Raw genomic sequence first — 138,413 nt, 5'->3', positions numbered from 1 at the left:
TGTGTGTGTGTGTGCACACCTGTGTCTCTGTGTGTGCGTCTGTGTATGTCTGTGTCTCTGTGTGTATGTGTGTGTCTGTGTCTGTGTGTGTGTCTGTGTGTATGTAAAGTTGATTATGATTCACCTTGTGAGCTCATTCTTTGGAAGTAATTCATAGCCAACATTTTACATTCTGTGCATTCAAGTCCAACTCTAGGCCTTCGACTAAGTTAGACCGATATTTTCGTGCAATCAATGAGGCAGTTCTGCAATTTCAAAGTTCACGTCTGTTGGTCTTATTTCCCTCTTTCAATGGTTTTCTGAGGCATTCCATTAGATGATCAGGGAGCTCTTTCTCCTGATTACCAATTATCCCTCTGATAAAACACAAAACCATCAAAACAAATTCACTGACCATTCATCTTATTTCTGAAGAAATGATCCTGTGAAAGTTTGCTGCTACACTTTCTCATGTAAATAATAGCAATTATATTTCAGAATCAATTTGTTTGCTGTGAAGCATATTGGGACATTATGAGGACATGAAAATAAATTCTAAATGTGAGTTCTATCCTCCTTTTTTTTCTAAATTTGCATAATACACATGAATATTGAAGTGTTGTGAAATTGCCTATGACTTTACTTGGGATTTAATAACATTGCAACCACATCAAAATAGTGGAATGATATTGCCACTGATGCCATGGTGTCATGTGACAATGAGAATTGTACACTTTGATGGTTCTTGAGAAGTTAAGTGCATCATATTCACCCCCAGTTTTCATTTTTTGTCAGAGTTGTCGTCAGAGAGAAGGTGCTTGATTTTGTTGAGGTTTGCTCTGCACTTAATCTGATCAGTGAGCACATTGGTGATAAGAAAGCATCATAAACCAGAGCTGACTGGAGCTTCCTGTATGAGGTTATTAAGTTGTTATCTGAGACTGCCAGAAAGCTTCCATTTCTGCAAGACAGAGAACCACTGACCATACTGTGTACAGATGACAGCTACCAAGCAGCTCCTCCAAAACCAGCATGAGCACTCACAGGTTGCCAGGCTGCCAACCCTATTAGAATCTTGAAACTATAAATGTATTTTTTTAAGCAATTAGAACTTTTACACTTTGAGATTCTGGACCCTCACAGTTTCTCTACTGTACTTGTTTAAATCCAAGTTGTACATGAGTTAAGTTAGATGGAAGCACGCAACAAGCAAGTCAGCACCTAAAATAAATTAATCTTTCTAGTAGGAGGCTTCATTTGTTGTGATGAAGAGATTCATTTAAATATTATGTTTTTTATTTTGATAACTGAACCTGGAGTGTACAGTATTTACAGTGTTGTTTCTGTTGTTTCAGATCTCGAGCATTTGCAGCACTTCCTCACCGTAAATGGGTTCCTTTTTTGATCAGGTTCAGTTCCAGATAAATGACTGTGAAGGAAGATACAAGATCAGTGTTGAATGGAAATGGAACTGAGCAATCCAGTTAAGTGGCTCTTGACCTGAGAGATATGACATGCAAAGTGAGCTGCTTCCATGGCTCAACTTGATTTGCTATTGGTTTTGGACCTGAGTTATAGGTTTATTCAGTGATGTTTGGGAATTGGGAACTCAACTGGCATCACAGCGTGGGAGTTGCAATTATTACTTGAAAATCCATGTCTAGTGAAGAGAATTAACTGCCAATCCTCTATTAAAGAAAAGAAAGGATTTATGCCCTTTAAGGTAGGCTCCTGGGGAGTGTTGCCGAACAGAGACCTTTGAGTGTAGCTTCATAGTTCCTTGAAGGTGGAGTCACAGGTAGACAGCATAGTGAAGAAGGTGTTTGGTAAAGTGGCCTTTATTGGTCAGTGCATTGAGTATAGGAATTGAGAGGTCATGCTGTGCTGTACAAGACTTTGGTTAGGCCATCTTGGAATACTGCATTCAGTTCTGGTCTCTCTTCTATAGGAAAGATGTTGTTAAATTTGAAATGGTGCAGAAAAGATTTACAAGGATGTTGCCAGGTTTGGATGGTTTGAGCTATAGGGAGAGGTTGAATAGGCTGGGGCTGTTTTCCCTGGAGCTTCAGAGGCTGAGAGGTAACCTTGTAGTGGTTTATAAAATCATGAGGGGCATGGATAGGGTGAATTGCCCAAGCCTTTTCCCCAGGATAGGGGAGTCCAAAACTAGGGGGAATAGGTTTAAGATGAGAGGGAAAAGATATAAAATGGACCTAAGGGATAACTTTTTCATGCAGATGGTAGTGTGCATATGGAATGAGCTGCCAGAGGAAGTGGTGGAGGCTGGTACAATTACAACATTTAAAAGGCACCTGGATGCGTATATGAGTACAAAGGATTTAGAGAAGCATGGGCCAAGTGCAGACAAATGGGACTAGACTCTTAGGATATCTGGTCAGCATGGACAAGTTGGACTAAAGGGTTTGTTTCCGTGTTGTACAACTCTATGATTCTAAAGGCTTGCCATTACACATCGCTTTTCACAGCCATTGGACAGCTTGAGGGATAAATATTAGCACACTGGGGATAATGGATCTGAACAGCTAAACAGGGCCTTTATTTAATAACTCATCTATAAAAACACATCTTCTACTATTGTATTATGTCTCACAGCCTCTATGTCTTTACGAGACATGTTCATGTTAGCATCACCATAGTGATTGCAATAAGGTCAGCCAGGTGGATCTCATACAATATGAGTTCCCTAATTGGAGTTGTTAACCGAGTCCAATCAGGGAGCTCTGGCTGACAGATAAGAAAAGGTTTGCAGCATTGCCCTTTGATGTGAAGGGCACTGCTTGTCACTGGCCACTCGGGTGTTTCCTTTCTTTCTGGTGCTGGAAATTTGAATAAAGATTCGTGCACATCGTGTCTTTCACTGAAAAAAGAAAAAAAAATAAACAGGAGATTACGTTAGAGCCTGGGTGTCCTTGAAAAGAAGAAAAAAATAAAAAGCTTTACACACCTGCACACACACACCCTGGGTGCTGGGGAAAAAATAAGCACTACTGCAGTTAGGTGGTAGTGTGGGGGTTAAATAAAAAAGAAAAGAAAAACAAAGAGAAAAAAAAACAAAAAAAAAAGAACAAGAGTGTCTGATAAAAAAAAAGGTTTGCCACACAGAATTGCCCTTTGATGTGAAGGGCACTGCTTGTCACAGGCCACTCGGGTGTTTCCTATCTTCCTGGTGGTGGAAACTGAATAAAGATTCGTGCGCCTTGTGTCTCTCACTGTGTCTCACGCCTGCACACACACACCATGGGTGCTGGGGAAAAAATAAGCACTACCACAGTTAGGCGGTAGTGCGGGGGTTTAAAAAAAAGAATAAAAAGAAAAAAAATATAAACAAAAGTGTCAGGGGTTCTGTTCACTCTGAGAGCTGGCTCGGAGGGAGCTGGATCAGGGTTAAGGACTCTCCCCGAAAAAAAAGAAGAAAAAAATTTTATAAACAGGAGTGTCAGAGGTTCTGTTCACTCTGAGAGCTGGCTCTGAGGGAGCTGGATCAGCGTCAATAAAGGGTGACGGTGATGGGATACTGTGAAGCTATTTCAGGGATGGTCTTCAAAAAATGAAGACAAGGTTTGCAGCTGTTCAGAGAGAGGTGGGCGCTGCAGGGAGTGGAGTATATTATTTCCCCCTCCAACTCTATTTTGATTTAATCCCTGCCCTCCCCTTCACTGTTTGATCACACAGTATTGCCCTTTGATGTGAAGGGCACTGCTTGTCACTGGCCACTCAGGTGTTTCTCTGCTTCCTGGAAACTGAATAAAGAATTCGTGCACCTTGTGCCTTTTACTGTGCCTCACACCTGCACACACACACCATGGATGCTGGGGGGGAGAATAAGCACTAGAAAAAAAAAAGAGATAAAGGTAAAAAAAGCAGGAATGTGAAGCAGCCTGTCTCCCTGTCACTGTTCAGGGAGAGGTGGGCACTGCAGGGAGTGGAGTGCATTATTTCCCCGTCCAATTCTATTTTGATTTAATCCCTGCCCTCCCCTTCACTGTTTGATCACGCAGCATTGCCTTTTGATGTGAAGGGCACTGCTTGTCACTGGCCACTCGGGTGTTTCCTTTCTTCCTGGTGGTGGAAACTGAATAAAGATTTGTGCACCTTGTGTTTTTCACTGTGTCTCATACCTGCACACACACACCATGGGTGCTGGGGAAAAAAATAAGCACTACTGCAGTTAGGCGGTAGTGGGGGGGGGTGGGGGGGGGCAATAAAAAAAACAAAAATAAACAGGGAATTTAAAAAAGGAAAAAAAATAACCAGGAGTGTTAGACAAAAAAAAGAAAGAAAAGAGAAAAGGTTTGTCAGGGGTTCTGCTCACTCCGGGAACCGGCTCTGAGCTAGCAGGGTCAGTGTCATGTACTATACACACATAAATAATGGGTGACTTGTTGACAGGATAGTGGCCTTCGTTCAGTTATTTCAGTGGTGATGAGGAAAAGGCACACTCCTGAAGAGATTTGTTTGCAACAATTGCCTTTGTGTTGCAGTAAGCATTTTTGGCATCAAACCGCACTTTGGGAAGCTTGACTTGGTTCAATCCTGCCTTCAAAGACGGCGTCCAGCATGTGGAAAGAATGTGTCATTTTTTCTGGGAAAATGGCATTGGGGCAGATGAAAAGTGATCAGGTAATTCTCCTGACAGCTTGTTTGGTTATTTGCAGCCTAACTTTCTTGGAGACACCAGATACTAAAATCCCAATCTTCCTGACAATCTGAGGGCTATCAGCTTTATCCAGCAGTTTGAGAACCAGGGGAATCTGTATTGAGATTTTTGATGAAATTAAGATGATTGGCAGAGGTATGTGATTTTGTGACTGGCAAAGATGCTGAGAGATCATTTGGTAAATAGGATTAATGATGTGACCATGCAAAAGCGACTACTAGCTGAAGCCCAACTACAACTGGCTTTGTCATTAGAAAATGGAACTTATGAATTACAGGGTATTCTGATGGAAGCGGACACCCTTGCCAGGCTGACTGAGTGTGGGGAGCATGACTTGAGTGAAGACAATTGCACAGCCTCTCTCAGGATATGTCCTGAGAGAGGTGCTTGAGGTCAGCTCACAGCAAACCCCAAAACTAAGGCAACTCTTGGCCAGATGGTTAAAATCTTCTTGAAGATCCGAGTCGGCAAGCCCTTGTAATCGCTGCTAGCATGTAAACTCGAGACAGCAAAAGAGTCCCACTAAGCATGAAATGAGTCAGAGAACTCATAGGCCGGTATTCAGGAGAGTGTACATCCTGGAAAGCCCACCTACAGCTGGTTTGGAACAGTTAAATTGCTTAACTGCATCCAGATTAGAATCAGTAAAAATTAACATCTGGTTAAATGGTGACTCGGTTCTAATGGAGGTTGAGACTGGCGCAGACATCAATGGTTGCAGAACCAGTCTTTAGTAAATTTTGCTCTGGACGCCAACCTTTTAGCTTGTGTAAGACCTCAGCCGAGAACCTAAACCAGGGAACCCCTACAGATTAAGGGTGCCACTTCTGGTCTCTTATGAGAAGCATCTGGCTCAGTTCCCAAGGATTGTAGTAAAAGGCTCAGGCCAAGTTTGATGGACGATTTTGATTGAGAAAGATTCAACTTGATTGGCTCATCACTTTTCAATTAAAAAATAGCTGCCTGAAGGAAGTCTTAAATTAATTACCCAGAAGTTTTTCAGGAAGGTCTAGGGACCAACAAAGTAGCCAAGACCACCTTAGGTGTTGACCAAGATGTGATTTCACAATTCTGCAAGGTTCGCCCAGTGCCATTTGCCTTGTGTGCAAATGTAGAGACAGAGATCAGAAAATGCTGGAAAGTGAAGGAATCTTCAAACCAATCCCGTTTGCCGAATGGGTGGCACCAGCAGTACCCATTGAATTCTGATGGGCTGGTTTACCTTTGTGGGGATTTCAAACAAATGGAAAAGCTCCTTTTGTAGCTGGATATATACCCAATCCCTGGCATAGAGGATTTATATCCTCAGTATCCAAACATTCATTCTCACATCACATATCCATTCTTGCCATACTCACTTCTGATTTAAAAGCTAGTGATGGTATTTTTAAAATTCCTTTTGCAGGATTTCAGCATCACTGGCTGTACCAGGATTTAGTGTCCATCTGTAATTGCCTTAGGGAAGGTGGCAGTGAATTGCTTTCTTGAACCACTGCAGGCCAGGTGGCACAATACTCTCACACTGCTGTTAAGAAGGTAGTTCCAGGTGTCAGCTTACATTTTTATCTTTTCCTCTGTTTTCACTCTTGCATTGTCCTTGTACACGTTTTCCAGATACATAGGAATTGCAGTATGGTCAGGGAGTGGATTTGGATTAAGAAATATGGATAACACGAGAAGCACCTGATTTCACAATAGTGGATACCAGTTCAGACATTGAATTGATACAATGTATAATAGACTGATGGAATCCATATGTGATTTCATAGAATCCCTACATTGTGGAAGCAGGCCCTTTGGCCCATCGAGTCTACGCTGGTCCCGCCCCCCCCCCCCCCCCCCCCCCATCCCTGTAACCCTGCATTCCCCATGGCTGATTCATCTAGTCTCACATCCCTGGACACTATGAGCAATTTCTCATGAACCATCTGCCCAACCTGCACATCCTTGGACTTTGGGAGGAAACTAAAGCACCTGGAAGAAACCCACGTAGATGCGAGAAGAATTCTCAACCTCCACACAGACAGTCATCCAAGAACAGAATCGAACCTGGGTCCCTGGTGCTGTGAGGTAGCAGTGCTGACCACTGATCCACTGTGCTGTGTGATGAAATACAGGGCACATGTACATTGTATTTTGAGCAGGGATTAGGGATTACACAGACGAAAGGTGCCAACTTGTTGAAGGACTCAGATGAAAACTTCACTTGGTCAGGCTACTGTTGAAAGCTGCAGGATGTACACAACAATATATCTGATGCACTGGGAAGCCTGCCAGAAAGCCGGTGGTCAATGTCAATGAATGTGTGGATGTCTTCCACCATGTGGTACAGACATTTGAACAAAGTTTGGAGCCCACCCTTTCTAGCATGGAACTGATGGCCTCTTTAAGCAATACACCTCTGAACCCAGCCATGATACAGAGCCTCATGGCCACTGTCCTTGTTTCCATGCCCCACTATCCACAAAGAAGCTCAGTGTGAAGCCAATGTATGAAACCTGTTTGCTATCATGCAAACCCAGCTAGCTGCCAGGTATATTCAAACTGCTTCCACCATGGTTGTTGTTACCAGTTTCCAGCAAGATTTGCACAGCTGTCCAGCAATCTGTATGAGGCATTAGCATAATGCTAATTTCATTAGACTGGGAGGTCTGAGATGGTGACCTAGGGATATGGGAATATGTCCCATCATGGAATAAATCAGGAATATGAGGATTGTCTCAGGTATGATGAACATGAAAACTATTATTGATTATCAAAACCCAAAACAGAAAGGCAAGTAAGGACATGATGGGCTGAATGGCCTCCTCCTGCACTGTATGGATAATGCAGAATTGTTCAACTTGTAAATGCACCTTGCTGGGAGACATAGTGGCTTCAGGGAGCCTCAGCCAGCTGTCAGCTCTCAGGATGACAGCATACCCCCTTCCTGCTAATGCCGGCCAGCTCAGAGGGCATCTGCCCATGTTAATAGTGCAACCTGAATCTGATCGTCCTGGGCCAAACTGATTGGAATTGCCCTGTCAGATCATCTAGTCTTTTATATTAAATGTCAGCGGATTTCTGTGTCTGCCCCACTTCAGCTACTAGGATAGTAGCTGATACAGGCAGTGGGGCAGACAATGGCACACAGAAGATAGATGATATTGTTTGCAACATGGGTGATGGATGGTATAAGTTTGTTTTACATTGGTTTATTTTTGAGTTGGCATTTATTTTTGCACTATGATTAAGATGGCACATATAGCGATAGAGGGAAGGTAAGGCATTGTTGGCATTGAAGCTACTGGTTTTAGTTCTTTATATACAGTCCTGTGAGAACTGAAGGTTGTAGCCTCCATCCTCTTTGTCTGTTTTCACCTCCTCCTCATCCACCTTCTCCTACACCATATCCCGTTCTTGCTCTTCCAATAGATGGTTCTGTTCATTATGGTCTCTGATCATTCTCTCAACCTCACTTGCTTCCAAGAGGCAGACTACCAGAGCAATCACTGTGTGCAGTGGCGTCGATTTCGAAGCTCCTTGGATGCTGCCTGAACTGCTGTGCTCTTCCAGCACCACTAATCCAGAATGTGGTTTCCAGCATCTGCAGCCATCGTTTTTACCGCAGCAGAAAATATGTCAACATTTGCCACAACGCGGACCGCAACATTTTGAAACATTGGCAAGCACACAAAATCATCATAATTTCCAGAAAAAATCAACCAGTAACTGGCCTTGCTGATTCCTTTAACTAGCACTGATATATTATGGGCTTTCCTTTATGCTTCTTAATAAGCATTCAGCTGTGTCAGCTCAGGGGAGTGATTCGGCTGCAATGTGGAGCCAGCAAAGACATCAAATCGGCACAGCACTTGGATTGACGCCTTGGTCTTCCTGCACTGATGCCTTGCAGCCATCATTAAACTGTGCACTAACCCCTTTGCTGAAATTGGGGCCCGCTGCATTTCAGATCAGAAGTTCATGTGTTGTGATCATAATATGGCTTTAGGATGTGTATTTTGTCCTGGTTTGTTTTTGAACAGAGGTTTCGAGCCATAACTGTCTCCTCCATATCACCAAATGGCTTGTAAGACCTTGAGTTTAATTTTAAAGTTGCAACAATAGAAACAGCATGAATGGGTAGAGTCAAGCTCCCACCGAACCAGGGTTTAGTTTAGCTGTCAGCAGTTGTTCGGGTTTTAAAGTTGGTTGTGGAAGCTGTTATTCATCTCTCTGCTGCAGCTGAAAAGCTTGGATTCATTGTTTGCAGCCAGAATCGCATGTGAGACAATCTGTTTTACTGAATTTGCCTTTGCCAAGGGTGTGTTTATGAAATGTTAAAATACGGGAACAGTTGCTGTTTAGTAGTTAAATAATCTATTATTCTGTTAAGTTTTTCAATAAAGTTAAAGTTATACCAATTCTCCTTTCTTTAGTTTGTATTTTAACTGTAGCGTAAGAATAAGGTGTGTGTCGCTTAAAGCCAAGTAATGTAACCAATTGAATTACATCTGGAACACAGCACCTTACACTTGCCTTTAAATTACATAAAAATTAGGGTCTAGGCTATCTCCTTGAAATATTTCAAGGGCATTTGGCCTGGTTCATAACTGTGTGTTATGGGAGCCATTTTGGAAACTTGAATGTGACCATTAGCACACAAAGGATAGGTTAACTGAGTTTAATTTCTCAGCCCTTCTGTTAAAGGAGGAAGGAAAGAATGAGGAAAGTCAAACTTCCTCAGTTCCGTGGTTTTAGGAATGGTTCAGAATAATAGATGGTGCAATGAGGTTTGATTTTAATTAAGGAAGAATGAGCTGCATAACATCGTTTTTTTCTAAAGCATTAATACTTGTTTTTTTACTTCTGTTAATATAAAGCTTTCAGATTTAAAATTGCCTTTGAGTAGAATATTTCAGCCAGCTGGATAAGGTACAGTTGTATTAGCAGACTGTAACTAATCCTGTATTTAATGCTTAGACTTTGCTGGAGTGGAGTATCAGTTCTAAAATACATTGACCGTAAAGTAAATGTATTGCAGTGAGAAAATCAGGAAGATTGGTAAACAATAGATTAAACAGTGTTCCTTATCTAATTGGTTTTAGTGATACAGAGATTTAAAAAAAAGATAAAGGAATAAGAAAGAGAGTGAATTTGAGGGGCTGGACATAACATCAAAACAAGTACAAAAGCTAAAGGAAAATAAGGGAAAGTAAGATTGAAAGAAGAGAGAAAACAAGACAGTAAAGAAAAGATGTCAAACTTATTGGGCAGATTTTCCGAAGGCTGAGCAGTCATTATTTCAGCATAGATGAGAGCTGTGAATAGGGATCCTGTGGCTTCCCCATCACAGCAGACTCTGAAGGAACTGTCCAGGAAATTGAACTTTTTGCTGGGCCATTTCACTAGGAACTATATAAAAGTTTTCACAACAACTGGAGATTTTGGAGGGTTCCGATGAAAGGGATAAAATAGTTATTCACAAAAGTTAGACTATTAAATACAGAGTCAAGATTAGAGTGGTGCTGGAAAAGCACAGCAGGTCAGGCAGCATCCGAGGAGCAGGAAAATCAACATTTCGGGCAAAAGCCCTTCATCAAGAATGAAGGGCTTTTGTCCGAAATGTGATTTTCTTACTCCTTGAATGCTGCCTGACCTGCTGTGCTTTTCCAGCACCACTCTAAACTTGACTCTGATCTCCAGCAGCTGCAGTCCTCACTTTCGCCCTATTAAATACACAGTTTAACTCCTGTGTAACTCTAAGACTGACCCCATACTTAACTTTGTAATTTGAACCCACTGCCAACTGATCTTACCCAACCCTGAACTCCCTCCCCCTGGCATCAGACCCAGCCATCCATTCCCTTATGTCCACTGGTCATTCTTAACCTCCCGCCTCCCTGCATAGATCCCAACTTGACTCCCTCTGCTGCTGCACCCCAAACCCCCAGATCTGACAGCTACCCTGGCCCACCATCAACCCCCACCTGAGCCCATTTCTCCAGCTGACCCTGATATAGCCTAAACACTTAAGTGCCATCATCCACATAACCTGTACATCTCGAGGCACTATGGGGCAATTTAGCACAGCCAATATACCTAAGCTGCACATCTTTGGACTGTGGGAAGAAACTGGAGCATCTGGAAGAAACCCATGCAGACATGGGAGAATGTACAAACTCCAAACAGATAGTCGCCTGAGGCTGGAATAGAATCCGGGCTCCTGTTCTTACCCTTTGACAGCTGCTGTCAAAATGGCTGTCCAGTTTGTTCTGTGGTTCATTTTCCCTGAAGGTTGTACGCTATGAATTAACTGTCAGAATGGAATGACTCCTCTGTGTTTCTGAGGGAGAATCTCCTTTCAGAAATGGAGGAATGTGCAGCTTCCTTCATTCATTTACAAAAGAAAAGCTGGAGCGGCTTTCTGCATGAGATTGTCACTCACTGGAAAATCTGGTCCATCAACTTTGTGATTTGCAAGTATCCAAAAGTAATTCTCAAACTGAAGCAATGAGACGTCACTCTTTAACTGTTCACATTTCAGACCAGAGAGATTGTTTGGCAGTCATTAGCAAGTTTTATTGTTCTTTCGATGGATTTGGAAAGATGTTCTTAAACTTGAAAGTGTTCAGAAAAGATTTACAAGGATGTTTCCAGGGTTAGAGGGCTTGAGCTATTGAGACAGGCTGCATAGGCTGGGGCTGTTTTCCCTGGAGTGGGAATCGCCATAGACATGGATAGGGTAAATAGGCAAGATTTTTTTTCCCAGGGTAGGGGAGTCCAAAACTAAAAGGTGTAGGTATAAGATGAAAGGGATAAGACCTAGATGAACCTATGTGGTAACTTTTTCACACAGAGGATGGTTCATGTATGGAATGAATTGCCAGAGGAGTTGGTGGAGATGGGTACAATTACAACATTGAAAAGGCATTTGGATGGATAAATAAATCGGAAGGGTTTAGACAGATATGGGCCAAGCACTGCTAAATGGGACACGATTAATTTAGGATATCTGGTCGGCATGGGTGAATTGGACTCATGGGTCTGTTTCCATGCTGTACAACTCTTTGACTCTATGACTTTATGAAACTATTGTTGGCAAAGGAAGAATTTATTACCCAATTACTCTATGACTGCTAATCAGTCACATGAGAGGTGCTTGCCAGCTTTCAGTTTTCACACTCTCTTAAAGATACAGAACACATCTTCAACTTTGTAATGATATATTGAGTTCCTTCCTGACCCTGGTTAAATGATTCCCCCAAATGGATGCCTTGGAGTTGATGCCTATACAATTAGGAGTGGGTGTTGACCCCTCATAAGATCTGAACAAAAGAGTTCACAGAAGGATTAAGATCTTGATGTAAATTAATATTACTTGCTTCATTCGGTATGTCATCAATCTGTCAAGGTTTCCTTTGGCCATAACTTTAATAATTTCTTTGGTTTTCATTCCTGGGTCAAGTGCACAGAGATGACAGATATTATGGCTCTGTAAACCCCACCCTGTAAAAATGGCCACTAGCATTTCCCATGTTTTGTCAGGAAAGGCTGGAGTGGGTGATCTGAGAGGAGCGGAGGAGGCTGAGATGTCACAAGGTACACTGGGCATGAAGCCTGCTTCTGAACACCAGCACTGTGCCCAAAAAGTAAATTAAAAAGAACACAATATCAAATATTCCTTAAGCACTCATCCTTCGTACCTCCCTTACGCCGCCTCCACCCCACACACTCATGTCCCAGCAAAGCCAATGTATACCAACTGAAGAATTATATCCTTCCCCATTGCCAGTCATACCCCAAGGTACCCCATTTCCCTCCACCCATCCTCCCATGACCACACAAACTTCTATGTCAACTTAGCGTCTAGTTTTATTCACCAATCCTTCCCCCTTCACATTCCATGCCAACTCATCAGGAATACACAAAGACTCACATACATAGGAGAACTAATTAACTTTTCTTACATAAAGTTTTGTATTGATGACTACACTGTATTGAGAAAAGTGCTGTCATTCATAAAAATACATTTTGAAGGTTCTTGACAGGTTTGTTCTTCTTGACACTTGTTGATAAGACGATATTTCTTGAGATATAGTATAGTTCCAGGGGTTTTTGCATCTATTACACATAATTATCTTCAGAAATAGCAATCACAAAGGACACTTGACCCTGCCATCCTTTGGATTCCTGACCCTGATCCTCAAGGGATTCCTTATTCCACCTCCTCACTAACACCAAAACAGCCCTGTCCCGACCTTCATGGTATCCTAGTACTATATCTGTTCAGGTGCCATTGCTATCCAAAAAAACGTGCACTGACAACAGACCTACTGTTACCTGGACTAATCTCCGGATTTGAGGTGCCAAACACCAGGGAATCTAAAACTCTACATCAGCAGAAACAACTGATCATTTAAATGGTATACTGCATCTATGACCCACATGGAGCAACCATCCTCTCAAACTTGCTGCTGTAAAAGTGAATCAAAAGTGTCTGGTTTTGCTTTGGAGACTTAGCACTTTGGAAATCTTCTGGCATTTTCACCATGAATCTAGACACAACACTCTGTAAGGCTAACTCTTCATATTAAAGAGTCAACGGATGTGGCCAAACATCACTTTTAAAGATGGTCAATCACACATCCCTTCGTGTTTTGAAGTCTGAGAGTGCCCTCCAGTGTCCAGTCCACATCCTGCCTTGTGAAAATCTGTGGCAAAGCAGTACACAAGTTAAAGGCAATACTTCAGAAGTGTGGTCACTCTTGTAACATAAATACTTCATTAGTTAAGAGTGGGAAAAGCAGCAGATGGATTACCACCACTTGATGTTTAAAAAGTCGCATAGTCCAGCTGGCTATTCTCTGACATTTACCCATTCAAACTTTAGAATCTGTAAACTTCATATCTTGCTAATCCAGCCATAACTTATCTAGCTGAGGTGAGTTGCTTGATATCTAATGAAATGTAAATATGGAATCATTCACTACCTACTTGTATGCAGTCAGTCACTAAGGAATAATTCAAGATTGCTGAGAATAATTCAACAGTGCCCATTCTGTTTCCTCTTGAGGCAGTGGGAATGAGCCACTTTCTTAAACAATTGCACTCCACGTGATGGAGGTCCATCCACAGCGCTGATATGAAAGCAGTTCTAGACGCTGGATTTTCATGGCAGTGGGAAGAAGACCAGATTGGGAAAGTTCTCGATCTGGCAGATCCATGCCTTTTAAAAGGGACCCACTTGCTATTTCCACTCTGGGGAGGCAGAGGCTGAATGGTGTAAGGCCAGAGGAAGGCCTGAGGTGGCAATGGAGTCAGGAGGAAGGCGTAGCCAGCAGGTTAGATCCACTTACTGTGGTAGTTTTAATAAATATCAAATCCTCACAGTCCCTCACCCACACCATATGGCCCCATCTGCCCATCACAATGCATCACTATATCCCCATGATCCTGTATCCTCAATATCTCCCAGGTATTGTGCAGAGCCACTTGCTCTGTATTTACCATGAATAAACTTTAACAGCCATGTCTTTGAAATGAAGGTGGAAAAAATGGAAGCTTCCTACAATCTAGTAAAGCTTTTGTTCAAACACCGTTCAAAATGAAACAAAATTATTCGTCATAAAGCCCATTCAAAAAACGCTAATCACCTCAAGTGGTCAATGTGCTGTGAACACAAATATCTATTTCATTAACTGTATCAAAGTTAGATAATCCTGTAATAACCTTTTAAAATTGTAAATCAAAATGTTAACTCAGTTCCCTGTTGGGAAACTCAGGGAAATGTTAATAATGGTATAATAGGTAAATTCAAGGAAATATAAACAAGGGAACTGAAATTGAAAATCCAAATGACCCTTTTTTCCAAAGCTACACCAAGTGGCATGTCAATCAAACTTCTCCAGTAGAAGGTAGGTGGACTTTTTTCTTGTGGTTCCACATATAGGAACTGGTGCTCGACTGTGGTTCATGCATCCTCTGAGCTGTTTATTTATTAAATGGGGCCAACTCCACTAAAATTGCTGGCTTAGTGGGGGTTAAAATGCCCAGTGCTGTAATGGACCAGGCAAGGGTGAGAATGCTGTTATGCATATCCTGCATTGAAGAAAATCACTCACAATTGGAATTGCTAAAAACCTCAGAACCTGGACTCTGTCACCATTTTTAAATAGTTCCTAGGTTGTGGTGACTTGGTAATAATCTGTGACCAGGATTTTCACCCAGAAACAGTGAAGGAAAATTGAAATAGTCTGGAAAGTAAGTGAAGTGTTAACATAGAAAAATTCTGTCCCTATTGTGGTAAGACACTGAGCAGTTATTTCCCTTGACAGGGAAGGTAGAAATTGGGATATCATTTCACAATAAGAAGCCAATCATTCAGGACTGAAACGAGGAATAATTCTTTCATTCAAAGCCTCGGGTAATCTTTGGGTGGAATTTTCCCACTTTCTATTAAAGTGTTTTGTCGAGTAAGGTTCTTAAAGCCCAGTCCATCATTGCTTGGAGGGAAATTTCTCATGCAATCTTCAGCTCTTCACTTTGTTACGCGTGTAACTGGGGTCTTGAACATCTTTATCGTGGAGTCACTCGGCTGGGTGTATGGAAGTGCTCACCTCTGCTGGGACCATCCAACGTTCTTACTGCTGGTGCCATTTCTCAAGCCAAACAGTACAGACTCTACAAGCCAAGACCTACTCCTCCCATTATGGTGCTTGAGTCTGTACGTTCAGGACATGGCCCAAAGGAAAGAAAAATGTGCTTCCTGCTTTGCTTAAGGTATTGGTGGATGGGTTTTTTTTTCCCAGCTGACTGATACAAATTTTAGCCCAGGTCAATGTTATATCCCAAGTGCAACAGGACCCCCAGGAATGTAGAGAGTAAGTGAATGATTTTCTGCACTCAACAATAGTACACAGTATCATTTTCTCTCTGCTACCTCACACTCACAGGACCTCTATTCACCACCTCTGTGCCTGCACATGCCTCTGACCAAGTCTCACTGACTACAGCTCCTGGTATTACATGCACAATATATAGTCAATGGCTCTCACCCATCTCATCGCCCCAAACTACTAATGTTTCTTGCCACCTGCCCTTCCTACTCACTCATTGGGAGATCACCTCACCACCATTTTTTCTAATGTATCACCATTAACTGTTCAATGAACCATTACCATCAAACTCTTTGATTCATTACAGGAACAATTGATCCATATCCCCCAGATAATGTTGCCATTGTACTCTAATGCATCTGTAACCCCAGACTGCTTGCATTTGACCTTCAAGACTAATCATGGTCCAATCCCCTAACCAGAAGGATACAAACCCCTGTACTCTGATAACACCAAGCACCTTACTGACATTGGTTATCCCTCTCATCTGGAATTGGAACTCCCTTTACTCTGATGGTACCTTTTTACTGATCACAGCCTCCTTTACCCACTATTCCTATGGCTTTCAGATATGGCTATTTTCTTGAGACACATGTTTTGTGTCTGATGTGTAAATTGTTGGCATGTGCTGCAGTTGTGACACTGAGACAATGTAGAGCTCCACAGTAACATATCCGCTCCCTTGACCATTCAGTGTTCCCCACCATGACAAGCTGCCTGTCCCTCCTTTTCTGCTAAGAAAGCAATGTGACCCACACAGAGCCTGGTAGCCTGTAAGTCGGTGCTGATATCAGTCAGTATGTGTTAAGAAAGCATTGTGCAATATAGAGAGGCTAGCAGTCTCCAAGTCAGTGTAATGTGAGTAAGCACTAAGAAAACAAGCTAAACTCCATAAGATGCATCCTGTGCAGATGCATGAGATGCATGTGTGTTCCTGCATGTTACATGACCTGGCAGAAGCAGACAAGTTCTTGATGTTCACTCGTGCATAAGACATTGAGGGGTTACCTTACAGAGATTTATAGAATCATGAGGGTATAGATAAGGTGAATGGCCATGTTTTTTTCCCCTAGATGAAGGCTTTCAAGACTAGGAGGCATATTTTTAAGGTGGGAAGAGAAAAATTTAAAAAGACACAAGGGGCAATTCTATTACAAAGAGTTGTTCTTGTGTGAAATGAGCTTCCAGAGGAAGTGGTGAATGCAGGTATAGTTACAATGTTTAAAAGACATTTAGGTAAGTACATGAATAAGTGTTGTTTTGATACAGGCCAAGTACAGGCAGATGGGACTAGATTAATTTGGGATTATGGTCGGCATGGACTGGATGGACCGAAGGGTTTGTTTCCTTGCTGTATGACTCAACAGCTGAAGAGGGCTGTGAGAATTAGTCTGGGAGCACGCAGGATGATGTGGTGACTTGTGTGGACGGAGAGTTGAGGAGGTTGGTGGCCATGAAGAATGCAGGGACATTGTTGTGAAGATACAGTTGCATGATAATCAGGACAAACATCCAGCAAGCAGCAGTTACTACTTACCTGCTCAGATGCACCTGTCAGAAAGAATGGAATTAAAGTGACATATAAGGAATTTAGTGAGATACAAATGCATTTAAGAAAGGTAATCATCACTCGAGGATGAAATTCTGAAGTTGCTAACTAAAGCTTGAGGGGAAAATTGCAAATTTTTCTCAGAATCTAGACCCTGTATTTTCTCACTTTTCTCCTTATTGCTGTTCTCCCCAGAACAATTGATGAAGAGTCACCGAGATTTGAAATGTTAACTTAGCTGCCTTCCCACAGATACTGCCAGACCAGTTGAGTTTCACCAACAATTTCTGTTTTTGTTTCAGATCTCCAGTACCCACAGTTCTTCGTTTTGTTATAGAAGTTTCAAAAAGCCTTTTACGGTCAATAATAGGGAAAAAATGTCTTTAAGAAAATAAGGAGATCAGTAAAAACCCATTAGCAACTAACTGGAGAAATCTAAATCAGGAATCCACAAAATTAAGGTACGTCCAGTACAGACCTGATCCCTTAAGGGGAGAAACAAAGGAGTTTCTTTTTAACCCGGGGAAATAGCCTGAAAAGCACAGTAAAGACTTCTAACAGTGAGTTAACAACATTCAGAATTATTTACTCAACAACACAGTTAAGCTAATATTTCAGGTCCAAGTTTAAAATAAAAAATTTGGCAAAGGAAAAGAAGTCAGAAGTAGAGATCCTCATTATAAATCAAAATATCAGAACTCTAATTAGCTAAGTTAGTTCACCCTTGATTCACACAATGGTTTTAATGGCAAATGCAGGGTTCATTTAACTACAAAGGATCATAGTATCAAAGACTTATACAATGCGGAAGAGGCCCTTCGGCCATTGAGTCTGCATCGACCTGTGAGAAGCACCTGACTTTCAATCTAATCCCATTTATTAGCACCGGACCCATAGCCTTGAATGTTATGACATGCTCAGTGCTCATCCAAGTATTTTTTAAAGGATGTGAGGCAAATTGCCTCGACCACACTCCCAGACAGCACTTTCCAGACTATCACCATTCTCTGGATAAGAAGGTTTTTCTTCACATTCCCCCCCACCAAGCCTCCTGCCCCTCAGCTTGAACCTGTGTCCCCTTGTGACTGACCATTCAACAAAGATTAACAGCTGCTCCTTACCCACTTACTCCATGCCCCTCATAATCTTGTACACCTCAATCTCATCACCCTTAATCTTCTCTGCTCCAAAGAAAACAATTCAAGCATCTCCAACCTTCCCTTGTAACTTAAAATTTTCGATCCCAGACAGCATCCTGGCGAACCTTCTCTGCATTCTTTCCAGTGCAGTCACATCCTTCCTGCAATGTGGTGACCAGAACTGTACACAGTCTTTCAGCTGTGGTCTCACCAAAGTTCTATACAATTCCAACATGACTTGCTTACTTTTGTAATCTATGATAAAGGTAGGTTGCCATGTACCTTTTTCACGACCTGACTAACATGCTGTTCCACTTTCAGAGATCTATGGACACATGCTCCAAGGTCCCTTTCATTCATGTCTTACACTGAATACTTGCTTGTCAAATTATTCCTTCCAAAGTGTTTCACCTCACACTTCTCAAGGTTAAATTCCATCTGCCATTTATCTACCCATTTGACCATTCCATTTATAATTTCCTGCAGCTCAACATGTTTGACCTTACTGCTAACCACCTGACCGCTCTTTGTGTCATCAGCAAACTTAACAATCCAATCCCCTGCATAGTCATCAATGTAATTGAGATAAATGATGAAGAATCGGGGATCCAGCACAGATCCATGTGGTCTACTGGCTTTCAGTCACTCAAGCAGCTTACTGTCTTACCCTCTGTCTCCTACAACTGAATCAATTTGGAATCCACTTTATCAAATTCCTCTGTATCCCATGTGTATGTACCTTCCTGATAAAATTCTCATGTGCGGACCTTGCCAAAGGCTTTGCTGAAAGTTTTATTGATTGTATCATTAAAGTACAAAAGAATGAATAAAGAAATGAAGAGAATCTGATCATGTACTGTCAATTCTTGCAGGAAACATTGGTTTGAATAATGTTATATCAGATATAGAATCCCTACGATGTGGAAACAAACCATTTGGCCCAACAAGTCCACACCGACCCTCCTAAGAGTAACCCACCCAGACCCATTCCGCTATTTCCTCTGACTAATGCACCTAACCTACACATCCCTGAACATTATGGGCAATTTAGCATAGCCAATTCACCTAACCTATACATCTTTGAACTGGAGGGAGGAAACTGGAGCACCCAGAGGGTACACACACAGATGGGGAGAATGTGCAAACTCCACACAGTCACCTGAGGCTGGAACCGAACCCATGTTCCTGGCACTGTGAGACAGCAGTGCTAACCACTGAGCCACCATACCATCAACGTCTTTGGTACACTCCAAAAGTCATTGAATTTCATTGAGTGAATCCACTTTGAGGAAGTTCTACCCACAAATCTTTGCAAAATCCTTCATCCATTTGGAAAAGGATGTCTTTATTTATCTGTATGAAGACACTACATTGGCTAATAAAATCTCAACTGTTTTTGGCAGTAGCTTATAACCAAAGTTGGGAGATTCCGTGGATCTGCAGGTCGCTGAGGATAGTTGTTTTTGTATGAATCATTATACAGAGCTGTACACATGGATCCATGATCAAAAGTAAACATTTCAAAAAGCACAACCACAATTTGTTTATTCAAAACTAGCAAAGAAAAACATTCTGATTTTTCATTGCAATTTTGACAATGTAAGTGAATCCAGTTCATGAGATTCATTCACACATTTACATTTTCCTATCATTTTAAGGAGCAGATTTCAGCCTCCTTGATATAGATGTGTGACCACAGCCATTAAATGACAGTAGAGGGTACTGAAAGATAATGGGATCTGCGGTCACTTTAGTTTCTGTTTGACCTCTCTGATTTTGTGGTCAGTTCATGACCACAACTATTGATTTTGCTGCGTGGTGAGCACCCAACAGGTTACCTGTGAATTGTTTCTTCACGTACTTGTGACCTTTTCTTTCAACAGGCTTGTTTAAGGGTCAGTTTCAAATTTTAACTAGTAGGATATTTACTCAGACAGAAGCTATCGAACAGCTTGGATCTCAATACTACTAATGCACCTGGATGTATACTCCATGCAAGAGACTAGCTTAAAAATGATGGAATGTTAGAAGACTGTTTTCATAGCTAGTTGCTTGTATATTAGCAAGGAACACCACTTCCTTAAGCTGGTAAGCAAGGCTGACTGGAGAAAGCTGATGCCATTACACATAGTTATTGTCTTCATTACATTAGTTTACTGCCATGACTAATAGTATGTCGATTTTTTTTTATCTTTCATGGGATGTGGCGTTGCTGGATAACCAGCATTTATTGCCCAGCCCAGCAGGCAGTCAAGAGTCAACCATATTGCTGTGGGTCTGGTGTCACACGTTGGCCAGAGCAGGTAAGGACAGCAGTTTCCTTCCCTAAAGGACATTAGTGAACCAGATGGGTTTTTCCCAAAAATTGACAATGGATTCCTGGTCATCACAGACCTTGATTCCAGATATTTATTGAATTCAAATTTCGCCATTTGTCATGACAGATTCAAACTTGGGTCCCCAGAACCTTACTTGGTTCTCTGAGTTCAGCGATAATACCACTAGGCCATTGCCTTCCCTGATTGCATTATGGTATGTAACAAGGGTTGTGGGCTCAGTTACAGAGAGGTTCCTAAGCACTCCTCTACACTGAATGTATTTTGAATTCTGATTAAGGTTTGACTAACCATATGAAGGATTATATAGCTATCTCAAATACATTTGCCCATCCCATTCACATTTTTGTTGTCTTAATGACCACTTTCACATTAGGTCTGATATTTTCTTATATTCACCCTGACATGGAGATCCTGAAGAGGTTTGTATTATTTTAACTTAGTTATTTAATGCATTTTCTGAACTGCTTCGGTCCCTGATACTGTTATATTGCTGATAAGAATAAATTAATCATGTTTGTTGGCTGACAATTAACAGAATACTGTTATATTTAAGACTTGTGAATTTGAATTTCTCTACAGCAAGTCTCTATTCGGTTTCTTCAAAGGCTTCACTTGCTGGTATCCAGAAGCATGCTACAATAACAGGAAAATCTTTCAAATGGACTCAAATCAAGAATGATAAAAACCCAACAGCTAAAAATGAAAAAGAGTATATTTGATGTGGAGAAAAAAAAAACTAATCATGGTAGAATTTGAGAGGTCTTAAAAAACGTTGCCCTGTACATGAGAATGCATCACTCAGTGGTGCCAGCTGACAGTTTTTTTTCGTGAAAATGGTAACAAGCAATCCTTTAACAACAGAGTGTTGATCAGCATTGATCAATGATTGGCACTGTTGGCTAGTTTAGCAACTAGTGACAGTGTGAGATATGTTGTGGTATTATGATCTCTAAAAAGACAGCTTATCATTTTTCAGTAAAACTATCATTTCCTGTTATGTGCAGGGGCCACAAGTTTAATTTTCCACTGAAAACTTTCTATATGCTGTTAATATCAGGTTAAAATAAACTTCCTGCCACAATATAAAGATGTGCAACTTTCTCATGCTCAAAATATTGTGATAAGGAAAGATTTCGCAACATTAATGGAAAATAGAAACTTTAATATACAATTAAATTGTCAATGCTCAGACAATAAAACAAGTGATTATAAGTTCTTAAACTGCAACAGTACCACACAAACATTTAACATATTCATATTGATATAACCTGGTTTACTATATGCAATGAACTTCATCAATTTATTTTAAACAGATTTGTGCCCTTACATCATTCCATTCCTATGGCCTCCTTTGCTTCTCATAGTCACCTTCAGTATGGGCCTACCTTTGCTTCATTTACACGTTGGTGTTATCCATTTTCATTGGCTCACCTTCTTATACATGCAGGTGCCACTCAGCCTTATTTCTTTGCCAGCCTAAACTGCAGTGTTATCTCTCTGCTTAGCTTAGTGAAGGTGTGGAGATGCTGGTGTTGGTCAAAGTCAAAAATCACACACCATTAGGTTTTAGTCCAACTGGTTTATTTGAAAACGCTAGCTTTTGGAGTGCTGCTCCTTCATCAGGTATTAATGGTTTACTCAGAGATTAGTGTGGGAGGAATAGATTGCAATTTATGGTCACTAGCCCTCTTACAGGAAAAGATGGAGATGTATCATTGTGATGGTCTTTACTTGAACCACACTGGGATCAGTGTGCTGGTGAACTGAACAATAGTAGCTGTCATTAGGACTTTAAAAACATGTAGTCAAAATGGAAGATGGTTCAGGTGAAGGGAAATTTAGAAAGTTAATGAGAAGGATCAAGCAGGATAGTGATGTTGGTCATGACCGGTAGGGTATAACAGGAAGGGACAAAGAAACATGACATTGTACCAACAAATAAGGTTGGATTTGGTTAAAAAAAACTGTAAAATGATGAAATTAAAGTCTCTTTATCTAAATGCAAGTAGCATTTGGAACAACCTGGATCATGGCATGAAGAAAGATTAAAAATAGTACATACTGACAGACATTATAGAGATGTGGTCTGAAAGAGACTAGGATGAGGAACTGGATATTCAATCTACTTGACATTTTAGAAATATAAAGAGAAAGAAGGTGGAATGGCTCTGTCAATAAACTGAGATCAATGCAGTATTGAGAAATGATCTTGGCCTGGAAAATTGAGATATAGAATTAATTTGGGTGGATATAAGACATAGCAAGGGAAATAAATCATTTTCTAATAAGTCACAATCGATTTTCCATTTAACAATAGTAAAGCATAAATCAAGAGATGATAGTAGATAGTGAGGATTGCCAATGCTGGAAATCAGAGTCGAAAAGTGCTGGAAAAGCACAGCCAGTCAGGCAGCATCTGAGGAGCAGGAGAGTCAACATTCCGAGCATGAGTTCTTCATCAAGAATTCCTGAAGAGCTCATCTCGAAACATTGACTCTCCTGCTCCTCAGATGCTGCCTGACTGGCTGTGCTTTTCCAGCACCATACTTTTTGAGATGATGAGGGATGGTAAGCAAGATACTGCAAGAATTGTAGCTGACTTTATATGGACTGAACAAATCAAATGGCAAGTGTTGTCAGCAGGATGAATTCATAATGTGCATTTGGGATAATTTCTTGAAATAATATGTTGTGGAACTAACAAGCAAGTGGGTTGTTTTAGATCTAGTAATATGAAATGAGACAGGACTTATTAATGATCTCACAGTAAATGATCCTCCAGGGAAGAATGATCATTATGTGATAGAATTTCATGTACAGTTTGAGCATAAGAAACTTGTGTTTAGAACCTAACTAAAGACAGTTACAGAGGTATTAACATGGAGTTGTCTAAAATGGACTGGGAAAATAGACTTAAATGAACATAGTCACAGACATTTAAGGAGATATTTCAAAATTTTTAACAATGAATGATAAGTTCAATTGAATCAGAAAATCTTCATGAGAATGATTTACAAAATTGTGGCTAATGGAGGATATTATTGATGGAAGGCTATTGGAAAAAATGTGGAGGCATGGGATTGAAGGTGATTTAGCAGTTTGAATTAGAAACTGGTTTTCTATAAGAAGGCAACAAGTGGTGGTTGATGGAAAATATTCAGCCTGGAGTCCAGTTACTAGTGGTGTGCCACAAGGATCTATACTGGGAGCATTACTGTTTGTCATTTTTATAAACAACTTGGATGCAGGCATAAGTGGATGGGTGAGTAAGTTTGCAGATGATACTAAAGTTGGTGGAGTGGTGGACAGTGTGGAAGAATATTGCAGGTTGCAGGGAGACTTGGATAAACTGCAGAACTGGGCTGAAAGGTGGCAAATTGAGTTCAATACAGATAAATGGAGGTGATTCACTTTGGGAAGAATAATAGGAAGGCAGAATACTGGGTCAATGGAAAGATTCTTGGTAGTGTGGATGTGCAGAGGGATCTTTGTATCCATGTACATAGGTCCCTGAAAATTGCCACTCAGGTCAATAGTGCTGTTAAGAAGGCATACGGTGTGTTAGATTTTATTGGAAGAGGGATTGCGTTCTGGAGCTGTAATGTCATGCTGCAACTATACAAAACGCTAGTGTGGCCACACTTGGAGAATTGTGTGCAGTTCTGGTTACCCCATTACAGGAAGGATGTGGAAGCATTGAAAAAAGTGCAGAGGAGATTTATCAGGATGTTGCATGGTCTGGAGGGAAGGTCTTATGAGGAAAGTTTGAGGGACTTATGTCTGTTCTCATTGGAGAGAAGAAGCCTAAGAGGCGATTTAATAGAGACATACAAGATGTTCAGAGCATTAGATAGAGTGAACAGTGAGAGTCTTTTTCCTAGGATGATGGCATCTGCTTGTACGAGGGGGCATAGCTTCAATTTGAGGGGTGATGGATTTAAGACAGATGTTAGAGGCAGCTTCTTCACTCAGAGAGTGGTAAGGAATGTCCTGCCTGCCAATGTAGTGAACTCAGCCACATTAGGGGCATTTAAACATTCCTTGGATAAGCACATGGATGATGATGGGATAGTGTAAGGGGATGGGCTTAGATTAGTTCACAGGACAGCACAACATTGAGAGCTGAAGGGCCTGTTTTGTGCTGTATTGTTCTGTGTTCTATGTTCTATGTTCTGTATATCAAATTGAAATAAAAGACAAACATTAATGCAAAGTTGAGTGGTCGGCTGGAAAATTGGTGTGGTCTTAGAAACCTATAAAGGATTACTAAAACAATTAATAAGGAGAAAGAAAATAGATGAAATTAAACTAGCAATAAGTACAAAAAGGGTAACAGTATGTGCAAGTATGTAAAAAGAAAAAAAAAGCTACATGTTGGTACTTTAAAGTTTGAGACATGGAAATGAACACCAAAAAGGAAGGAGATGGCAGAGAATTTGATGAAATATTTTATAACTGACATTACAGTAGTTGAGAACTAACTTTCTTAGGTAGTCAGAAATGGCTCATCCTTCTTAACGTGTCTTTCTCAGTGGAAATACCTTTGTGAAAATTTCTGAAATATCCCTTTAAATCTCTGCCACTTTTTACCTTTTATATATTGTTCCAAAAGCATCTCAATAATAGCAGAAAATCAGGGGGCAGCATAGTGCCTCAGTGGTTAGCATTGCTGTCTCACTGCGCCAGGGACACGGATTCAATTCCAGCCTCGGGCGACTGTCTGTGTGGAGTTTGTGCATTTTCCCTGTGTCTGGGTGGGTTTTCTCCGGGTGCTCTGGTTTCCTTCATAATCCAAAGCTGTGCAGGTTAGGTGGTTTGGCCATGCTAAATTGCCCATAGTGTCCTGGGATGTATCTAGATTAGCCATGGGAAATGCAGGGTTACAGGGATAAAATAGGAAAGTGGGTCTCCAGGTTGAATGCTTTTTGGAGGATCAGTGTGGACTCAGTGGGCTGAATTGCCTCCTTCCACACTGTAGGGGTTCTATGATAAAGCAATCATTATAATTAGAAAAATGTTCCCAGCAAACTAATGGTACAAGAGACTAACAAGTCCCAATGAACTGCAGTATATGGTCTTAGAGCATTGATTGTCATCTAACAAAATTCTCATGTTTCTAGAAACTGTTGGAAAATCGACAAAGTAATGCACCTATTCAAGAAAAGACACACTCGACGAAAGGGGACTATAGCCTAATTAGCCTAATATCTGCCATTGGGAAAAAGTGCTGGAATCCACTATTAAGGAAGCATAGTAGGAAGTTTGGAAAATCATTATCTAACCAAGCAGAATCAACATGGTTTTATGAATTAAAATTATTTTAAAATAGTTTATTGGAGTTCTTTGAGGATATAACAAGAAGGGTGGATAAAAGGGAAGTGTGTTTGGAGTTCCAAAAATATTTGGCAAGATGTTCCATAAAATGTGACAGTATGATAATAAGAACACACGGTGCTGAGTGTCATATATTAGAATGGATAGAACTAACAAAAACAGAAAGTTAGAATAAATAGATTGTTCTAGGTTGGAGAACCATGTGTCACAGAAATCAGTGCTGCAGCTTCAAATATTTATAATCTATATTATAATTGTATGAAGGAGCTCAGGTTTCGTGGTCAAATTTGCTGATGATACAAAGATAGGTGAGGAAGTCAGGTATGAATGGATCACAAATGGTCAGGTTTTCATTACTAAGATGGATAGCTCATCCTAACATGGCACAATGAATTCGTTTAAAAGGCTCTGTTAAACTTAACAATTGTTTTGTGGAGGTGGGGGATGGATTGTATTGTGCCTACTTATCCTGGAAGTAAATCATAGGCAACTGTGGGGCTATGTAACTACCAATGTGAGCTGATGTGTTATATTAAAAGTTGTTTGGTCCCCAGTCTTTATCTCTCACACCTCCCTCAATACTACCTTCCTCCATAGCTCCTCCATGCCAACTAGTTCCCCCACCTATCTCATAATGTCCCCTCATATTCTCCATATCCTTCATAACTCCCATGTCCCCTTATACACCATGCTACCCCTCTATCCACTCACTCAATATCCACTATTGGCAGGGACCATGTGGAGATGAATCAAAAACCTTTTAATAATCTAATTGACCTTTCACTCATGCACAATCATTACAAGAAAACTTCCATTCATAAATTCCATTCAAAGATTTTAAATTCTCTAAATATTTAATCTCTTGTAAAAATAAAGAAACTTTTATTCAGATCTCACATTAAAGTCAACTAATCTTTCAATGGTTTCAAAAATTAGCAAACTTAGAACACCCTGATGTGATATTTGTATCTTTTGAAACTCAACCGAGTATTCATTTGACATAATATTAGTCCTTTGGAAATGCCAACAATGAACTCTACTGAAGCTGCATGACCAGATAGTAATTTATTTTCTAACCTTCAACAGTTAGCCTGCAAACCAAAGCAGTCCAGCATGGTATCTTTTTATTAACACTCACTGACAGCTTAAACGTGTGTTTTTCCTAACTGTACAGAGAAGGGCATTTCAAGAAGTTAAGATCATGACATCTAAGTAGACCTTACCCACCCTTCAAGAGTGTTTACATCTACTCCATCAAATTTTGACCCCCACACTGTGAGTTAAGCTTCTTAGACCTGCCAAAATGGGATTTGTTTAAATTCAGCACAGAATTCAAATTCTCTACCGAGTTTGAGTTTCCCTTCTATATGATTGATGTTCCCCTCCCCATACTTCCTCCGAGGAGTACAAATTGAATTAATTAAGTGAAATTGACATTTTTGCAGTTGGGCCATTTGAAAAGGCCGGTGGAGTTTTGCTGACTGTGAAAATCTGGCCCTAAGAGTCAGAAAAGGATATAGTTACGTTAAATGAGTATGCAGAAATATTTGCAGGTGAAGTGCAGTATGAAAAAATGTGAGGTTATCCACTTTGGTAGGAAGAACAGAGAGACAAAATATTATTTAAACAGAAAGAGACACCAGAATGCTGCACTACAGAGGGACCGGGGTGTCCTTATAAATGAAATATAAAAAAGATGCTATGCAAGTAATTGGGAAGGCAAATGGAATATTGGTCTTCATTGCAATGGGATAGACTGTAAAAGTGGGGAAATTTTGTTACAATTGTATTGGGCTTTGGTGTGACACCTTGAGTACTGTGTACAGTTTTAGTCTCCATATTTAAAGAGGGATATTTTTGGGTTGGAGGCAGTTCAGGTCAGGTGTACAAAGTTGATTCTTGGAATGAGAGCGTTATCTTATGAGAAATAGCCGAACAGGTTTTGCCTGTACTATTTGGAGTTTAGAACTACTAGAGGAGCCAACGGTTACAGGGAACAGATGGAAAAGTGGTATTGAGAGCAAGTTCAGATCAGCCATGACCTTATTGAAATGCTCGAAGTGCCATATGATCTATTCTTTCTCTAAGAGTTTATGTTCTTAAAGGAAGGTTAAAAAGAAGAAATTTACATTAATATAGCACTATTCAAAGCCTCAATATGCCACAAACCTAAGTTAGGAAACTATGAGATGAATCTTAAATTTTATTTTAACTAATTAGCAGATGTATTGAGGGTTTTTTGCTACAAGGTCTCAAGCATTTGCAAACATTCTCTTATCTGGTTCTAGCCCTATCTTACAACACATCATTCCCAGAACAACTCATTAGTCCTGGGGTACCCTAGTGTCCCTAGTATATATACCATCTTTAAAAGGCCATTGCACATCTGGACAAGCAACAGAATCTGAGGGGTGTCTTTATATAAGTTTATAAAATCATAAGGGGCACGAAGAAGGTGAATAGCCAAGACCTTTTCCCCAGGTTGAGGGAGTCTAACACTAGAAGGCATAGGTTTATGGTGAGACGGGTGAGATCTAGTCCTTAGCTGCCCTGCATTTTTCGAGGACAAGGCATTTAAGGGAAAGTTGGTACCCTACAATGAGAGTAGGGACCTGGATGTCCTGCTGGATGGGAAGGTGCGCAGATGGCATCAATGTTAACTTTACAGACACTCCAAGATTTCCACAGACGGTGATCAACATCAGCATGCCAATCGTGGCATTGACATTTGATCCAGAAGTCATTGCTGTGCACAAACCATGGATGTCTGCATCTACCAGCCTGGTCTAAGGTTCCCATCTGGGTCAGTGCAGTCTGAGCTGCCTGTTGAATTTCAGAACATTTGAATGGAGAAGGTCAATATCATGCACCCCCCTCTATCATGCACCTCACTCTATCTCCAGTCCTGTACTCACCTCCCACCAAGGCTCATGCATTATCCTGCTCACTATTGCCTGTAATATCTTTCCTGACCTGTAGTCATCCTACCCGATTCCCAACATAACTAACCATGAATGCCCTGTGCGCTGCCTACTCACTTGCTTAGGACACCTCTCCAACTGCACTAAAAGTATCAACTGTGGCAAACACTTTAATTCCCCATAATACCTACCTGCCTCTCATTCCAGGAGCAGAAGAGCTTACACTAGGGCAGAAAGTTTAAAGATAGGTGATGTACTGTCTAACATTCAGCTCCTTACTCCTTACATGCATCCTGACTCTGATCACCCTGACCAGGTCCTGACTGATTAGAGTCATAGAAAAACACAGTACAGAAATAGACCGTTCAGCCCAACTCATCCATGCTGACCAGCTACCCTAAATTAATGTGGTCCCATTTGCCAGCATTTTGCCATATCCCTCTAAACTCTTCCTAATCATGAACCCATCTAGATGACTTTTAAATGTTGTAATTATACCAGTCTCCACCACTTCCACTGGTAGCTCATTTCTGCATGAACAAGCTCCCCTTAGGTTTATATAAATCTCACCCCTCTCACCTAAACCTATGTCCTCTAGTTTTGGACTCCCTCACCTTGGGATAAAAGACCTTGGCCCCCCATGATTTTATAAACCTCTATAACATCACCCCTCAGCCTTCAACGTTCCAGGGATAAAGGCCGCAGCCTATTCAGTTTCTCCCTATAACTCAAACCCTCCAAACCCAGCAACTTCCTTGTAATATTTTTCTGCACCATTTCAAGTTTAACAACATCTTTCCTCTAGCAGACAGACCAGAATTAAATGCAGTATTTCAAAAATGGCCTATTTCCTGTTCAGTTGCAACATGACCTCCCAACTCTTCCACTCACTGCACTGACCGATAAAGGCAAGCTTACCAAATGACTTCTCCACTATCCTATCTACTCATGACTCCACTTTCAAGGAACTATGACTGTGTACCCAAGGTCTCTTTATGCAGTAACACTTCCTAGGAGCCTAGTATTAAGTGTATAAGTTCTGCCCTGATTTGCATCACCAAAATGCAACACCTCACATTTATCTAAATTAAACTTCATCTGCCAATCCTCGACCCAATGGCCCATTGGTTATGTCCAGGTCCCTGGATTTGTATTGGTAACTATGCTTGAATGACTGGGCCAGGGCCCCCTAAATAATAGCTTTCTCCCTTGACATGCCTGAGGCCTGCTGTCGACTATGACAAGCTTCCTAGCTTTGTGTTTGGGCTAAACAGCATGGAAATATAACCAAGTTATAAGCCTGGTTAACTCTGGCTGAGGAGGCAAGGTACAAAAGGCAGGACAAGGCTATGCAAGGAAAGGATGCCGTACACTTTTGGGTAAGCTTAGAGTGAGTGAGTGCTAAGAGAGAAAGTGAATAGCTTTGAGCCACAGCATGGTCCAGAGTTTCTGTCCTTGAGTATGTAGTGTCCTTTCAGCAATATTAGAATGATAGAGCATTAAAGCATTGAAGTGTTCTATAAGTGGATCGAAGAAGAAGAAGGTTCTTAGAGACTGAAACATGTTGGTTACCAATGACTGTGGATATGGGATGCATGTAGCTAGTCCTCATAGCGCATTCCCTGAAATGTTGATGCCCAGCATCTAATCAGGACATTCTCTAAAGTAAGTTGTAAGCTGAAATTGCCAGGTCCCCACTCTGATTTCTATGTTGAGAATTCCCAGAGTCTAGTTTGTTCGGTGAGTTTGGTAAAATGAGCATTTGAGTATTAACGAGTCAAGGTGTGGCACTAATGAGATGTTTGATAAGCAATGGTCCCCTCATTTGGATACTCTCTAATGCCTAACAAGTCAAGACACTTGGATAAAGCGTAAAAGATGGAGCAAGATGCTCCAAACATTGAGATAGATCTCTCTGCACTTCTCATCTGAATCTGCCACAAATCTTGCCATGGCACATGTTGCTCAGTTCCCAATAAGATTCCACCCATTGCAATCAAATTGCACCCAACAAGGTTGCACAAACAGCAATTAAATAAATGACTAAATGTTTTAGTATGTTAGTTGGCCAGAACTAAAAAGCCTCTCAGCCTTTTCTTCAAGCAAGGCAGGATGAGCATTCTATTGAGTAAATTTGCCACTGTTTGAAAAATAACACCACTAATAGTGTTACACGCTTTTAATAATATGCTGAATCATCTTATGTGCTCAAGGAAAAGGTTCTGACTCAGGAACACAACGATTATCACTGAGCTGAGACTGCTAGATATTTCCCTTAAATCAAAACAACCTCTATTAGAACATTTCAACTCTATTGGGAATGATGAAAGTTCTATACCTTAGAATAACTAGTAGCATTCGTGCAAAACATAGTGCAGATTTAATTCCAGAACTAACAGGTGTAGGAAAAGATCGAGACATGCCATGCATTAAAGAGCTAGCACTAGGTTATATGTTTCAATACAAATATATATTTCATAAATATGGCTTGAATTTGCTTGAGCACAATACCTTCGAAACTTTACAGGGAGCGGTGGTGGCTGTGGGTTTGAAGAATCGGCCATCTGCATTTGGATTTTACTCAGTGACTTTCTTCTCTCTTCACTGACAAAAAGTTCAGATGGAGTTGTGTAGGTGACTGTTTTATCATTACATCTCAGAAAGCATGCCTGATGCCAATATGTATCCAAATTCTCATAAACGTTGTCCTCGTCAGACACCTGCTCAAAGTTGCCGTTGACAGTATTGTCGATGGTTGGTGTTCTGTGTTTTTGTTTAGTGTTTAACAGAGTTCGCTGAGGATTGGCACACTGTACAGAGTGGCAGGGTCTTCTGTTACCCTGCTTGGGAGATTCAGGGCTGTTCATTTTACCTTTCCAAGGGTTAGGATTACTAAAGAATTGCTGCCTTTTCCTCGTGGCACTGTTCATTGCAGAAGATACATCCACTTGTGGCTTCTCTTTGGTAGACACCATATATGACTGGGAGGAATTGTCATTGTATAATTTTCTGTATCGCGGACTTGTTGCTTTACTTGTTGACATGCTGCAATGCTGTAAAGGAATGTTGCAATAATCGCTTTCCATTTGAAATTTCTTCAATCGATGTCCATTTCTATTTAAAGAAGAAAACTATAGTGAGCTTTCTCACATTGATGATTTTTTTTTTGCACATTACAATTCAGAATTGAAACTGATTGTGAATAATTCTTGTTGCGTTGAGCAGGAACTATTGAAGTTCATCTTTTTGTTTTAAAATCTTCAGTTCCAAGAAGAAAATCCAGCAACCCTAGAATTCCTTGTCTATAAATAAACCACTTATCAGGGTTATCATCAAGGTGATAGAGGTTGTGGTGGGGGAAACGAGTACAAATTGGGGCAGTTATTCAGATTCCCTTTGTTTCCTGTCTGTGGCTGTAACTTTATACTCCACATTGTAAATGTTCTCAGTGTCTTTTGCTAATTTGTTGGCAGCAGTTCTTGTGAAGTTAAATTCTTCATAGAGTTTCGTTTATCCCTTGTGGTTCTCCTGAAATAATTCAGCATCTTCCATGTTGTTTGCTGTGTATAAAGACGATTTCTTTCCGAACCATGAAATAAGGCCTGTTTTCAACCATCCGAACGAATCTTCTGTTGGTGCAAAAGCTTCCTGTGCTCTGGTTGCCGTGGTTTCTATGGCATCCAATGAATACACTTATTGAGATTATGAGCGAAACTTCTTTATGGTGTCATTGCTACAGTATTGACTATCGTAATTTAAAATCAAACTCGCTCTTCCTGTATATCTCACATTCATAAAAAGTATCCCTTTTGAGCTGCAATAACACAAATTTGGAAGACTTTTGCATTGGTTGTGTGGACTTTGTAATTCTGATGTTTTATTATTTTGCCAAATGCCAACAAAAAATGTAAAATGTGTTACTTTGAAAATTTAATTTCCAAATTATCTTAAACTACAGAAACTGAATTTCAAGCATTGCAGTTTGTGTACACCCTTCTAACCCGGGTTGCTGTTTACGTGTTTTATATTCAATATATATTTGTAGAATAATGAATATCCATGTGTGCCTTTAAATAATGAATGGTATTTAGTCACTAGTCACACTACAATGATAATGAGCACATTGACTAATTATTGCAATCAATCTCTAGTCATTTGTTGATAATATAAGGTACAGAGAACATCAATTCTGCAAAACTGTAGGAACTAAGGATCCAAAATAAACTGTTTTCTCCCATGCTTGCTAACATGTATCATGTTGTCATACCTCCAACTGTAAAATATATCTCAAAATATTATTTTACAAAAGAATAAGGCTTCCATTTAAGACTGAGATTAGAATAGTTTTTTTCTCTCTAAGACAGCTGTTGGTCTATGGAATTATTTGCCTCAAATAGTAGTGGAGGCTAAATTATTGAATATGCTCAAGGCTGAAACAGATCAATTTCTTTCATCAACAAGGGTGTCAAAGGTTATGGCAAGTAGGTAAGAAAATGAAACTGAAGCCCTGATCAAGTAATGACGTTTGGAACTATATTGTTGCACATTCTCTGTTACAGGAAAAAAAATCGTGGAACTCCTGTGATGGTTCTACGGCTTTTAGAGATGTATTTTGTCCTGGTTTCTTTAGGAAGAAAGTTTGAGACAGAAGTGCTGAGCAGTCTGCTTAAAGCTAATACAGTAAACAATTTGTGAGGCCTTGAATTTAAAAAAAAATTGGAACAATAGAAGCAGCACCCGAATGGGTAGCGTCAGACTCACACAGAACCAGGATATTTAGTTTAATTTTCTGAATACTCGGGACTTGAAGTTGGATGTAAAAGCTCTTATTCCTCTCTCTGTTACAGTTAAAAGCTGGTGTTCGCTCCCTGCTGCTACAATTACACGTGAAACAAGCAATTTTATTGAATTTGCCTTTGCCAATGGTGTGTTTATTGGATGTTACTATGTTGGAACAGTTATTTAGTACAGTTAATATGCACATTGTTTTGTTAAACATTTTGATAAAATTGTAGTTGAGCCAATTCTTTTATTTTTGTTTTGTCTGTATTTTAACAGTAATGCAAAATAACGTGTTTTGCTTTAAGTTGAATAGTTTAACCAATTGAATTGCATCTGGAACGCAAAGCCTTACACTTACCTTTAAAATAAGGAAATGTTAAGATCTAGGCTTTCTTCCTCATATATTTTGAGGATATTTGGTCCAGTCCATAACAGGCCTTTCCCAGCAGTATTGTGGGTATAATTCACACTCCAAGTACTATTGAAGTTCAAGAAGGCAACTCAATACTGTATTCACACATACACTTAAGGATGGGAAATAAACACTGGCTTTGTCAGTGATACCAACATCCCATGAGCAATTTTTAAAAAAAGATTACCATGACAGAATAGCAGAGCATAGACATGGGGGGAAGTGGTCACCTCCTGTTCCTAATCCTTGGATGTGGAAGTTACCTCCATGGAAGTTGCAGAGAAGGTGAATGGGGTATTGCATATCCTTAGGACCCAGTTACAATTAAGAAAAAGGTTTGATGAAGTCAGGAGGAGTGCCAGAGTAAGCAAACAAATCTTTACATACATTATTAATATTGTCATTTAGTTTAAATGGCATGAACCAAATGGTATTGTTAAACTGAATTACATCAGTGTTTCATAATGCCATAAGTTCCTCAGAAATTAAAAAGAAAGAATCGAAATGCAAAACAAAGATTTTATTTTCATTCATGATTACTTTGGCTTTTTCAAGGAATGTAATGATCTAATATCAGGGCAGAAATGTAACCCAGGATCTAATAAAAGTTTACAAATTATTCACGGAAATAACTGCTGTAAGACTTCCTAACATTATCATATCCTGTTACAGTAATATTATAGCCATAACCTGATAGCAATTAAAACAATCTTGGTATTGTGTTACCTTGCTGTCATTTTGTCTCTAAGTTGGAAAAAAAATGGTCTTAAAGGGTTTCAATGACTATGGCACATTCCAACAGATGTTTTCTTGTTGAATTTATGTATATAAAATAGCAAATCAATAACAACACAATCCTGAGAAAAGACAATAGTAAAACAATAGTAAAACAACACCTTCTGCTAATGTATTGGCCATCAAAGATAACTTCTGTCGTATTTACCTCAGGAATTTTACTGAGATGCCTGAGGAAGTGTACCTTGATATCCAACAGGTGAATGGAATATCAGTCTATAGCAACTTCATTTTGTTATAAGTAAGAATTTGCGTCAAGTTCCTCATTATTTTCACTCTTTCACTGCATTATTTGGACATGTAAGGGAATTGTCCCATTCCAGATCTTGTTTTGAGATGGCTTTGTCTATAATATTTTCTAATGGAGAAACATGATTGGCATAAAAGTACAACAAAAATGTGAGAAAAGCAAATAGAACTGTCCAGCGCCTGGACCACTCATTTTAATTTGAATGTCTGGATGGATGACCAACCTGAATTCAGTGAAAGTTGTTGCAGATAATGGTGTGATCCATTGCTCAGCCTTGGCAGCTATCCTAACACTTATCTGAGCAAGGAAGTCTCACTTTTCTGCCCAGTTTCAGTTTCTTTTTTCACTGTCCTTGTTAAGTCCAGGAGGAGCAGGAATGATCCTTTCAAGATATTGAGGCCTTCCCTTCCTGGATTTTGATCCTTCACTTCAGGAAGGATCTCCTGGAATGACTTAACTCACACTTACCTTGTCTTTTGTGATTTGGAGATGTTGGTGTTGGACTGGGGTGTAGAAAGTTAAAAATCACAAATTACAAAGTTAGAATACCATGATAGAAGTGAAACTAACAGATGAACGGCTTGACAGACAATCAATTTTTCAATGCATAATTTCAGTTACATCACACTGTAAACTTTTGCTATAAATTCTATGTGTTAGGGTTGAGGCGTCCACTACCACCTGATGAAGGAGCGAAGCTCCGAAAGCTAGTGTGCTTCCAATTAAACCTGTTGGACTATAACCTGGTGTTGTGTGATTTTCAACTTTGTCTTTTGTGGGTCATCTGATTACATATTGACTGGGTGGCCATTTCCTCCCCCATCCCTTATATTCAGGGTGAGGTGGGTCTCAAGTATTTTCAGTGAGGCTTTGGAATTAAAAAACTGAGGGCCTGTTTTCTTTTGCAGAGGATGAGCTACTGCCCACTCCCTTGAAACCTGCCTGAATGTGGGTTTTGTTTAGAAGCAGCCTTCTCCTTGCTGTGGCAAAAAGAAAGTTAACTGAGTAATATGTCAAGTAACTTAACCTCAAGATGTTAAAAAGAATTTGATCGCTTTCTTAAAATTAAGGAGAAGATGTGGAATCGTTTAAATGAGAAATACTAAATTCTAAGTATTTCCTGCAACATGTATTTTCTCCATTAAAATAAAGCCATTACAAATTTACCAATTCTGATTAATCGTTTGCCTCCCAGCTCTTTATCATATTGGCATAACCTTCTACTGTACAAGCATGGATGCTGCCACATGAGACAGTCTGGTAAATTAGCTTCCTCAGGCATCTCAGTAAAATTCCTGAGGTAAATACGACAGAAGTTGTCTTTGATGGCCAATACATTAGCAGAAGGTGTTGCTTCTGAGCCCAAATAAGGTCGCACTCTCTGGCAAAGCTTACTCAAATGCTTCAAGCTTACTGTTTGACAATTAGCACTGCAGTTGGCTTTCTAATGAAGAGATACTGTAGCATCTGTTTTTACAGTAATGAGATTACTTAGTCAGATAAGTATAAGGTTTTGTGCTTAGAGCTCTCATGTTACCCACGTACGCTTCCAATGTGTGACGAAGTCATCTTTAATTCAAATGCAGGCAATACTATTTTCCAGACCAAGATGTTGTGTGGGTCTAGGAGAAAATGTAAAAAAGCAGCAAAATTAGAAGAGAACAGACCAATGGAGAACGGGGTTACTGATGAAAATCAAAAGAGTCCCATGGTACAAGGACAAAAGCAGGGTACAGCTGACTCTGGGCTTCCTCCTGCTCCTGCATCTCCTCCTCCCCCTCCTGCTCCACGCGTTAGGCCCAGGCTGATATTTCACACGCAGCTGGCTCATGGCAGTCCGACTGGCAGGATCGAAGGCTTTACCAATGTTAAAGAACTGTACACCAAAATCGCAGAGGTCTTTGAGATCTCACCAGCCGAGGTGGGTATAGCTGAGAGAGTAAGCTGTCATTCTTTATTAACGTTTTACTTCAATACTTTGACTGCTCGAGTTAAAAGGAAATTCTTTTATGTATGCAAGACCTGTACAACATAAAAACATGTGAGGAGTTTCTTTCTGGAGAGTGGTATAATTGTATGCTAGTTAGATTTTTGAACTTAGACCAAGTATCCAACATCATATAATCAAAATGTTATGAATGTTTCATATAGATTTTAAAACCTATTTTGTGTACAAAAATTTGTAATTTTTTTACCTTGGCAAATTATTGCTTAGCAGGTATGATTAATATTATTGAATATATGATATTCCTCTATCCATATGGTGGAGTTACCATAAAAGAAACAGACTAATTTATGTGTTCAGAATGTGTCAAAGAAATGCTGTATGAGTATATTGGCTTACAGATTCTTATTTTGGGGAAATTATGGTATCAAAACTATGATTCTGAATCTGAAATTTGTGTCATGATGAGTTATTCTGTAGGCTCATTGTGTCATTAGTACTATTTGCTTTCCCATCCGTTTCGGTGTCCTCTGTAAACTTAGCTATATTGCATTCACATTTCTCATCCAAGTCACATTGTCAATAATTGTGACACCAGCAGTGATCACTGTTGTTGCCTTCCTGAAAATGCCCCTCTCCCCATTCCAACTGTCTTCTACTAGTTAGCCAATCCTCTATGAAGGCTATTATACTACACCCAAAAACATGACCTCTTATTTTATGTTGCCTCATGTATTGTATCTTATTGAATACCTTATGGAAACCCAAATATATATGCACTGGTGCCATTGCCTATCTTGATTGTTACCTCCTCAAATCATTCAAATAAATTTGCCAAGTGTGATTTCCATCATAAAGCCATGTTGACCCTGCTTTATTAGTATTACATCCCTTATAATAGACTCTAACTATTTCCTTATAACAGACATGAACATAACTAGAATGGAGCTACTTGTTGTGTATCTCCCTCTCTTTTTGAATAGGGTGATGCATTGACAGTTCTCCAATACTCTGTAACTTTTCCAGATCTAAGGATTCTTGGAAGATTACTAGCAATGCATCCATAATCTCCATAGCTACCTTTTATAATATCCTAGAATGCAACCCATTACACTTAGAGCCCAGTTTCCCTGATACTTTTTAACTCGTGATAGTTATTGTATTTAGTTCTCTCCCACCTTTTTTCCCTTGATTATTTATAAGTTGTGGAATGTTACTAGAGTCCTCTACCATAAAAACTGATGAAAGTATTTATTAAACTACTCTGCTAATTCCTGATTCCCCATTTTTATTTCCCCAACATCATTCTTTAAGGAGCCTGTGATCACTTTGACCTCTGACTTCCTTTCTATATATTTAAAGAGGCTCATAATTTTCTTTTTTATATTAGGGACTAATTTACGACCAAAGTTTATTTCCTCCCTTTTTCTTCCTTGATCTTGTTTTTTAAAACTTTCCCTATCCTTTGGCCCTACCGATCTCAGCCAGAGCATAAGTTTTGTTCTTTCAGTTTGGCACTATCCTTAACTTATTAATCATGGTTAGTTTATCCCCTTCCTAGAATCCTTCTTCCTCTTGGGATAAATATTTGTCGAAGTCGCAATGTCTGCCACTGTTTGTCAGCTGCTTTTCCTCAAAGCTCCTTTCACAGTCCACTCCACCAAACTCTGCATTCATTCCTTTGTAATTACCCTAATTTGAGACCATAAGACCATAAGACATAAGAGTGAAAGTAAGGCCATTCGGCCCATCGAGTCCACTCTGCCATTCAATCATGGCTGATGGGCATTTCAACTCCACTTACCCGCATTCTCCTCGTAGCCCTTAATTCCTTGTGACATCAAGAATTTATCAATCTCTGTCTTGAAGACATTTAGTGTCCCAGCCTCCACTGCACTCCGTGGCAATGAATTCCACAGGCCCAGCACTCTCTGGCTGAAGAAATGTTTCCGCATTTCTGTTCTGAATTTACCCCCTCTAATTCATGGGTCCTAGTCTCCTTGCCTAACAGAATCAATTTCCTAGCGTCCACCCTTTCCAAGCCATGTATTATCTTGTAAGTTTCTACTAGATCTCCCCTTAATCTTCTAAACTCCAATGAATACAATCCCAGGATCCTCAGCCATTCCTGTATGTTAGACCTACCATTCCATGGATCATCCGTGTGAATCTCTGCTGGACACGCTCCAGTGCCAGTATGTCCTTTCTGAGGTGTGGGGACCAAAACTGGACACAGTACTCCAAATGGGGCCTAACCAGAGCTTTATAAAGTCTCAGTAGCACAACGGTGCTTTTATATTCCAACCCTCTTGAGATAAATGGCAACATTGCATTCGCTTTCTTAATCACGGATTCAACCTGCATGTTTACCTTTAGAGAATCCTCGACTAGCATTCCCAGATCCCTTTGTACTTTGGCTTTATGAATTTGCTCACCGTTTAGAAAGTAGTCCATGCTTGTATTCTTTCTTCCAAAGTGCAAGACCTCACATTTGTTCACATTGAATTCTATCTGCCATTTCCTGGACCACTCTCCCAAGCTGTCTAGATCCTTCTGCAGCCTCCCCACTTCCTCAGTACTACCTGCCTGTCCACCTAACTTTGTATCATCGGCAAACTTTGCTAGAATGCCCCCAGTCCCTTCATCCAGATCATTAATATACAACGTGAACAGCTGCGGCCCCAACACCGAATCCTTTTGGACACCGCTTGTCACCGGCTGCCATTCCGAAAAAGAACCTTTTATCCCAACTCTCTGCCTTCTGTTAGACAGCCAATCCTCAATCCATACCAGTAGCTCACCTTGAACACCATGGGCCCTCACCTTACTCAGCAGCCTCCTGTGTGGCACCTTATCAAAGGCCTTTTGGAAGTCTAGATAGACCACATCTACTGGGTTTCCCTGGTCTAACCTACTTGTCACCTCTTCAAAGAATTCCAACAGGTTTGTCAGGACTACTCTCACCAGTATCATCTTCCGTTGTTATTTAAGTTTTGCATAGTTGTTTCTGACCTACAACTCACACTGAATACTAGATTCTATCATGTTAGGATCACTGTTTCCTAAAAGATGCTTTCCTCTGAGTTTGTTTATTAAACTTGCCTCATTACATATGCTGGATCCAAAATAGCTTGATCCCTGGTTGAATCCATAATTGTTGTAGGAAACTATCCCAAATACAGTATACTCTATGAATTTCGTCTTTTGCCAAACGTTGCCAATTTGATTTTCCCAATCTACATGATGATTAAAGTCACCACGAATAATTTATTGTCCTTTTTCCATTTCCTTACTATCTCCTGATTTATCTTCTGGCCTACAGTATAGCTACTGGCATAGGGCATATGGACTAGTCTCATCAGTATCATCTTCCCTTGTTATTTCTTATCTTCATCATTATGGGTTCTACAGCTTCCGATCCAAGAACATTTCTTGCTATTATACTTATTCCAGCTCGTACTAACAAGGCTATGCTTTCCTTCTTTTTGATAAGTCACACACTCCTGAATACAGTTGGTTCTGCTATAAGGTGGTAGTTCTGTTCTCGTGCAATCTTGTGTTGTAAGAAAATGGTGTAATAGCATTACCATTTATAGTTGGGGTTGGAATCACATTATAATCAATACATGCTTTAAAACTTTGCGCTTTAGAAACAATGTCTCGAATTCGTCAATCGTGTTATAGTAAATGAAATGTGTACTGCCTGTATTTAGTTTCCAGCTTTGTTCTCTGAAATAACTGCACAGGCCCCAGTGCCTCATTACTAAGCCATCCTTTATTTACACGTGCAGAGACATGGGCTGTGACCAGTTAGCTCAGAGCCAGTCCCCTCAGTGAGGAGAATCCTTAAGACTCCTGTTCATACCTGTCAGCCAGGGTTCCCCGATTTGCCCAGGTTATCAGCCCCAATCGAGGACCTCATATTCAATGAGACCCACCTGGTCCTCATGCCAATCACTACATTCTCATTTTATATATTTGATATCAGCAGCATTTGTTGCTCATCCCTAGTTGCTCTGGAAATGGATGGCTTGGTGTGCTGTGCTATTTCAGAGAACAATTGAGAGCAAATCGGATTACTGCAAGACTGGAATCATGACAGATTTCCTTCACTAAAGTCCATTAATGACCTAACTGGTATTTTATGAAGATTGACAAATCTGGATTTTTATTGAACACAAATTCCACCATCTAAGGTGGGATTCAAACTTGGGTCCCCCCAGAACATCACAAAAACAGAAATTGCTGGAGAAACTCAGCAGGCCCAACAGCATCTGCAGACCAAAGGGTCACTTCTCAAACAGGATTACTGGGCTCAAAATGCTAACTCCATTTTTCTCTCCACTGATGCTGCCAGTCTTGCTGAGTTTCTTCAACAATTTTTGTTTGTTTATGCTTATTGGGATTGTATTATAGACCCCCTAATAGTCAGAGGGAAATTGAGAAACAAACTTGTAATGAGATCTCAGCTATCTGTAAGAATAATAGGGTGGTTATGGTAGGGGATTTTAACTTTCCAAACATAGACTGGGACTGCCGTAGTGTTAAAGGTTTAAATGGAGAGGAATTTGTGAAGTGCGTACAAGACAATTTTCTGATTCAGTATGTGGATATACCTACTAGAGAAGATGCAAAACTTGACCTACTCTTGGGAAATAAGGCAGGGCAGGTGACTGGTGTGTCAGTGGGGGAGCACTTTGGGGCCAGCGACCATAATTCTATTAGTTTTAAAATAGTGATGGAAAAGGATAGACCAGATCTAAAAGTTGAAGTTCTAAATTGGAGAAAGGACAATTTTGACGGTATTAGGCAAGAACTTTCAAAAGCTGATTGGGGGCAGATGTTCGCAGGTAAAGGGACGGCTGGAAAATGGGAAGCCTTCAGAAAGGAGATAACGAGAATCCAGAGAAAGTATATTCCTGTTAGGGTGAAAGGGAAGGCTGGTAGGTATAGGGAATGCTGGATGCCTAAAGAAATTGAGGATTTAGTGAAGAAAAAGAAGGAAGCATATGTAAGGTATAGACAGGATAGATCAAGTGAATCCTTAGAAGAGTATAAAAGCAGTAGGAGTATACTTAAGAGGGAAATCAGGAGGGTAAAAAGGGGACAGGAGATAGCTTTGGCAAATAGAATTAAGGAGAATCCAAAGGGTTTTTACAAATACCTTAAGGACAAAAGGGTAACTAGGGAGAGAATAGGGCCCCTCAAAGATCAGCAAGGCGGCCTTTGTGTGGAGCCGCAGAAAATGGGGGAGATACTAAACTTGTATTTTGCATCAGTATTTACTTGGAAAAGGATATAGAAGATATAGACTGTAGGGAAATAGTTGGTGACATCTTGAAAAATGTCCATATTACAGAGGAGGAAGTGCTGGATGTCTTGGAACGCATAAAAGTCGATAAATCCCCAGGACCTGATGAGGTGTACCCTAGAACTCTGTGGGAAGCTAGGGAAGTGATTGTTGGGCCTCTTGCTGAGATATTTCTATCATCGATAGTCACAGGTGAGGTGCCGGAAGACTGGAGGTTGGCTAACGTTTAAGAAGGATGGTAAGGACAAGCCAGGGAACTATAGGCCAGTGAGCCTGACAACTAGTGGGCAAGTTGTTGGAGGGAATTGTGAGGGACAGGATGTACACGTATTTGAAAAGGCAAGGACTGATTAGGGATAGTCAACAAGGTTTTGTGCGTGGGAAATCATGTCTCACAAACTTGATTGAGTTTTTTGAAGAAGTAACAAAGAGGATTGTTGAGGGCAGAACAGTAGATGTGATCTATATGGACTTCAGTAAGGTGTTCGACAAGATTCCCCCATGGGAGACTGATTCGCAAGGTTAGATCTCATGGAATACGGGAGGACTAGCCATTTGGATACAGAACTGGCTCAAAGGTAGAAGGCAGAGGGTGGTGGTGGAGGGTTGTTTTTCAGACTGGAGGCCTGTGACCAGTGGAATGCCACAAGGATCGGTGCTGGGTCCTCTACTTTTTGCTACTTACGTAAATGATTTGGATGCGAGCACAAGAGGTACAGTTAGTAAGTTTGCAGATCACACCAAAATTGGTGGTGTAGTGGATAGTGAAGAGGGTTACCTCAGATTACAACAGGATCTTGACCAGATGGGCCAATGGGCTGAGAAGTGGCAGATGGAGTTGAATTCAGATAAATGCGAGGTGCTGCATTTTAGGAAAGCAAATCTTAGCAGGACTTATACACTTAATGGTAAGGTCCTAGAGAGTGTTGCTGAACAAAGAGACCTTGGAGTGCAGGTTCATAGCTCCTTGAAAATGGAGCCGCAGGTGGATAGGATAGTGAAGAAGGCATTTGGTATACTTTCCTTTATTGGTCAGAGTATTGAGTGCAGGAGTTGGGAGGTCATGTTGCAGTTGTACAGGACATTGGTTAGGCCACTGTTGGAATATTGCATGCAATTCTGGTCTCCTTCCTATCGGAAAGATGTTGTGAAACTTGAAAGGGTTCAGAAAAGATTTAAAGGATGTTGCCAGGGTTGGAGAATTTGAGTTATATGGAGAGGCTGAACATTCTGGGGCTGTTTTCCCTGGAATGTTGGAGGCTGAGGGGTGACCTAATACAGGTTTGCAAAATTATGAGGTGCATGGATAGGGTAAATAGACAAAGTCTTTTCCCTGGGGTCGGGGAGTCCAGAACTAGAGGCCATAGGTTTAGGGTGAGGGGGAAAGATATAAAAGAGACCTAAGGGGCAATGTTTTCACAGAGGGTGGTACGTGTATGGAATGAGCTGCCAGAGGATGGGGTGGAGGCTGGTACAATTGCGACATTTAAGAGGCATTTGGATGGGTATATGAATAGGAAGGGTTTGGAGGGATCTGGGCCAGGTGCTGGCAGGTGGGACTAGATTGGGTTGGGATATCTGTTCAGCATTTACGGGTTGGACCGAAGGGTCTGTTTCCCTGCTGTGCATCTCTATGACTCTATGACTCTATGTTTCAGATCTCCAACATCTGCAGTTCTTTGTTTTAGTCCCAGAACATTATCGGGGTCTTTGGATGACTAGTCTAATGTCAACACCACGATGCCATCACCGCCCTTGTTTGTGACCATATCTTTGTGATAGCATAAGGTCATGCTCATTAACCTCTATTTGTGCTATTAATTTATTGATTTTGTACATTCTGTGCCTTCTATTCTGGGTTTCATTTGCTGCTCTGCCATGCTGCAATGTTCTTTTGCTTTGTAAGCCATCATAGAATCATAGAAACCCTACAGTGCGGAAAGAGGCCATTTGGCCCACTCAGTTTGTTCTGACCCACCAAAGGGCATGTAGCTCTTTAGCTTTTTTGATTTGCCAGAACACTGGTCCCAGTAATACAGTATCTTGTTGGTTGAGGCTTATTTTCTGTGAGGACAATCTGTTCTGGGTGATTCAAGGTAAATAAAATATCAATACTATTCTTATGAAGAAATATTTATGAACTAATCATGCTGATAACTCTAAAATTGCAGATGGCAGTCAATGTCAATAATGATATATTTTGGCTTAAAATAGTGATAGCCATAATCATACTCTGAAGGGAAGTCAGCTCATCATTGTGGATGCTTTGAGAGACTTGAAGGATTCATGGAGCTTTGAAGACATGGCCTTGGCTTAATAATGTGTAAACGAAATCAAATTTTAGCTTTCACTTCAAGTGGTATATAAATGCCAAGACATATTTCTATAAAACTTTAACAATGGTACACAACTACCTGCAAGATCCCCTTCAGGCCATACACCATCTTGAGTTGAAAGGGTATTGCTGTTCTTTTAATGTCACATTATCAATGTTCCATAATCCCCTTGTCGACATCAATGTGGCAGCACCAACATCATAAATACTGCAATGGTTCAAGAAGGTGGCTCACCATCATTTTGTTCAGAAAATTAGGGACAGATTATAAATATTGGCTCAGCTGGTGACATCCAAATCTCTTAAAAAAGAATAATGTAAAAAAAAAGTACTGTGGGCAATACTGGGCTCCATGCTAAAGAAAGAATATTCAGGATTTAGAGAAGACAAAATTACATTAACTGTGATGCTGCATGGTGTGAGGAAATATAAACATAAAGAAAGATTTTTTAAATGGGCAATTTTTTCAATAGAATAACACTAATTACAGAGTGTTATACGATAACACAGGTATTTAAACTGTGAAAGATTGAATCAGGATAAATAGAAGCAGACTGTTTGCAGTAGATGAGAGGTCCACAAAAAGATGAAAAGTAAGAGACTTCGAATCATGTTACCCAACAGAAATTGCTGACTTTAAAAAAATTTTTAGCCTCATGCGTCAATTTTAATAGACAAAACCTTACGTACTCACTCAAACTTGCTTGACAGCTGCACATTCACTTAGACTGCATCGAACACCTTCAACATTCACAACTAAACAAAAACACTAACACACTCTGCTTTTCATCTTACCACTTTACTAACAAATTGAACAAAATGTTGAGAAGAGTACCCATACATGTTACTTGTCAAAATGAGAATAAGATCACTTTCCTACTAACAGTGACTGTTACTCATTTTCAATTTACTGATTTGAGTTTGAATTCAACACCACTGGCTTATCTATTAGCTGCATGGGACCTTCTGTAACTAACATCAGGTGAATAGACAATAGGAACAAATATTCTTGACAACAGAGATTCGCAAAGTTGTTGAATTCACCTCCAGGATTGCTCGAGATTAGGTTTTACACATTTCATTGTATTCCTGTACTTTGTACATGAGTACATGAGAGAATAAATCTAATTCTAATTTTGACCTAGTTCTAATTCTATTCTAATGGAGGTATAACAGAATAAAGTGGGTACAAGTGATTTTAGCAGGACTGAGGTTGAATAATCAGCTTAGTCACTAGAAGGAATAATCATGTTGTTAAAATGTCAGAAGTCTGTCAACACACATGGGCCAAAATGCTTACTTGTCAAACAAAACAAAATGCCTCTTATTTATCATTGCCCAATGTGGGGATATGTGAGAGTTGGATTTTCAATGTAGGAACGTGCACGTTGCTGTGTGCCTTTGCAATATTGGCAGTGCACAGGTGCAGCAGTTTCTCAGCCACTATCTGAAAGATATTTTGATGCGTAACCAGTGGGATTTCCTCTCCAGCTGTGCTGATATAACCAGCCAACGATTGAAAGCACTGTACTTGTTGCCTCGCTCATTAAATTATTTCTGTTTTCATTAAAAGACCTTACAGAAAAGGAAACAATTTTGAAATTCCCCACCATCCAATCCTATGATGAATGCAGCCATGGGGGACTTCCTCAGATGAGGAAGGTAACAGTTGAAGTAATGAAATTTCAGTGATAAGAGTACGAAAACCTTTTGATTATACAGAAGAAGCATGCACTGTTTGCACAACACACAAGATAAAGCAATAATGTTAGATAAAGCTAACATTGTTTTTCTAGCATGTTCTGGACAAATTCTCTCGCTAAAAGTGCAATAGTTGCAGTTGAATTCTGTTTCTGAAATTCATAACAAATATTTATGTGTGTTGTGGATCGATGTTAAAAGAAATTGATTTAAGACCCAGAAATCAAAACAATGCCTAGATACGACTTTTAAGTTTAATTTTATTTTCCATAGGTTCCAGATCCGTGAGATGTTAATGTAGTGGTATTGCCACTGGACTATAATCCACAGCTGCTGACTAATCCAGTGGGGACATCAGTTTGAGTTGCACCCATCATCAGATGGTGAAATTTGAATTACAAGTTAATATAATGATGACCCATAACTATTGTCACAAAAATAATAATGGTTCACTAGTGTGCCTTAGGAAAGGAGAGCTATCATTTTTAAGCTGGCCAGGCCTAAATGTGACTCCATCATAAAGTGGTTTGCTCAAAAATACCCTAGCAAGCCACTTGGTTGTACCTATCCACTGCAAACACTTCAAAGGTTACAGGGAGAAAGTGGTAAAATGAGTTGAAAAACCTATCAGCCATGATTGAATGGCAGAGCAGACTCGATGGGCTAAATGGCCTAATTTCTGCTCCTATGTCTTACAGTCTTATGGTAAAAGGAATAAAACCAGATGCAGCAGCAGCATTAACCAAGCAGAATACACAGTCCTATTGATTTTACAAACTCCTGTTTACTAACATTTAGGGGCTTACGCCAAAATTGAGACAGCCATTCCATGAATCTGTTAAGCATCATCCTGACATAGTTATATTCATTATTTTTCGATAATGTGCAAAATACCATGGTGAACTCTTCTCAGGAGATAGACATTTTAGGAGTCTTCAACATGGGCAAGGAAATCTCCTGCTGATTATTACCTCTTGCCTCGATCAGCTAAGAAATTAGAAATCCTCAATGTTGAACACTATTTGGAGGAAGCACTAATGGAGGGAAGGGCATCAAATGTACTCTGGGTGAGGAGCTTCAATGTTCATCACCAAGAGTGGCTTGGTAGCACCACTACTTGCTGAGCTGGGAAAGCCCTAAAGGACATAGCTGGGTCTACAACAAGTTATGAGAGGACAACAAATGGAATATCCCACTTGACTTTGTTCTCACCAATCCACACGTCAATTATGTGTCTGCCCATTACAGCATTGATAGGCATAGCCAATACATGTCCATTGTGTACACCTCCAGTCTTCCGGTACCTCACCTGTGACTATCGATGATAGAAATATCTCAGCAAGAGGCCCAGCAATCACTTCCCTAGCTTCTCACAGAGTTCTAGGGTACACCTCATCAGGTCCTGGGGATTTATTGACTTTTATGCGTTCCAAGACATCCAGCACTTCCTCCTCTGTAATATGGACATTTTTCAAGATGTCACCATCTATTTCCCTACAGTCTATATCTTCCATAACCTTCTCCACAGTAAATACTGATGCAAAATACTCGTTTAGTATCTGTCCCATTTTCTGCGGCTCCACACAAAGGCCACCTTGCTGATCTTTGAGGGGGCCTATTCTCTCCCTAGTTACCCTTTTGTCCTTAATGTATTTGTAAAAACCCTTTGGATTCTCTTTAATTCTATTTGCCAAAGCTATCTCATGTCCTCTTTTTGCCCTCCTGATTTCCCTTGTAAGTATATTATTGTTAAAGTTCCCTTGAGAATGTAACTTTTAAAAAAAAGGTCTGTGATTTAAATATGAAAGAACTGCAGCCAACATGGTCATTCTAAAAGATGAGAGACTTAACAAACAATCCAGGTCTTTTTCAATACAGGTATATCATTTCAGTTGCACCGCACTGTAAACTTTTGCTGTAAATTCTGTGTCATACATACTCCATACCCACGTGATGAAAGAGCAGTGCTCCGAATGCTGGTGCTTCCAAATAAACCTGTTGGGCTATAACCTGATATTGTATGATTTTTAACTTAGTCCACCACAGTCCAACACCAGCTCCTCCAAGTGATGGATCCCATTAAGCTGTGAGATAAACTCTGGTTCAATAAGAGTGTAGGAGGGCATGTCAGGAGTAGAATCATGACTACATAAAAATGAGGTTTAAAAGGCTCCACAAAGATCCCAGTCTTCAAATGAGGGGGAGCCCAGCACATCAGTGCAAAAGACAAAGTGTATTTGTGTCCATCTTCAGTGAACAGTGTTGGGTGAATGATTCATCTCAGCCTTCTGCTGGGTTCCCCAGCATCATGGATAGCAGTCTCCAACTAAATCGATTCACTTCATGTGACATCCAGAAAAATTAGAGGCAATAAATACTACAAAGGCTATGGACCCTGACAGCCCTCTGGCAATACCGTTGCAGATTTGTGCTCCAGAATTAAATGCATCCCTTGCTAAGTTCTTCCAATATAGCTACGACATGAGATAGTGTGGATAATTTGCTGAGTTATGCTGTGTCTTAAAGAAAAAGACACATCCAACCTGGCTAACTACCACTCTATTAGTCTATTCCTGATGCATCAGTGAAGTGACGGAAGGGATCATTGAAATGCTATCATCTGATACATGCTCATGAATAATTTACTCACTGATGCCCAGTTTAGGTTCCATCAGCTCCATTTAGCTCCTGAACTCGTTCCATCCATGGCCTAATGAAAGAGGAAAAAACTAAACATCAGACCTGAGGTGAGAGGCACTGCTCATAAAAATGATCAATAGTCAATTAACTGAATGGGCAATGGTGCCCAATAAATGAGCAAAATTGAAAGGGAAGAATGTAGGAGGGTAAAATAAAATGGTGACATGCAGAGATAGAAATGGACAGAGTCAGATAAATAAATCTGAAAGAAGGTTAAAAGGATACAAATCAGGCAAATTGTCTTATCCATCCTCTTCTTCCCAAAGGTAATCATGCCCTTTATCCCATTGATTTAATATGTTAAGCGAATGTATAGTGTATATATGTCTTTATCTGAATTTTTAATAAAAAATATTCCAGTTTTTTTATTTGTTCATGGGATGCGTGTTTTGATGACTTAACTAGGTTTTATTGTTCACTCTTAATCTGCCCAGAGGGTAATTAAGAGTCAACCACGATGCTGTGGGTTCGGAGTAGTCCAGACAAGATAAGGAGAGCAGATTTTCTTCCCTAAGGATATTGGTGAACCAGATGGTCTTTATTATAATTGACAATGCTAAAATCCCATCTCCACTGCTCAATCCAGTTACTTCTGGACTCAATGGAATTCTCCAAACCCAGTTGGAGAGAAGCAACTTAAGTTTAATATCAAATTAAAGATCAGTCCAAACGTCCATTAACTACATCGCAATAAACCCGAGGTCATGTTCTTTGATTAATGCAAGCATTTTATCTCTGAGTTCCCAGCTGCAGCTGCAACTTGAGTTAGACCATGAGAAATTCCGATATCCTGTCTGATCTAAGAACGGCTTTATCTGATTCCCAGTCCAAACCCCAACACCATAATCATTTCCATTAACCAAATTGCTTTATGTGGTCAGTAGCCCTCTCTTTCTGCTTCTTTGCGCAAATCCCTTGTGATTGCTCTGAGGTTGACCCCTCCAGTACCTTAATTGCCTGTACCTATGCAAACTGCATCAGCTTCTCTGCATGTTCATTATCAAAAAATATGGTGCTCGTAAAGCACAGGAGTTCAGGCAGCATCCGAGGAGCAGGAAAGTCGATGTTTCAGGCATAAACTCTTCATGAGGAATTATCTCAGCCAAAAATTTGAAACTCATGTTTAATTTCTCATAGTGACTTGCTGTTCTGTCGGTGTAACTGATGTGTGCCCCTCCTGACCTGTATATTCATTCCTATATTTTCACGTTTATTTGCAGTATCTATGATCTCTCTTGTTGCCCTACCTAACCATTCTTTGTTCATGTCTCTGAAGGCACTCCCCATTCTTAGAACACTGGACATTCTCACCCATGCTTTCCCTTCACTGCATCTTTGGTAGTTCCCATGAACAGAAGGATCCAATTTCATGATAAAATGGGGGCCATGCATACATCACTGAGAACACCTGCCCTTCTGGTTTGGTTTTTGGTTGCTGCAGTTGTCTTTCTGTAATTCTCAGGAGCTTGTCATTAATAGCTTCACTATTCCCACATGTAGCCTGAACTTTCAAAAGTATGTCTATAATTCTCAGCTTGTAATTTTACATGAAAAACAATTTCCAAAAGTATTCTTGTAATTTAATGGAAACATTGAAGAAAACACAAAGGCAAGTTCTTTTACATCAGGCGAAGGATATAATTTACAATAAAATAAAATTGTTGACATGTTTACCCTTTTCTATCATAGAACTATTGGTGACATTAGAACTTATTATGTTGAAATAATAAATGTGCTGGGTGATACTATAGAGATACTGGAAATTTAGGACTTTAAATTATGTCATGAAATGCAACAGTTTATCAACTTTGCTGAATTATCAATCCATAATAATAATAGCCTCCTTTAACTATCAGTTATGCAAACTACAATTATATTTTGAAACAATAAAAAATTATCTATACTGATCCTTCCACACTTCTTTATCTTTTATCTTGGCACGGGCTGTTTTATGATGTAAATAAATATAGTTTTACACCTTTACATGAGGACTGGCTGAACCCCATCATTTACTTGGTCAGCAAGAAGCTCAATATTGCCTGAAATGTAAGACTAAATGGTTGAGGTTTCTTATAATCTCCAGGTGTTAAGGTTATTTATGTCAGGAGGAATCAGAATAAAAATGTGCAAGAAGTCTTGCAGCAACAAAGGAAAGATGATTCCAAAATGAACTATGTAGATGCACATCAGTGGATTGAGGGGGTCTAAAATTTGCATAAAGATCAGAGACAATTCTTATATATTCATGCAAATTAAATGCAGGGCAATTCTTATCTTTCTGTGGGATTGTGTTATAGAACAGTTTATGATTCTAAATATGACACATTCGGGAAAAACCATAAGAAAAATGGAATTTGTAAGTCTATAAATACCCTTACGTTAAACTTATACATCATATCAATAACTTATATGGCAGATCAAAATTTTTTATTATATCTTAGGAAATATTAACTAGTTGGCTGATAAGCAATAGCATTAATTGTGTTATTCCTCAGGTGATAGCATAACATTTTGCTTTTAACATCTTTCTTGGTACTTGTACCACAAGTAATATATTCATTTTTATTTTCAAATGCTTGTGTGTTTTTATTTGAAGAAAAAATTGTTAATTCTGTTCTAAATATCCAGGCCAGTCTGATTGGATACATATTCTCAGGCCCATATTTATTATCATAATTAGGTTACAGTTAAAACATGAACTTTTATCATTTCAATGACTGTTGCTCTAGTTTTATATTGTTCGTGATGTATTTTAAGTACAACTGCATTTTTTTTGTCTTAATAGATTCTCTTCTGCACATTGAATACTCACAAAGTCGATATGCAGAAATTATTGGGAGGCCAGATTGGATTAGAGGATTTTATCTTTGCCCATGTAAAAGGACAAATGAAGGAAGTGGAGGTGACAAAATCAGAAGATGCTCTTGGTCTGACCATCACTGACAATGGAACAGGCTATGCTTTCATTAAGGTACCAGAAGCACAGACGGTGTCCTTCAAGTATAGCTGAACAAATTAGGGGTTGGGGATAAGAAGATGATGTAAAGAATGAAATATTAAAATAGTCACTGTAAATCAGTATACATAAAAGTTTCATAAAAACTAAAAGTAAAATGGTGAGAAACTTGAATTTACTTGACCTTTAATTATGCTTAATTTGAAAAGAGAGGGGTTTTATGCTACATGTTGCTATAAACTGGCTCAGTGTGGAGCTGCAGTGGCAGCCAGTCCAAATTAAAGGTTAATGTGTTCAATTAAAGGTAGGTGTCAGCACATAGAGCCATAGAGTCATTGATGTTGACAAATAGTTGCTTTAGCTTTGTTAAGAAAATCAGGACACTAATCAACCTGAGTTCAGAAATGAAGAAACATATCTGAGCTGTCTGAAGTGAAAAGAAAACATAAAAAAATTATTAAACTAATTCTTTGAGCAAAGATAGTTATTGTCTATTTCAGACAACTCAAAGCTCTTGCAAATGTCCTGTGTGAATATATGGAAGATGTGATATTTTCCCAGATGACTACTCCTGGTACTTTGTAGTTTTTGTCACCTTTACCAATATGTGATACTGGATAAGGGGGGTTTGAGGTAGTTCACTGCTGCTAACCCTCCTTTATCTTTTGGTTGTCTTGGGCCTACCCAGTGATTAGTAACAGGGGATTCACCACTGTGGAGTATCTACAGAAGAGGCTCTATTCCATTATAAATCTAGAAGGTTGATTGCAATTGGTCAGGCATAATTACTAGGGTGGTAGTACAGATTCCTGTTTTCCAAAAGCTAGAGTAGAACCCCTTGTCCTCACCCACACACTGTGTGCAACTTTAGTAGAATGGTGTAGTTGATGTAACATTAACATTATCTGCTTCAGAATCATTACATTAGACAACAGAAGGTTATGCAATTTGGTACTTCAGGGGATCCGTTCCAGAGAATACAAGGTCACTATTCATATTGACAATAATGAAATTATACCACTAGATGGAGACTGACTAAAATAAATAAAACATTCAGGAGCACTTATTTTTATGAAGAGACAGAGAAACAGTAATTTTGGCAACTTTGCAGGAATTCTATCCTCACGGACATGTGATGTTGCATAACCATGAGCCACTGGCATTGAGAGGCCCACATTTTACAGCTCTATAGTGGATGGTTTGGGAGGCACAGGGATCGGTATAAGGTGGCATCAGAGAGGACCTTTTGCATCATCACATGGGGTTTGGATTTGACCAACAGTGGATCTGTGTGAGAATAGCACTCATTGTTTTCAGAACAGGTGGTGGGTCCTCCAGTGAAGAGTAGAGCCTATGATGGTGAGAAGGGTTGGAAGATTTGAACAGAAAGAGGCTGAATAGGCTGGGGCTATTTTCCCTGGACTGTTGGAGGCTGAGGGGTGACCTTATAGAGGTTTATAAAATCATGAGGGACATAGATAGGGTAAATAGACAAGATTTTTTCCCTGGGGCATGGGAGTCCAGAACTGGAGGACATAGGTTTAGGGTGAGGGGGAAAAGTTTAAAAGGGACTTAAGGGGCAACTTTGTCACGCAGAGAGAAGTGTGTGAATGGAATGAGCTGCCAGAGGAAGTTGTGGAAGCTGATACAATTGCAACAGTTAAAAGGCACCTGGATGGGTATATGAATAGGAAGGGTTTCGAGGGATATGGGCCAAGTGTTGGCAAATGGGACTAGATTAGGTTAGGATATCTGGTTGGCATGGATGAGTTGGACTGAAAGATCTGTTTCTGTGCAGTACATCTGTATGACTCTATGTCTAGATGCAGAAAGTAGAAATCGCTTGGCCACCTGCAGGATGGAAAAGTGACAAAAGGTCACAGTGGGTACAGCAGGCAGGTTCCAGTGTGGTATACGATGGTGCCCTGTGGCAGTGGTACAGACAGTGACTAAGCTCCCTGCAGATGGCTTAGAGGCAGCACTTCCCAAATTTCTTCTCGATGTGACCCCATGCCTTGGGCCTTTCACTGCGAAGTAGCAGTGGCCCGGAGGGTCGGAGAATTGTTGAGTAGGTTGAGAGGAGAGGGTTTTTGAGTTGACAGGAGAGAATTGTTCAACAGGGAGGGTTTAAAAAAGAGTAGAGATCCACCTGTAAATGGGTCTCAGAAAATTGATGATCCAGCAAGACCCATCATCAGGGAAACAAATCATTTAAAGGGGTGTCATCAATGTCCAAGCTTAAAGTAAACTCCACAGCTGCCATTGAGCCTTAGAGTTTGTGACTTCAGAATCTTGTCATATGGCCCAGAGATTGGGAAGCTCTGGTGTGAAGGCCATATTACCCAAGACTGCCTGTCTCTTGAGAGCTGTGGTAGATATAAGTTGGTGCTTGAGGAGGAGGCTGTGGTTGCATTGGCAGTGATTCAATGTAAAAGTGAGCATGAACAGAAATGACTATGATTCTGGCTGATTCCACTCCCATTGGAGACATAGAATCAAAGAGAATCATGGATGATAACTCCCACACAGTTGTACATCAGTGCAACCAATAAAATCATTATTTTTTAAACTGATACAAACATTCACGTTGTGAGAGCCAGAGGATTCGCTGCCTTCGCTGAATTCCCCCATATCTCATTGGCTGCAGATATTGGCCTTTCACAGGCCAGCCAATGCCCTTCATTAACAGGGAAGGATACCACTCCATCAACATGCAACAGATCTGCACAAATCGCCAGTAGGTCCTGCAGGTACCTGACTGGTGTCTTGCCAGCAGCCATGATACCTACCTACTGAGTTACCCCAGTTTTCATTTCTCCCTCCTCAGAATAATTCCTGAAGAAGGGCTTATGCCCAAAAACGTCAATTCTCCTGCTCCTTGGATGCTGCCTGACCTGCTGCGCTTTTCCAGCAACACATTTTTCAGCTCTGATCTCCAGCATCTGCTGTCCTCAACTTCACCTCCGTTATTGGCTAGAGTATTGAGTACAGGAGTTGGGAGGTCATGTTGCAGTTGTCGGGACATTGGTTAGGCCACTGTTGGAATATTGCGTGCAATTCTGGTCTCCTTTCTATCGGAAAGATGTTGTGAAACTTGAAAGGGTTCAGAAAAGATTTACAAGGATGTTGCCAGGTTTGGAGGATTTGAGCTACAGGGAGAGGCTGAACAGGCTGTTTTCCTTGGAGCATCGGAGGCTGAGGGGTGACCTTATAGAGGTTTACAAAATTATGAAGGGCATGGATAGGATAAATAGACAAAGTCTTTTCCCTGGGGTCGGGGAGTCCAGAACTAGAGGGTATAGATTTAGGGTGAGAGGGGAAAGATATAAAAGAGACCTAAGGGGCAACTTTTTCACAGAGAGGGTGGTACGTGTATGGAATGAGCTGCCAGAAGATGTGGTGGAGGCTGGTACAATTGCAACATTTAAGAGGCATTTGGATGGGTATATGAATAGGAAGGGTTTGGAGGGATATGTGCTGGGTGCTGGCAGGTGGGACTAGATTGGGTTGGGATATCTGGTTGGCATGGACAGGTTGGACCGAAGGGTCTGTTTCCATGCTGTACAACTCTATGACTCTATGACTCCAGATGACTCCACTCACCTTGGTCACTCCCAGCCAGCCCATGGAATGGACATGGTCCCCTTGCAATGCCAAAGGGTTTCCAAAAGTAGTTCGAAATTTCCATAAAACAAATAACACCATGATTACAAACTTAACCTGACTCAAGCAGGAACACTTTAAATCTACTTACCGGAAATGCTGAGGTGCATCTAGAGTTCATTCCACCCATTAAGTCTGTACCAATCCTCTGAAGAGCATCTCACTCAGACCCACTCAGCCCTTGCCCCACCCTATCCCTGCATTTCCTGTGGCTAATCCACCCAGCCTCCATATCGCTTGGAAATTTAGTACAGCCAATCCACATAAACAGCACATCTTTTCCTCTGTGTACTTCTATATGACAGCTGGGCAATGGCCTGGGATCCCTTCAGCAGGTGTCCTCCAGCTGCCCGAGACTTGGTGGGCTCTAGTACTGTGATAGGCAAATATCCTGGTGCAGTAGAAAGGATTTAGGGACGGAGTGGGGCCAGAGTTTGACCATGGATGAATTAGTGAAATACAAAGCATTCTCAGCTGAGGAAGAAGATGAAGACCAATTGTTACATGTGGAAAGCCAAGAGGAGACGTGTGAAGGATTCTAAGAAACAAGTACAGGAGAGCATGGGATGGAGGTCATTAACACAAGGTCCTGGGACAGAAATCAAAGGCCCCAGCCCCACCACATGCTCCACTAATCCTCAGGCCCTATTATTAGGTCCTGATGGACCGCCTGATACACCACCATCCCTGATGAATGGATTTTGCCTGAAACATCAAATTTCCTGCTCCTCGGATGCTGCCTGACCTGCTGTGCTTTTCCAGCATCACTCTAATTAGATTAGATTACTTACAGTGTGGAAACAGGCCCTTCAGCCCAACAAGTCCACACCGCTCCGCCGAAGCGCAACCCACCCATACCCCTACATCTACCGCTTACCTAACACTATGGGCAATTTAGCATAGCCAATTCACCTGACCTGCACATATTTGGACTGTGGGAGGAAACCGGAGCACCCGGAGGAAACCACGCAGACACGGGGAGAATGTGCAAACTCCACACAGTCAGTCGCCTGAGGCGGGAATTGAACCCGGGTCTCTAGCGCTGTGAGGCAGCAGTGCTAACCACTGTGCCACCGTGCCGCCTTCTAATCTAGAGTTAGTATTGTCATAGTCTCCTGGTAAGGGTCTGGAACCTGTTCTATGACTGCAGCAGTTTGATGATGCTTTGTCACTTGCCGTGGGACTGAGAAGGGGCTGTCTGCGGCAGGAACAACCTGAGAGGGGATCCCAGATGCAGAAGGCAACTAATCCTCCACCTTCACAAGATGTCTCGTACCTCCATGCTGACCTGAGATCTGTTGGGTTCTGTTGGAGATATCCCAACTTCTCATCCACCTCCTGTCTCACCATTGCTCATTTGAGTTCTTGGGCATTTGCAGGTTCACACCCATCTCCATCCTCTTTGGAGGGTCAGTGTGGACTAGTTAGGCCCAAGGGCCTGTTTCCACACTGTAGGGAATCGAATCTAACCTCTCCTCATCTGAACAAATGGAACCTGGTTGGTGTCAGGAATGAACAGAATGTGTTTCATATTGCTCATAATGATGCTCTACCGATACTAAAAATAGCAACCTATCAGAGCGCTGTCACTTTAAACACATTAACATTTAAATGTTGCTGATTGGAACTTATTAACATTATCTGAATGTTGGCTTAGTTCTATTTATATGATTTCTGTGTGAAAAGGTGCTGCATTGAACAGGAAAAGGGCCCAATCAGCGTTAGCAACTGATTTCTTAAATAGTTTAAATAAGCAAAAAAATGATAAATTAGTGCCAGAATACTTGTGTTCAAAGCCTTCGTCATAACGGGACCAGAAAACTGGAGAACAGGTGAATTTCTGCTTTCTTGGACTTCTGCTCAATTAGTGTAATGTATTGATGAACCTTCTAGCTGAAAGCATATTCTCATTAGGTTCAGGTACCGTGCATATATGTTATCACCCCTTCCCCTATTGTTTTGTTAATTTATAGCTTGATTCTACAATATCACATGAAAAATTATTCAGCTCTGGCAGACTAACCTCCTGTGATAATATATCCTGGCATCATTCTCTGGGTAAAACATTATCCTACAGAATTAGTTAAAAGATTAAACAGTCAAATTTCTCAGAATCAAGCTGGCAACCATATGAAGATGTAAAGTATTAGAAACAATTTCGCTTATAAGTATTAAGAAATCATCAAGGGAAGACCTTCCTCTCATCTCACAGTGAGGTTAATAACTTTGCTTTCATGTGTCTAGGCATAGATTTTGAGGTGAAATGCCAGCTAACGTCAAATTCATGATTTCTTTCTGCCTTTAATTAACGTAATAAATTTTTGGAACTCTGCCTCTCCATTGAACTTTGAAATACTTAATGAAAAGGTGTGCCTCTTTCATATGGCTAATTAAACTCATTTTTACTAAACAATAACTTTGGTTCAACAGAGGATAAAAGAAGACAGTACAATTGACAGAATTAAGACAGTCTGTGTTGGAGATCACATAGAGGGAATAAACAATCAAACGATAGTAGGTTGTCGACACTACGAAGTTGCCAAGATGTTGAAAGACTTGCCCAAAGGTCAACCATTTACACTTGGATTAGTGGAACCAAGGAAGGCTTTCGGTGAGTCATTCAACAAAACAGTCCACATTCAAATCATACATTGTTAATTTTTTCTGTATAAGGTAATATTTATTTTGTTAAGACATTCTTAACCTATTATTAAAAACCAGTCCAAATGTAATTGTGCAACAATCAATTAATAGGTGACTTCAAAATGCCATTGTAATTGTAATATTTATTAACTTTACTTCATTACTAATAAAATTATTAACCATTTCCAAGTAGGATTGGAACTGCCTGAATTTTTCACAGAAGCCTACCATTACAGATTAGGAAATGGCCATACACTCCATATCAGCCAATAAAAAAATTATTTGGTGTTGATGGTTGTATTGGAGAGCTATTGAATACCAGAGCTTGTTATTTTTGCGAGAGATATTCCACTCATGGCAAACACAGCAGAATGGAAAAAGGATGTTTAAAAATTTTTGTTTAACTATTGAGGCTGCCCATAGCTCAGTGCTATGATCTAGGGGAAATGACAAACGTTCACAATGCTAGCTAGCTCCTCTCAAGTGCCACCTGTCACAGAAGGAGCAAGCTCAGCTTGGCAATTGAAATGTCCATCTGTTTTTGGATGTTTGTTTTGAATGCTACTATGGAACCATTAAAGAGTGAAGGCCAAAAAGCAATGGCTATGCACCATGCTTGCAGTGATATCTTCTAGAACATTTGGCAGTTCCCAACTAGGATGCATAATTTATTAGACTGATTTCGTAAGAAATGTAAGCAACACTGAGAAATAATTGTTATTTTTACCTTTGGCCTGATTCAAGCAACTTCCCCTTTGACAGCAATTACAAGAAAGCTCCCAGGTTATGTTACATTAGCCAACAACATCAATTCAGCTGCTACCAGATTCTCTGGTGTGAGCCATTTCTGTGCATTTCTCAAACACCATGGATGCAAACTCATGCTGTTCTGTCCTAATGGATTCTACCTAGTACAAAGTCTGGTCTTTGATTTTCCATCCTGCCCTGTAAAGGCTGCACTCATAGACTAGACTGTTCTTATTCTGAGGCAAACGTGAGGACTGCAGATGCTGGAAACCAGAGTTTAGATCAGAGTGGTGCTAGAAAAGCACAGCAGGTCAGGAACTCCACCTGGAGGCTTCCTGCCTCTATTCCTGATGAAGGGCTTTTGCCCGAAACGTCGATTTTCCTGCTCCTCGGATGCTGCCTGACCTGCTGTGCTTTTCCAGCACCACTCTATTCTTATTCTGAATGTGTTGTATCTGTCTCTGCTATCTTTCACAGTCTGTACTGGCCTCCTCTCAGTGGTTAAACAAACTCTTTTGTTTATTTGATTTGATTTGCTTTGATTTGATTTATCTTTGGCTCTTGTACTAAGATACAGTGAAAAGTATTGTTTTGCATGCTCTACAGGAAGATTGTATCATACAAAGTGCATCAGGTCGCAGAACACTGCAGAATACAGTGTTACAGCTACAAAGAAGGTGCAGAGAGAAAGAGAGATCAGCATTAACATTTGTGAGGTCTATTCAAAAGACTGATAACAGTGGGGAAGAAGTTGTTCTTGAATCTGCTTATGCAAGTTTTCGAACTTTTATACCTTCTGCTTGACAGAAGAGAATGGAAGGGAGGATAAACGGGGTGGGAGGGATCTTTGAATATGTTGGTTGCTTTCCCAAAGCTGCAGGAAGTATAGATGGAGTCAGGAGGTGGAAGGCTGGTTTGTGTGACATACTGGGCTGTGTTCACAGCCCTCTGTAGATTTTTGCGATCTCGGGAAGAGCAGTTGCCAAACCAGGCTGTGATGCATACACTGATCTTGAATTACTGCTCTCTAGTACAATTCATCCATTCCTCCTTCCTCAAAGTCTCAACAGCCTATGAATGGCGATGTCTGTTATGTCATCAGAACGGGAGGCCAGATTAGATTAGATTCTCTACAGAATGGAAACAGGTCCTTTGGCTCAACAAGTCCACACTGACCCTCTGAACAGTAACCCACCCAGACCCATTTTTCCTCTGATGAATGCACCTAACCCTATGGGCAATTTAGCATGGCTAATTCACCTGACCTGGATAAGTGGGGCTGGAAGAGTACAGCTGTTCAGGCAGCATCCGAGGAGCAGTAAAATCGACGTTTCGGGCAAAAGCCCTTCATCAGGAATAAAGGCAGAGAGCCGGAAGCATAGAGAGATAAGCTAGAGGAGGGTGGAGGTAGGGAGAAGGTAGCATAGAGTACAATAGGTGAGTGGGTGAGCGGATGAAGGTGATAGGTCGGGGGCGGGGGGAGGGTGGAGTGGATCGGTGGAAAAGAAGATAGGCAGGTAGGACAAGTCATGGGGACAGTGCTGAGCTGGAAGTTTGGAACTAGGGTGAGGTGGGGGAAGGGGAAATGAGGAAACTGTTGAAGTCCACATTGAGCCCCTGGGGTTGAAGTGTTCCGAGGCGGAAGATGAGGCGTTCTTCCTCCAGGCGTCTGGTGGTGAGGAAGCAGCGGTGAAGGAGGCCCAGGACCTCCATGTCCTCAGCAGAGTGGGAGGGGGAGTTGAAATGTTGGGCCACAAGGCAGTGTGGTTGATTGGTGCGGGTGTCCCGGAGATGTTCCCTAAAGCGCTCTGCTAGGAGGCGCCAAGTCTCCCCAATGTAGATGAGACCGCATTGGGAGCAACGGATACAATAAATGATATTAATGGATGTGTAGGTAAAACTTTGAGGGATGTGGAAGACTCCTTTAGGGCCTTGGATGGAGGTGAGGGAGGAGGTGTGGGCGCAGGTTTTGCAGTTCCTGTGGTGGTAGGGGAAGGTGCCAGGATGGGAGGGTGGGATGTAGGGGGGCATGGACCTGACCAGGTAGTCATGGAGGAACGGTCTTTGCGGAATGCGGATATGGGTGGGGAGAGAAATATATCCCTGGTGGTGTGGTCTTTTTGGGGGTGGTGGAAACGTCGGCGGATGACTTGGTTTATGCGAAGGTTGGTGGGGTGGAAGCTGAGCACCAGGGGAGTTCTGTCCTTGTTATGGTTGGAGAGTGGGGTCTGAGGGCAGGGGTGCGGGATGTGGACGAGATGCATTGGAGGGCATCTTTAACCATGTGGGAAGGGAAATTGTGGTCTCTAAAGAAGGAGGCCATCTGGTGTGTTTTGTGGTGGAACTGGTCCTCCTGGGAGCAGATACGGCGGAGGCGGAGGAATTGGGAATACGGGATGGCTTTTTTGCAAGAGGTAGGGTGGGAAGTGGTGTAATCCAGGTAGCTATAGGAGTCGGTGGGTTTGTAAAAAATGTCAGTGTCAAGTCGGTCATCATTAATGGAGATAGTGAGGTCCAGGAAGGGGAGGGAGGTGTCAGAGATGGTTCAGGTAAATTTAAGGTCAGGGTGGAATGTATTGGTGAAGTTGATGAATTGCTCAACCTCCTCGCGGGAGCATGAGGTGGCACCAATGCAATCATCAATGTAACGGAGGAAGAGGTGGGGAGTGGTGCCGGTATAAATACAGAAGATCAACTGCTCTACATAGCCAACAAAGAGACAGGCATAGCTGGGGCCCATATGTGTGCCCATGGTTACCCCTTTGGTCTGGAGGAAATGGGAGGAGTCAGAGGAGAAATTGTTAAGGATGAGGACTAGTTTGGCCAAACGAATGAGTGTCGGTGGAAGGGTACTGTTGGGGACGTCGGGAGAGGAAAAACGGTGGGCTTGGAGGCCCTGGTCATGGCGGATGGAGGTGTAGAGGGATTGGATATCCATGGTGAAGATGAGGCATTAGGGGCCAGGGAAACGGAAGTCTTGGAGGAGGTGGAGGGTGTGGGTGGTGTCTCGCATGTATGTGGGGAGTTCCTGGACTTGGGGGGATAGGACAGTGTCGAGGTAGGTAGAGATGAGTTCAGTGGGACAGGAGCATGCTGAGACAATGGGTTTCATCCAGGGTGGTCAGACTTGTGGATCTTGGGAAGGAGGTAGAATCGGACAGTGCGGGGTTCCCAGACTATGAGGTTAGAAGCTGGGGGTGGGAGATCTCCTGAGGTGATGAGGTTCTGTATGGTCTGGGAGATGATGGTTTGGTGATGGGGGGTAGGGTCATGGTTGAGGGGTCGGTAGGAAGAGGTGTCCTTGAGTTGGCGTTTGGCTTCAGCGGTGTAGAGGTCAGTGCGCCAGATTACCACTGCGCCCCCTTTATCTGCTGGCTTGATGGTGAGGTTGGGATTGGAGCAGAGGGATTGGAGGGCTCACGTTGTGAGGGTGAGAGGTTGGAGTGGGGGAGGGGGGTAGACAGGTTGAGGCAGTTAATGTCCCGGTGGCAGTTGGAAATGAAGAGGTCGAGGGCAGGTAATAGGCCAGCGCGGGGTGTCCAGGTGGATGCAGTGTGTTGGAGGTGGGCGAAGGGGTCCTCGGAAGGTGGGCGGGAGTCCTGATTGTGAAAGTAAGCTCGGAGGCGGAGGCGGCGGAAGAAGTGTTCGACGTCACGGTTTTTACCTAATTCACCTGACCTGCACATCTTTGGACTGTGGGAGGAAACCGGAGCACCTGGAGGAAACCCACTCAAAAATGGGGAGAATGTGCAAACTCCACACAGACAGTAGCCGGAGGGTGGAATTGAACCCAGGTCACTGGTGTTGTGATGCAACAGTGCTAACCACTGACCACCATGCAGTTAAGCATGGATGACCGGTTTGCAATGCAGAGTGACACCAACAGCATGGGTTCATTTCCTGAATTGCTTTGGGTCATAACAAACGTCCCACTTTCTCAACTTTGACGTTATCCTAAGGCATGATGTCTCATGAGCAGTCATCTCTCTCTCTGTCTGTCTGTCTCTCTCTCTCTCTTACTCCCTCTCTGTCTCTCTCTAGTGAGAAAGCAGTCCTATGTCCAATAGGATTATGGTGACTTTAGCTTACTCATCTTCATTTATATGATCATGTTGCTAACGTATATTTTCATTATACTAATTTCTGGGGCATAATCATTTATCCAAATAAGGGAATCACAACTTGGTGCCACCATTATCCTTAGATAATAAAATACAATGTTCCTGACCACTACACAATGTCCTGTACGTGGGGAGGATCAGACTCAGGCCCAATGTCCATATCTAGCATCCTTCACTTGATAGAGCTGCCCAACACCTGGAGGAAGAATGCCTCATCTTCCACCTTGAGACCCTCCATCCACATGGGATCAACATGGATTTCACCAGTTTCCTCATTTCCCCTCCCCCCCATCTTATCCCAGATCCAACTCTCCAACCTGGTACAACCCTCTTGACCTGTCCTACCTGTCCATCTTTCTACCAACTATCCGCTCCACCCTCCGCTCCAACCTATCACCTTCACTCCCCTCCCACCCCCGACCTCCCACCTTCATCTACTGATAGAGTAATTTGCTGACTTGCTGTAAATGCTCAAAAACAAAGACAAGTCATGAGGTGAGAGGACAGTCTGGGACAACAAAACATTGCCCCAGTAGGAGTCAATACTTCTGATATGAATGGAGAGGAGAAAGAGAAAAATAAATGAAATGCTTTTGAATTTGGTTGGATGCTGCCTGAACTGCTGTGCTCTTCTAGCACCACTAATCCAGTATTTGGTTTTCAGCATCTGCAGTCATTGTTTTTACCTTCTTCATCATGTGCCCTATTCTGTCTTTTATTATCTAACAACATCCTAGTTGGTTAGTTTTGTACCCTAAACAATTTTAATGACACAGTGGAATAGTACATAGCTGTATAGAGTAAATTTTAATTCTAACTTCACCTTTGATGTTACAAATCACACAACACCAGGTTATAGTTCAACAGGTTTATTTGAAAGCATGAGCTTTCAGAGCGCTGCTCCTTCATCTGGTGCTTCCAAATAAACCTGTTGGACTATAATCTGTTGTTGTGTGATTTTTAACTCTGTACACCCCAGTCCAACACCAGCTCCTCCACACAATGTTCACCTTCGATATCTTTCTAAATATTACAAGTCATGTTGCTGATTTTTTTTTAGCTTTACACTCATTTCATATTCTTTCATCTTTACCTGAAATAATCTGGCACCTATCTGTCTCTTATAAGGATAAGGATTTTGACAAAACTAAGCTCCTCAACTTAGTTAAGGATTTTTTTTGGTATTATCCAACTGAAACCTCAAAGAGATAAGTAACTATTTAGAATAACTATCACTGTATGTTTCAACTTTGCAATACCTAATGCCTATTACCTACTTATCTATTGCTGACCATTAACATAACCCAGTCCCATTAATTATAACATTTCAGTGGAAGCTGATCCTTAAGAGTATAAGGTAGTAAGCTGTAAATCTAATTCTCCTTTGGGTCCTTCTATCATGTCTAATTTTACTTGTTCCCTCATGGATTTTTAATATGATCAAGGCCCTCTATAACAAGTTGTTATTATACTGATGGTACACAATTCTTCTTCTTTACCATATGATTATTGAAATTCATTCCTGACACAGGGACACTATGTTTCTTATTTAATAGTTTTTAATGATTTAGAGGATACTCCTTCGACTGAATTAGAGCTTTTGTCACTCTATAGTAGTTGTTTGACAGCCCAATTGTGACCTGATCAAATATATTTAAACTGCAAGCATTTGCATAAATTTGAAATCTTACCTGATATCATGAAAGACAATTGTTTGGGCATCTGCCTTTTTAATTTGGGTTGTTAAAAGTAGAGTGAAAATGGTTTAGTGTTGAATGATAAAGGTTTAATTACAAATATATATATATTCTTCACGATGATATTCGAAATCTCTCAAATGCTATGTTTCTTTTATGGTGGTATTTATCATTAAATATCTTCAGGTTCTAAATACATCTTTAATTGGTAACAGGAGAGACAAACATGCTCCATTATTTATTATAACAGCTTTTTATTTATTTACGATGTGCTGCAGCTTACATAAAAGGTTTTCTGTGTATATTACATCTTTGAAACTGTTCTTTACTGTAACACTTGCAGCACCGTATCATATATCTTTTTGCCCCATTGCATTCCTACTCTCGATTAACTCTTGCATCTTGTAGATTTAGGGAAATTTGCTCATTTGGAAGTAGAAAATAAGCCAGTTGAACAGCAGTTTCATATTAAAAATAAGTAGCACTTCAAAGGGACTAAGATCTTCAATGTTTCCATTAGACTTAATTCTGTTTCATTATGAAGAGCATATTTATTGAGTTTATTATGTTTTTCTATATATGCCATATGTATATTACAGACCAAGTTCTGCCACGAAGAAAGGGAAACACATAGGCTATTAGTGTCATCTGACACATGAAGCATTGCACAGGCTCTTACATGCAAGGGTCATTCCTTTACATGTATATCTTTGTGATCTTCATATTTATAAAGTTAAAAGTCACACAACACCAGGTTATAGTCCAACAGGTTTAATTGGAAGCATTAGCTTTTGGAGCACCGCTCCTTCACCAGGTGGTTGAGGAGGATGCAGAATTTATAGCAAAAGTTTACAGTGTGATGTAACTGAAATTCTACATTGAAAAATACCTTGATTGTCTGTTGAGTCTTTCATCTGTTCAAGTACCATGATTGTTTCACTTCTTTCACTTGTAAACCACAAAACTTTTTTTTAAAAGTTGCATTCTCAGCTTAGCTGTAACAATGGGTGATAGCTAGATAGTATGTTGAAGGTGTTAGCCCCCTGTGTTCTCTGTCTATGCCATGATGTTTAGATTGATTCTAATCTAAAAAGTGAGATAACAGTGTTTTACATGAATTCATGCAGTTTTTCAGCAAAGTACAATATAACTCTGCAAGTACAAATTCACCCCACAAAATATGTGTGTGCATGTGGGTCTTTGTTTGTGTGTGTGTGTCTGTCTGTCTGGGCTGGGGGTTGTGAGTGTGAGAGGGAGTGTATATTGTGTGTAATGAGTGTAGAGTGTCTTAAGTCTGTGAGGGGGTGCGTGTGTGAGTGTGGGAGTGTGTGTGCATATCTGGGGTGGGGGGTTGTGAGTGTCTGTGAGAGAGAGTGTATATGTGTGTGCATGAGTGTAGAGTGGTCTAAGTCTCTCAGAGGATGTCTGTGGGAGTGTGCGTGTCTGTAAGGGTGTGTGTGAGTGTCTGTGTGGTGTCTGTGTATATGTGTGTCCGTGTGTCTGTGTGTATATAGGAGTGCCTGTGTGTGAGTGTGTGTGTGTAGGAGTGTCTGTGTGTGTGTGTGTATAGTGCATTGGTGGTCACCTGTAATGTGACATGAACCCAAGGTCCCGGTTGAGGCCCTCCCTATGGGTATGGAACTTAGCTATCAGCCTCTGTTCGGCCACTTTTCGCTGTTGCCTGTCCCGAAGTCTGCCTTGGAGGATGTCGGACTTTGGGACAGGCAGCAGCGAAAAGTGGCTGAGCAGAGGCTGATAGCTAATTTCAGTACCCATAGGGAGGGCCTCAACCAGGACCTTGGGTTCATGTCACATTACAGGTGACCACCATTACGCTATACACACACACACACACACACACACGCACACACACGCACACACACACGGACACACACACGAACACACATATACATAGACACGCACACAGGCACTCAAACACTGTGTACAGTTCTGGTTGCCACATTACCAAAAGATGTGGACACTTTGGAGAGGGTGCAGAGAAGGTTTGTGAGGATGTTGCCTGGTATGGAAGGTGTTAGCTGTGAAGAGAGATTGAGTAGGTTATGATTGTTTTCATTAGAAAAAAGGAGATTGAGAGGGAGACCTGTTAGAGGTCTACAAAATTATGAAGGGTATAATCAGCGTGGATAGAGATAAGCTTTTTCCCAGGGTGAGGGATTCAATAATAAGAGATCATATGCATTCAAGGTGAGAGGAGAAAGGTTTAAGGAGGGTACATGCGGCAAGTACTTTACACAGAGGGTGGTAGGTGCCTGGAATGCGTTGCCAGCAGAGGTAGTAGATGCAGGCATGGTAGATTCATTTAAGGTGAGTCTGAACAGATTCATGAATAGGTGGGGAGCAGAGGGATACAGATCCTTAGGAATTGGGTGATAGGTTTAAATGGTGGATTTGGATCGGCACAGGCTTGGAGGGCTGAAGGGCCTGTAAATTTTCTTTGTTCTTTGTACAATCTGTCTGTCCACTCCCTTACCCCATCATTTGATTTCCATCCCTCTCCTGACCACCATCAACTCCCTGCTAACCCAAAATTGGAATCTCCACTCACATGGTTGGACAGTTCACATAATCTGGAACTCCTCCTTGAACTAAGTTTCATGTTATCAAATGTTGCCTGTGTCACATGGATCAGGATGCCCTGGAATTGGGCCACCACTGCGTCCATGTTCTGGATCCCTATCACAAACCCACTCCACTCTTCTCCCACTTCCTCCCCCCACCATCCCCTAGCACGTTCTCCATAACCTGGCGTCCTCTGCTGTGGCCTTACAGAATATGTTTCTTAGCCAACAGGCCTGTCAATGAGGCTGCCTTTGGTTGGGGTATGAATTAAACTGATGGAAAATTATTTTAGAATCCTTCAGTTAAACATTCAATAAACCCTTTGACTGAGATTTGCCTCAAAATAATGTCCCCACCCCGCACTACCCATCCCACTCAAAATATGGAATTCATCACTGAGCTAAAATCCAAGGCCTAAATGTCTAGCCATTTATTTCATTGCTCTTTGGGACCAGGCATGTCTCTACAACACAGTGATGATATACACCTAGGAGTAGGCCACTCAGCCCCTTGAGTTTGGCTACCATTCAATGAGGTCATGATTTATTGGCATCCTGTCCATCCACCTGCTGTGTATCTGTCGTCTTCAATACCCTGGTTTTCGCAAAATTCTGTGGATCTCAGGTTAACAAATGATAACTTAAGCCATCATGTGCTGGAGGTCTTGTGGAACATAAGGTTGCATCTCTGCAAGAGTCATTTTGAGGCCCACTCCAAGATTTGATGGCCATTAAATGTACATTTTAAAATGAATTAGCAGTTTGTTTGTCAACTTGTTCATCTTTCTAATATGCCCCTGGCAGGCAGCAAGCATGAGAGAGCAAGATGACTGGTCAGCCATACTTGATACAGACTGGCACCCCTCAGGCTATAGTGTCTAACATCTGGCAAAAGCAAGCTACTTCAGGAGGTACTTTGTCTCATGTGTCTCTAGATACGGGGTGTCATCAAAGCCAAAGTATTGTCCCCTGCTTTAGAAGAGAGTTCCAGATTTGTGCCATCCTTCATATGAAGAAATGGTTCCCAAATTCTCACTGGCATGGCACAGGGAAGCTTTAGGCTGGTATTAAGAGAAGTTTTGCATACCCCGGCCTCCCGAACTGAGGAAAATATTTATTTCCATCTACCCTAACAATTCCATTCAAACTCCAAAAATCTTCAATCATATCACCCACAAACCTTCATTTTCCCATGAAATGCAAGCTAAGTTTATGCAAATTCTCCAGAACATTGACTCATGCGAACATTCTGGTGAATCGGAGTTGCTCTCCTCCCTGGGCACCACATCTGTTTCAAGGCTTGGTACCCAGAATTCTTCACTTTATCCAGATGTGGCCTAACCAGGGTTTTCCCATCAATTTAATCTGTATATCATTGTAATTTCATGCTCCTGTCTATGCTATTTATTATACAAACAACCTTTGTATTATCGGCCAACTTACATATGTGACTCTTTATATTGTTATGCAAGTAATTAAAAAGATAGTGATGAAATGGTGGCCCAACAGGTGGGACATGAATTCCTTTCAAATTCATGTGCATAATTATCCATACTTTCTGTCTTTTGCTGTCTGAACAATCTGCTCATCAAGTTAGGAATTTGCTTTCACTCTCTTGAGCTTAAAACAACAGTCTCTTGTGAGGAACTTTAGCAGAATGTTTGCAGTAAGTTTATGCAAACTGCATCTGTAAACATTTCCTATTTGCTCGTTTAATTGCTTTGTCCAAAAAAAACTTCGGCATGACTTACTTTTTTGAGATCCACTCTTTCCAATTAACTTAAATTTTCTAGAAATGCTTAGTCATTTTGAGCTGGATTTCTTTTCAGAGTTTTTCCAACTCTGCAGAACTTTTAAAAATGGCAGGCAGGATCTGGATGTGAAAGCTCTATCTCCATTTTTGAGAAATTTAGTTTTGAATACAGTTCAAACAGTTCCCATTTTGTCAGGTCCAAGAACCTCGGGCTGCATTTTGGTTCTGATAATTGTCACGATCTCATGATGTTGTTTTTATTTCCCGACTGTTTAAACTTAAAACAAAAAGACCACAGCTGACAGCGAGTGTTTAAAAATCTTGTGGATTGCTTTGATTGACAGGGAAAGGCCTGGAAAAAAGTAACATCTGATCAACAGAATGCCTTGTTGACCTTTCCCTAAGGGCTATCATTGTACCAGTATGAATGTCAATTTTCAAAAGATACTAACAAATATCAGGAAGCTCTTCATTCACAGTTTAATTGACAGTTCAAAGTGGTTATTAAAGCATTAGCTGTCTTTGATATCTGATGAGAAGTTATTTTCTTTTTGTAAGATAGTAATTAGTTGAGGAGATACAAAAGCTTTGAATGGATTTTATGAAAAGGAGGTTCTTTTTACTGTCAAGTGTATTGAATGAGAGCTGTATTGGATTGTTGTGAGATTTTGCTTCTTATTTCCACATGGTTCCTGAGGTCTGCATGTATTAGATATTGGGTAAGATATCAAAGTTTTGACATGGAGGATATGATGGGGTATGGAGTGTGGTTTTGAGGAGTAGGCCACAATGTAAAAAACAATGGGACAAAATCCCAAAGAACTGAGGCAAGCCTTCTAGTCACCCCACAATTTGACTTTAACCTGCACTTAAACACCCCATAGTGAAAATTATTCAGGTCAAGGTTTTTTTTACTATGGTGTGTCCGGCAAGTCAGAAAGTTTCCCGACTTGAGCTAAACACTTCAGCATATTGTACAGTTAGTCAATTGTTTGGTACTTTATTTGGTGGCTGTCCTATGTTGGTGAATATTTAATGCTGGGTGTAATTACTTAGAGACAGAGGGTGAAATAACTGCACAGAATCTGGCATCCCATCACCAAGGCACTCTTTATTTACATATCCACAGTACACTGGGTATGGCCAGCCTGCTCAGAGTCAGTCCCTGAAGTGAGGAGATTTTGAATCCCTGGTTTATGCCCGTCAGCTAGGGTTCCTTGATTGGCATAGGTCAACAACCCCAATAAAGGATCACATAGTATACAAAAGCCACCTGGTTGCAATCACAACAAGGGACCGAACTCCAGTTGGATAGTGTGAGCATGGGAGCAGACATGTTAAAGCATTGTGAGGAAAGCTCATTTTACACTCCAGCCTAATTGTGTGGATCATTTCTGAATATCCTGAGGCATAAAATACAATACTTGGCAGCCAAAATTGAGCCCTTTGTACTTAATTATAGATCGCAGATAATATTTAAAATCCATGTCTGAACATCAGGTATAGAGGAACCTCGATTATCCAAAGGACACGGGTGGGGAGTATTTTGTTCGGTTAATCGAATTCCTGGTAATCGAATGCAGGATAACGTACTTTAGCTGAGCATCGAGACATTGCAATCTTGGCGGATAATCCGATATTCAGATCATCGCATGCCAGATAATCATGGTTGCTCTATGTTATGTTGTCTGTCAGCCACCAGGCACCTCCTAACAGAAGCAGCCAATCTCAAAGGAAAGGGGAAAGTGGAATGGGGCAAGCAATGTATGGAGTAAGCATGTGCAGGCAATAAATTGTTAAGTTTTTGTGGATTGAGCATAATAACTCCTGATCCTCCTTGTCCCATAAGAGTTTAAAAAGTAATGATTATACTGCCTCCTTGTTGAGTCAGATTAGCATCTCTAAGGAAGTTTGTATTTGTTTGAATGTTTATAATATACAGTGCAATTTCCTTTTCAGGAGTCAAATGCTTACTGTGCTGGAGGAAGGAATAGCAATTTTATCTATGGAGATCAAATTTAGATTGGTGGGGTTGAATTCAGTTTTAAACAATGACTTTATGAGGTTCCTTCAAGTCAATTACTGTCCCTTCACAGAAGTACCAATTTAAAAAACCATTAACATTTATCCATCAAAAATTTGGTTGAAAAAGGATTTTCCACTTGCGTGAATGATGAACACAATTGAATAATTACAACAAAAATTTACTGAAGGCCACAACTAATCACTGACAATTACCTGTAGATATATTTTTATCATTTATTAATATTAGTGGAAAATATACTTAACACTTGTTTATTAAAATTGTAGAAATTATATTGCACTGAAGAAAACTGTTTGGCACATCATAACAGTTTTTAAAAATTTTCCTTTCCTATGAATGTAGGATGTGGGTGCCACTAGTTGGGCCAGCTTTTAGTACCCATATAATAAGCAGCTTGCTAAGCTATTTCAGGGGATAGGTAAAAGTCAGTCACGTTGCTGAGGATCTGGAGTGTAAAAATTCCATTATTGTTCCTTGATTCTAAACAAATTGGTTTTCCTTGAAACTTCACCCCTGTCTATTGTTGGAAAAGGCAACACAATACATCTTTCAGCTTAGTTGAAAAAAATGGAACAACAATGCACATTTATAAAGCACCCGAATGTAGCAAAATGCCATAAGAGAATTCATGGGGGAATTATTAAACAATGTTTGATGCTGTCAAATAAGGAGAAATTAAGATGGCTGTCCAGATGCTTAATCAGCTTTGAAGGAAGAGTAAGATGGAAAATCACTTGGTCACTTATGTATGACAGAGAATGACAGTGAACAGTGACAGACAACCTTCTCTAATTTACTATTCTCTCACATGTCTGTTTGTCCTGAAAGGAAAGAAAACTCTAGGGTGTTATTCATTCCATCTGCTGCAGCTGACATTTCAGCGTTTACTCTTGTGATGGTTTCTCGGTTATCAGTTGCAGGTCACTGTTCACTTAACCTCATTCCAGGTTTTTCTTACAGTGATCCCATGGAAAAAGAAACATACATTTCAAGGAACAGCTGACGTGAAGCTATCTTACATTACAGTAAACAGACGAGCAAATGATAACATTCAGTGGGTACAAATGAATTGGCAAGTTGCTAATGTAACTCGGAAGTCTCAATTCTTTTTCTGATCCTACCTGAACCTGATCCAGATTTCTAAAATAGCTGAAGTAAATGCCAATGACAAATTGTATCTTTGAAGTTTTCTTCACCAGATTATTAGATTCCAACATGTAACAGGAACCTAGTTGATGGTTTTATTGCTCTCCCACTAATTTAACATTTCTTCAGTACATATGATCCCAAGAATGTCATTAGATTACAAACTAATGGGTGGAATTATCATGCCACTCTAAAAGTGGATTTGGTAGAGTGTGGGGAATACACTATTGGGCATGATGGTGTAGAGAGGAAATCCTGTGCTTCAAGTCTGAGTAGGAATTGAGGGTGACTTCTTGCGTAAGGCCATTCATCCTCAATGATTCCTGGTGACGGGCTTTTACCCGAAACGTCTATTTTCCTGCTCCTCGGATGCTGCCTGACCTGTTGTGCTTTTCCAGCTCCACTCTAATCTTGACTCTGATCTCCAGCATCTGCAGTACTCACTTTTGCCTTCTTGCCTAAGGGCCAATTGAGGCTAGAAGGTTCATCCCACTGCTGAACCAGTGGGAGGCGACCCTGAAAAGTGCTGCCTGGTGCGTCTGTGGAAGAGGGAACTGGAATCACTTGTTCATGGGCATTCTGTGTTTGAGTGAGGGACCCATCTTCAGGAAGCTGGTACCCTGCATGAAGCCACTCCTTGTCCTTGCTTCCAACTGCCTTCACCACATCCCGCCCTCCACCATCTTCACTCACCAGCCCCCACTCCCAATCCCCACCCCCCACTCCCAATCCCCACCACCCCCCACCAAACACATGTGACCCTCATCCAAGCACAATTGCGGTACTGCTGGTGGTCACTGGTTGGAATCAAATGCAACACAAGGCTCCCATCTGTTTCTTATGTTAAATCCTAACCCAAGGTTCTGGTCTAGGGATCAAACCAACAATCTCTGACTTTCTGATACACTAGAATCTACTTCCTTGACCTGTAACATATCAATAATTCCAATTAGCCAAAAAGAGAGGAACCCTGGAGGGTCTAGATTCTACCTTGTATTTTCGCCCCTTTAATTGCCTTGAATTTGGCATCTCTGCAGGGTTCTCTGTTGCTGTTACAAAAGGTTGCAATAACTGATTGTGAGAATCCTTGTGGAAAGTTAAATACTTTATGTTTATTTATGCTCATATTCTGCTCATGTTATTGTTGGTTTCTGTGGCCTGTTTTCAGTTCTCTAATTATAGCTCACCAGTTACTGTTAATAACCATCACAAACAAATTGTGTTGTATTCATGTGACATATCATTATTCCTTATTTTAGTGGATGATATTACTCATTTCAATAAAATTGGTCAATGCCTATTTTGAAACAATGGAAAAAGTATTGTCTCTTGAATGGATTAAAGCATTTTTCCACTAGTATTGCCAGCATATTAATTTCTACAGATGCACTTTTTAAAAAAAGTCTTGATTTTTTTTCCAAATCTGTTCCTGAAATGAAATTATTTTCACCTAAAAGTCCAAGCAAGAATGAAAATGAAATGACTCCCATTTGTCTGAAAATGTTCATTTTCCCCACACCTGACTTTTAAGTGGAATTATTTGTCAGTATTGATGCTTGTTCGGTGAAGGATTATTAATATGACTCGATCCATTTTCTTTTAGGTCTTGGATTTGGCTACACTTCAGCACTTGTTCTCACACTATGGTTAGCTCCAAGTCAGGATCTGTGACTTTTCACATGATAAAGTGAAACAACCCCATTGTGTGCTGGCTTTCAAACCAACATACAATTATTGTGTCTGTGTCATTTTCATGACCAAGTGGATGGCTAGCTATGCACAACATAGGAACACTGCTTGTGGCCAATTCACAAGTTGTCCACAGAGTCAAAGAGCTAGCTGTAGATGGAAATAACAGGATTTGTGACAATTACGTAGGCTTGTCTTAATAATGAGTGAGTTGTACCTATCTTTAACAGGACATAATTAAATGAATTTCCTCTGCGCAACATTTATTAATATGTTGACACTACGTTCCTGTTTGCAATATTTGAACACAACTATTGACCTATTTATTGTTATGATGTTAAAATAACACCACTGGGAAGTGAACATAAACATGGCCACCAGAAAAATGCCATATAGAAACCCACACTTAAAGAGACTGGTCATTAACCTGGCCTCCCAATATTGCATCTTTTCCATGTCAACTTCCATCTGCTTTTGTTTCTCATTAAATAATGGGGAGATGAAGAGGCAATAAATCCAGTTCCTGAGATTTAGAGAGAAGCAAGTTCCTAGTGCAAGTTCTCACTAGAATAAGTTAATTTATGTTTGGAGTCTCAGCTTATAGTGAAGAAACCAAACTTGCTGTGGATAAAGTATGATAGTAATTTAGGAAGGGTTCCCATCTGAAAACTTGTGATTGGCAAAAGGGAAAGCAATTTGTGAAGAAGGCACATATGAAAACAATAAAAATACTGATTGTTTATACTGACATTTCCCAAGAAAAGGGAAAATTTCAAAAATAAATCAAAACTAATCAAAACTCTTACAATTTCCACTGAGTGCATCTAAATTGAGGTTGCTAATAGTTTGCACATGCAATGATGTTGGATCTTTAATTTGGATGATATTTTGAACAAACAAAGTTTTTTAGTTGACCATTGGTGTTGCAATATAGCCGTCGTAATTCTACAACAAGCATTAGGTTTTCACTGTGCTGTGATTGCCATATGGCTGCGCTGTTTGACACATAGACTGTTGGTCTCCATGGTATTCCTGTTTCAAAAGTACTATGATTTTGTGCCAAGTGATGAACAGTGAAATTTGTTACTTGTTATTTAAAGCGCTTGCTGGTGTTAACAGTCCAGCTTACAGACTAAATCACAGATATTTACAATGCAGACTGCAGCATTTAGATAGATGTTATCAGTTTCTCGAGCATATATTCACTCAAGAAGTTAAGTCACTTACATAGTTTTTTTTTATACAGCAGAACGCTGTTTAATCCTTTCAGTTGTAGGAGTCAATGTTGAGAATTGTTTTGAAAAAAAGGCTTTCTGTTCTCTGCCTGTCATTTTTGCTGAAGCTAAATTGGACCTAAGTTAAAGTAATGAATCTTTTCCAGCTTACTTTCTGTCTTAAATTTAGCTACTCCATTCTGTATCAGAACACTCTTTCTGTCCCTTTTAACCGTCCTGACAGTGCTTTTCATTTGCTTATAATACTGTTTCCACTGTATTTCTGAGAAATAATTGACATATCATGGTGGTAAGACTGTGATAGTGGTATAAATAACACCAAATGGGGATGGTGAGCACAGTGAGTTCAATTCATTGCCTGAGTTAGGTCCTTAAGACTTCAGGATTGCCCATAACTGTTGTAGAGATGTCTTGGACTCTTCAGAACTCCATAATTCCTTTAAGTCTTCTTGGGGTTTTATTTCTGGATTTGCAGCAATCACACAAGAATGCTGCACTTTTTTTTGACTTTATTTTGTATCTATATTCCTGTTGGCAGGAATCCCAATTCAAGTTTTCCATTAAACAATGATAACCCCTAGGCAGGAAATGGGGTCATTGTCTTTTAATACGGTCATGATGCAGTTGGAATAGGACCAGTAAAATCCATCCATTAACCTCAGTTTTAACAATCATTCAGAACAGATTATTTGCACCCTTGAAACAATTGGTGGTCGGTTATTGCTGTTCGGACAAAATGCAGATCAGGAAAGTTCTGTTCAGTTGTTGATGTATATCTCAGTCTGGGAAAAAGTGTAGACTGGGCTCTTTACTTCAATGTCTCTGGAATAATAAGACCATAAGACCATATCAGGAGAAAAGTATCATTTAGGATTTTCATATGAGAATGTGGTGAGATGAGCCACTTGTTGAAGAATGTACTGATGTGTTATACAAATATGCTTGCCCAACAAAGCTTCTGGTTAACAGTAACCACACCCCACCCCCTAAAATATGCTGATGGAGGGCAGTCAGTGATGTCAATTTTACTGGTGGGTCTGCAAAGATTCAAATTTCGTTACAAGCTGCTTATGGAATGAAATTCAATTGAATAAATTACCTGTATGTTGTAAGTATTTAAGTAAGCACATGAAACATCGAAAAGACATTGACTGCTTTAAGCAGATTTCAACACATCTATAGCATTCACGAAAACCTGACTTTCCATAAACGTTGATATCTAAATGCAATAAAGTACAATTAGACTAATGTTTTAAATCATTAAAAGCTTTTTGACATTTTGGTCAATGTTGCAGTCAAATGCATTTTTAGATAACATGAATCCATTATTTTAGATTAGATTCTCTACAGTGTTGGAGACAGGCCCTTCAAGCCCAACCAGTCCACACCAACCCAGACCCATTTCCCTCTGACAAATGCACCTAACACTATGGACAATTCATCTGGCCTGCACATCTTTGCGAGAAAACCGGAGCACCCGGAGGAAACCCACGCAGACACGGGAAGAATGTGCAAACTCCACACAGACAGTCACCCGAGGCTAGAATCGAATCTGGGTCCCTGGTGCTATGAGGGACCAATGCTAATCACTGAGCCACCGTGCCACCATAAAGTTTCTTCTAACTTTTATACCACACTAATTAAATTTAAATCTGGTTTTTATTCAAAATGAATACAAAACATGACTGCAATTCTGAAATGATTATTTAATGTCTGGTTCTTAAATTAAGAAGTAAGCCATAAATAAATCATTAAAATTGACTATGCTTCAATCATATCAGATGGTATTCACTCTGTGTCTAAATTACTGTTACATTTTTTTCTCTTTCTCAATTCTGCAGTATTTAAATTATTCACACAACATAAACTGGCTTGACTCTCCCAATATTTTTTCTTTTGTTCTTTGGCTTCCCAAATACCTTTGAGTCTGGTTTCAAATAAGTTGCTACGCAATTTTAGGAAAAGTATCCTACAGCTACAGTTACCTGCACTGTGTTTTCCAGGTAACACTTGCCCAGCTGCTTGATAATCCAGCATTAATGAAGCCACCACCCAGAAGGAAAAAAAAATAAAACTTGTAAAAGATATGTGCTAGTCTGACTCGCCATGTATACATCAAAATGGTGGTCCAGTACCTTCATTTCTAATTAGTACTTTTAAAAAAAATTTTGTTTTCCTTTCTGGGCAATGGGCTCATATTTGGAGTTAAGAGTCTGGAGGCAGTAGGTCCACTCAGCCACAACTGCAGCTGATCAGAGGCTTTGAGCTCTCAAACTTGGACTGCGCCATGGAGGAGGCTGTCAATGCTGCTGGAAGAATAGCCGAGAACACAGAGGCATGAGGCATAGTGCAAGTGATGTGTGGAGGGGTGTGGTTTCCTGGTGTTCAGGGAGGTACCTGCAGTGTTGGAAGCAAACCCAGGGTTTCACACTCAGTGAACACTACTATGCCCTCTATTCAGTGCCTTGATCAGACACTTTGTTCAATGGCATTCCCCTCACCCTCCAGCTTACAAACCGATCATTACTGGACTACACTGGATGTGACAATCCTACCTAGAGCTGGGTTAATCTGAGGGGAGGTGGGCTGATGCTGTTTGGTGGTGCGTTAATTGCCACTTAAGGGCCTCAATTGGTAACAGGCTGGGGAAGATTGACTGTTATGTTCACTTATGGGACATGGGCGTCACTGACTGGCCAGCCTATCCTTAAGTGCCCTTGAGCAGGTCATGGTAAGCTAGCTGCTTTTTTGAACAGTTTTAGTCCACCTCCAAACTTATCTCCTCTGCGACCAAAATGTTTTGACATCTCTCTGGATTTATGAACATTAGGGAAGTCACAACAGGAGGGAACAACAGTTGCATTGATATTTGAATGCTAGAACATATTTCATGACTTTTGAATACAAACATTTTTTTGACTTTTAAAAATGGAGTTTGCGTATGCAGCCAGCTAAAATTGTTTATCCACGGCTTTATTCTGTTATTTAGTCGTTAATCTTACAGGCTGAATATTACTTGGGGCCAGGACCATGGGATTGTGTGGAAACTTTTCTGGTGCATTCACCAGTCTGTTTAAGCTAATTTTGCACAAAACCATTTGCTTTGGAGCCAACTCCAAGAATACTTTTTTTCAGTTTAATATAAAACATTTTTGCTTGACTCACTTGTTTATGTGTAAAGAATGTGAATTCATAACAAGATTCTAAAGAGCTTTTTTGATGCTAGTCTTTACACCAGATCAACCAGTTCAGTAGTTATTCTTCTAGCCTTGATTTTCATTCTTTTGCCTGTTACCTGCTCAATGTCCAGCTGAAGAGTACATCAGTGTAAGTCTTCCAGCCAATACCATAGATTCTCAAAGGATGTTAAACAAAACATAGACAGAGACGACGGAGAAAAAAACATTAAGAATATTGTGCTTTTATTGCTGTTTAGCCAAATCATTACACTTCAAAGACACGTTGTCTCAGTAGGTCATGCAAACCAAACAAGAACGAAAGGATTAAACCGTAGAATAATTCATGCTTATAGCACTGTGTATGCTGTGGCTAACATTGCTTTGCTGAATGGTTTTGAAGTTCTAAACATTTTAATGACCATAAAAAGAAAGACTTGCATTTTTATGGGGCTTTTCATGACGTCTGAAAGTGCTTTACAGCCAATGAATGAATCTTTTGTTTGGCTAAGTGCGAGTTGTTTTGAGATTGGTGGACTGGTTCTTATCAGACTTCTGAGGAGATTTTTGTGCTGCCTTTTACAAAGTTTTCTGCATTACTGTATGGTTTACCCCCTCCGTGGCAAATATAGTCAGTTCTTCTATAACATGATGGCTACGTTCTTATGCAACCTCATGTTATAGAAAATTTGTGCTTTAGAAACAGCACTTAAAGTGTTGGCAATGTAATCGTGTTACAGCCAACACGTGTTTTAAAAGTTCATGCATTAGAAATGGTGTCCCCAATTTGTCAATTGCATTACAGCGAATTTGTATTGACAAAATAGGCATTATGGCAGAATGACCTGTTTCCTGTTTGATTTCCACCTCATCTTACCATGTGCTGAGCCCAGAATATCTCACCATTCACCAGCGATCAAAGAACGAACTGGCATCCCTGGTGCCATGGATAAAAGCCAGTGGTGCACCTGGACAGGCACTGTCTGTCTGGAGTTGTCTTGGAGGGTTGCTGAAATTTGACCCAGACAAGGCAGACAGGCAGAAATTGCCACCCTGCCTATACGACAGGGAGCTGGTGCTCCTGCTGGATAAGGTAGTGCACATGTGGGACATTCTCTCTCACAACAGCAGGATATGAGTGAGAGCCTGCTTCAAGGTTGCCACTCAGACTGGAATGAAGGAATACCCAGGATTGTAAGAAGGAGGCCAATGTCGTTCTTCACTCTGCCAGAGTAAGTCTCTCCAATACCTTCCATTCATTCTATCTCTGTTACCCCACCCACTACCCACCTAGGCCCGTGCTCTACCATTGTCATTAATGCATGCAACATCTTTCCCACTTGATCCTGATCCATCCATGACAACACGAACCCTGCTCGCTCTTTGTGCCGCCTGGCCACTTGCTTGGGACACTTCCTCACCTACTCCCAGAGTAATAGCTATACCACCCAATTTCAGCTCCTGTAATACCTGCCTTTGTCTCATCCCAGGATGAAACCAGACCACAATAGGGCATTAAGAGTCAAGACAGGTGATGTGCTGCCTCCCATTTAACTCCTTACCTCTTATGAAGAGAGAATCTTGACTCTGACCATGCCAATCAGGGCTTGAACTGGTAGATTTGCCAGGATGTTGTCGGGGATGGGCAGTTTGAGTTATGGGGAGAGGCTGGATCGGCTGTGACTTGTTTCACTGGAGCATAGAAGGTTGTGGGGTGACCTTATAGAAGTTCATAAAATCAAGAGGGGTATAGATAATGTGAATGGCAGGTGTCTTTTCCCTAGAGTCATAGAGTCATAGAGATGTACAACACGGAAACAGACCCTTCGGTCCCACTCATCCATGCCGACAAGATATCCCAACCCAATCTAGTCCCACCTGCCAGCACCTGGCCCATATCCTTCCAACCCTTCCTATTCATATACCCACAAGACCACAGGACATAGGAGCGGAAGTAAGGCCATTCTGCCCATCGTGTCCACTCCACCATTCAATCATGGCTGATGAGCATTTCAACTCCACTTAGCCACATTCTCCCCGTAGCCCCTAATTCCTTGTGACATCAAGAATTTATCAATCTCTGCCTTGAAGACATTTAGCGTCCCAGCCTCCACTGCACTCTGCGGCAATGAATTCCACGGGCCCACCACTCTCTGGCTGAAGAAATGTCTCCGCATTTCTGTTCTGAATTTACCCCCTCTAATTCTAAGGCTGTCTCCACGGGTCCTAATCTCCTCGCCTAATGGAAACAATTTCCTAGCGTCCACCCTGTCCAAGCCATGTATTATCTTGTAAGTTTCTATTAGATCTCCCCTTAATCTTCTAAACTCCAATGAATACAATCCCAGAATCCTCAGCCATTCCTCATATGTTAGACCTACCATTCCAGGGATCATCCGTGTGAATCTCCGCTGGACATCCAGATGCCTTTTAAATGTTGCAATCATACTGGCCTCCACCACTTCTTCTAGCAGCTCATTCCATTCACGTACCACCCTCTGAGTGAAAAAATTGCCTCTTAGGTCTCTTTTATATCTTTCTCCTCTCACCCTAAACCTCTGCCCTCTAGTTCTGGACTCCCCCACTCCAGGGAAAAGACTTTGTCTATTTATCCTATCCATGCCCTCATGATTTTATAAACCTCTATAAAATCACCCCTCAGCCTCTGACGCTCCAGGGAAAACAGCCCCAGCCTGTTCAACCTCTCCCTATAGCTCAAATCCTACTCAAATCCTAGGATGAAGGTTTTTAAGACTAGGGGTATATTTTAATGTGAGGGGATAAAAAAGACATGAGGTGCAAGTTTTTTACACAGAGTGGTTCATTTGTGGAAAGTCCTTCCAGGAGAAGTGGTAGATGCGCTTCCAGTTACAATGTTTAAAATACAGGTGCGTAAGGTATTTCCAATAGTTAGGAATCAAACCCAGGTCAACTGTTTGGAAGGCAGCTATGCTCACCACTATACCACCATCACAGAGCTCTCCTCCTCCTCAGACTGCCTGACCTTCTGTGCTTTTCCAGCACCACAATCTCGACTCTGATCTCCAGCATCTACAGTCCTCACTTTCTCCACATTTAGTTAAGTAAATGAATAAGAAATGTTTGGAGGGACATGGGCCAGGAGCAGGCAGGTGGGACGAGTTTAGTTTGGCATTAAGGTTGGCATTGACTGGTTGGACCAAAGGGTCTGTTTCCATGCTGTATGACTCTATGATTTTATGACTATGGTGCTGAGAAATCCCCATATGATGGCTATCCCCTTTGACTAGACTGAGGCCTACTGACAATAGTGGCATGCTTTCTGGCTTTGTCTGTATTCAATTGCATGGCAAGACAGCAGCAGTGTGGTGCTGCTATCTCTGACCAAGGGGTCAATGTACAAAAAGGAAAGGCTCAGGAATGCAGAAAGGAAGCCTCATAGTAAGTGAGCATTATGTCAGCAAGTGAAGGATCAGGAATTACAGCCTGGTCAGGTCCTTGAGCTGGGTGTGTGTTTCTGAGCATGCAATATCCTTTCTGTAGCATTACAATGATCGTTGTAAGTCCAGCGCAAGGTTACAGTACTGAAATGCAGAAACGTCCTATGAGTGGATCGGAGATGTCACGAGAAATCATGTACACTGGCACATGTTGGATACCAATGTCAATGTTGGATGTGTGTTGCTGGTACCCATGGAGCATGCCTGTGATTTTGATGCCTCCTAACATGGAACTTTTTCAGACTAAGTGGTTAGCTGAACTGCAGGTAACTCACTCTGGTTTCCATGTTGAGTTTTCCTGATGCTAGTTTGTATGACGAGTTTGGTAAGATTACAACCCATTGTGACTTGGGCTGTTAATAAAGCATTTTACAAGCAAGAATGAGTCAAGTGCCCTCTTTTAAGAAGACAAAGCCAAAGTAGATGTTCAATTCTTCTACAATTTATTTGATCTAAATTATAATATCCCTGGCTACGGACCAAAGGACTTATATTTCTCTTTAGTATTCCTTTTGTATTCATATATATTTATAGAAGCCTTTATGGTCAGTTTTCATGTTCCCTGCAATTTTAATTTCATTTTCTATTTTCCTCCTGTTGATCAAACCTTTTGCCTTTTTACTGAATTCTAAATTACTCCCAATCCTCAGACTTACAGATTTTTCTCTTTGAATCTCATACCGTCCTTATTTCTTTTATAACCCATGGTTCAGCTACCTTTCCTGTTTTATTTTGTGCCAGACAGAAATGAATGAGTGTTGTAATTCATGTGCATGTCCCTTAAATATTAACCATTGCCTATCTGCCATCAACTATTTTAGAAAGGTTCTTCCTTGCTAATTTGCACCGCATAGCCTTATCATCCTCCTTATTTAGATTCAAGATCCTAGTTTCCAAATTGACTATTTTCCTCCCCATTTTAATGAAGAATTCTGTCATATTATCAGAACATAGGAACAGGAAAAAGGCTATTCTGTCCCTTGAGCCTGCTCTACCATTCAATAAGATCATGGCTGATCTGTGATGTAACTCCTTTTGTCTGTTCTGGGCTCATATTCCTTGATAATTTTGCTTAATAAAAGCTTGTCTATCTCAGATTGAAACTTAACAATTGAATAAGCATCAACTGCTGTTTAAGGAAGAGAGTTCCAAACCTTCACGACTCTTTGCATTTAGAAGTGCTTTCTGATAGCTCTCCTGAATGGCTTTGCCCTCAATCTTAGACTATGAGCCCTCGTTCTAGAACCTTCAAATAGTGAAAATAGTTTTATCAACCCTGTCTTTCCCTGTTAATATTGAGAAGATCACCCCTTAGCTTTCTAAATTCTGGAGAATATAGACTTAATTTGTCATTCTTAACCTTTAAGTCAAATTATCATCCTTGTAAGCCCACATCAAACTCTCTCCAGGACCAAATCATTCTTCCTAAGGTGTGATGCCCAGATATCTGCTCACAGTTCTCTAAGTGGGATCTAACTAGGTTTATAATGTCTGCATCCTTATACTCCAACTCTTGAGACATGAAAGCCTGCATTCCATTAGCCTTCTTGACAATTTTCTGCATCTTGTGACATTTTAAAGACCGATGCACCTGAACCAGGTGCATCTTTGGAAACCACTGTATTTAACCTTGTACCTTCTAAAAAATGCCCTGATCCATTCTTTTTCAGTCTGAAATGGGTCACTATTGATTATATTTGATTATATTAAAGCCCATCTCCCATAGCTTGCATTATTCACATAATCTGTCAATATCCTGTTGTAATTTTATGCCATCATCAACACTGGTTGCCCAATTTTGTGTCATTAGTGATTTTGGATATTTGACTTTTTATTCCATTATCCAAGTCCTTAATGAATATTGTGAATAACTGAGGCCAAAGGGACATCACTAGTTGTATCCTGCCATTTATTCCAACTCTCTGTTTCTTTCCACTTAACTGATTTCCTGCCCCTATTGATAATTTGCCTTCAATTCCATGGGCATTTACCTTAGCTAACAGTCTCTTGTGTGGAACTTAATTAAAAACCTTCTGGAATGTTACATAAGCAACATCCATCAACTTACCTTTGTCACCTCTTCAAAAAACTCTGAGGTTTGTCAGCCATGAATAACCCTTCGTGAATTCACGTTGACTCTCCTGGATTAATTAAAATGTTTTGAGGTGATCAGTTACCCTATACTTGATTATAGACTCCAACAATTTCCCCAACACAGATGGCTGTTTTGTGATTCCCTTGTTTCCCTCTGTCACCCTTCCTAAAGAGTGGAATGACATGACCAAATTTCCAATCCAGATGTACAACTCCAGAATCCAGAGAACCATGAAAGATTATGATCAGGGCATTGGCAATGTGGTCTTCTACCTTCTTTAACACCTGCAGATGGAAGCCATCAGATCCTGGGGATTTGTCATTCTTCAGTTCCATTAATTTCCCCATTATTGTTGATTTACTTCAGCTAATTTTATTTAGATCCTGCCCCTGATGCCTTGTTAATTTCTTTGGGACTTCCAGTCAGCTATCCTCCTTTTCTGCTATGAATACTGAAGAAAAATAATTGTTCAACACATCTGCCATTTCCCTATGGTCATTGACAATATCATCCACTCTCAGCCTTTAGTACTCTTAACCAACCGCTTTCCGTTTATACAACAATTAGATCTCTTCTTATTGTCCTTATGTGCTTTACAAGTTTCCTTTCAGAATCCGTTTTTAGCCACACTTATAAGCCACTTTGTTGCCCTTTGTTGGTCTTTATATTTGTTCCATTCTGTGGGATCTTTAATGTTCTTTGCATTTCTATAAGCTCTTTCTTTTAATTTTATGCTGTCCTTTACTTCTTTAGAAGCTTATGGATTTTTTTTGTGAGGTGGATCTTTTTCCTTCTCATGGATCCAAACTGCTTTTGAATAGCACAAAATGTTTCTTTGAAAACCCTTCACAATTCCTCAGTTGTTTTTCCTATTAGTAGAGCTTTTCAGTTTGTGGATAGTTTCTGCTTCATTCCATTAAAGTGTGCCTTAATTACATCCAAAATTCTAGTATCTGATCTTTGCTTACCTTTGTTTATGGGTGCCTTTTCCCAAAGGATTGTCCATTAATTTGTTTTCATTGCACAGTATGCAGTCTAGAATGTCTGTTCTTTGGTTGGTTCATCACATACACATTTCATGAAATCCTCTTCCACAATATCATTGCTGCTTTGATTTGACCAATCTATATTTAAATTAATTAAACCCATGAGTACAGTTGTACCCATGTTATACGTGTCTCTGACTTCTTGTTTCGTGTTTTCTCTTACATTTCTATTACTGTTTGGAGGCTCCAAAAATGTTGTCTATCCCTGTTCTCAACCCATATTAACTCCACATCATGATTTTTCAAGGCAAGATCCTTTGTCACTATTGCACTGATTTTACTTCCTTACTAACAACACTACCCATGGCCTTTTCCTTTTGGTCTGTCCTTCCCAAATGTTCACTTCCCACCCTTGTTCAGCCTGAAGCCATATCAATATAATCACTGTTATATTACAACGGTTTATATTTATTCATTCTACTAATTAATCTATTTTATTTATAAGTGTTCTGTGCATTCAAACACAAAGTCTTTTGACTTGTCATTTTTTCCTTGTTGGTTGTCGTAGATTTATTTTGCACAATGGCCCTTTCCACTTTTGTTTTTTATCTTTCTGTTTCTATCCTTGTTTCCTTTCCTTTGTTTTCCATCACATTGGGCTTCCTTGTAAGAATCCTTTGTTTTTCTGTCTCCTTAGTCTTCATCATCACCTTTATGCTGTACATAATACAGAATGAAAATATTGCCACTCATTATTGCAGCCTCTGAACATATAGTTATGAGAGAGATTAATACCAAAAGCTGGAGATTAGCGATGAAGTGATAGATTATATGAAAGGCTGCATATGATTTGGACGGGGAGGGATGAGTGCAATTTAGAAGACAGGATGTAACTTATGAAACAGGCACAAAGGTAACACATCGGGGAATCCTCTCAATGAGGCATCTCGTTTTTTGAATTGTGTTCTGAAATGCAGGTAATTGTTGGGTTAAGGAAACACTGACTCCATTTCAGGCAAGATAGCTCAGAAATAAGACCGTATTCTGAAGGGACCAGGGCAATTCTATATCAGTCTATCAGTTCTGTATTTAAGGGTGAACTCAAATCTCCCAGATAGTTTCAACATTATAACTTGCTACTCATGTTTTCCGATACCAGGTATGCTTTCTTTCTTTGATGTCCTGTCAGTCCCTCCTGAATTTAGAATCTCACCAGTTTCTCATTTACCTCCCAGTCACATCTAATTGATTTTACTGCTGTGGAATGAAGTAACAGCCAGGGTTGCAGATGCCTCACTGATTAGAAACAGATCCAGACCCTGAGGTTTTTACATAACTTCTTTGTTGCATTAAACAAGAGATTCTTCAGTTACCATTGCGTGCGACAAATGATACCTACTCATAATTAAAAACAGAGCATCTGGTAACTCCTACATTCAGATTTAATAGAACTTGTGCATGAAGGGAACTATAAAAACTTACTTTTTTCATTTATGTTTTAAAATCCTAAGGAGAAGTTAATCTTTTAAATGGTTGCATACAATGTTGCTATAGCCACATGAGGCTTATTGCTGAATATTACAATGTTTGGGGGGAGTTGATGATGAGGCCATACTGTGGAATAAATAATGAAATGGATTAATTGGTATGTGAAAACATTCCAAGGAAATTGGTACTTAATTTGAGTTGAATTCTTAGAGAGATCTGTCGCAACAGTGCTATTAATATACTTTGGGATCTGATTAGCTCACTTGGCTGGAATGCAGTGCAGGATAACACCAATAGTGCAGGTTCAATTACTAGCTGAAGTCACCACAGAGGTCTTACTTTGTCCTGTGCCTAAGGCATGGTGACCTTAAGATTAAACGACCACCAACAGTTGTCTGTCTCTAATGAGCCTGAAAGTATGATGACTTTAGTGCTCTAATTGTACGTTTATATCACCAACTCTCAAACATAGAATAAATTCTAGTTCGCTCCAGTTTAAGCAAATATTTGAATGTTTATCAGCTGTGTGCCTAATGTTTAAATTATAAAACAATCTGCATTTCATCATTAATAATTGTAATATTCCAGTAAGAACAATGCAATAACTCATTTATCAGATTGGCACAGTTGTAGGCACTTCATATTTCCAGTCATTGTATCAAAACAACATCGATTATATGCAATCATTCCAGACATGTCGAGGCAGGCTTGAAGGCAGGACAGGGAGGAAATTTGGAAATGAAGTGTTGGATTGTTGTGCTGGTATGCCAATATGTTTCTGACTCCAGACTGTCTCATTGGAGGTAGGGTGGAATGGACAAGGGTTTTTGTCCCATAGTATGTAAATTCTGTCTGCATACTCTGGTGTTTAAAAGACTGAGATGTTTGTCATTGATACATTCAAGATTACGAACGAGTTTGACAATTGAGAATCTGAGATGTTGTTTCCCTGGGTCTCGGGAAATCTAGAACAAAGAGCCACAGTTTCAGGATAAGGGGCCAATATTTGGATCCAGATGGGAAGAAAACTCTTCTTTCAGTGTGTTGGAATTCTCTGTCTTAGTGGAGTGATGATTTGCCAACAAAGAATATATTCAAGGCTGAAATCAATGCAGTTTACGTCTCTTAGGAAATCAAAAGATATGGGGAGTGGACAGCAAAATGGAGTTGAAGTCCATGATCAGTCATGGCTATATTGAATAGTGTAGCAGAATTGATGGATTGTACAAACTTCCTATTCCTTCTGATTTTATGCATGCTGCCAATCCACATATTAAAAAACTGTCTTAGGGCCATAACGGACATGCCTTCAGGATCTTCCTGTTGGTGGACTAACTCCTTGCCAAAGTCAAAACTCAACTGCAGGCATCAGTTGGTGACCTCTGACCCTACAGCCAGCCAGTGGAGGGATTTTTGTCTCACTGAGTAAGGCTACTTTGGCCACAGTTCATTTTTTAAGAAGATACCTTAAGATGGAGGCATCCTTGCAGTTCTCTTCCAAAGTGGCACCTTGGCCAATGGGACTGCTGACCTTCTATTGACTGGGCCTGCAGGATTAGGAGGTGGCCAATGAACGCCGATGCTTGAAGAGAGTGCAGGAAGAATCCAGGGTTTAGACACTCTTGTATATGTCACTTTGTGAAAATTGAGTTGAAATGGTGACCTAAATGTTCCTTATAGGGTACACAAAAGCGCCTATATTTCTTCTGTCCTCACAAGGAAAGTAAAATGTAAGTCACGCAAGAACCTTTTTGGGATCATTCTGGGTCCAAATCTTTTCGTTTCACCTGGACAGGAAAAACATAATGCTATTGGTCTCAGAGGCTGCTGATTTAAATACAGCATTCCAGTAATGAAGTCATCTATGCCTGATTTTACTGCTAGGTTCAGGATAGCATCCCCTTTCCTGTAGCTAATGACAGAATGAAATGTAAGATTATGACATGATTGTCAATCAATAATTCTCCCAGATGATTTTAATTATCATACCTTGATGATGATACTGCTTGGCAAATCTATCTATTCTCTGCTCAAAACAGGCCAGTTGTGGATTGAAATCTGAATGTATCCGTATCTTCTCATTGACAGCAGTCTCACATTCTGTTTCAAAACACTCGAACAATTCCTTTTATTTGCCTGCCCTTCTTTCATCCATTGCTGGTTTCAGTTCAAAATGGCAAAATTAAGTTCTGAGCTGCAGAGAGATCTGGGTGCTTGAGTGAATTGCGAAAGGCTAGTATTCAGGAGAAACAAGTAATTAGCCTAGCAGGGCTAAGCTGCAGTGACTGGGTCTCTGGCATGGGTCCGGCTCTGAGGCTCAGAAGGGAAAGGGGGAGAGGAGGAAAGTGCTAGTTATAGGAGACTCTATAGCTAGAGGGACAGACAGGCGGTTCTGTGGACATGGGCGAGACTCTCGGTTGGTTTGTTGCCTCCCGGGTGCCAGGGTCCGAGACGTCTCGGACCGTGTCTTCAGAATCCTTACGGGGGGAGGGTGTGCAGCCAGAAGTCGTGGTGCACGTTGGCACCAACGACATAGGTAGGAAGAGGGGTGGGGAGGTCCTTCAGGAGCTCAGGGAGTTAGGCTGGAAGCTAAAAGCTAGGACGGACAGAGTCATCATCTCTGGGTTGTTGCCGGTGCCACGTGACAGTGAGGCAAGGAATAGGGAGAGAGTGCAGTTGAACACGTGGCTGCAAGGATGGTGTAGGAGGGAGGGCTTCAGGTATTTGGACAATTGGACTGCATTCTGGGGAAGGTGGGACCTGTACAAGCAGGACGGGTTGCACCTGAACCAGAAGGGCATCAATATCCTGGGAGATAGGTTTGCTAGCACTCTTCGGGGGGGTTTAAACTAATTTGGCAGGGGGATGGGATCCGGACTTGTAGTCCAGCAAGTAGGTTAGCTGTTTTTCATGATGTCCAAGAATGTACGGAGGCTGTGGAGAAGGTAGCACTGACAGGGACTACTTGCAGACACAGAGATGGGTTCAAGTGTGTATACTTCAACACAAGGAGTATAAGAAATAAGGTGGGTGAACTTAAGGCGTGGATCGGTACTTGGGATTACGATGTTGTGGCCATCACGGAAACATGGATAGAAGAGGGACAGGAATGGTTGTTGGAGGTTCCTGGTTACAGATGTTTCAGTAAGATTAGGGAGGGTGGTAAAAAAGGAGAGGGTGTGGCGTTGCTAATTAGAAATGGTATAACGGCTGCAGAAAGGCAGTTCGAGGGGGATCTGCCTTTGGAGGTAGTATGGGCTGAAGTCAGAAATAGGAAAGGAGCAGTCACCTTGTTGGATGTTTACTATAGGCCCCCCAATTGCAGCAGAGATGTGGAGAAACAGATTGGGAAACAGATTTTGGAAAGGTACAGAAGCCACAGGGTAGTAGTCATGGGCAATTTCAACTTCCCAAATATTGATTGGAAGCTCTTTAGATCAAGTAGATTGGACGGGGCGGTGTTTGTTCAGTGTGTCCAGGAAGCTTTTCTAACTCAGTATGTAGATTGTCCGACCAGAGGGGAGGCCATATTGGATTTGGTACTCAGTAACGAACTGGGACAAGTGATGGGTTTGTTAGTGGGTGAGCATTTTGGTGATGGTGACCACAATTCTGTGACTTTCACCTTGGTTATGGAGAGAGATAGGTGCGTGCCACCGGGCAGGTTTTACAATTGGGGGAAGGGTAAATATGATGCTGCAAGACAGGATCTGAGGAGCATAAGTTGGGAGCATAGGCTGTCAGGGAAGGATGTCATTGAAATGTGGAACTTTTTCAAGGAACAGATACGACGTGATATGTATGTACCTGTCAGGCAGGAAAGAGCTGGTCGTGTGAGGGAACCTTGGTTGACGAGGGAGGTTGAATGTCTAGTAAAGAGGAAGAAGGAGGCTTATATAAGGTTGAGGAAACAAGGTTCAGACAGAGCTTTGGAGGGATACAGGATAGCCAGGAGGGAGCTGAAGAAAGGGATTAGGAGAGCTAAGAGAGGGCATGAAAAATCTTTGGCGGGTAGGATCAAGGATAACTCTAAGGCCTTTTATGCGTAAGTGAGAAACATGAGACTGACGAGAACAAGAGTAGGTCCGATCAAGGACAGTAGTGGGAGACTGTGTACTGTGTCAGAAGAGATAGGAGAGGTCTAGAATGAGTACTTTTCTTCAGTATTTACAAATGAGAGGGACCGTATTGTTGAAGAGGAGGGTATGAAACGGACTGGTAAGCTAGAGGAGATACTTGTTAGGAAGGAAGATGTGTTGGGCATTTTGAAAAACTTGAGGATAGACAAGTCCCCCGGGCCTGACGGGATATATCCTAGGATTATGTGGGAAGCAAGAGAGGAAATTGCAGAGCCGTTGGCAATGATCGTTTTGTCTTCACTGTCAACGGGGGTGGTACCAGGGGAATGGAGAGTGGCGAATGTTGTGCCCCTGTTCAAAAAAGGGAATAGGGAAAACCGCAGGAATTACAAGCTAGTTAGTCTTACTTCGGTGGTAGGCAAAGTAACGGAAAGGGTACTGAGGGATAGGATTTATGAGTATTTGGAAAGACACAGCTTGATTAGGGACAGCCAGCACGGATTTGTGAGGGGTAGGTCTTGCCTTACAAGTCTTATTGAATTCTTTGAGGAGGTGACCAAGCATGTGGATGAGGGTAGAGCAGTGGATGTAGTGTACATGGATTTTAGTAAAGCATTTGATAAGGTTCCCCATGGTAGGCTTATGCAGAAAGTCAGGAGGCATGGGATAGTGGGAAATTTGGCCAGTTGGATAGAGAATTGGCTAACCGGTCGAAGGCAGAGAGTGGTGGTAGATGGTAAATATTCAGCCTGGAGCCCAGTTACAAGTGGAGTTCTGGGTCCTCTGCTGTTTGTAAATTTTATTAATGACTTGGAAGTGGGAGTCGAAGGGTGGGTTAGTAAATTTGCAGATGATACGAAGATTGGTGGAGTTGTGGATAGTGAGGAGGGCTGTTGTTGGCTGCAAAGGGACTTAGAATGATGCAGAGCTGGGCTGAGGAGTGGCAGATAGAGTTCAACCCTGTCAAGTGTGAGGTTGTCCATTTTGGAAGGACAAATAAGAATGCGAAATACAGGGTTAACGGTAGGGTTCTTAGTAAGGTGGAGGAGCAGAGGGATCTTGGCATCTATGTTCATAGATCTTTGAAAGTTGCCACTCAGGTGGATAGAGTTTGTAAGAAGGCCTATGGTGTATTAGCGTTCATTAGCAGAGGGATCGAATTCAAGAGTCGTGAGGTGATGTTGCAGCTGTACAGGACCTTGGTAAGGCCACATTTGGAGTACTGTGTGCAGTTCTGGTTGCCTCACTTTAGGAAAGATGTGGAAGCTTTGGAGAGGGTGCAGAGGAGATTTACCAGGATGTTGCCTGGAATGGAGAATAGGTCGTACGAGGATAGGTTGAGAGTGCTAGGCCTTTTCTCATTGGAATGGCGAAGGATGAGGGGTGACTTGATAGAGGTTAATAAGATGATCAGGGGAATAGATAGAGTAGACAGTCAGAGACTTTTCCCCGGGTACAACAGAGTGTTACAAGGGGACATAAATTTAAGGTGAAGGGTGGAAGGTATAGGGGGGATGTCAGGGGTAGGTTCTTTACCCAGAGAGTGGTGGGGGCATGGAATGTGCTGCCTGTGGAAGTGGCAGAATCAGAATCATTGGTGACCTTTAAGCGGCAATTGGATAGGTACATGGATAGGTGTTTAAGCTAGGACAAATGTTCGGCACAACATCGTGGGCTGAAGGGCCTGTTCTGTGCTGTATTGTTCTATGTTCTATGTTCTATGAAAGCTAATAGAATATCATTGTTAATTGTGAGGGGATTTGAATATTAAAGTAGGCCCGGCTTTCAATTATACAGACATTGTTGAGGCCACGTCTTGAGTACTATACACAGTGATGGTCTCTTTATTGACAGAAGGATGTCCATGTACTGGAAACAATCAGGGAAGGTTTGCAAGATTAATGCCTGGAGTGAGAGATACATAAGGAAATGTTGGACAGGCCAGGCTTGTATCCACGTGAGTTTTGAAGTGTAAAGGCAACTTGATTGAAACATATAAGATCCTGAGAGGACTTGCTAGGGTTAATATGAAAATAATGTTTCTGCTTCTTGCAGAATATAGAACTAGACCCCACTGCTTTAAAATAAAGGGTCTTGTATTTAAAACAGAGATAAGTAGCAATACTTTCTCATAGAAAGTGACAATGGAACTCTTTTCATTAAAAGGTGGTGGAAGAAGAGTCTTTTGTGTGTTTTAAGATCAGAGATAGATAGATACTTGATAAGCAAGAGGGTGATAGGTAACCAGGGATAGATGGGATATGTGGGGAGTAATCAGATCAGCTGTGATCTTATTGAATGGTGAAGCAGGTTTGAGGGACTTAGTCCTGCTCCTAATTCATATGTTCATATGTATATATGTTTTGTTATTGCTCAAACCTATTTAAAATATGTACATTTAGCTCAATATTTTTATTATGTGTATATTATGTACATAAGTGTAAGAAATAGGAACAGTTAAAGCTGCACAACATATTAAAACCTGCATCCCCATTCAATAGATTCATGCCGAATTTCTATGTCAACTTTGCTTTTCTGTGCTATCCTCATATCCTTTGATTCCCTGAATACACAAAAATCTATCATTCTCAGTCTGGACTATATTCAATGAATATCCATAGCTGTTTGGGAGAGAAATACAGAAAAATTCATAACTTTCAGTATGAAGAACTTTCTCACTCAATCCGAAATGGCCTTTTACCCTGAGACTATGAAACCCAATTCTGGACTGCCCAGCAGGCAGCACCATCTCTCATCTATCTTTCAAGCCCTTGATTAGGTCACATCACACTTTTCTCAACTTCTGTGAATATAGGCTGAACCCATCTTCCACATTGTATACTTTTCTCCAACGTTTAAATCTGTCCTTCACTACACCACTTCCCCTCTTTATCTCTAACACAATAACACTCAAGAACTGTTGGTCCTTCAATTCTAATATTTTATAAGTGATATATATGTTGCTGAGAGGAATGCCTTTCTAACATTTGTACCATGTAAAAGCCAGGGAAAGTATTTTTTTAGGTATGTGGAGGCTGGCTCTTTTCCCCTGATTACTGGGGATAAGGAAGGTAGCATCAATCCTGTTATTCACTTTGCATGCAGTGTGGACTGCAGTGATGTGAGGCATATGCTACAAACCTAATACTATTCCTACACTTCTTTATTCAAAAATCAATTAAAAGGAACAATCTGCAGTTAAGCCTTTAAGGTTGTATATTTCTTTCCTTAAAGTTTTTTTTTCAATTAATTCAGTAGATGTTACCAATTGCCCATCAAACAGTTCAGAGTCAAGAACATTGCTGTGGGCTTGGATTCTTACCCCAGACCTGGTAAGAATGACAAGTGTCCCTCCCCAAAGGACATTAAAGAACCAGATGGATTTTTATAACAATCAAAAACAACCATTAGACCAGATTATTGCTGAGTTCAAATTTCAATATGATATCGGTGGAATTTGAACCCAAATCTTCAGAATGTAGCCTGGGCTATCAGATTAAACATCTATTGACATACCTATTGCATTACTGCCTCTCTAAATTGTTTATGTTTAAATAGCAGCAGCAGTCCTTTAACTGCTGCTGCTCTGCACTATCCTCCACCATCAACCTGACCTCTCTTTAAAAGTGTACAGCTGTGTGCTACATTTATAGTCAGAGATAGTTTATCACTGGATGAAGGATTCCTTAAATATGTGTGAAGCCAGCTTCCAAAAGTAATGCCAAACAAAGCTAACAGATCATAATCAAATGGCAACAAGTCTGGAAAGCTGGCATTCAAATTTCTTTTTGTTAGAATTGGATCGGATTGAAGTTACATTTTAGACCCTTGCAATTATTCCAAAATAGTCATTGTTTCTTTTGGTTCCACTTACCCTTTTGGTCTGTATTCCTGTTCAATATTTACATACTACTCAAGTGGGCCCAGATTTGTTTGAACCAAACATTTCTGTTTTGCTTAAATGCTAATCCCTCAAGCTTGATGATGGCTTTCACTTCATAGTTCTGCTATTCTTTAAAAAGTGAATAGAGAGATTTCCATGCTCTAGCACCTTTTACATCTCAGTTAATCAATTCACATTTAATTTTTATCATGGACGCTATTGTCTCACTTCTTCAAAATTCCTGTTTATCATCAGAAACATTTGCTGTGCTCAAGATCAAACTTTGGAAGATGAATATATGTAATTTTGTGAATTAAAGTCTACATTGTTTTGCAAGAAATCAGCATTATTGCATGTGAGATCCCAAATACTTTACAGAATTCATTAATTTCCATTACCAAATATTATTAAGGTGAGGCCATTATATGATTTTACATTATGGAAAGTTTTGATTGAACTCATAAGTGAATATTCAATTACAATTGAGACATTTGAACTTTTTAGTGTGATTTTCCATTTACACCTATATTGGACATGTGGAAGGCAAAATGTCAACCTTGCCCAGCCAATGGTGGCATCAAAGTATAAAATCAGTTTTCTGGCCTTCAACATTAATAAACATAAATTGAATTCTGAGATCCTGGGATTCTCCACTCCAGATCTAATATCTTCTCTCTCCTCTACATTGGTTCTAGCATTGACCATAATGACTGTATCTTAGCTTTTCCTTTATAATATTCTTTGTTGCAACCAAAGGGGAGTTGGCTACTCTCTTTTTAACGACCCTCTCAGTCAGTTCCAACAAATATTTTAGTTTCCTGTTTAGTATGCAGTTATCACACTTCAATTAATATAATTAACGAGATCAAATGAAGGAGACAAATGCAAAGAATTCTTGAGAAATAGGAAGAGAAATGTTATTACCTCCATCTTGAAAAACCTAATTAAGATGCAACATCCAACAAACAAACAGCTAATGAGCATATAAAGTGGTGGGGATGTGTTCTATCAGGTATAGACAAGAAGTTAAAGGCAATTGTGCTTTGAAGTTCTTAGAATTGTGTTAAATTCTGGAATTGTGAGAATGAGCTGAGTCCTGAATGTTTTTGTTATTAAATTATTTCTTCAGCAGTAGCAAAGCTTTCAGACAGCCTTGAGTTCTAGATGAATGGTTGTTGTTTCAGGTTGATTTTTTCACCAGGCACCCTCTTTGAGGTTAAGTGAGACAGTGTTTTCTAGTTCTTGTCCAGAAATCCATCTTACCTTGTCTTTGTCTTGCTGCTCAGAAGTGATTGTTGAGATTTGGTTCAGTGTGTCCACTGAAGAAATGTTTTGTACTCTCCAGTCTGGCTGTTATTCAATTGTCCTTGTCTGTATCCACACAGGCAGCAAGCACATCAATTCTTTTTATTTTTTTTTCATGGGAAGTGTGTGTTGCTGGCATTTATTGCCCATCCCTAGGTTTCATTGACAATGTGTTGTTGTGATCCATTTGGTGTAGGTAACCCATTAGGCTGTTAGGGAGGGAATTCCAGAGTTTTGACGAAGCAACATCAATGTCAGTGTGTCAGGATTGTATATGGCTTTTCTGTCTCAGTTAGATTTATTTCACTCCATGTACTATTGATCACCTGACTATATTCTGAACCAACTAATTTGAACCAAGATATGACCAAATTCTGGAGCAATCTCTCTTGAAAGTGCTCCCTTAAAGTCTCAGAACATCTTCAACTAACCTTCAAACTCTATGAGAGAGAATAGAAACAGAGATAACTGCAGGTAGATAAATCTCTGAGTCCATACAGGCTTGATCCAAAGGTCTTCAAATAAATGGCTAATGAGGTAGTAAATGCGTTGGTGTTAATTTTCCAAAAGTGATTAAATTCTGGAATGTTTCCATTAGAATGGAAACAGCAAATATAACTCCTCTGGGGATGGAAGTATAAATCAGGAAATATTCGGTCATTTAGCTTAATGTCTATCATGGGGTAAATGTTAGAATTGCGTATTAAGGAGGTTATAACTGGGCACTTGGAAAAACTCAAGGTAATTTAGGAAGAGTCAGCATGATGTTGTGAAGGGGAAATCCTGTTCAACTAATTTATTAAAAATCTTTGATGAAATAACATGTGCTGTGAATAAAGACAGCCTGTTTATATACAAATCTGGATATCTAGATGACATTTAACAAGATTCCAGAACAAGGTTTATTGTACAAAATAAAAACTCATGGTGTGGGTGTAACATAATAACAGGAACAGAAGGTTGGTTGGCTGACTGAAAACAGAAAGTATGCATAAATAAGCCTTTTTCAGATCAGCAGGATTGATGGGTGAATTCCCCAGGCGTCTGTGCTCAACCCTCAACTATTTTTACAACTTATATAAATGACTTAATAAAGGTGCAGAGGGATCACATAGTGTATCACTAAATAAGGCGCAAAACTTTGGTATATAGATACAACACATGAAGGTAAATGAGATGCCTGCCTTTTTTAATGAGAGGGATTCAACATAAAAGTGAGGAGATTAAGCTTCGGTTATACAAGACATTAATGAGAGCACGTCTCAAAGATTGAGCAGTTATGGACTCCTTCTTTAAGGAAGGATGTAAATGTATTGGAGGTGGTTCAGAAGAGATTTACTATATTGATACATGAACTGGATGGATTGGCTTATGGGTGGTATGGTGGCTCAGTGGTTAGCACTACTGCGTCAAAGGGCTAGGGACCATTGTTCAATTCCACTCTGTATGAGTCTATGTGGGTTTCCTCTCAAATTCCAAAGATGTGCAGGTTAGGTGGATCAGCCATGTTAAATGTGGGTTTACAAAGATTGGGTGGGAAGATGTTTGGAGAGTCAGTGTGGACTTGATGGACTGAATGTTCTGCTTCCATTCTATAGGCATTTTATGAAAGATTGAGTAAACAAAGTTTGTTTTCACTGGAGAGTCAGCAGTTTGAAGTATATAAGATCCTGAATGGTCTTGACAAGGTGTACATAGACAGGATATTTACTCCTATAAGTGTAGAACTATGGGGGCACCCTTTTAAAATTAGGGGTTACCCTGTTAAAACAGAGAAGAGAGAAAACCTTTCTGTTAGAGGTATCTTTGGAACTCTCTGCCTCAAAGGCAGTAGAAGTAGGGTCATTGAATGCTTTTAAGGTGGAAATACCTAGATGCTTATTAGAGCAACAGAACTGAAGGTTAGCAAGGGAATGTGGAGTTCAGAAGAGAAACAGATCAATCATAATTTTATCGGATGGAGGAACAGGCTTGAGGGACCAAATAGCCAACCACTGCTTTTGATTCATATATTAGTAATTGTTGCAGATACATTTGCTCAGCCTCACTCTACACAACATCCCACATACTGCAGAGCAGAGTCAGATGCACATGACATGTGCTATCAAACCTTAGCCTAAATTATTTATTCTATTTAGATATAATTTTCAGTCATAATTTTTGAAAGCATATTTGGTACATGACTTTTACATAACAACAGTGAACAGATTTTTTAAACATTTACTGCATCAAGATTCCACAACAAATGTTGAAGGTAAAATCCTTTGGCTGTCTACACCAAGTCCCTGAGTTTAACATGTTCTTTACACTGCACTCTTTTCACCACACTCACTGTGAAACACAACAAGTAGACAATCAAACCAGCTCACTCAAAATCTACTCCCCAATCCATGGCAGCAGACCTTCTCTCCTCACCCTTGGCTTTTGCCACCAGACTTAGCTGACTACCCTCCCCTCCCAGCCTGGAGGTCATCTCTCCTGTTCCGACTGATTTAGCTATATCCTGGGTGCCCACCACTTTGTTCTGTGGGAATGGTGTAGTTCCAGCTATGGCCATTGCTCCCCATGGCACTGCTGAGACCTAAGAGCTGCTGACCATCAGGTTGGCCAGCAATTCTCTGAAGAGGTCTTCTTCCTTTAATTACAACAAAAGGTCCATCTCCAAAAGATTAATGCTTACAGGGTGTTAATAGCCGTGGAGTACCTATTAGGTTTGTTTTGAGTTTGGGGGCTGCGTTCTCTGATGACTTTTCAGTGGTGCCCACCATCTGGAACCTTCTGTTCATGTGGAACACTGAGACAGGATTGCAACTGCTGTTCCTAGTAAACAGACAAGTATTTTCCATGTGTGATGCATTTCAAAGGGGAAGATGTATTAATTTTGGAATGCAGTTGAAGTCTGTTAATTGAGAAACTGTTTGGAAAATTAATGACTTCATTTGGCATTTCTATTAAACACAGCTTCTCCCTGCTGAACTTGAAACAATGGTCACTTTATAACTCAAGAATTACTTTTCTGAGAAAAGAGTTTTCAGCAATAGGAAGGTTGAGGACAAGTTTAAATAGTGTCAAAAACAGACAGTGTGATATACTGAATTAGTTCTTGAGGTTTAATAGTGAGTTAGGGTGTCATACGCTTAACAGAACAAACTTCAAAATTACTAAACCCAGATTGAAAAGGTAAGAATGTTAGAAAAGGAGAAATTTTAGCAGGCTAAAATGGTGAGTTTCATAAAGAAATGCAGGTCTGCTATAACCCAACACCAAAAGCGAGCACTATCGTTTGATAATATAATATTGTAAGGTATGTATATCACCATCGTTGCTGCACCAATATTGACAGAAGAAGCATAGGTAGATTACCAGCCTTCAGCACAAAGTGAAGAGGATTTAATTTAATCCTATCCACTCCCGGTGAACATATTCAATCAAAATTATATGCTTGAAGTCTACAAATGTCAACTACAGGGTACAAAAATGGGAATCTCACCATGGAATTCCCATGGTTATTATAGTACAGCTGATCCCAGGAAACATTGGGGGCGGGGGTGGTACCACTGAGCCAAATGGAGCCACAAAGTCTTGATGAGTTTTTTTGTGCTGGGCTTCCACCAGCATAGGAATTTGAACTTCTGCCTCAAATTCACTTACTGCAAAGCATTCCATGCTCCAATAAGTCAAGTTATAAAACCTCAGTCCAATGACACTTTTAGGTTTATATCTTGCAGTTACAGATTCATAAAGCAGTGGAAACCATCTTTCACTGTTTACTCTCTCAAGGTGTTTCCTAATTTTGACAGCTGCTACTAGAACTATTATTTTATTTTCCAGCCTTGATATGCAAGCCTTTCTTCACAACTATGAGCCCTCACTTGTAAGATGAATCTTCAGCAAAGCTGTATAAATGACACAACTAAAGGACTTTTGCCCGAAACATCGATTTCGAAGCTCCTTGGAGGCTGCCTGAACTGCTGTGCTCTTCCAGCACCACTAATCCAGTAAATGACACAACTGTATAAATGTGGTGTAATGTATGCACGATTTGAATAAAATTTCCTTGTTTTTGTATTCAGTGTGACTATCAAAGAATTCTGGGTCCTATGAGGAATCACGACCTTTTTGATGGTCTCTTCATCTTGTATTCTTACATTTAAATGTCTTAGGGATAATTTTGAGGCTGTGCAATAGTGTACAATATGTAATAGTGAATTAGGAGCTCATAATTCACCTCCTCTGGTTTATCCTTTCATTGGATTCCATAGATTCAGAATAGGATGTATAGCCACGTCTGTATTACGTGGGTGACAATTGTAGGATTAAGAAGCGATTTGTTCTTGATGCTGAATCAGATATGTTCAGTTTATCAATAACATTTAAATCTGAATTTTACAGACATGATTGCTCGAAGAACAAAATGTGGCAAATCTACCGGTGAGGGAAAAGTTGGAAGTGGAAGGGAAACTTTGCGTTTAAGATCAAAAGGCACTGCAACAGTGGAAGAAGTTGTAAGTAACACTATCGATTTAATACAACAACTGGGGCTTTTCTCCACAGAACATTTAAATTTATAAAGTGCTTTTAACAGGCTAAATGGCTCAAGGCAGTTTACAGGAGAGAGAATCAAATAACATAAATAATCATCAATAATACTCAGCAAATTAACTTTAAACCACATAAGGCAATGGTATGACCAGCAGCCTTGGCTGAAGGATTAGGTTTTAATGAGTGCCTGAGTGAAAGGGAGAGAAAGGTTTAGGAGAAATACCAGACTTAGAATCTAGACAGCTCAAAGAAAGAAAAACTAGTAAAACTTTCAAATGACATATACTGGTTGACCCATCTTTAACACTTCAAAATGAAAGTCAACTATGGCCACTGCATTCATTTGTGAGTATTACCAACTTTTCTTTTACTGGATTTTCCCTCTGGGGAAAGGTGTTGCACAAAAGGTCAGAATGGATGGAATACTGATAAAGTAGGCTTGAAGGAGGTTAAGTAGACAGTATATGTCCATAGAAGGAGTTGAAAACAAGGATGAGGATTTTAAACTAAAAGCATTACCTGTCTGCAAGCCATTGTAGATCACTGGAGATATGGCAAGCAAGACTTGAAGCAAGTTAGGAAATATTCAATAGTGCTTTGGATGAGCTGAAGTTTAAAGAGGTTGCAAGGTGGGAGACAGGCCAGTTGAGGATTGGAAAATTCAAGTCGAATGGTACTAAGGCACAGATAAAGGTTTGGGCAGTGGGTGAACTAAGGCAGGGATACAGTTGGCAATGTTGTAGAGGTGAAAGTAGGTAATGCAGAAGATCTGGAGTCAAAGATCACTGCAGGTATATTTAGGAGACTTATATTGTGAACAGTTGGGTTTAACCTCACACCATGGCTGAGGCAAGGAGAGAGTCAGAGCCAAGGAATGGAGTTCATGGTAGGATCAGTAGGCCTTCTCAATATTTTGTTGGAAGAGATGTCCGCATGTCACCTAATACCAGATGTCAGGCAAACAGTACATCAAATTAAGAACAGAAGAGGAAATGAGAGAGGTGCTGGTACAGCAGAGTTGGGAGTCTTCGGTGTAAATATGAAATCTGAGATTATAGTTCAGGAAGATGTCATCAAGGCCTGCGTGTAGAAGAGAGATGTAAGGCATCTGTGGATTGATCATTGAAGAACTCCCAAAGTGCAGGGGTGAGAAGAAAAACCATTTGCCGTTACTTCTTTAGTTAGGGCTGGATAGGTACTTTGCAATTTTTGAGAAGATTGGTTGCTCAGGTTGAGGTTCATTGTAAACAAACTTTCCAGATCAGCAAGCAAACTTACAACCTGGATAGGTAAGATGGAATTGGGTAAAGGATTCCCAAAAAATGGACAAATAAACATTGTTTTTAGAGATAGACCGCATAGAAATTTAGGTCTATTTTCTTTTTATATTTTGAGATGAATAAACTGGGAAGAATAAACTCATGAAATTTTAGGACAATCTTCATGCGATTTCTTTTCAACAATGAAAAGTAAATGTTTTAATCCAGCCCTGACTGTAAAGATGTAGAAGGTGAGGGCTTTTCACGAGTATGAATCAGCAAAGATCAACTTTGCTAAACCTCCAAAAATAGGTTTCCACTTGGTTTAAGGAAACAAGTTGTTGGCCTGGATTGAACCTGTTGGCAGAAAGTTGCCAAAAAAGGGACGGAAAATAATCTGTCATCATCCCTTAAACGGTTGCAGATCAGAATGATTGATGTGGTATTTATGGTGCAATAGTTGCTTGCAAGGATTTTTTATTTGAGCTTGTACAGCCCTAAGGATCAAATGCATTTGATCAGAAATGAATGGATTTGTGGATCCGATGGAATGACACAGCTTGCAAGCACTGAATCTATTATTTTCATATTTATATGCTCACTATTTTAATGGTGATATTTACAGCTTCAAAGAAACAGCAATTTCAGAAAATGTAGGGTGTGTTAAAGGTGAGGAGTGGTTCAGCAAACACCTGTGGAATCTTAAAAGCCACTCAAACCCATCAATAGCCTTTAGTAAACTTAAAGGTATAGGGAATTAAGAAATAGCAGCAAAGATGCATCCCTAGGCATAGGTAAGTAATCAGAGAATCCTGACAGTGTGGAAGCAGGCCATTTGGCCCATTGAGTCCACACCAACTCTGAAAAGAACATCCCATTCAGACCCACTCCCGTTATCCTTGTATTTTCCATGACTATGTACACATACCTGGACACTACAAGCAATTTAGCATGGCCAATCCATCTAACTGCACACCTTTGGATTGTCGGAGTAAATCAGAGGAAACTCACACAGACATGGGAAAATGTGCAAACTCCACACAGTCACCCAAGGTTAGAACTGAACCAAGCTCCCTGTGAGGCAGCAGCACTAACCACTGAGCCATTGTGCCACATAAGCAAAGGTATTAAGGGATATGGACCAAAAGCAGGTATATGGGGTTAGGTCACAGATCAGCATGGCCTCATTGATTGGTGGAACAGGCTTGAAGGGCTGAATGGGTTACTCTTATTCCTATGTTCCGATGTAAAAGGCCTTTGGTGGCAAAATGTGCATACACTTTTTCAGAGATCAGAGCTCCCATTGTGAGGAACATTTTTAAATTATGGAGTATAATCCAGAAGATGAGCAGAAAATGTTTGAACACCTTCAAATGTCACCATTGGATGGTGTATTTTAATCCATCTCCATTTTTAATGAAGTGATTTGACCAGCAAAGGATAAATTAACTCTTACATTAACAGCTATTGGTAGCAATATTATATGTTTCAATACTATTTTCCATTGAAGAAAGTGCCATAGAACAGTCAAAAATGTTTTTAAAAAAATCTCCTTAGTCTCCATTGTCATGTTTTATGCTGTGTTTTAATTCAGCCACAGTGATAAAATGTAAGAAATTACTTTTGAAATCTTGAAAATTATCACCATAACTGTTCCTCTCCATTGACTATCAAACACTCTGCTTTTAAATAGAAATGAGACACTTTATGCTTTGTTATTTTTAGGCAATTTAGCAGGAAGCTTCTGTTCTGACATTATGTAGCCATTGTAAGTCCTTGATTTAGGTTTCAAAATCAGTAAATGCCTTCAGCTCAGCATGTGGTCTATTAGTTCAGCAATGACTGACACCTTATAGAAGCTGGAATAACAGAATATGCCTTTAATTAGATTGCTTGTTTAGAAACAAAATTGAAATTGTCATTTATCACATTAGAATAACTTTGTTTCTTTCTATTATCAATGTTGGAATCTGGTCACTGCCTTCTAAACTGCTTTCCTCAGTACCCAAAGTCCTTGCATACTCCATTATGAATTCAAACTTTGTACGAAAAGATGAAGATCTCAGGAAAAACCACATACTCTGGTATACGTTTTGGAGCAACTTGAAATTTTCTGAACTGTTGTGGTTTTGAAGGGAATCTGTTCACATTTTTGATTTTGAAAAGGATCAAAATTTCCATTTCTTTAGCCAACAGAGTTTGAAGAACGAGCAACTAAGAAGGTGGATGACTTGTTGGAAAACTATATGGGTATCAGAGATACAGAATTAGGTGAGTCTTCTACTAAATACTTTTCTGGCTACTTAAGACTGACTATTTGTATTATGGACTCCCACTTAGAAAAGACTTATTTAAAGTCAGAAGAAAGTAATATTTGCAAACATTGACCTGGATTGCAATATTTCCTCTCTATTCCCATTCCCAGGTTGCTGACAGGATATAGATTTCTTTGCTGGTAAATAACTCGAAAGCAATCAAAATTGTTATTCAAATCCAATCATAGCAAAAATGTAACTAATATTGGATATTGTTCTCAACGGAACAAAATTGAGTCTATTTGCCAAGCACAACCATTTGACCAGCCAAATATGTAATACAGTAAACTTGTTTTAACCAACACCTTATCAAGTCTGACTGCTGATAAACTGACAAAAATGATATACCTTAAATACTGCAAACTACCGTGATGTCTGAGTATATATGCTGTAAGTGCAGCAGTGAAGTGTATACCTCACATTGCGTTTCTATTGTTTAGTGTCTGTTTTCACATTGATTTTAGGAGGTGTGTTGATGTTTTTACATAGACTTTTCTGAGGGCTGTTGATGTCTCAAAGCTTCACTTGGTCAGAGTTTGCTGTGGCTATGCATACCTCTTGATTATCCAGACTATTTGATCAACTGACACACTTCTAGTTCCATAGGAGCTGGTTAATAAGAGGTTTGCTATAGTGCTTTTCACTATTCAAGTTCTATAAATACTGTTGCAATCCCCATAAAGAACAAAAATCTTTAAAAGGGAATTAGAACTTCCATGGAAAAACTCAAAGCATCACATTAGGTCTCAAGTTTTAGAATTTTGTAACAAACTAAAACCAAGCTTGACTAAAAACTGTTTGTTCGGCAACTAATATTCTAAGATCATCCCATTTAATATTTAAAATTGTTTAAGATCTCCTTTCATACTTTACATTACTCTTAAGTAGGTGCTCTATTCTCCTTGAACCAACTCAAAATGATTCTTGGTTCTTTTTCTCATTTGCATCTGTATAATATCTAACCTCTCAATTGATTTTGTGATGTGTGTTACCCTAGAGAATACTGCCATTAGTCAAATATAGGCAAAGTTTCCAACTTCATGTAAATGCTCTTTACTGTGGTCTCTTGCACACTCTTCTCCTTTATCTCTTCGAAGTAAACATGACCTCCTATTCACATTTTGCACAGAGAACAATAGAGACCTGTAGATTCCAAATTTCTCTCCTCTCCCTTTCTCTCAGTTACTTTACTATATCTGTGATTATGTAAAGTTACAACGTGATCCTACATTGGATGGATTCCTATGGACACTGCTCCTCTCAAAATCCATCTCCAGAGCAAAGTTAATTACATGGGCCTTGTATTCAAGTGATAATGCTAACTAGTTTTTGGGTAGACTCTAAACTTTATTTTCTCCTAGAATTAAAAAAGATAGTTTACAGTATAAACATGTGTAAGATCTATGGGATTTGGAGACTAACAATCTATTTAGCATCAGGATAGTTGCTTGGATTATTGTTTACATGTGTGAATATTTTACATTTTTTTCCCAGTGAAAGAAACTGAGTTCCCTTTAATCTTTAACAAGCATTTGATGGGTGGCATGGTGGCTCTGTGGTTAACACTGCTGCCTCACAGCACCGGGGACCCAAATCCTGCCTCGGGTGACTGTCTGTGTGGAGTTTGCACATTCTCCCTGTGTCTGTGTGGGTTCCCTCCCACAATCCAAAGATGTGCTGGTTAAGCGAATTGGCCATTCTAAATTACCCATAGTGTTAGGTGCACTAGGCAGAGGGAAATGGGTCTGGGTGGGTTACTCTTCAGAGGAATGGTGTAGACTTGTTGGGCTGAATGGCCTGTTTCCATACTGTAGATAATCTAATTTGTGGCCACAAGAATTCAGAATATGTCATGTGACCCTCTTCATTCCTTTGCTTTTCCTGAAGTTTAAGGGACAATTCCAAAACAGAAAATAAATCTTGAACTGCATGTTTATAACAATGTAAACCATATGTCAGAGAATCAGCAAGATTGTCCTTTGTTCATTCTTTGTGTATGGTAGAAGTCATAGATGCACCATACTTCTCATTATCTTTAAAGAGGCCAATGAGCTTTCCAGATCATTCTCATTTTTTTCCTTTTTCCAGCACTTAATTAGAAACAAATACTTACTTTTCACAAAATGATTGATGTAATAGAATAATGCTCTTCCTTTGTAATGCTGACATTCAACAGAGCATGTGTATTAGCTCTTAATGAGATGACTGCCCTTTTGCTACTAAAATTGGGGTCAAATGTCCAATTAAGACAGACGGGAATTAAAACTCCTCATCATGACAGCTTTTGATAATAGTTCTACTGAGTGTATCTTTGAGAAAATCAGCTTAACAGCCTGATTCCAGTTGTAATTCTTGAGCATATTATCAAATGGTGGAAGAAAGTTAGATTTTTGAAGCCTAATATTAAACAGGCACAAATTAATTCCCTTGAGCTCAGCTTTTTCAAATTCTGTAGCTTTCCTCGGCCAAGCCAACAATTTGATGATTAGGTACACTTTTCTATGAGTATAGTTATAAAAAATAAATGTTGTACAGATTTTTTAAAATCATAGAATCATAGAGATGTACAGCTTGGAAACAGACCCTTCGGTTCAACCTGTCCATGCCAACCAGATATCCCAACCCAATCTAGTCCCACTTGCCAGCACCCAGCCCATATCCCTCCAAACCCTTCCTATTCATATACCCATCCAAATGCCTCTTAAATGTTGCAATTGTACCAGCCTCCACCACATCCTCTGGCAGCTCATTCAATACACGTACCACCCTCTGCATGAAAAGGTTGCCCCTTAGGTCTCTTTTATATCTTTCCCCTCTCACCCTAAACCTATGCCCTCTAATTCTGGACTCCCTGACCCCGGGGAAATGACTTTGTCTATTTATCCTATCCATTGCCCTCATAATTTTGTAAACTTCTATAAGGTCACTCCTCAGCCTCCGACGCTCCAGGGAAAACAGCCCCAGCCTGTTCAGCCTCTCCCTATAGCTCAAATCCTCCAACCCTGGCAACATCCTTGTAAATCTTTTCTGAACCCTTTTAAGTTTCACAACATCTTTCCAATAGGAAGGAGACCGGAATTGCACGCCATATTCCAACAATGGCCTAACCAATGTTCTGTATAGCCGCAACATGACCTCCCAACTCCTGTACTCAATACTTTGACCAACAAAGGAAAGCATACCAAATGCCCCAGTATCCTTGGGGGGAGGTTTGCTAGTGCTCTTGGAGGGGGTTTAAACTTAACACTGTAGGGGCATGGGAACCTAGTCTGTAGCTTTAAGGTGCAGGACCTGGAGTGTAGGGAGATTAGGAACATGGCATCAATCTCAAAGGAGGGTGCCTGTAAACAGGAAAGTGGCTTGAAGTGTGTATACTTCAATGCAAGAAGTATATGAAATAAGGTAGGTGAACTTGCAGCGTGGGTTGGTACCTGGGATTTTGATGCTGTGGCTATTATGGAGACATGGGTAGAACAGGGACAGGATTGGCTGTTGCAGGTTCCAGGGTTTAAATGTTTTAGGGTCAGAGGTGGGGGTAAAAGAGGGGGAGGTGTGGCATTGCTTGTCAAAGATAGCATTACAGCGGTGGAAAGGACGATGGATGAAGACTTGCCATCTGATGTAGTTTGGGCTGAGGTTAGGAATAGGAAAGGTGAGGTCACCCTGTTAGGAGTTTTCTACAGGCCTCCTAATAGTCCTAGAGACGTAGAAGAAAGGATTGCGAGGATGATTCAGGAGAAGAGTGAAAGTAACAGGGTGGTTGTTATGGGGGACTTTAACTTTCCTGATATTGACTGGGAAAGCTATAGCTCGAGTTTGTTAGATGGGTCAGTGTTTGTCCAATGTGTGCAGGAGGGTTTCCTGACACAATATGTAGACAGGCCAACAAGAGATGAGGCCATACTGGATTTGGTTCTGGGTAACGAACCAGGCCAGGTGTTAGAATTGGAGGTAGGTGAGCACTTTGGGGACAGTGACCACAATTCGGTGACTTTTACTCTAGTGATGGAGAGGGATAGGTGTGCATTGCAGGACAAGAGTTATAGCTGGGGGCAGGGAAATTATGATGCAGTGAGGCACGACTTAGGATGCGTGCCTTGGAAAAGTAGGCTTCAAGGCAAGGGCGCAATTGATATGTGGAGCTTGTTCAAGGACCAACTATTGAGTGTCCTTGATAAGTATGTACCTGTCAGGCAAGGAGGAAAGGGTCGTGTGAGGGAGCCGTGGTTTAATAAGGAATTGGAATTCCTTGTTAAAGGGAAGAGGGCGGCCTATGTAAAGATGAGGCGTGAAGGTTCAATTGGGGCGATTGAGAATTATAAGGTAGCCAGGAAGGATCTGATGAGAGATTAAGAGCAGCAAGGAGGGGACATGAAAAGTCCTTAGTTGGTAGGATTAGGGAAAACCCAAAGGCTTTCTATAGGTATGTCAGGAATAAAAGAATGACTAGGGTAGGAATAGGTCCAGTCAAGGATAGTAGTGGGAAGTTGCGTGTGGAGACTGAAGAGATTGGGGAGACACTGAATGAATACTTTTCATCAGTATTCACTCAGGAACAGGACATTGTTGCCGATGTGAATACTGAGTCACAATTAATTAGAATGGACGGCTTTGAGGTATGTAGGGAAGAGGTGTTGGAAATTCTGGCAAGGGTGAAAATAGATAAGTCCCCTGGGCCTGATGGCATTTATCCTAGGATTCTCTGGGGAGCAAGGGAGGAGATTGCAGAGCCATTGGCCTTGATTTTTATGTTCCCGTTGTCTACAGGAATAGTGCCAGAAGACTGGCGGATAGCAAATGTGGTTCCCTTGTTCAAGAAGGGGAGTAGGGATAACCCTAGTAACTATAGGCCGGTGAGCCTCACTTCTGTTGTGGGCAAAGTCTTAGAGAGAATTGTAAGGGATAGGATTTATGAACATCTGAATAGGAATAATGTGATCAAGGATAGTCAGCATGTTTTTGTGAAGGGCAGATCGTGCCTAACAAACCTTATTGAATTCTTTGAGAAGGTGACTAAGGAGGTGGATGAGGGTAAAGCAGTAGATGTGGTGTATATGGATTTTAGTAAGGCATTTGATAAGGTTCCCCACAGTAGGGTACTGCAAAAAATACGGAGGTATGGCATTGAGGGTGAGTTGGAGGTTTGGATTAGGAATTGGCTGGCTGGAAGAAGACAGAGAGTAGTAGTCGACGGTAAAGGTTCATTTTGGAGTGCAGTTACTAGTGGTGTTCCTCAAGGATCTGTTTTGGGACCATTGCTGTTTGTCATTTTTATAAGTGACCTGGAGGAGGGGCTAGAAGGTTGGGTGAGCAAGTTTGCGGATGATACGAAAGTCGGTGGAGTTGTTGACAGTGAGGAAGGATTTGGCAGGATACAGCGGGATATAGATAAGCTGCAGAGCTGGGCAGAAAGGTGGCAAATGGAATTCAATGTGGGTAAGTGTGAGGTGATTCACTTTGGTATGAGTAACAAAAAGATGGGGCTAATGGTCGGATACTTGGTAGTGTGGATGAGCAGAGGGATCTTGGTGTCCATGTACACAGATCTCTTAAAGTTGCCACCCAGGTAAATAGTGCTGTGAAGAAGGCATATGGCATACTGGCTTTTATTGGTAGAGGAATTGAATTCCGGAGTCCTGAGGTCATGTTGCAGTCGTATAAGACTCTGGTGCGGCTGCATCTGGAGTATTGTGTGCAGTTTTGGTCGCCATACTATAGGAAGGATGTGGAGGCACTGGAACGGGTGCAGAAGAGGTTTACCAGGATGTTGCCTGGTATGGTAGGAAGATTGTATGAGGAAAGGCTGAGGCACTTGGGGCTGTTTTTATTGGAGAAAAGAAGGTTTAGGGGTGACTTGAAAGAGGTGTACAAGATGATTAGGGGTTTAGATAGGGTTGACCATGAGAACCTTTTCCACGTATGGAGTCAGCTATTACGAGGGGGCATAGCTTTAAATTAAGGGGTGGTAGGTATAGGACAGATGTTAGGGGTAGATTCTTTACTCAGCGAGTCGTGAGTTCATGGAATGCCCTGCCAGTAGCAGTGATGGACTCTCCCTCTTTATGGGCATTTAAACGGGCATTGGTAGGCATATGGAGGATAGTGGGCTAGTGTAGGTTAGGTGGGCTTGGATCGGCGCAACATCGAGGGCCAAAGGGCCTGTACTGCATTGTATTTTTCTATGTTCTATGTTCTATGTTCACTATCCTATCTACCTGCGACTCCACATTCAAAGAGCTATGAACCTGCAGTCCAAGGTCTCTATGTTCAGCAACACTCCCTAGGACCTTACCATTAAGTGTATAAGTCCTGCTAAGATTTGCTTTCCCAAAATGCAGCACCTCGCATTTATCTGAATTAAACTCCACCTGCCACTTCTCAGCCCATTGGCCCATCTGGTCCAGATCCTGTTGTAATCTGAGATAATCCTCTTCACTGTCCACTACACCTCCAATTTTGGTGACATCTGCAAACTTACTAATTGTACCTCTTATGCTTGCATCCAAATTATTTATGTAAATGACAAAAAGTAGAGGACTCAGCACCGATCCTTGTGGCACTCCACTGGTCACAGGCCTCCAGTCTGAAAAACAACCCTCCACTACCACCCTGTGTCTTCTACCTTTGAGCCAGTTCTGTATCCAAATGGCTAGTTCTCTCTGTATTCCATGAGATCTAACCTTGCAATTCAGTCTCCCATGGGGAACCTTGTCAAACACCTTACTGAAGGCCATATAGATCACATCTACTACTCTGCCCTCAGCAATCTTCTTTGTTACTTCTTCAAAAAACTCAATCAAGTTTGTGAGACATGATTTCCCAAGCACAAAGCCATGTTGACTATCCCGAATCAGTCCTTGCCTTTCCAAATACATGTACATCCTGTCCCTCAGGATTCCCTCCAACAACTTGCCCACCACCAATGTCAGGCTCACCGGTCTATAGTTTCCTGGCTTGTCTTTACTGCCCTTCTTAAACAGTAGCACCACGTTTGCCAACCTCCAGTCTTCTGGTACCTCACCTGTGACTATCAATGATACAAATATCTCAGCAAGAGGCCCAGCAATCACTGCTCTAGCTTTCCACAGAGTTCTTGAGTACACCTGATCATGTCCTGGGGATTTATCCACCTTTAACCATTTCAAGACATCCAGCACTTCCTCCTCTGTAATCTGGACATTTTGCAAGATTTCACCATCTATTTCCCTACGGTCTATATCTTCCATATCCTTTTCCACAGTGAATACTGATGCAAAATATTCATTTAGTATCTCCCCCATTTTCTGTGGCTCCACACAAAAGGCCGCCTTGCTGATCTTTGAGGGGCCCTATTCTCTCCCTCGTTACCCTTTTGTCCTTAATATATTTGTAAAAATCCTTTGGATTCTCCTAACATGTTATGACAGCCCTCTGGAACAGGTGGAACTTGAACTTCTAGCCTCAAGATACAAACAACATTACTGCACCACAAGAAGGCTAGTAAATGTTGTGCAAGTTATTTATTTTCTGTTAGACAACTGAAAAGAAAGAATTGCATGTCAGTCTGCAATTCTAACTATTTTCTAAGTAACCTGTCCAGTGATGTTATGACATATCTCTGGAGTAGGTGGACCTTGAATCCAGCCCTCATGGCTCACAGGTAGGGACATAACCACTGCACCACACGAATCTCCATAAATGCTGTGCATTTACTTCTCTTAATTTTATTCACCCGTCATTCATGATTGGCATTTAAAAGAAAGCAAAGGCCACCTATTTCATTTTTGTGCTTGTTGTTAGCTAAAACCATTGATCTTCTTAAGTCAATGGGCCCAAGTCCATACTGGAGTCAATAATTCAACCTCCAGCCAGAATGTATTCTCCTCATTGACAAAATGATAATGACAACACTAGTTGCAGTATCATTAAAGGCCCTATGTGAGCATCATAGATCAAATAAAATTGAACAGTTTAGAACATGACTTGAGCCAAAACGATGGTAGTTGGAAGGAACACAATTGAAGAAACCAAAGTGATGATTGAAGTGGATGGAATCACACTGAAACAAATAGAAAAGTGTGCTTAGTTGAGACAGAAGATGGCAAAAGTGATGCAGATGTTAAAAGGAGGATAAAATAGCCAGGAGTAATTTTGTGAAAGTGATGGATACGTTAACACAAGATAACTCAAACTTGTAATGAGGAAATAACTCATTCAGGTGCTACAGTCTATCCCTTTTCTTGTCTGCCTCAGAAACTTGGACAATAAAGATCTATGAAAGAAAATAAAGGACTTTGAAATGTGGATGCTAGAGGTATAGTAAATATTACATAAAGGGTAGATCTAATGAAAAATGAAGAGATACTTGAAATTGCAAGAGCAGTAGGAACTCAATAAGTAAAAACTATAAAAGAAAGTCAATATTTTAACCATTTGATCAGAGCTGAAAAACTACAAAGGTCTCTTCCAGAGGACAAATTGGAGAGAGCAGAATAGTAGAAGTTGGATGATGGATGTCGCAGAGCATTGCAAATGAGCTGCAGTAATGGATGAGGATGTCACAAGACAGATGAATGTTTTGTACCATGTCAATAGATCCTCTGGCAGGAGTAACCACAGGCAGCAGCAGCTCCACAGTGAAGGTGAAATGGTAACATATCCCAATGCATTAATTCAGGGTTTGAGAGTCTGTGGCACTAACAAAGTTTTTTAAATGGGAGGCTTTAATTTTCAGTGGGGAAAAGCAACTAGCCCGAGTCAGAAAGGTAGCAAATTCTTTGTATATATTCAAGACAGTTTTCTGAAGCAGTAAGTTCCAGAGCCAACTGTGTGACAGACTTTACCAGGTTTAAAATAGAACTAATGCTGCTTCATTATTTGTTTCTAACAAAAATGGAAATTTATCTGGCAATGATCATAATGTGATCAGTTTCAATGAATCAGTTTGCTTTGAAAAAGAGAAACTCAATGTGGTTACTAAGATTCTAGTGTTTGTTAAGACCCAGTTTAATGGAATGAAACAGTTAGCTGGTCAAAACTATACCTCTGTGGGCAGATGTTCAGAATGAACTTAGCTTAATGCATGACCAATACATGCCTCGAAGGAAAGGTACTGCTGTAAAGGTGCCCCCAAAAATCAAATTGTAAGCAGCATTCCCTGCAACCCCTACATGAATGTGTAGTGACGCAGCAACCCAAAAAGTACTGCTCTGACAGCTCACCTACTTCTGGATTAGTGGTGCTGGAAGAGCACAGCAGTTCAGGCAGCATCCAAGGAGCAGCGAAATCGATGTTTCGGACAAGAGCCCACCTGCTGTCTGCTTTTAGATACAATGCACCCGTACAAAAATATTTAACTTTGCCATTTGCTGGAAAAGAGATGTAGTCACCCCACTTGGATATCAGATGGGAAGCTTTTGTCAAAGGGACCCTATTCAGATTGTGAGTTCTATCTGTTCTTAATGCTGTTCCATCTCCCAGATACACCATCAAGATCAACACTTGCCTTTCCCAACTCTGTTTGGCCACATAAATGCATCACCACCAACATTGCCAATGAACCAACTTCACATAGCATAGACACACACACACATTTAGTTCAACAGGATACTGTCCAGTATAAAGGATGGTAAAGGAAAGAAAAAACGAGTCCATTAGGTGTCTTTGTGTAAGGTTTTAAGTTGAGCCAACAGCTGTTTAAGATTAGAGCATCAGCAGTTGTGAATATCCCAATTATCCTTCTGGTTCTCACTGGAAAGAAGCATCTAGATAACCTGTATTGTTTCTGAGCACTCTTTCATTTTGAGAGGCAGACAGAGAGGGTCCTCAGCTTCTGTTCAGTGCTACATTCCCCTCAACTCTCTCTGCCAGAAGCAGCTCTTGAAGTTTAAGCTTGCCTGTGTTTTCTTTCTCTGCTGAAACCTTCCTAATTATAAGACAGGTTCCACCTCCAACATGGGAATATTCTCAAAAAGTCTAAGTCAAAATAGGAGAAAAAAGATTTTTCACACCTTCCCAGAAGGCTTGTTGGCTGGTTTAATTATCCTTATGGAAAAGATTAATTTCAGAAACAAATAGTGATAGAAAGTGATAGAAAATCTCGGCAGGCCTGGAAGCATCTGTAGAAAGAAATCAGAGTCAACGTTTCGGGTCCAGTGACCCATTCTTCAGAAGTCAATTTCAGATTAATTTCAGTTTAAACTGTCTCTTTCCTAATCCACATTCATTTCTAGAAACTCGACCAGCCTGGGTGGTCGATTTTTTAAGTCTACGTTTTGGTCTCCTTAACATCCATTTCAGTACGTTGAAGTTCTAGGTGTTAAATTGGATGATGACATGCAAAAATCAATAATCTGTATTTTATTTCATTGTGACATGCCCAATTGTGGAGAAGAAGATCTATTAGCAGTCAAAAAATAATTACCATAAGACCATAGGACGTAGGAACAGGAATTAGGCCATTCAGCCCATTAAGTCTTCTCGACCATTCAGTCATGGCTGATAGGTTTCTCTACCCCATTCTCCCGCTTTCGCCCCATAACCCTTGATCGCCTTGATAATCAAGAACCTATCTTAAGTATACTCAATGACCTGGCCTTCACAGCCTTTTGTGACAATGTATTCCATAAATTCACCACTCTGGTTGACAAAATGTCTCCATATTTCCATTCTAAATGGTCTTTCCTTTACGCTAAGGCTGTGCCATTGGGTCCTGGTCTCTCCTGCCAATGGAAACATCTTCCCAACATCCACACTGTCCAGGCTGTTCAGTATTGTGTATGTTTCAATTAGGTCCCCCCCTCATCCGTCTAAACTCTATCGAATATAGACCTAGAGAATTCAAACCTTCCTCATATGTTAAGCCTTTCATTCCTGGGATTATTCTCATGAACCTGCTCTGGAGCCACTCCAGGGCCAGTACATCCTTCCTGAAATATGGGGCCCAGATTTGCACACAATACTCTAAATAAATAAATTGCAAATATCAGAAAGATAACAGGACAACAAATGACAGAAATTGGTTGTATCAGTCAAAGAGCCAACATGGGTGTGATGGGCTGATTAGCTTCCTTCTGTGTTGTTTCATTCTATGATTCTATGTTATTACAATAATAAATTACATAAAGCCCAAGGGTGCATAGTGACATATTCTGTCTTGTTCATTACTGGCTGACGTACAGAGAAAAACTTAGACAGTTTTCCCACAGCTGATAATGTCCTGCCAACAGCTGTCCACACTTTACCATATTAGGAATCATAAATCTCTGAATTCCATTAGTTCCTGAAAGTAGCAGAAACATTTAACATGGGAATGAGCTGTTAGCTAGCCACTTTTAATTCTTTTACTTCTATGGTAACTGAGAAATGATTTGGAGGACGACTGATACATGTAGCAAATGCAGGTATCCACAAAGATGGCCAGAAATCACACAGTTCCCTTGTATTCTTAAAGAAAAATGAATGGTGAATGTGGTTTGAATCATAATTAACCACAAACTAGGATCAACTGAGAGAAATTTGATAGAATAATTTGAACCATAGTGCAATTTTCATTCAAATTCATTTCTCTTTTTTGCATTGTTCTGGGAAGCCTGCATTCAAGACATTTTTACTATTTATATCCAGTCGGAACACTGCATACCAAAGGTTATCTCCCTAAATCTGGTTAAGTGAGCATTCATAACCAATAGGCAGAGTAACTTTGGTCTTACAACTGAACAAGAATGATTTATAAAATATAGGAGCTAAACAATATTTATCTACACGCTGTCCTTTTATGCTGGTTTGCCAATAATCATATTTCTGTGGTGACCTCGTACTGAAGATTTCTATATGTAAGGTGGTCTATAAACAGTTTTTTAGATTAGATTACTTACAGTGTGGAAACAGGCCCTTCAGCCCAACAAGTCCAAACTGCCCCGCCGAAGCGTAACCCACCCATACCCCTACATCTACATCTACCCCTTACCTAACACTATGGGCAATTTAGCATGGTCAACTCACCTGACCTGCACATCTTTGGACTGTGGGAGGAAACCGGAGCACCCGGAGGAAACCCACGCAGACACGGGAAGAATGTGCAAACTCCACACAGTCAGTCGCCTGAGGCGGGAATTGAACCCGGGTCTCTGGCGCTGTGAGGCAGCAGTGCTAATCACTGTGCCACCGTGATTGTATAGTGGAATCAGTGTGAACGATTCCCTGGCATTGATATGCTGATCATTATGATATATTTGTGATCTATTTATTTGTTTCTCTGACAGTGAAATAGTGTTCTGACTCTGATTCTTTTTTTTTTGCTGCATTGTCAGCTGGTAGCAATTTTCTTCGTCCATAAGTCCCCAAGTCTCAGACACCACTCTGAGTCACACTGAATAAAAAAAACTTAATGACTCTAAATCATTAAATGACATGGCTCAGACAAGGAAAGGTAAAGAGTTGTATTGAAATCAAAAAGACTCCATACTCTGCTATGATTGGATTTTATATTAAGTGGACAACTAGCAGAAAAACATTAAAGAAATAAGAAAGCTTTGTATTGTAAGTGGTCTCCAATCTTTTTCAGCCCAAGGTTACTTTTTCAATTTAAGTGCAACTTTGATCTACTCCAAGAAAATATATAGGTGCTATATAAATCTAAAACTATGTGTACATAATAATTCAATTTGTCCTGTACTCATTTTCTTGATTGCACATTATTAGCCAGTTCCTTGAAGTCTGGGTTGTAGTTTGAGCTTGTTAGTTGTATACAGTCTATCAAATGGGTGTCTGTGAGGTAGGCACAAAACTTAAACTTGATTATCGTCATTTGAGAGAATATTGTTTCACAGAGTCTTATGGATCTAATGTAAGGTTTCATTTTACAAGCATAGGATGGTCAAGGCAGGTATTTTTCCCAGTTTACCTGTCCTCTAAAATCGCTCTGCTTGATCTGACTTTCAGCTCAATATCACTTTGCACTGCTTTGTAAATCAAACATCTGATGGAAGTTGGTGGCCACCTCATCAATGTTTACTTGAAGGAATGGATTTGAGATAAATGTAATAATTTGTTCAGCCTGGAACCTGTCTTTGGACTTTATGAATGAGACTCAAGATCAAGCTCTGACTCAGAGTGCTTCTCACGAGTCACAACAGGCAGCAACTGATTAGCAACTAACCAAAGCCTTTCTGGGTGACATTCATGTTCAATGTTCATTAAAGTTGCTTATTCCTCAGTAATATAAGAGTTCATCATTCTTTTAACTTGCTATTTATGTTAAGTTATGTCTTGCACAGATGTGCAATATACCCTTAAGGGACGTCTCTTGAAGTCATCACTTATCATGGCATGCAACCCAATTATATAAACTTCTCATTGTCCATCTCACTAAGCTCTGTCCTCTTGCAGCATGACATGCTAAGCGGAGTGTGCTACAGCACATCTGAAATGCATAGTCTGAGTCTGTGATTGTAGTGTACGTATATAGATACCAGGTGATATAGATTCTTCAATGCTACGTGACCCCATCTCAACCTTACATTATGATACCTAATTTAAGTATCATAAACTGATGGCATTAGATTATTAATTTCTGCCACCACATCATGTCACTTAAAAAAATCGATAGGATAAAATTAGAAAATCTTGAATCTCACGTTGTTCTGTTCCACAGAGTCTTGACTGTGACAATTTGCGTGAGCAGAATGTTTTGGGATGGTGGGATATTGCACCATTCATTGAGGTGGGGAACATATTCCTTGTTTCACCTGATAGTTGCTCTGCTGTTGTTTAATAAACTGTGGGATATTAGTCGGCTGGAGATGGGCCCTCTGGGGGGGGGAAGGTCCTGCCACAGAGCTCAGTGACCCCGAGTCCCACTGAACAATATGTTGTGATTCTGTACTGGGCACAGACAGGACTGGTCTTGATAGGGTGGGCAAAAGAGACTCCAAGGATTGAAAGAGGAGCCAGATTGTAAGAACCATAGCGGTGTTGTATCAATAGGTTGGAAAAGAGTGGGGAGTGGGGGTGCAGCAGGGTGTGGGGAGTAGTTACTGTAATCTGAATATGAGGCTCATTAGGCTAACCATCTCAAAAGATATGATAAAATCATATGTTCTGAGGAAGGGTCATTGGACCTGAAATGTTAACTCTGATTCCTCTCCACAAATGTAGCTGTTTCAGCAATTTCTGCTTTTGTTTCTGCATCCGTAGTTCTTTTGGTTTTTATGATAAAATCATAATTGTGCTTTTTAAATTCTAATGGTTGCTAAGCAATTTTATATCTTTCAATGTTGTCATTTCTATATAATCAAAATAGAAATTACATCAGTTTAATTTTGACCCATCAGACTGCTCTTTAGTTTTACTGTGTATGTTCCAAGTGTATGAGAAAATGTAAAATGTAAAAAGTATCCTTTTGCGTCTGCATTATGCAGCAAGTTACTCCTTATTTTCATTCTTTCTCTATTCAGCTGCAACAATGGTGGAAACTGGAAAAGACAAGAAGAATCCAGATGAGTTTGCAGAAGCACTGGACTCAATCCTTGGTGATTTTGCGTTTCCAGATGAATTTGTTTTTGATGTGTGGGGAGCAATTGGAGATGCCAAGAATGGCCGAATATAGCATAATTACTTCTTTATGTGTGAAATACATCCAGCTGTGCTATAGTTTAAAATCTTGACTTCTCATTATTTTTCAGAAGTGAGTTTAATAAAACTAGCTTAATACAAGTGAATATCTACACCATTAATGCTATATTTACATAATTGAAAGTAAGTGTGCTGTTAGTAAGACACTAATATACATTAAGAAAAGATTGAGTAACAATAAATATTTTGATAAGTAAGATTAAAAAACAAGACACCATATGATTTTGGAATGTAGCGAGCTTTATTAGAAACAAGTTTCAAAACTAACAAAATGAAATGTTGGGATGCTCCAGTCAACTTTAAGTCATTATTATTCAATAATTGTAATGATTAAATGGACACAAGTCAGAACAGTACTTTTCAGTTAATTCATTGATTGAGAAATACTTCTTAGATGGAGCATAAATATGGACAGTATCGCATGAGCTGTACCTCACATTTCAGTTTATTAAAGTCAATGGATTTGAATATTGGAGAGGGTAAATGACTGCCAACTGGTGCAATAACTGCATAATGCCCAACATGAATTTCAACCATATTTAATCTTTCTTTAATATCATTTTCTAGGACACAATATCAGTTTCTGCATAATATGGAAATATTTTATACCCTTTAGAATTCAAAACTCAGGCTGATGTAAAGAATGACATAATTTATTATGTTTGTGTAGAATAGGAAGTTGCTAAAAGTTATAGACTAATTTCATTTAACATGGTGATACCACGTTACTGACATGAAAGACTCCACAAGAATTCTGTCCTTTTGAAGTCGATAGTGAACCCACTGAAATCTTATTGGCAAAGATTAGCTAGAGCTAACCATTTATCACTCTCAGACTCCTGATTACTGTGCTTTAGTGAAAGGACAGTATTCTTGCTACTGTTCTTCAAACATTGAGCAGTCAATTTGAATAAAAACTTCCTAAGTTGTTAACAATGCAATTGTCCAAAAAAGTCTGCATTGATAGGCTGTGCCTGGTATCAATGGTGGTATGACTAGTTTTGATGCTAATAGCCAAGGCATCATCTATTAACCTTTGGTATCTCCTCCAAAGGTTTTCAGCATCACAGATACCAGTCTTCAGTCAATTCAAGTCACTCTGTGTGATATCCAGAGATTGTTGGAGGCGCTGTACTGCAAAAGCAATTAGCCTTCACAACATTTTGGCAATTGTATTGAAGACTTTGTGCTCCAGACATTGCCACACTCCTAGTCTAGTTGTTCCAGTAAAACAACAACACTGGCATCTACTTGGTAATGTCAAAATTTGTCCAGGTCTGTCCTGCACACAAAATGCAGGACAAATCCAATCCCGTGAGTCTACTGTATAATGATCAGTATAATGATGGAAAGTATCATCGTTAGTGCAAAAGCAGCACCTACTCAGCAATACTAAGCTCACCTTTGCCTAGTTTTGGTTCTGCCAGGGCCACTCAGTTCTTGACATCATTAACTATTACAGCCTTGGTTCAAACATAGATAAAAGAGCTGAATTTCAAAGGTGAGGTGAGAGTGACAGCTATGTTTGACTGAGCATGGTATGAAGGAGTCCTAAAAAAAACTGGAGTCAAAGGGAATCAGAAGAAAAACTCTCTGCTGGTTAGAGTCTTAGCTGGCACATAGGAAGATGGTAGTAGTTGTTGGAGATGAATTGTCTCAATTCCAGGATATCTCCACAGGAATTCCTCAGGGTAGTGTCCTAGCTACTTTACTAATGATCTTCTCTCAATCATAAGGTCAGAAGTGGAGATGTTCGCTGATGATTGCGCAATGTTCAGCACTTTCACGACTCCCCAGATACTGAAGCAGTCCATGTCCAATTGCAACAAGATCCGGACAATATCTAGGCTTGGATTGACAAGTGGAAACTAACATTCATTCCACACAAATGCCAAGCAATGACCATCTCCAATAAGAGACAATCTAACCAGCTCCCCTTGACATTCAATGATGTTGACATCACTGAATCCCCCACTATCAACATCCTCGGGGTTACCATTGACCAGGAACTGAACTAGACTCACCATAATGGCTACAAGAACAGGTCAAAGACTAGGAATACTTCTCCAAGTAACTCACTTCCTGACTTCCCAAAAAACTTGCCCAATATCTACAAGGCACAAGTGAAGAGTGTGAAGGAAAACTGCCCACTTGCTTGGATGAGTGCAGTTCCACTGACACTCAAGAGACTTGACACCATCTAGGACAAAGCAGTCTACTCAATTGGTACCACAAATATCCATTCCCTCCACCATTGATACTCTGTAGTGGCAGTGTATATTATCTACAAGATGCACTGCAGAAATTTGCCAAAGATCCTTAGACAGTACCTTCCAAACACACCACCACTTCCATCTTGAAGGTCAAGGACAGCAGGTACATGGGAATTCCACCACCTGCAAATTCATATCCAAGCCACTCACCATGTTGACTTGGAAATATATCAAAGAACAAAGATATCCCAGTAACTAGCACAGGAGCAGTGATACACCACTTAAGAACACATCATGTCTGTGCTGGTTCCCTGAAGTAACATTTCAATTAGGTCCAATCCCCTGCTCTTTCCCATTGTCCTGCAAATGTTTCTATTCAAAGGTTTCTAATTCCCTTTTGAATGCTATGCTTGAATTAGTTAGTGCCATTCTCTCAGGCAATATATTCTTTTTCTTCTCTTAACAACTCTGGTTGTTTTGCTAATTGTCTTTAAACCTGTGTCCTGTGGTTACCAACTCTCATTCAGATGGAAACAGTTTCTCCTTACTCTGTCTATCAAAACCTTAGTTTATGTTTGTTGACACAGAACAGGAATGTCCCAGGATGGGCTTGAGGACTGTGCTGTTAACAGTGAGGAAGCATTCCGGAGGAGAGCATCATCCAAGGACTTCCCCCTCTGATCACAGGAAGTGAATAAACATTGGATGAGGGCTCCCCTCCACTGCCCATGGTCAATTAGTTTGCTCGCATTCACTGCAGTTCCTCTTACATGAATGATGGCTAGCCTCTTGAAGTTGCACTCCAAAACATGTCTTGAAGAAGAAAGATAAGAAAATTATGAGAGACTTGGATAGGATGAATAGCCAAGGTCTTCTCTCCAGGCTTGGCAGTCCAAAAATAGAAGGCAAAACTTTAAGGAGAGAGGGGAAAGATTTAAAAGGGACTTGAGGGGCAACTTTTTCATGCAGAGGGTGGTGTGTGCATAGAATGAGCTGCCAGAAGAGGTGGTGGGGCGGGTAGCATTAGAACATTTAAAAGGCATCTGGATGGGTACGTGAATAGGAAGGGTTTCAAGGGATTTGGGCCAAATGCTGGAAAATGGGACTAGATTAACTTAGGATATCTAGTTGGCAAGGTCATGTTGGACTGAAGGTCTGTTTCCATGCTATACATCTCTCTAACATTATGTGAGTGTTGTTGGCAAGGTCAGCATTTGTTACCTATTCTTAATTGCACATGAGAAGGAGGTGCTGAGCTGTCTTTTTGAACTGATACTCCATAACTCTATGACTCTACAACTCTATAAAAGGAACCAGAGGAACTCTAGAGCTTTTGCATGGAGCTGATGTTGACCACCATATTATATTCATATTCAGCTTTGTTTTTGTGGTGTTTTTCTTCCAAACAAACTTTTCAGTTTAGATTTAAATGTTTAAATTGTGTTTGTGAATATTTTCAAGCAAAACATTATTTTAATTTCTGGCATCACAGATAAGGTTGACAGCTTCAAAAACCATGACGGTCTCCAAATTGTCAGAACAAAAGAGGATGTGATTTAAGAATTGCAACTTTGGATGAGATTTACATAGCTTGGGTTCATCTAGAAGACTTCTTTTCTCAACATTTTAAAATGAACAGTGAATTCCATTTTGTGGAAAAAGTAATGAAGAATCCATCAGGGAAAAATAATTTGTCACCTTAACCCTTTAGTTGTAAGCACTGTACCTAGAGGCACACGTATGTGCAGCTAAATTACTGATTATTCTGCAGTCATGCATCACTAAAGCAAATCTATGCCTGTATATTATCTAACTAATGTCTCATGCTAGATTTTGTATTATTGATAACATAACATAAGCTTAATTGTCAGCAGAAGTTTTAAGAGTTAATTGAATTGCCTTTTAAAAAAAACCCAGAGGTGGTTTGAAACAGGCATTCAGTTTTCATGGAAATCTGCCAAAGATGATGAATTATGAAAGGTTTAAAGAGAAGCCATAAAGATAATCAAACCCAGACCCATGTGTAACTGAAACCATTAGCAACAGTAACTTACGAGTCAAAAAAACAAACGTCTGCTACTCTGATTCATATTAATTCAGACAAGAACCTAATATTTATCTCTTTCTGCCATTGTACCCAGACTTAACAAAGTGAGATGAGAATGTGTGCTCAAAAGCGCCAGGCATTTTACTTCTTGTGATAGCGTCACTTTGAAGAAGCAACCCATGATTAGCAGGACTATATAAAAGACGAACCAAGGAAATACTTCATTTCCTGAGGGATAGCATTTAAAGATAGGATGTTTTGTTCAACTTATATTGAATCTTGGTTAGACTACACAGTATGTTGTGTAATTCTGGTCACTATATTATAAAATGGGTATAGAGTCACAAGAGAAGGTGCAGAAAAGAAAGATATCAGAAATGCATGCAATGTTTTTACCCTTTTCATTTGACACTCTCCGATCCTCTGCCATCTCTCCTGTATCTGAGGGAAAATTGGAAGATTATGGCAAGCTTTCCTGTAATCTCCAGGCCCACTTCTTTTAACAATTTACAGACCAGGCGACTATCCTGTCTAAGCTCAGACTGCCTTTCTGTATATCTGTCTTCTCAATACTCACCCCATTCATTGCTTCTACCATCTCCACCTCCTCAAATGTTTCATCAGCATCTTGCATGGTAAATACTGATACAAAACAAGTATGAACTATTCTTACCTTGCTCTGCACCTCTCAATATTTTTGTCTCTAATAATGTCGACCCTTACTTTATAACCCACTATCTATGCATGCCAGTAGAAGATTTCTGGACAGACTTTACATCAATCAAAGCTATATTCTCTTTTTGTCAGCCATTGTGGGTGAATCTTCTGGGCCTGGCTGGTGTGGTTAGAAAGACTAATAGGGAGAATGGCCAATTGGGAGCTTAATTGGGAGCATGGTCAAAATTCAGATTTCTGATTGTAGTGATTGTGATGAGATCAGCCAGCCAGACCTCATTGAATATGAATTCCTTGATTGTGGCTGTTAATCTGTCCAATCAGGGAAACCATATTGCACGATATCCATCTGGCTGACCTTGCTACAATCACTATGCTAATGTCATGTTGAAGTTTTGCTATTAAGTTCTCAAAGCCTTCCAGGCAGGTTGTTCTCTGATGAGCGAAGACAAAAGAGGTTGAGACTTTACTCACGAGCATTTGGAAGACTGGGAAGTGATCTCATTGAAACATATTGGATTCTTGAGGAGCCTTGTCAAGTTAAGTGCTGAGAAGGTAAACACAGATTCATCAACTGCTCCTTGTAGGACAAGCCGTTCATCCCAGGATCATTCTTCTAAATGTCTTTTGACCCTCTCCAATGGCAATGCACCTTTCCTCAGATACAAGATGTTTCCTCTCACAGGAGAGACTAGGGCCAGAAGGAAACTAAAGGGACATCAGTTTAAGACAGAGATGAAGGGGAACTCCTTCTCTCACATTCCAATTCTGAGAACATAAAACCTTGAAGCAGAATTAGGCCATTCAACTCATCGAATCTGCTCCTCCATTTGATCATGGCTGTTACTCAACCCCATTCTCCTGCCTTCCCTGTGTAACCCTTGATCCCCTTTGCTAAACAAGAACCTATCACTGTCTTAAATATACTCAATATCTTGACCTCCACAGTCCTCTGTGGCAATGAGTTCTACAGATTAACCACCCGATGGTGGTAGAAATCCCTCATTGTCTCAGTTCTAAAAGTTTGTCCCTTCTCTCTGAGGCTGTGCCTCTCTCCTACTCGTAAAAACATCATCACCATGTTCACACTATCCAGGCCACTCAGTATTCTGAGTGGTGCTGGAAAAGCACAGCAAGTCAGACAGCATCTGATCTCCAGCATCTGCAAACCTCATTTTCTCCTCTTAGTATTCTATACATTTCAATCAGACCCCCCTCATCCTTCTCAGCTCCATCGAGTATAAACATAGTCTCATCAACTGCTCCTTGTATGACAAGCCCTTCATCCAGGATCATTCTTCTAAATTCTTTGGACCCTCTCTAATGGCAGTACATCCTCCCTTTGATACAGGGCCCAAAACTGCTCAAAATATTACAAAAGTGTCCTGATCAGAGCCATATCCAGCTTCAGGAATACATCTCTGCTCATGTGTTCTGGCCCTCTTGAAATATAATGCTAACATTATATTTGTCTTCCTAACTGCCAACTGAACCTGCATGTTAACCTTAAGAGAATTCTGAACTGGGATTTCCAAGTCCCTTTGTGCTTCAGATTTCTGAAGCTTTTCCCCATTTAATAGAATATGCCTATATTCTTCCTCCCTAAGTGCCTTGCACTTGCCTACATTGTACTCCACCTGCCACTTCTTTGCCCACTCTCCTAGCCTGTTTAGTTCTGTCTGCAGCTTCCCCACTTCCTCCACACTAGCTGTCCCTCTTTGTGTCATTTGGAAACATAACAACAATGCGCTCAGTTGTTTTGTCCAGATCATTAATGTATAATGTGAACAGTCATGATCCCATCACACATCCATGTGAAACTCCAGCTGCTGTCCTGAAAAAGATCCCTTCATCCCCATTCTTTGCCTTCAACCAATCATCTATCCATGCCAGTACCTTGCCCCTAACAGCGTGGGCTCTTATCTTATTTAACAGACTCCTGTGGGACACCTTGTCAAAGGTCTTCTGGAAATCTAAATAGATCATGTCCAGTGGTTCTCTTTGTCTAACGTAGTTGTTACCTTCTCAAACAATTCTAACAAATATTTCAGACATGACCTCACCTTGACAAAGTTGTGTTGACTCAACCCTTTTTTACCATGCATTGCCAAAAATTCTACATTCTCAACCTCAATAGTGGATTCCAAAATCTTAGCAATGTCTGAGGTCAGGCTAACCAACCTATAGGTTTTTGTTTTCTACCTCCCTCCCTTCAATAACAGAGGTGTTACATTTCCAGTCTTCTGGGATTCTCCCTGACTCCAGTAATTCCTAAAAGATCACCACAAATGCCTTTCCAACCTCTTCAGCTATCTCCTTTAGAAACTTGAGGTGCAGTCCATCTGGTCAGTGTGATTTATCCACCTTCAAACCTTTCAGCCTCCCCAGCATCTTCTCCTTTGTGATGGCAACTACACTTACCATTGCCCCCCCCCCCCCCCCAACTCTCTTGAAGTTCTGATATGCTGCTGGTGTCTTCCACTATGAAAACTGATGCAAAGTACCCATTTAGTTCCTCCATTTCTTTGTTCCTCATTACTACTTCTCCCGCCTCATTTTCTAATATTCACTCTTTCCACCTCTGCTTTTAGACATCTAATAAAGATCTTGCAGTTTTTCATTTATATTACTAGCTAGCATACTCCCATTCTATGTCTTCTCTCCCTTATTGCTTTTCTTTAGATATTCTCTGCTGGTTCTAAAGGCTTCCCAATCCATTGGCTTTCCTCTATCTTCACCACATTGTATGCCTTTTCTTTCACTATTATGCTGTCCCCGACTTCCCTTGTCAGCCACAGTTGCCTCATTTTCCTGTTGGTATGTTTTATCTTACTTGGGGTGAATTTCTGCTGTACCACCTGAATTACCCCCAGAAATTCCTGTCATCTGTGTTCCAGTGTCTTCTCTGTTTGACTCCCATTCCGGCCAACTCTGGCTAGCTCCTGCCTCATGTCTTTGTAGTTACCTTTACTCAATTGTAACCATAATATCTGATTTCAGTTTCTACCTCTCAAACTATATCGTAAAATCTTTCATATTATAGTCACTGCCCCCAGAGGTTCATGCACCTTGAACTCCCTGATCATGTCTGTCTCATACACATCACCAAATCCAAAATGGCCTGTTTCCTAGTGGGCACTACCATAAAACACTCCAAAAAACATCATTGATATTCCATGAATTCCTTTTCTTGAGATCTGCTACCAACCTAATTTTCCCAGCCCACCTGCACATTGAAGTCCTCCATAATTATTATAATAGTGCCTTTTCTATCTCTGTTTATTTCCTGCCCCATATCCTGACTGCTGCTCAAAAGGCCTGTACATAATTCCCAACGGGGTCTTTTTCATTTGCAGTCCCTCAACCCCACCCATACCCATATCGATTTAATTTAATTCCCTCCTAAGGCAACCATGCCCCCTCTGCCCATCTATCCTTTCGATATGTATCCTTGGATATTCCGTTCTGAGCCCTGATTCCTTTGCAGCCACATCTCTGGGGTACCCACAACATTGTACCCTCCAATTTCAATCTGCGCTACAAGCTCAATTATCTTGTTTTGTACACTTTGGAACTCCTTGCCACAGAGAGCTGTTGGTGCAGAGCCCTTGTATGTATTTAAGGCTGAGATAAATAAATTCTTGTTCAGGAGAGGAATCAAAAGTAATGGGAAAAATGCGGGAAAGTGAACATGAGGAACGTCAGATCAGCTATGATCCTATTGAACAGCACAGCAGGCTCGAGGGGCCAACTGGCCTATTCCTGTTCCTATTTCTTCTGGTTATGTTCTTATGGTCTTAAAACTGTGAAGATAGGGAATCTCTTTTGCATTCATTCAAACCCAATCTATTGAAAAGGGCACATGCTGTTGACTAAAAGTGAAAAAAAAACACATGTTCACAAACCCAACTAAATATCCAAGGCATGAATCTGACAGAGCAGACTTCTTCCTGGAATCTCTGGTGAGTAGACATTTCTTCAGTTGCATGGATCCTTCCTGACTAAGACATCTCTTTGCTCATACTGTTAGAATGCAAGGAATGCAGATTGCCCAGTCTATCCAGAAGCATCTTACAAGCCATTCTAGTTGTTTAATGTTAACAGTGCAAGGGAGGTGGACTGGATGACACCCCCTGCTGGTCAAAGGAAGGAACCCACTTTGGCTGATGCCAGAAAACCAGCATGGGGCAGGCACAAGGAGTTAAACACAAATCAGGCTTTGCATAAAAGTAACTGTTGGCAAAGGGTTGAATTTAAAGTCACGTTTGTTAGGGCCCCCAGAATTATCTTGTAAAATGGAAGTCAGCAACTACAAAGGGCAAATGGAAGAGTCACAGCAATAGGGGCTGTGTAATTTTACCAAGTGACCATTCCTGACACTTTGTGGTATTGATGCATAAACCAGAGTGTGGTACGTCAGCTCACGTCAGCTCCCTGGACAGTGCGGGTGCACGTCTGCAGGACTTGTTGCCTGTGGACATAAAGAGCTGGACTGAAATCTCTTGAGGAATCTGGCTACATGATGCCAGGGAATTCCGTGCAGCCCCACAGACATGAGGGAACGAAGCGGAGGCAAATTGGATAACGCAAAAAACTTGGCTCATTGCAACCAGAGTGAGTTGCACAAACCCTGACATGCCTTCCTGAGAAGGACTTCGGTGAACTGATGAATGCACCTTTGGGTGACCGAATAGGAGATGCCGTATAAGTCTTCCATTGTGGTTTGAAAGGTGCCAGGACTGAGGAAGTTTAGATCTGCTGTGCCATTGTAGATGTGCCTGCAGAAGGTGACAGATGTGGATGATGACAGCCATAGCTACCCAAAGGTGCCTACAGCATTGGCATTCCCTCATCTGCAGGTCGTTGCAATGCCTTCAGTAGACTCTCTTGTGGTACGCTGCTCAGTAGCATTCTCTCAATTATGCTTCAATATCTCCAATTAAGTGTGGTCTTGTTCATGATTTCCTTTGACCTTCCTGACCTTCCCTCTGAGTCAACATTGAATCAGTTCCCCATGCCCACTCATGCACCAGCTGTTTACCAGTATTCTTGCTCCATATCCCTCACCCCTGTACAGGTCCTAGACTTGGCCTCCTTGTCCCTGTTGTATAAGATAATGATTCTGAAATCTCTTCCTGTCTAACCTATCAGTTCCTTCCAAGGTCTTAAATGTCTCAATAAAATTATTCTTAACACAATAAACTTAATTCATGTAATCTATCTTTATAATCTAACTCGGTGTCTTGAGGACTTTGTGATGGATCTGCAATGTGCTCCTTCCAAGACTAGTTTAGATTTTCTAAGTTAAAAATCACACCACACCAGGTTATAGTCCAACAGATTTATTTGGAAGTAGTAGCTTTCAGAGCGCTAGTGCTTCCAAATAAACCTGTTGGACTATAGCCCGGTGTGGTGTGAATTTTAACTTTGTCCACCCCAGTCCAAAACTGGCACCTCCACATCATGGATATTCTAAGGTGGCATTCCAAGAACAACACATATTAGCCCAGATGTGTTCTAAACAAGATATTATAGACTTGTTTTACAACTTTGTCTCCTTTCTATTGTTGATCTATAAAGACTTTTCAACCACTTTTTGTACCTAACTGCTACTGATTAGTGATCTGTGAAAATGGAACTCTAAATCCCAAACCATTTAAATGATTCTTGGATCATATTTGGTCCAAAGTAAGGTCAGTTATTTGTCATACATTTGTTTGTTTATTCATTCATTTCTCACACTGTCATGCATTGAAATTTATCTGCTAAAGTTTTGATTGCTCATTTCATCTATCAATGTCTCTTTGTAATTTTATGCTTGCATTCAAGTGATTTATTATTCCATTAATGTTGGAGTCATCAGTAAACCTGAGTAAATGACTCTCTGTTATGTTAACTAAGTGATTAATAAATATACAGACTGGACTTTGCAGTCAGCAGGACAGCAAGATGCTTGCTGCTTACCTTGAAGCAAACTGTCCACAAAGGTCAAGTGACCTCCATGGATTTTCTTTGTCCCAATTTTTGTTTGAATCTGGCATCAAGTCAATGAGACCTCCAGCTGTCATGCGACATTAATGTCATCAGAGTAAGCAACCAATTACATTGCAGAACTCTTACCCTAAGGCACAATCTTCTTTAAAAACTGAAAAAACAGCACCTGCAGTTCTACCAGAAACAAAAACAGAATTGCTGGAAAAGCTCAGCAGGTCTGGCAGCATCTGTGGAGAGAAATCAAAATTAATGTTTTGGGTCGAGTGACCCTTCCTCAGAACTGGACTTAACAGTAACTTGACTGTGACTTAATAGTAGCTGTTCTGATTTCTCTCCACAGATGCTGTCAGACCTACGGAGCTTTTCCAGCAATTTCTGCTTTTGTTTCACATTCTTCTTTGCTTTATAAATGAAGGTCCAGAAAGGTTGTATGTTTGAACAATGTACACCTAAGAACATTCTTGATGTTTCCAGCTGCGGATCAAACAGATATTTCTACCATATTTGCCCTGAAGGGGTGAATTTTGTTTTGGGAAAATTATATTGCAACATGGCTCATAACAAATCAAGTTTAAAGCTGTGTGCTTTTGGTGAACTTTGTGCACAAAAAAACAGATTGATGGAGAGGCAATTGAACTTCTGTCAAACAGAATACATTTGGATTATGACAAATAGGGAATCAGTTTGTGAACCTACATTGTTGGCATTAAACATCAAATCATGTTTTCAATCTCATTTCATAAGGGGAATAATTTTAAGACCTTGAAATTCCATCATTAGGATAGATAATGAGACTTTAAATAATAAAATTATAATAAAAACAGAAAATGCTGTAGAAACACAGCAGGTTTGGAGAGAAACAGGGTTAATGTTTGAAGTCCGGTGACTTTTCTTTGGACAAAGAAGAGTCATATTGGACTTGAAACAGTTGATGCTGCCAATGTGCTGAGTTTCTCCAGAACTTTATGTTTTTGTTTTATTTCATTTAATTTATTATTGTCACAGGTACCAAGATACAGTGAAAAGTATTGTTTGTGTGCTAACCAGACAAATCATACCTTACTCAAGTGCATCAGGGTAATGTAGGGTATTTCCAGTCATCTGCAGTAATTTGCTTTTCTTTAAATTTCCAAAGCTTCCAGTTAAAACATGTGTAAGCCAAGAATACACAACTGAAAGCAGCATTCTCAGTGAGTACAGGAGTGCTGCAGATGCAGGTAATGGCCAAACACTGCGAACATCTGCCTTTTACAATGCTTACCTTTGAGTGTTTCATCATTTTTCTATTCTCCGACATGAAATGCAAATGCATGTGTGCCACTGACAATATTTTGTGGGATTGAGAGGTAAGGTTCTAAATGTAACTCACTATATTATTCACGTCTTCAATGCTGTAGCAACAACAGATTATCAATTGAGTCACTTTTTAAACCACATTCTTCAGAAATGTTAGATTTTAACTTGGAGACCTGGTTTTGAATGCTGGCATTGATTGAAATAAATGCATTTTTGGTTTGAGGCATTTTGTAATCTTACTTAGTGTGAATTGTATTTATGTCATCATTTTCTTTTTATTGTTTGTATTTCCACCTCTGGTTTGCAATTCCAATGTAATGAATAACATGACTGCAATAAAACTGTTTAATTCAAAACATTGCAGTGATCTTATGTTTGGAAATATTTAAGGCAGATTGAAAATTATTCCAACCAATTAAAAGAAACCTTACATAATTTATTATAGATACAGCAGAAAATATATCCATTTTTCACACAAATGTTCTCGTCAGGCATAATCTATTATTAACATTAGTTGATTAATGCAGATTTGGATTTAGTTCCATTGTATCTGTTAGTTATGACTTTTGAGCACATCAAGGCAAGGGAACACAACATTGTTCCATTTCAAGCATTCTATTATTGGCATCAAACAGGATGATACAGGGCAACAAAGTGTTCCACATTCTGTTACAATGTTGGCATTTATTTCAACAGAAAGTGAGGACTGCAGATGCTGGAGATCAGAGCTGAAAATGTGTTGCTGGAAAAGCACAGCAGGTCAGGCAGCATCCAAGGAGCAGGAGAATTGACTTTTTGGGCATGAGCCCTTCTTCAGGAATCAAGAGGACAAGAATATAAAAACAGAAATGTATTTCTGAAGCTTTATAAGGTTCTGGTCAGACTACATTTACAGTATTGTGGGCAATTTTGGCCTCATATCTTAAGGATTTATTGGCCCTGGAGTGGGTTCAGAGCAGGTTCACGAGAATGAACTTTTGAGTAGTGTTTGAGGACTCTGGGTCTATACTCGATGGAATTTAGAAGGATGAGGGGGGATCTAATTGAAGCATATAGAATACTGAATGGCTTGGGCAGAGTGGATGTTGGGAAGATGTTTCCATTAGCAGGAGAGACATAGCTTTAGAGTAAATGGGAGACCGTTTAGAATAGAGATGAGAAAAACCTTTTTCAGCCAGAGAATGATGAATCTATGGGATTCATTGCCACAGAAAGCGGTGGAGGGCAGGTCATTGACTATATTTAAAACAGAGATAGATAGGTTCTTGATTGTCAAGGGGATCAAAGGTTAAAGGGAGAAAGCAGGAGAATGGGGTAGAGAAACTTATCAGCTGTGATTGAATGGTGGAGCAGACTCAATGGGCTAAATGGCCTAATTTCTGCTCCAATGCCCTCTGGTCATATTGTCTTGGCTCAAATCTCAGCAATGCATCCCCTAATTCTGCATCTGCAGTATTTTGCTTTTCTTTAGATCTCCAAAACTACCAATTAAACCATAGAAACAGATGGAATTCTGTTTCCTATATCCTAATGTCAGAGTACGATTGGCAAATAGAAGTTGTTGCAGATTTTCACTCAGAACTTCTCAGGCTCATCACACACGACACCTATTCAACCTGGCAGAAAAGATATATTTTGATTAATTTTAGAAAGTCCGAATTGTGAACGTCTAACATCTGATCTATTGCATTATCCAGTCCTCCACCACAATCATGTTGGTAACTTTCCTCTATGGGATCGACAATTTTTTAAAATGACAACTTTGATTAAAAATGTCATAGTATCATGAGGCTGGCACATTCTGGCATGAGGGAAAACCCTCTCTCCGCCTAAACAAGAATAATTGATTTTGGTGCTCCGTCGACACTTCCCATGCACTTCCAATGTGTTCACTGGTCGCATGAAAGGCCAATTTTGGACAGCTGGCAGAGATGTGGATGAGAACCAAACAAGGCTCAAGGACAGCCTAGAACCGTCTGTGGAGTCAGGGGTAGTACCTCTGCTTCGCTACTCTGACTTTGTGGATAGACAAGCTTAAAACATGGAGAAATATCCAAAATTAAAAGACATGATCTGGAGGTGCTGGTGTTGGACTGGGGTGGACAAAGTTAAAAATCACACAATACCAGTTTATAGTCCAACAGGTTTATTTGGAAGCACTAACTTTCGGAGTGCTGCTCCTTCATCAGGTGGTTATGAAGAGGCGACACCTTGAAAGCTAGTGCTTCCAAATAAACCTGGTGTTGTGTGATTTTTAAACAAAGTTAAAAGGGTATGTTGCGCTTACCACACAGTATGTTTCAACTCTAATATCTTGCAAAAGAACTGTGAGTATTACTATCTCAACAAAACACACTATAAACTAATACTTTACTCCACAAAGCTATCTGTGCTTTAACTTAACTCTGGCTGATCATGTCCCACCACACTAGAACCTGGCCTTGTCCACGTGGTGAAGTTGTTTGATCTCCTCCCAACGATCTCAGGGTTGCCTTCTCTTCTTGGTAGTTAGTCTCCACTTACTGGGCTCCAGTTACCGTCCTCGAGTTACCATTCTTGAGGGTGGTATTGCAGCGAATTATACTCCAAAGTCTCTGTGTCCTTTTTGGGAGGGTCTTGAGTGTTCTCTAATACGTTGATCGGGCTTGATCACCCTGATTGATTGGACCCAACCAGGAGTTGGCATGTTGATGGCAGAGTGGCCCTTGGGCCTCCATTCCTGGACATGTTGGGTGCAAGTAGCCTCCTCCAAATAAGTGTGTGAAACATCAGTGTGTTTGGTACAAACCTCGATGTTTCTGATTGTCCTGAGAAAGATGTCCATTGCCTCCATTCAAATCTAAATTCAAGTGTGTATTGTAGGGTCTGCAGCTACCAGGTTAGTTGCAAATTGTCTGGTGGTGCCTGCAGCCTGTCTGGATTCTGCAGCATGTTTATTTGCACAGTCACTTTAGTCAAGTCTGGATTTCATTTCCCATCATGCTTTAATTAATGTCCATTTTTTGTAACTCCATGACAAGTCTATCATTTTCCATCATAAGTTCATTATTTTGAGGGGCCCGTCAGGTCACAGGTGGGTCGTAAGGAACCCTGGCCATGTTGTATGTAGAATTAAAAAGCTAAGTGGAATTAATACAATGTCCCATTTCTGCTCCATTGGGCAGCTACAAATGTCCATAAAGTCTTTAAATGATGAATAGGCCTTTACTAACACACTCAAGGAGCTTGTTGTCTGCTTGAGACAGTATCCAGGACACATGCACAACGGCATTAACCAGATGTGCCCATAACACAAGCGAAGACACCTTACCCTTTTTAAATACAGTATTGAATATAATTCATAACATAGAAACTCTAGTGATACTAATAGAGGAAATTTTAAATGTGTGTTTGCAACTCTTCTGCCTATTTTTCTCACACAGGCTATTCATTTTAAATTAAACTTAATCAGGTTAACATCTTCATTATCATAACAGAAGCATTTTGGCCATAACACACATTAAGCAAGTACACACTCATATTTCCACATTCTAATATAGTTGGCTTATGAACATGCTTCATACTGTTGCTAGCTAAGTGCCATGCCAAACCATGGCTTCCCACCAACTAGTCTTTGCCAGTCTACATGATCTGTAACAAGACCTAAAGAAAATCAAGTGATAGTTTTTGTACCCGGATACACAGAATAATAAAGACACAGAGGCATCTCTGCTGAGTTGAGCAGACAGCAATCACTGCTGTGAATACAGGGGAAAACTTTTTTTTGCGTTTGCAAATGAGCAGCATACTTTTAGGAAATGGTTCTCTTTTTGAAGTCATGGACTCATCGTGAATTAAGGAAGACGGTATCATTGGAGTGGGCTTTACTGTTGGAAATTGGTTCAGGAATACTCAAAAGATGGAATGAAATTTGTTTCAGAGAACTAGAACACTCGATCTGGTGTGGCAGTGAGAAAGGCACCTGTTGAAAGGTTGGAGGGAATTGGAAATTTTGTCTTCGTGGCTACATATCTTCCTGGGATGATGGGAAGTAAAATCATTGCCATAAACTATTTAAGATGCATTAGTCAATTGAAGGCAAAAACTTTTCCTTTAATCTGATGTTCTAGTTGCCTGTTTAGGAATTTCTGGTCAAATTGATTTTTGTTTGTTTGTTTTAAGATTTGAAATCTTGACTTCATATAAAAATCGGTGTCTGGGAAAAATCATGTTTCATCTTAAAAGTTACTGGTTTTTCTCATGACTATACAGAGCAACCAAGGTCTAATTAAAAGATGAAGCAGGCTTGAGGAGCCCTGTACATTGCTCTTAACCCTATGTTCCTTCTGAAGTTATTTTTAAAAGCAGGGTGGGAACAGATAATACAGGCAATGCATGTTTTACAACTTGTGACAAAAGTGGAATCTTCCCAGCCCCTGAACAACATAGGCAAGACAGTAGTGTGGGGAGAGGAATGTTCCTCTTGCATGATGTTTGAGGTGAGGGATGGCATTAGTGTCCCATCCAAGTACATCTGCAGGAAGTGCACCCAACTCTCACTCCTCCAAGACTGTGTTAGGGAACTGGAGTGGGAGCTGGACGAACTTCGGATCATTCGGGAGGCAGAGTCTGTGATAGATAAGAGTTATAGGGAAGTAGTTACTCCTAGGCATGAAGAAAGCTGGGTAACTGTTAAAAGTGGAAAAACAGTCAGTGCAAGGATCCCCTGTGATTGTTCTCCTGAAAAAACAATTATACTGTTTGGCTACTGTTGGGGAGGTGACTTACCAGGGGCACACAGAGGGGTGCAGGTCTCTGGCACAGAGTCTGTCCCTGTTGCACAGAAGGGAAGGAGGGAAAGGAGGAGAGTGTTAGTGAGAGGGTCAGATAGAAAGTTTGTAGGGTACGAACGAGACTCACAATTGGTGTGTTGTCCACCAGGTGCCAGGGTCCGTGATATCTTGGATCATGTTTGAGGTCCTGAAGGGAGACGGTGACCAGCCCCAAGTTGTGGTCCACATAGGTACCAACAACATAGGTAGAAAGAGGGATAGGGATGTAAGCCAGGATTTCAGGGAGCTAGGTGGAAGCTGAGAGCTAGAACAAACAGACTTGTTATCTCTGGATTGTTACCCGTGCTATGTGATAGCGAAGTGAAGAACAGGGAGAGATATCAGCTGAACACATGGCTGCAGGGATTGTGCAGGAGGGAGGGTTTCAGGTACATGGATAATTGGGGGTCATTATGGGGAAGGTGGGATCTCTACAAACAGGACGGTCTTCACTTGAACCAGAGGAGTACTAATATCCTGGGTAGGAAATTTGCTGGTGCTATTCGGGTGGTATTAACTAACTCAGCAGGGGGATGGGAACCTGTGTTGTTGTTCCAGTATACAGGAGGATGAGCATAGGAACAGGATTTCATTGTCTCAGGAGTGTGGTGGCAGACAGCAAGCTGGTTTGAAGTATATCTACTTCAAAGCCAAAAGTATCCAGAATAAGGTAGGTGAGCTTGCAGCATGGATAGGTACCTGGGACTTCGATGTTGTGGCCATTTTGGAGACATGGATAGTGCAGGGTCAGGCATGGATGTTGCAAGTTCCAGGGTTTAGATCTTTTGTTAAGATCAGGGAAGGTGGTAAAAGAGGGGGAGGTGTGGCTTTGTTAGTCAAGGACGGTATAATGGTGGCTAAAAGAACTTTTGATGAGGACTAGTCTACTAAGGTGGTATGGGCTGAATTTTGAAACAGGAGAGGAGAGATCACACTGCTGGGAGTTTTTTATAGGCCTCCGCAAAGTTCCAGGGAAATGGAGGAGAGGATTAGCAAATCTATTCTGGGCAGGAGTGAAAGGAACAGGATGGTCAGTAAGGGGGACTTTAACTTTTCCACCATTGACTGGAAATGCTATAACTCTATTACGTCAGATGGATCAGTTTTTGTCCAATGTGTGCAGGAGGGTTTCCTGACACAGTATATTGAAGGGCTGACAAAAGGGGAGGCCACACTGGATCTGGTACTTGGTATTGAACCAGGCCAGGTGTTTGCTTTAGTGGTAGGTGAGCACTTTGGAGAGAGTGACCACAGTTCGGTTATGTTCAGTTTCGCTATAGAAAGGGATAGGTACATGCCACATGGCAAGAGTTGTCGATGGGGGAAGGGCAATAAGCGATTAGGCAAGACTTAGGATGCATAGAATGGGGTAGCAAAATGCAGGGGATAGGAACAATCAAAGTGTGGAGCTGGTTTTGCAGATATTGCGTGTCTTTGATAGGTATGTCCCTGTCAGGCAGTGAGGAAGTGACAAGGTAAGGGAACCGTGGTTTACTAAAGAAATTGTATCTCTTGTTAAGCAGAAGAGGGAGGCTTATATGACATGGAAGCGAGATGGTTCAGATGAGGCAACGGAGAGTTATAGATTAGTGTGGAAGGATTTAAAGAGAGAGTTAAGAAGAGCAAGGAAGGGACATGAGCAGTCTTTATCAGGTAGAATAAAGGAGAACCCTAAAGTTTTCCACAGATATGTGAGGAACAAAAGGATAGGAACAGGGCCTGTCAAAGACAGAATTGGGAAGTTGTGAGTGGACCCTGTGGAGATTGGAGAGGCACTAAACAAATATTTCTCATCTGCTTTCAGTCAGGAAAAGGAGAATATTGTAGAGGAGAAGACTGAAATAGGGGCTATTAAGGACTGACATTATTAAGGAGGAGGTGATATCAATTCCAAATTCTCTGGGAAGCTAGGGAGGAGATGGCTGAGCCTTTGGTCTTGATCTTTGAGTCATCATTGTCTGCAGGTTTAGTACCAGAGGACTGGAGGATTGCAAATGTTTATGTCCTTGTTCAGGAAGGGCAGTAGAGATGACCCAGGTAATTATAGACCAGTGAGCCTTACGTCTGTCGTAGGAAAGGTTTTGGAAAGGAGTATGAGAGATAGGATTTATAATCATCCAGCAAGCAACAATTTGATTGGAGATAGTCAACATGGATTCGCCACGGACCTCACAAACCTCATTGGGCTTTTTGAGAAGGTGACCAAGTATGCAGATGAGGGTAGGGCAGTTAACATGGTGTACATGGACTTCAGTAAAGCCTTTGATAAGGTTCCACATGATAGGCTATTGGAGAAAATGTGGAGGCATGGGATTGAAGGTGATTTTGTTGTTTGGATTAGAAACTGGCTTTCTGTAAGAAGACAACAAGTGATGGTTGATGGAAAATATTTAGCCTGGAGTCCGATTACTAGTAGTGTGCCACAAGGATTTGTTTTGGGACTATTTCTGTTTATCATTTTTATAAAAAACTTGGACGTAGGCATAGGTGGATGGGTTAGTAAGTTTGCAGATGACACTAAAGTCGGTGGAGTGGTGGACAGTGTGGAAGAATATTGCAGGTTGCAGGGAGACTTGGATAAACTGCAGAATTGAGCTGAGAGGTAGCAAATGGAGTTCAATGCAGATAAATTATGAGGTGATTCACTTTGGGAAGAATAACAGGAAGACAGAATACAAGGTCAATGGAAAGAATCTTGGTAGTGTGGATGTGGATCTTGGTGTCCATGTTCATAGATCCCTGAAAGTTGCCGTCCAGGTCGATAGTGCTGTTAAGAAGGCATGTGGTTTTATTGGTAGAGGAATTGAGTTCCGGAGCCGAGGTGTCATGCTGCA

At 40.5% G+C, this 138,413-nt stretch overlaps 1 protein-coding gene across 1 annotated transcript; it reads left to right on the top strand.

Annotated features, from left to right (window-relative positions):
- The first annotated feature begins 36,605 nt into the window (after window positions 1-36,605).
- gipc3 (GIPC PDZ domain containing family, member 3) lies at window positions 36,606-118,774 on the top strand. The gene is made up of 6 exons (XM_072593588.1): window positions 36,606-36,976; window positions 51,833-52,018; window positions 58,097-58,277; window positions 100,207-100,319; window positions 103,805-103,886; window positions 118,366-118,774. The coding sequence occupies exons 1-6, from the start codon at window positions 36,608-36,610 to the stop codon at window positions 118,515-118,517; spliced, it is 1,083 nt and encodes a 360-aa protein (XP_072449689.1). The 5' UTR covers window positions 36,606-36,607; the 3' UTR covers window positions 118,518-118,774.
- Window positions 118,775-138,413: the final 19,639 nt, after the last annotated feature.

Source organism: Chiloscyllium punctatum, chromosome 24 (assembly GCF_047496795.1).
Source record: "Chiloscyllium punctatum isolate Juve2018m chromosome 24, sChiPun1.3, whole genome shotgun sequence".
Lineage (NCBI taxonomy): Eukaryota > Metazoa > Chordata > Chondrichthyes > Orectolobiformes > Hemiscylliidae > Chiloscyllium > Chiloscyllium punctatum.
This window is presented reverse-complemented; position numbering and strand designations above follow the sequence as displayed.

Excerpts from the sequence above, each read along its gene's own strand:
- gipc3 (XM_072593588.1), top strand. The coding sequence starts at position 36,608 with ATGTGTGACGAAGTCATCTTTAATTCAAATGCAGGCAATACTATTTTC. Across the intron at positions 52,019-58,096 it reads CAGGCTATGCTTTCATTAAG|AGGATAAAAGAAGACAGTAC; the intron begins GTACCAGAAGCA and ends TTGGTTCAACAG. Across the intron at positions 58,278-100,206 it reads GGAACCAAGGAAGGCTTTCG|ACATGATTGCTCGAAGAACA; the intron begins GTGAGTCATTCA and ends TGAATTTTACAG.